This window comes from Muscardinus avellanarius (genome assembly GCF_963383645.1).
Source record: "Muscardinus avellanarius genome assembly, chromosome: 1".
Taxonomy (NCBI): domain Eukaryota; kingdom Metazoa; phylum Chordata; class Mammalia; order Rodentia; family Gliridae; genus Muscardinus; species Muscardinus avellanarius.
Genome location: NC_137786.1, coordinates 185753398 through 185897576, shown reverse-complemented (window position 1 = coordinate 185897576; position 144179 = coordinate 185753398). Strand labels below are relative to the sequence as shown.

Below are 144179 nucleotides of genomic sequence, written 5' to 3'. Positions count from 1 at the left end.
AAACTTTCTATCAAATTAGATGGAAAAATAAGAAGCTTCCATGACAAACAGAAACTGAAGGAATTTATGTCTTCAAAACCAGCGCTAGAGAAAATACTCAAAGAGATTAACTACAAAGAAGAAATAGGTAACACACACCAGAACCAGAGAAACAAGATTTTCCATCCAACAGACAACTAAGATTGGTTATCTGTGGAGATTCATTATTTATGTTAGTCTTTTACCTATCTCTAAAGGGTATTGTTTGCCTTTATTGTTGTTAATTTTTAGGATTTCTAGTTGGAATATTAATATACCTTCAGATATAGCATTTGGAAATATTTTATCCCATTCTATTAGTAACTTTTAACTCTGTTTACATTGTCTTTGGATATACAATATTATTTTTATTTTTTAGGGAGTTTGTATACTCTTCTGTTGCCTGTGCCATTGAAATCATATCCAAGAAATCACTGCCAATTTCAGTGTTGTGAGGTTTTATGACCCAGATTTTCTCCTAAAAGTTTATAGTCTTAAGATTTATATTTAGGTCTTTTATCTATTTTGAGTTAATATTTGTATATGGGACTAGGTAAGGGTCTAATTTTATTCTTTTCCATGTAATTATTATTTTTCAACAATATTTAGTTAAAAGATTATTATTTCCTCCACCAAATGTTCGTGGAAACCTTGTCAAAAATAACTTGACAATATAGGGAAGAATTTAGCTCTAGGCTTGTATTTAACTCCAATGGTTTATATATCTGCCTTTAGAATAGTACTACACTGTTTCAATTTTTGTAGCTTTATATGGTTTGAAATCAGAAAATATATATTTTCTAGCTTTGTTCCTTTTCAAGATCATTTTGGGTATATCTAGAGTCCATATTCCATATTAGGATAGATTTTTTTCCTGAAAAATAAATATATAAATATATGATAGTTTCACCTAAAAAAATAGAGAAAAATATTATCTGGTAAGAAAGAAAGTAAAAAGAAATATTGAAATGTTATCTTTAAGTCATCAAAAGCTTGGTATCAGACAAATGAAATTGTTATGTGAGATTATCATTTTTAATTTTGGATAAATTGCTATAATACTAGATGTCAACCACTAAGCCAAGCATGGGAGGGAGGGATGGGGAGAGAATGGGGTGGGGATCGGGTGGGGGCTGACTGGGCGATGTGTGCATGTATGTCTACAAAAGTTTGTATCCCACTATGATGTATGAATACAGTGCACCAATAAAAAAAATAAATTAAAAAAAAAAAGAAGTAGGACAGAGATCACATCATCTCCACATCTGGCTACAGTTGTCACAGTCCCCTCAAGAAGCAGGATTAGCATCAATGGCTGAACAACACTTCATCTGTTTTGCAGCCACCTGTGAATGTAGGTCTGCTTAAATCCACTTGTGTCCTCAACCCCGAGTGTCAGCTCAGTCCTCCCAGGAGGACGTCTGTATTGTCATCGTTATCATCTCTAGAGTAGAGTTCCAAAAGAAAGCTCTTCTCTGGATACCTAGACCAGCTGGATTCCAACAGGCAGCCACTGCTTAGACCCTGGGCCCCAGATCAAGCAGATTGTTGTCCCCAACCCCTCAGAAACTATGGAACATGCCAGAATGTTAGAGAACAAGGCCTACACAGGCCTCGTTGCTATGTGGGTGTGCCACGGATGACAGAAGCTCACTATTTAACAGAGAAACAAGGTCTGAACTAAGAACAGGATCAGACCTGAAGAGGCCTGGAAAAACTCTGATTGCTGGAACCTGACATGGAAACCTGCCAGCCAACTGGGCTGTTATAGGTCAATAAGAATGTGGTGCACTTTGCTTAAACTTCTCAATAAAAGAGTTTTCTGAGAGGAGATTTGCAGAAGAAGTAGATATCTGCTCTTCTCCCCAGCTGCCCTAAATTTAATTAAAGAAGAAGAAGAAGAAGAAGAAGAAGAAGAAGAAGAAGAAGAAGAAGAAGAAGAAGAAGAAGAAGAAGAAGAAGAAGAAGAAGAAGGAGAAGAAGAAGAAGAAGAAGAAGCCGGGCGTGGTGGTGCACACTTATAATCCCCGCGCTTGGGAGGCGGAGACAGGAGGATCGCGCAGGTTCGAAGCCAGCCGTGCTGGCTTAAGAGACCCTGTTTCCAAATATAAATATATAAACAATAGGTCTGGGAGTGTAGCCCAGAGGTAGAAGGGCTTCTACAAACCCCAGTACCATCAAAAAAAAAAGAAGAAAGGAGGAGGAGGAGGAGGAAGAGGGGGAGGAGGAGGAGGAGGAGGAGGAGGAGGAGGAGGAGAATGTAGTGCTGAGAGAGGCCAAGATTCTGCAAGTTGACTTCAGCTACCTCTTCCCTGCAGCCCTAAGGGAGTGGAAATCAGGTCTGCAGGCCATAGGTACCCTGGCAGGAGCAGGGTGGAGATGAGCTGTCACTAGCATGGCCGCCCCAGCCCTCCTTCTTTCTGTAATAACTCTGCGGGAGTGCTCAGAGGCCCCTGGGGCCTCCAGCCACTCATGATGGAAATATTTTCAAGCACTCTGTCCCCCTTCCTCTCTTCAAAAGGTTAATGTTTTATCTCTCTCTGTGTTTTTGTAAATAGGTTGCTATTTTTGTTTTTGTTTTTTCCCAAAACCCAAAACTTCAATAACCACAGAGAAGCACAAAGGAAAGGAAACTGTGATAAATAGTCATTTTCCAGACTCTAACCCAAACTCCTGCAGAGAATTCGAGTCTGAACATCTGCTCTGAGCTGCAGCCCACAGATCTTAGTTGTAACTTGGACGCAAAACAGTCTTCTCGGAAGACACACTGTGGAGGAAAAACAAACCTAACCTCTTTTTCTCCTGTTGTGTGTTTACAACACAGATGGCTTCTGTGGTTCCAAAACATGTAGGGATTTTTCCCCACCAGCAAGCGATTCTGCGGCAGGCATCACCTGGGTGCCTTCTATCTAATTCTGACACCACGTACCTGCACACCAACAGCAATTCCACACTGGACACCAGTCACAAATCTGGGCCTCTAAAAATTTCCAGCTGACTGGCTGCAAAGTGGGGATTCCATACCCCCTTCCTGAGGTTCAGTGAATTTGCTAGAGGGGCTCTCAGAACTCACGGAAATGCTTATACTTACTGGGTTATTACTGGATGTTTTAAAGGATACAAAAAGCAGCCAGATGAAAAGATACATAAGGTGAGGTCTCAAAGGGTCTTAAACACAGGATCGTCCATCTTCATCTTTATAGAATTGAGGTTCACTCTGTCCAGCACATGGATGAGCTCTTGGTCACCTTCCCCTAAGCAGAAGTTCCCCAGATCCTGTCCTCTTGGGTTTTAATAGAGAGTCTGTTACATTAGCATGATTGAAGACAATTGTGTAGAAATGTACATAGACAAAAAGATATGAGCTAATTCAAATAAGCTGGGGAATCCAGCAAGGCCTGTCGGTCCAGAGTCTCTGGACCTCTCAGGTGTGGTCCTTCCTCCCAGGTATGGAGGAGCAGGAGCCCTTCTGAAACAGAGGTCTTGGGGTCTACTGCCAGACAAGGCAGGTTAGAGAATTTCTTTATGGCCAGTTCCAAGACAGAAAGGCAGGGAGAAAGCTGGGTATGTGGCACCTACCTGTAATCCCAGCACTTGGAAGGCTGAAACACAAGAATCACAAGTTCACAGCCAGCCATAATAACTTAGCGAGGTACTCCACAACTTAATAAAACTCTTTACAAAATGAAAATAAACCGGGCGTGTTGGTGCAGGCTTGTAATCCCAGCATTCAAGAGGCTGAGGCCTGAGGATCATAGTTCAAGGCCATCCTCAGCTACATAGTGAGGTCCTTCGTAACTTAGTGAGACCCTGTTTCAAAATAAAGAACAAAAAAAGGGCAGGGGTGTGGCTCGGAGGGCAAATGCCCCTGGATTTCATCCCCAGACCTGCAAAGATAAATAAATAAATTAATTTTAAAATTTTAAAAATAAAAAATAAAGCCGGGCGTGGTGGCGCATGCTTGTAAACCCCGCGCTTGGGAGGCAAAGACAGGAGGATCGCGCTGGTTCGAAGCCAGCCTTACTGGCTTAAGAGACCCTGTTTCCAAATAAAAAAAAAGTATAAAAATGGGTCTGGGAGTGTAGCCTGGAGGTAGAAGGGTTTCCAGGAACCCCAGTACCACCAAAAAAATAAAAAATAATAAGTAAATAAATAAATAATTTAAAAAGGGCTGGGGGCATATCTCAGAGGTAGAATGCCCTGGATTCAATTCCTAGTACCACAAAATAAAATAATAAAGTACACACATGGAAAAACAAAAAGAAAATAAATGAAGAAAACCAGGGAAGATTAGGGTAGAGTTTTATATTCTATGACCCCAGTTTGGGGAAGAGAGATTCTAGTTTCTTTTTATGGGTACTGGGGATGGAACCCAGGGGCATTCGACCTCTGAGCTAAACCCCCAGCCCTATTTTTTTATTTTTTTATTTTGAAACAGGATCTCACTGAGTTGCAAAGGGTCTCACAAGTAGCTGTGAAATGGGGGTTTCTTCTGAGCCCCCCAAGATGAAATGGGGGGTTTCCTAAGAAACCTGGTATTTCATCAAAGATGAAATGGAGCTTCTTGAGAAGAAACTCGGTGTTTCCTTACCGGGTTCTTGTCTACGGTGAGCAAAGAATGACACCGGCAGACTGCAGGAAGGGGAGTAAATGGTTTATTGGAAGCAGCAGGGAGTAAGGAAAGATGGCTGAACATCCCAAAGGGGCTGTCGGAACTCTGAGGTCCAGCAGTTGTCTTCAGGACAATACTTTGGAGTAGCCCAAGCCAAATGCCTTCAATTACAGGTGGCTTTCTTCTAGAGTCCATGTGATCTGCCAGAAAAGAGGAGCAGGTCACCCCTAGGGGCCCTGGTCCACCTTGATGTCCAACAGAGGCCTTCAGGTCACTACCCGAGAGCAGCCCAGGCCAAATGCCTTCATTGCACTCCGCCTTCTCTCAAAGCTAACATGACCTGCGAGAGAGAGAGAAAAGCTCCCCAAAAGGGGAGGGGGTCCCCAAGAGGGAAAAATCCCAATTTGGTGGCCGGCCTGAGGTTTTGCCAGATGTCTGCGTGTCCTCTTTTGGTTGTGGTCTTTGGGAATTCTGGGAAGCAGCTCTCAGAATTTGCATAGGGTATTTGCAAGTCCTTTGAAGAATCTCCTTTCAGTAAAGTGTCAGACTTGCTCTGTGATGGCTCCTGGGTTTGTTGATTACTAAACTGATGGCTTTGTGAAGCTTTGGTCCTTCTTATCTCTGAAACTTGGCCCCTCGCCCCTCAGGAAATTAGGTTTTTTCTACCAAGGCCTCTTCCCTATCTGCCTATTTCCTTTCTATCTCCTCAGCTGAGGCTGTCCTCGAACTGCTATCCTCCTGTCTCAGCCTCCTAAATGCTGGAATTATAAGCGTGCCCTACCAAACCGGGCCTAGATTCTAGTTTCTGTGACCCACCTTAGGGAGAAAAAGAAGCAGGGAAAGGTTAGAGAGAGACTTTGTTTTCTGAGGCTACATCTGAGGATGAAAGCACCCCAACATTATAAAAACAGACTGTCACCATCATCCCTCTGAAGCTGTTCTCAAGCTGCTTCAGGAACCACAGACAAAAGGCCAAATACTTAACTTTATTGTCCCAGTCATTTAGGAAATAACAGGGGCTGTGGAAATTATAAGAACCATTGATAAACGTGTGTGTGTGTGTGTGTGTGTGTGTGTGTGTGTGTGTGTGTGTGTTAGAGAGAGAGAGAGAGAGAGAGAGAGAGAGAGAGAGAGAGAGAGAGAGAGTATCGCAGTTTCTTTTAACCAGCCTCTTTAAGAAGAGAAACAAAGGAACATCCTGTGTGTCACACTCCAGGACTCTCCTACACAAAGGAAGCTGGGGTCAGCAGCACCAGGTGCAAATGACACATCCATCCTCACTCTCTGATAGTCTCCAGGGTCCTCCCAGCCACGCTGTGTCCCATTCTTCACACCTGGAACTTGATGGAGCTGGCTGACCATGTGGAAAATTACCCCCAAAACATGGTAAAGAGAAGATGCTTGGAAAGTTACAGCGTGCCATGCCAGAAATGCTACACTGTTCAGAACAAAGGGATGGAGCAAAATCTTGGCAGATCAGCACCCTCTGTGCCTTCACTGAGCTGTCATGCCCCAGCTCCTGCTGTCCCTGCCTCACCCTGACCCTGCAGTCTCTGCTCCCTGACCCCTTAGAGCACTGGCAGATGTCATGTAGTGCTCTGACCTGGAACAGAGCAGAATACAAAAAAAAAACACAGTTAGGAATGCCTGCCCTGCCCACATCCTCTTCTCTGGGAACTAAAAATCCCTGCTTCTAGTCCCTTTCGTTTAGCTGGTCACTTATTTATTTATTGCAATGCATTTATTGTACACCTGCTGTATTCCAAGCAGTACAGCAGAAGGAGTAGATTTTTAAAAAGGCAAGACAGAGAAAGGCCCTTTCTCTCAGAGTCAACTTTTTAATTGACATGCAGGCAAACAATGAATGAACAAGCCTTCTGTTTCTGCTGCAGGCAAGCTATGCTGAACAACAGTCTGCTTCCTATTCTTCCCAGCCTGCCGCCTGAGCCCAAGTTAAAATACCCAGTCTGCCCCATGCCCTTCAAGCAAGGATGATAAGCTGAGTCAGGCAGAGAGCTGCTGGGGTGGCATGGCAACGAGATAAGATAAATGGACACTGAGACCTAGAAAGGTTCAGGCACCAAGACTTAAAGGAGGAACTGAAAGACACTATGTCTCCCCTTAGTAGTCACTGACTAAGCTCACTGAAGTCAGATCAGACTGGGCATCCTTATAAAGATCAGAAAACAAGATATAAATATAATACCTAGGGGCCCAGGTGAGGAGATAGAAAGGAAATAGGCAGATAGGGAAGAGGCCTCAGTAGAAAAAAGTTAATTTCCTGAGTTTCCTGAGGGGCAACAAATACCTGAAATTCCAAAGGCTCAGAGATAAGAAGGACCAGAGTTTCACAAAGCCATCTGTTTACTAATCAACAAACCCAGGAGCCCCTCACCAGCAAGTCTGAAAGGAGATTCTTCAAGGACTTGCAAATACCCTATGCAAATCCTGAGAGTTGCTTCCCAGAATTCCCAGAATCACCCTAACCAAAAGAGGTCGCAAACAGTCAGGTCTTTGCCTTAGTCGGATGGCAAATTGGGGCTTTTCCCTCTCGGGACCCTCCCGTTTTGGGGAGCTGTTCTCTCTCTCTTGCAGGTCGTGTTGGCCCTGAGAGAAGGCAGAGTGCATCTAAGGGCACATTGACAAGTTTGAAGGGACTAATGGTGACAAAAGAATGGGCGGACCATGAGGAGGGTTTCTGGTTAAGCATGAAGATATGAACACAAGAGATACCTCCATACCTTCTCCACACACACCAAAATAAAAGTAATGAAATGGAATTTTTAAAAATGAAGCCACAAAAACAAAGAATGGCATGCAGGTGACAGCTGAGAGATGAGAGAAGTCAATCATTGTTAGGAGAGGTCAAAGGCCAGGCGATGGTAACTGATTTACCACTGCAGAGAAGGCTGAAATCGAGTCAACGAGCAAGCCAGCTCCATCATAGACCTAGAAGGCTCATGAACCAAAGCCAGGGTGAGAAATGGTGCTAGAAAGAGGAGGATAGGTCAGGTCTTCATAAGAAAGCCTCAGTCCTCCGGGTCTTCCCAACCCTGCACTGCCAGTAGAATGCCCTAAGGGCAACAGTTTTGCCTCCCAATGACCCAGAGACATTCAAAGAGAAGCAGTGCCAAGAACAAGGGCTACCTCCCTCCACAACCTCCCCTACAGAAGAAACTGAGGCGCTGTGGGTTATGCCCACTCCAGGCAGAGAAAGCCAGTGAGGAGGAAAGAGAGCCACAGAGATGAAGGATGCTGCTACCCGGGAGGTGGGGCTGGCTTTGGGAGAAGGGGCCTGGGGCTTGGGGGCTCTTCCAATGCTTTGTCTAGAGTGCCCGCACCCACACTGCACTCACCCTCTCCTTGAGCATCTTGAGAGGCCCCTGACCTCACAGGCTGATGAACCCCAGCAATCATCACAAGCATCCTTAGAAGGGTGATCTACCAAATCCTGTGTGAGTCACAGTTGCAGTCCTCCTCCATCACTGTTATGAAGCCAGGCACAGCAGCACATGCCTATAATCCCAGTACTTGGGAGGCTGATACTGGAGTATCGCAGGTTTGAGGACAGCCTGAGCAACTTAGTGAGACCTCAGCAATTTAGCAAGACCTTGTTCAAAAGTAAAAAGTATCCAGGTGTGGTGGCGCACGCTTGTATTCCCCGCGCTTGGGAGGCTGAGACATAAAGATCACGCAGGTTCGAAGCCAGCCTCAGCTGGCTTAAGAGACCCTGTTTCCAAATAAAATATAAAATAGGTCTGAGAGTGTAGCCTGGAGGTAGAAGGCCCCTGGGATCCATCCCCAGTACCACCAGAAAAAAAAAAAAGTAAAAAGTAATAAAAGCTGGGCGTGGTGGCGCACACTTGTAATTCTCGCGCTTGGGAGGTGGAGACAGGAGGATCGCGCTGGTTCGGAGCCAGCCTCTCTGGTTTAAGAGACCCTGTTTCCAAATAAAAAAATATAAAATAGGTCTGGGAGTGTAGCCCGAAGGAAGAAGGGCTTCCAGGAACCCCAGTACCACCAAAAAAAAAAAAAAAAGTAATAAAAGTTCTGGGGTATAATCTAAAGTAGAATGCCTCTAGCTTCAATCTTAAAAAAAAAAAAAAAAAAAAAAAAAGTGGCCAAGTGAATTGCAGGCTGTTCCTTTCCCAGAGACTCTAGGATAGCCTGAAAAGCCCACCTGCTGGTGTAGAGCCTCTGCAAAGATATACAATGGCCCCACCCACATCAGAGAAGACCAGGTTTTTGGACAGTATCTTTTGCAGCCAGTACATGTTACAGGTAGAGAAGGTAAAGAAAGCCCAGAGAAGTTAAGCAACTTGCCCTAGGTTACAGAGCTTTGTTATTAAAAGAACTGGTTTAGGTGGGTGTGGTAGTGCACACCTGTAATACCAATACCTGAGAGGCTGAGACAGGAGGATTGCAGGTTCTAGGATAGCCTTAGGACCCTTTTTCAAAATAAAAAATATGTAAAGGGCTGGGATGTAGCTCAGAGGTAAAGTGCCCCTGAGTTCAATCCTCAGTACTTCCCCTCCCCCTCAAAAAAAGAACTGGTTAGCCAGGCGTGGTGGCCCATGCTTGTAATCCCAGCACTTGGGAGGCTGAGACAGGAGGATTGCGCAGGTTCGAAGCCAGCCTCAGCTACTTAGGGATAGAAAGACCCTGGGTTCTATCCCAGTACCACAAAAGAAAAAATGAACTGGTTAAGGATAAATCTAGTCTGGACTTTCAGCCCCTAACTCTTTCCACTGCTTCGTGTTCCCTCTCACTAGGCCCAACTGATTTGAATCATGAAATGATGCCAAAAGGAAAACACAGTACTGAGTGGCGGGCAGCACGCTGAGCACCGAGCACGTGTGCGCCCCCCTCCCACGCGCAGCTCTCCTGAATTACAAACCGTCCTCCAGCCTCAACTTCCTCAGATGCCAAATGAGGATAGGGCCCAGGCTAAGAGAAAAGGAGGAAAAGCCCACGGGTCTGGAGATTGTGCGGGTCACCTGTACATCCTCTGAAGCTTGAGATTTCTGCCAGGGCAACTGGTCATTTAAACACCTATGTAAATGTCACACGTTATTCCCATAAGTGTATTTGTTTTAATAATGTGTGTTTGTTGATATAAACATAAATGGATCTGGTATTTCATACCAACCAAACTGATGCTTCAGGAAAATAATCTATGTTTATCCTAACTTTGCTTATTCTTGGTACAGCCTGATGCTCGGAGGCCTCCCTCTAATGTGCTTTGGGAAGGAAAGAACACTGTTAAAGGTGAAACGCTCAGGCCGGTGCCACACCACTGAGGGCCAGCCTGTGTGGTCCAGCCCGTCAATATTCCAAAATCTGGCTCTATCCACAAAACACAGGGCCCCAGGGAGATCCCCTTCCTGCTGCTAAAATTACCCTTTCCCACAGCAATTATGCTCTGAAGCCCACAGCGGAAGAAAGCTGAGAGTTGTACTTCCCTCCTGTAAGAGCCCATAGGAGATGAGAGTCTGGGCCCAAGCTCCACAATTAGTCCCCAGGGGTGCAGAAGGAGCTCTCCTGCTATTAAGCCTGGCTCTCCTGGGGGACTGGCAGCTTCTCAGGGTGCTCCCTGCAGGAGGGCCACTGCAGGGAGGCCCCAGCAGGAAGCCCAGGGCAGGGCAGGGGCTGTGGCCTCCCTCCTCCCACTCTGCTTCCTGCTCTCTGGGGCTCCTGCCCCAGGTCAGCAATCCTGCCAAAGTCCCTTTCAGTAATCCTGACCCTGTTGCTGTCCCAGATTCCATCTCTCTCTGCCCTGTGGCGTTACAGGACTCCCTCCTTGATCTCCATCCCACTCCACCCCCTGGATTCCCTGTTAGTAAACAAGACAGAATGTTTTGGATTTCAGTGGCAGGCAGGCACCCTCAGTGGCCGAGGGCCCAAGAACATGGCAATAGGGCCTGGCTACAGCTCCCAGGCGCCACCCAGGCCTGAGAGGATCCCACCACAGAACCGCTGGCTCAATTCCAGCTAAAAGACAGCATCTAGACACACGCTGGACTTGGTGCTAGGCTAGATTCTGAAGGGCCAGCTGGAGGCAAGCAAGACGGCAAACCAATAATTACAATCCGCTGGTGAATGGAGAAGAGGGAGTAAGAACAGAGGAGAAATCAGGGTGGCCAGCCCTCCAACAGGCATAGCACCCCGCCCCAGCAGCAGGACTCCAAAGGCTAGCTCCCCAAGGGACACCCGAACATGGCAGACTGCCTGGGCAGAGCTGGGGAGCGAGTGAAGGGAACAGGGGCTGTTGCCAGGCTTAGCGATTCCTGAGCCAAACTGCCATTTTCCCTTATTCAATTTATAAAACATAGAACCCAGATGGCAAAGATGGGAAGACCAGGGCTGTCCAACAGCACCACCCTGAGCTGTCAGTTCCCGATTTCCACAGAAACCCCCAAGAGCAAGACCAAAAAGACTGAGCGTGTTTCTCAGGTTTGTGTGTCAGGACCTTGATACTTACTGTAGCCGTACGGAGAGGTGGTGGGACCTTTAAAAGGTGGGGCTAATAGGAGGCATTTTGGTTATTGGGGCAGCTGCCATCAGGAGAAACTAAGGTATTTTTCATGGCGTCCCTGAGCTCTCGTAAAGAAATGAGCTGTCTTTAAGAGTGAGCCAGGTGTGGAGCACAGCTGTAATCCCAGTACTTGGGAGACTGCGACAGGAGGATCTCAGGTTTGAAGCCAGTCTCAGCAATTTAGCAAGGCCTTCAGCAGCTTAATGAGACCTTGTTTCAAAATAAAAAATAAAATAGGGCTGCGGGTGTAGCTCAGAGGTAGAACACCCCTGGGTTCAACCCCCAGTATCACAAAAAATAAAAGAAAAAAGAAACTGACCCCCGAATTCCTCTCTGACTTTTGGTTTTAAGACATGATCTCGTCCTTCCACATGCAAAACCAATGGGGCCACTGATGCTGGACTTGAGCCTTTGGAACTGTGAACCTCTTTTCTTTATATAGTTAGCCTCTGTATTTTATTATAATAACACAAAACTGACTAATATAATTTCTAACACATTTTGTGTCCATTTATGCCCTCTATTATTTTACTTAGAACATACCAAAAGTGTAATTCAATTCAAATTCAAATAACTGGATTGGATACGGTGGTACATACCTGTAATCCCAGCTATTTGGGAGGCAGGAGGATTAATTTGAGGCTAGCCTAGGCAAAAATTTAAAAATTATAATAAGAGGACTAGAGATGTAGCTCAGTGGTAGAGCTCTTGCCTAATATTCCTAAAGCTTTGGGTTCAATTCCCAGTACTGAACAGAAGGAGAAGAAGGAAGACTGAATTGTATTATGGGTAAGGATTATACTCATAAAGCTAAAATACACTAGCTTCTTTAGGAGCTAAAAGAACTTCTGGATTCCATCCAAAACACACAGGAACTGAGAACATCCCACAAAGGCGAAAGGTCACAGCTTCTTTATGCTAAAAACCAGAAACCCAAGAGCCATCACTTTCTAGAAGCTTCCGCCTTCAGGACTTCCTTACTAAATGCAGCTCTCGAAGCCAGGAATTGGGAAGCTGTGCTCCAGCAACTAAATCGGGCCTGCCACTTGTTTTGTAAAGCCATCCAAGCTACACCTCCAGCCTTATTTTTTATTCTTTATTTTATATTTTTTAATGGTTGGGGAAAAGGTCTAAAGAAGAATAAGAGTTCATGACCCACAAAAATTACATGAGTTCAAATTTCAGCCTCCATCAACAAAGCAGTGTTGGGACACAACCACACTCATTCACTTACGTATTGTCTACAGCTGTTTTCACACTGCAAAGTTAAGTGGTTTCAACAGAAACTGTGTGACCTCATAAGCTTAGGATATTTACTAGCTAGCCCTTTACAGACAGGTTTGCCAACTCCGGCTCTAGACCGAAGCTCAAAAAGGGAATTCAACAGCCATGTGTCTGGCTGGTTTCTCTTCTCTTTCCACCATCTCCAGGTCTCTCCTTCTTCCTCCCACAATCCCCTGCAGCCAAGAAGTGAGCATTTATTTCCATTGAGTTGGCACCATCTCTCCTCCTCCTCCTCCTCCTCCTTCTTCTTCTCCTCCTCCTCCTTCTCCTCCTCCTCCTCCATCTCTTCCTCCTCCATCTCTCCTCCTCCTTCTCCTCCTCCTTCTCCTCCTCCTCCTCCATCTCTTCCTCCTCCATCTCTCCTCCTCCTCCTCCTCCTCCTCCTTCTTCTCCTCCTCCATCTCTTCCTCCTCCTCCTCCTCCTCCTCCTCCTCCTCCTCCTCCTTTCTGTGTGGTACTGGAGCTTGAACCCAGAGGCATATTACCTCCAAGCTACACCCCCATCCCTTTTTTATTTTGAAACAGGCTCTCACTGGGTTGTGAAGGGTCTTGCTAAGTAGCCGAGGCTGGCCTAAAACCTGTGATCCTCCTGTCCCCGCCTCCCAAATGCCAGGATTACAGACATGCACTATTTCGCCCGGCTCAGATCCTCTCCCTTTCTGACATCAGCCTGGGCAGCCTCCCCTAGGCCAGAGCTTCCCAGCAGAATTGCCTCAAATGGGCCACAAGAGTGCAACAAAATATGGATGTCCTCAGCCTTCCAGTGAGGGGACAACAGGGGCACATGAGCTGGTCATTCCTGAGAAAGCCTCACCTATAGCTGCTTGGAGCACAGCCAAAGGCGGGCCCCACCAGCCTACAAGGACAATGATCATCTCCCAAGCAGTGACGAGGGCCACCACCGTCCAGAAATGTCCTTCAGCAGCCATGTGCATGGTGTGCTGCTGCCCAGTGTGGACAAAGAGGCCTGAGAGACTCTTGCAAGGGACTCCTGGGAGGGACTGCCGGCACCCAGGGAGCAAAATGCAAGCCGGAGGGGCGGGGCCAGGGGCATGACAGTACTGGATGACAACCCTAAGTCTCCATCTTCACGTACTGAAACTATGTGTCCATTGTCCAAAGAGCTGCACTTCGTGTGTGTGTGTGTGTGTGTGTGTGTGTGTGTGTGTGTGTGTGTGTGTGTACATGCTGGGAATTAAACCCAGAGGCATTCTACCACTGAGCTATACCCTCAGACCTTTTTATTTTGAAACAGGGAGTCTGGCTAAGTTATCACATGTTGGCTCGGTATCTGCAATCCTAGCTGCCACAACTCCTGAGTAGCTGGGAGGGCAGGATTGTGCCACAATGTCAGCCACTTTCTCTTTCTTATTTTTATTTTACTTTTATTTATTGTGGCACTGGGGATTGAACTCAGGGGCATTCTACCTCTGAGTTATACCTCCAGCCCTATTTTATTTTTTGTTTTGAAGCAAGGTTTTGCTAAGTTATCATATGCTGGCCTCAGACTTGAGATCCTCCTCCCTCAGCCTCCCAAGTAGCTGGAATGGCAAGCATGCACCACCACCCCTGGCCTTTTCCTCTCTCTCTTTTTCAAAAATCAACTTCAATGAGGTATACTTTACATGCAATAAAACATATCCATTTTAAATATGCAATGCTATGCATTTTCACAAATGCATATATAGTGATTCAGCAGTGTAACCACTACTGTAATCAAAATAGAAAACTTGTCATCCCCATCTAAAGTTCCTGGGTGACCCTCTGCACTCACCCCCTCACAATCCCACCACCAGCACCACTGCCCCAGACATTTACTCATCTGCTTTGCATCATACAAATTAGTTTTGCCTGTCCTAGAACTTCAAATAAATGGATCATACAGTGTGTACTTTTTTGTATCTGGCTTCTTTCAGCCAACATAATATTTTGGGACTCATCTGTGCTATGTGTGTCAATACCAGACTGGAACATTTTTGTTTATTTTCAAGTGAAAGGAGGTGAGGTTGGCTGGGTATGATGGTGCATGCTTGGCATGCTTGTAATCCCAATACTTGGGAGGCAAAGACAGGAGGATCTCAAATTCAAGACCAATCTCAGCAATTTAGCAAGATCCTGGTTGAAAATTTAAAAATGAAAAGGTTTGGAGGTGTTGCTTAAAGGTAGGCAGCTCCTGGGAGAGGAAAGGGGGGGAGAGAGAGAGGGAGGGAGGGAGGGAGGGAAGGAAGGAAGGAAGGAAGGAAGGAAGGAAGGAAGGAAGGAAGGAAGGAAGGAGCAGGTTATGGTGATGTTGAGAAATCCCCGCGCTTGGGAGGCAGAGACAGGAGGATCGTGCAGGTTCGAAGCCAGCCTTGCTGGCTTAAGAGACCCTGTTTCCAAATAAAAACAAGTATAAAGATAGGTCTGGGAATGTAGCCCGGAGGTAGAAGGGCTTCCAGTAACCCCAGTACCACACACACACACACACACAAGTCATCAATGGTCACTCTAAGTACACAGGCTGTTTCTGTCTCTCCTGGCAGCTGAGTTTTTTTCGGTCACAGGGTACAGAGTGACTGCTTTTAAAATGCATATATATTCTGCAACTCAGTGCATCTCCATTATCTTATTGCACTTGGACCAAAAAGGTTTTGAGGGTGCTAAATCCAATGCCTATCACAAGAACTTTCAACAGGACACTTGTCCATGGGAAAAAAAGAAAGTGCTGCAATACAATATCAAACCAGCTGTGGTGGCGCACACCTATATCACCCCAGTGCTGAGGTAGGAGGATCGCAGGTGGCCAGCCTGGGCGACTTAGTGAAACACTCTCTCAAAATAAATAAGAAAGGGCTCAGGGCGTACCTCAGTGGTAGAGCACCCCTGGTTCAATCCTCAGCAAATAAAAAAACGAGTTAAATATAATTTTAACTGCTATTCTATTTTTGGAGTGGTTATAAAGTAAGTTTTTATAACCAATTTGTACAATTTCTTTTGAGTGAGGCTTATCAAGAACTTGAAAAAAACAAGAAAATTCTCTCTTGTGGAGTATGATGCTGGGTGTTAAAATGAGGAGTACTCTCCCACTGAGTTCCATCCTCAATCCTTTTTATATCTTATTTAGAAAGAGGACCTCATTAAGTTATTGCTCACTAGCTTTGAATCTGTGTTTGTCCTATCTCAGCCTCCCAAGCACTGGGATTACAAGACACCACTGCACCCAATTCATCAAAAAATCTTGATCAGAAGTTTCCTGTTGCTATTTTAAGCAGGCAATTAGATATGAGTAGATACTCTAATTGAAGCAAGCTCGTGTTTTGCAATAAAAGTTTAAAATGGTTTATTTAAAATGTGTGCAAACTCAATATCTAATTTTTTTTTTACTTTGGACATCCCCAAATCTCTTTCAGTTTGCCCCATGAGTTGGATGGGGCTTTCTCTTTTTCTCTGTGCGATGCCCCACATAAACTGGGAAAGAGAGGCAGGGCTGGCACCGACTAAGCCCGCTGTCTTGCTAAAGCGATCTCTCCTGCCCCCTAGTGATCATTTTTATAGTTGGCTCTCATAGGGGAAATGGCGATGTATCCTGTAATTGAACAAAAAGTTTTGTTATTTGCAAAGCTGTCGTCCCTGTTACACAGGCGTTGTGCCTATCTTGGGTCCTGGCAGGTATCCCTATCACAGGCACCCCTGTTGCTCCACGGGCCTGGGAAGGTCGAGCTTGTGACTCCTCATCCCCAATCCCGCCACACTCTCTGCCCTCTGCCTCAATACTACAGCCTGAGCCAATTTCACCATCCCTAGCCAGCCACCCTGACATCGCCTAAAGCCACCAGCTGCTGAGCCCTCTCCCTCGCACCCTTCACGTGGGATCAGGCACTCAAGGTGATATGGCCCTAAACCCTCCCACCCTTCAGAAGCAAGTACCACAGGAAGGAAGAGGGGAGCGTGAGCCTGAAAGGAAAATGCCTCCCTGGTCCACAATCTGACATTAACCAGGAAACTCCAGGTCCCAGGCATCTGGCGAGTTTGAGGTCTCTTGACACATCAAGAGAAAAGGTCCAGCTCCACCGAAAATACCTCTTGCCCCTGTCTCAGTGAGTTCTCACCGCTGTGGTCCAACATCTGACACGAACAAAGCCTAGAGTTGAGAATCAAAGTCCTTCACTTAGGCAGGCAAGAAAACACGTGAGGACACCTGGAGCAGCGTGGGAAATGGGAACTACAGGCCATCTGCTACTGAGTAACATCAGTTCTACTGAACACAAACCCTGCAAACTACAGATTCTATATAGTGTGTGTTGGCGATCAGTCCTGTCTCCCCTTTATCCTGACCCACCACATCTGGGAACCTGTGCAGATCAGAGGCCTGGACTCTGGCTGGCCCTCTCTCTCCTTGTTAGAGACCCAGAAGTCCACTTTATTTATATATCTAGTACTGGGGATGAACTCCAGGGCATTTACCTCTGAGCCACACCCCCAGCCCTATTTTATTTTATTTTTTTTTTAGAAACAGGGTCTCCCTAGGTTGCCGAGAGTCTCACTACATTGCTGAGGCTGTCCTGGGATCCTCCTGTCTCAGCCTCCCAAGTACTGGGATTACAGGCATGTACTGCCACACCCAGCTCAGAAGTCCATTTTAGAAAGGGATGTTAAGAAGTTAAATTATAACCAAGAGTGGCAGCTTGAACCGTGTGACAGACATCTGAGTATTTCTCTCTCAGCCTTTGTTTCCAAGTGGAACTTTCTAATGCACTCCTCCTCCCAGGAGTGCTCACCAAGTCCAAACTTTTTTTCTTTCTTTTTTCTTTTCCTCTTTTTTGTACTGGGGATTGAACTTAAGGGGCTTTCTACCTCTAAGTTACACTCTTAGCCTTTTCTATTTTTTTATTTGAAACAGGGTCTTGCTAAGTTGCTGAGGGTCTCAATAAGTTGCTGAGGCTGGCCTTGAACCTGCAATCCTCCTGACTCAGCCTCCCAAGTATTGTGACAAGTCACAGTCTTGGTGTCTACCTAATCTCTTTTCCCTGGACTACATGAGCAGACTTACTTTGGGATACAGAGGTTGGCAGTAATCAGCTCAACCTTTTAATCACATACCTGTCACCCAACAAGGCAGGTGCATCGGTGTCCAGGTGTACAGGCTCTGGTCACACCTCACTTAGAGTCGCAGAGCAGCTGTCCCAGGCCCCGGGGCTTCTGGTTTCAGTATCAGTGGGGACCCTAGCAGATCTTACACAAGACAACAGTCATCAACAGACAAGTGCCCGGAATCACCGTGGGACCAAAGTCCAACAAGCTCTTAAAGAATCTGCCCCCGTTACACTGGCCTTTCTAAAGATGAACTTTATCAGGGGTTCTATGTCAAGTACAACTCTTCAAGTTACAAGAGATCATTATTATTATTAGTGTGTGTGTGTGTGTGTGTGTGTGTGTGTGTGTGTGTGGTGGTGGTGGTGGTGGTACTGGGGGTGGAACCCAGGGGCTTTCTACCTCCGGGCTATACTCCCAGACCTATTTTTATATTTTATTTGGAAACAGGGTCTCACTAAGTTGCTGAGAGCCTCATTAAGTAGCTGAGGCTGGCTTCGAACCTGTGCGATCCTCCTGTCTCAGCCTCCCAAGCAAGGGGATTATAAGCGTGCGCCACCACGCCCGGCCAGTTACAAGGGATTAAAGCAAATTCTAACTCACCTAAGCCAAAGGGGCCCATAGCACTAGGAAGCCCGAGGTCAGGCTAGTCTCGGGTGAGGCTGCAACCAGCTCCAATGGTGGCACCCCCAGGCCTCCCTTCAGGCACAATGGCTACCAGGAACCCCAAGCTTTGCTGCCCAGATGCAAGTCCAACACAAGTCTATTCTTGAAGGTCCTGCATAGGCCTTGAAATTCACTGAAAGAACACTGCTGGAGCCAGGTGCCAGTGGTGCACTCCTGTAATCCCAGCTACTTGGGAGGCTGAAGCAGGAGGGTCACAAGTTCAAGGCCAGCTTGAGCAACTTAGCGAAAGACTGCTTCAAAATAAAAAATAAAGAGGGCTGAGGATATAGCTCAAGAGAGAGAGAGAGAGAGAGAGACTGAGACTGAAAGAAAGAGATAAAGACCACTTTTGGACCGTGCACCAGTCCCTGAACTAGTCAGCACAGTCACAGTGATGGGGCAGGACACATTCTAATACACGGACTCTCCCCCAAGACTGGCTACCACAGCAGCAGCAACCTTGGGCCCCCATTTCTGAGTCAAACACACCTGCCCATGACCACCTGGTCTCATTTTCTATAAAACCCCTGTCCACTCATCTGTTCTTCTCTTCCCTGGCTGCCCACCCAGAGGCTCACCCAGCTGAGCCCCTGCATCCCTTCCTGGTCCTCATTATAACCTACTTCTTGATGCCCTCTACTCCACCCTTAATTTTAGGCCTGAACTCAGGGACTGTAAGAGCATCTTCCAAAACCTTGAATCATTTAGCAGCAGGCAGTCAGAATTGCCAGAGAATAATGGGAAAGACAGAGCTTCTCCGCGAGTGGGTATCCTGAGGGTGATCCTGCCAGCCTGCCAGGGGCAGAGGACCAGCTGGGGCTCCGGGTGCAGGGTATGAAGGACTAGGAAGGCAGAGAGCACAGTACGCCATTTGGGGAATCAAACCTCTCATCAAGCCCCGTCCTTGTGGTTCAGCCTGTGAACAGCCATGAATGCTGGACAGAAAAGCTGAGAGTATCAATAGAAGACAGAGTCGTCTAAGGGCTTGTTGAGTGAATGCAAGGATGAACAAATAAATAGGTAGGCTGAGTCCAGAGATGGAAAGTGAGGATCACGTGAGCAAGTGAAGGACATGGGGCCAAATTTTGGCCTCTTTCTGTCCATCTAGGGGCCCGGGCATCAGCCCAGGCTACTTCAGTCTTGTCAGAGCTGCCTGGGAACCCTGGAGATTATCAGCTCTACCTCTCAAAGGAGCCAGACCTGGGCTTGGGCTCCAAGCAGAAGCAGAGGCCTGGGACTAAGAAACATGGACAACTGGAACCAGCAACTGCAAAATCTCAGGAGGGCTTGAGCTGGCGCCTACAGCTGAGGCTAGGGAGTTAGAGGCCTACTGGGTCTCTGAGAGCCAGGTGGAGGATGGGCGGGAGGGAGCCAGCCAGCCCCAAGCTCAGCTGTGCTTTGCTCTGGGCAAAGCCAGCTAGATTCTGAGGCCAGCCCAGCCCTGACAAATCCCAAAGTTCAGCAGCAAGGGACCACATCATATTTTGGGAGGAGGGAGCCAGAGGTGTCCTCCTGCTGAGCCTGGCATTTTGCCCCAGAGCACAGAGCTGGAATTAAAGAGGGGAAGGCCGAGGATACATAATGGACAGAAAGAGGCCTTTTGGCTCCTGGCTTAGGGGTTCCTGAAACATGTTTAGGGCAGGATAAGTCAAGATATCAGAGGTTTAAAAATAAGGCCCAGATTCCCATAAAAGCGAGGACGATACTGTATGATTTACTACTATATCCCAAGTATTTGGAACAGAGCTAGGGGTAAAATAGGTACCCAATAAATAGTTGAATTAACAGGAGACATTGCTGAAGAGTGGAAGAGTCATCTGTTTACTACTTTTGTAATTTCCTCTCTACTAGACATCACCATCTAGCAAAACGTCTTTAGTGGAATCAACGTATTTACAGTGCTTGGTGGAGAACTGTCTGTCCTCGCAGAAGCTGCCCTCCCCAAATAGGACATCCTATCCTCTGTTTTGTTAAACATGTTTGATGGATACTAGACTAGAGATTAGGACATTTCAATCTTAGGAACATCCCAGTATCTATTAGTGGCAGATGTGGGAAACTGCTTTTCAGAACATTTTTACAACCCATCCTTCTATTATTATCCCATTGCATTGGTTCTGTTAGTTGCTGGTCCTGATTGTCCCTATTTCTAACCCCAGGCCTCTGCTTTTGCTCAGAGCTCAGGAGCTCAGGAGCTCAGGAGCTCAAGAGCCCAAGTTTGGCTCCTCTGAGAGCAGAGCCATGGCTGATCATCTAAGCTGTGGCTGGCTCTAGATCATGAAGGCCTGCAGTGGCAGCGTAAGCATGTGTGTGTCCCCTTCACATCCCAAGAACTAACTTTGCCACTATGAGTAGCTTCTTTCCCTCTCTCTGCCTGTTTTCCCTTCTTTTACTTTCTGGTTTGTTTCATTTTTTTATCTGGCAGTGCTGGAGATTGAACCTAGGGCCCCACACATGCTAGAGAAGCGCTCTACCACTGAGCTCCATCCCCACCCCCACTTTCCATACCAAGGTCTCCTAGAGTGGAGGATGGATGCCTAGTGGGCAGGATGGTCTGCACACCCTGGGCCTTGCAGTGTTCCCTGCTGTCCCTCGGGCTGTCCCCTGCTTCCTGGAGCTCACAGTGACTCTGTCCCTTCCACCTATCACCCTGGAGGCTGGACCAAGTTATTGAGCACCCATAAGGGATGGAGTCCAGCTATGCCAGGCTCAAGGGACCCACAGATAAGAGAGAAGCAGGTCTATCATGGTGGGGAGTGGGGATCAATGCAGTTTCTGACTAAGTTTCTAGCCTACCAGCTTGCCCCCACAGTCACATGAGCCAGTTCCCTAAAATCTCTCTCCATATAATATATATGTATATATACCTACATATATACATCCATATAGACATATATACTCATCCTATATCACTTAGACATCTAAATGCTGTGTGTGTGTGTGTGTGTGTGTGTGTGTGTGTGTGTATTTGTTCTACCTCTCTGAAGTAATACACTGCCTAATATGCCCCTTTTCTCTCCTTCAACCACAGAGAGGGGCACAGCCTGGGTTTCCTTCCAGGGGAACCAAGTCAGTGTGAGATCACTGTGCAGGTCCCGGGGAGCCGTGGCTCTCTTCTCTAACAGACATCAGGGTCCGGAGCACCAGCTGGAGCTTCACCCTGAGATCCTTCCTTCCAGGAATAGGCCAGCTTCAGCCCAGCAACTGAGAGGGCCCTGCACAAATGAGACAATACTATTAGAAAACGGACTTAGAGGAAATGCTGATAAATGGGATAAATATTCATTCCAAAGATTACATATCAATGTTAAAGAGTCACCAAACTCTCTCCTCTCATCAGATGCAGTAACTCATTTACTCACTCCACAAATATTTACTGAGTGCCTCTATGTGCCAGACGTTTTTCTAGGCACTGGGAATGTGGCAGCAAACAAAGCAGTTAGGTACATGTAGGACAGACGGACACTAAACAGACAGATGCATTTGTGTAGTGGTAAGGAAGAGCTAGGAAGAAAACGAAACACAGTGAGGGGTATGGGCAGCAGAGGGGCAGGGGAAGGTGGTGTCTCATCGACATCCGATGTGCAGACAGGTCCCTTCTGTTAAAGTGGCATTTGAAAGGAGGCCTGGATCCAGGATGGTGGCACATGCCTGTAACCTCAGCACTTGAGAGGTGGAGACAGGAGGAACGCAGGTTTCAGGCCAGCCTCAGCAACTTTGCAAGACTCTGTTTCAAAAACAAAAATAAAGCCGGGTGTGGTGGCGCACGCTTATAATCCCAGCATTCGGGAGACGGAGACCAGAGGATCATGGTTCGGGGACAGCCTCAGCTACTTAGCGAGGCCCTTTGCAACTCAGTGAGACCCTGTTTCAAAAAAATAAAGAGACAGCCGGGCGTGGTAGCGCACGCTTGTAATCCCAGCATTCAGGAGACCGAGACCGGAGGATCGCAGTTCGCGGACAGCCTCAGCTACTTAGTGAGGCCCTTCGCAACTCAGTGAGACCCTGTTTCAAAATAAAGAATAAAAAATTGGGCAGGGGTTGTAGCTCGGAGGTCAAATGCCTCTGGGTTCCAGCCCCAGACCTGCAAACAAACAAACAAACAAACAAAGTAGCTGGGCGTGGCGGCGCACACTTGTAATCCCCGCGCTTGGGAGGCTGAGACAGGAGGATGGCACAGGTTCAAAGCCCCCGTACCACCAAAAATAAAAAATAAATAAAGATACTAAAAAATAGGGTTGGGGCTGTAGCTCAGAGGTAAAATGCCTCTGGGTTCCATCCCAAGTACCACTAAATAAATAAATAAATAAATAAATAAATAAATAAATAAATAAAATAGGGCAGGGATGTATCTTAGAGGTAGAATGCCTCTGAGTTCAATCCCTATAGAAGGAAGGAAGGAAGGAAGGAAGGAAGGAAGGAAGGAAGGAAGGAAGGAAGGAAGGAAGGATCTGAAGGAAGGAAGGAAGGATCTGAAGGAAGCGAGGGAATGAGCCAGGAGCTGTGTGAGGGAGGGCCCACCAGAGGCTCTGGGGGAGGTGTGCTGACATGTTGGAAGAACAGCAGAGACCGGGGTGGCTAGAGAATTGAGAGAGGAAAGTGTAGAAATGATAATAAAAGGTAGGGTCTCCAGTCCATAAAAAGCACTTTGGATTTTACTCTGAGGAAGAAGGGAAGCCTCTGGGGTTTTCCTCCAGAAGTGTCCTAATCTGAGACTCATAAAAAGGGGGGGATGGGGGCTCAGCAGTAGTGGTGCAAGGCCCTAGGCTCAATCCTAGCATGGAAAAATAATAAGAGAAAACAAGAAAATTCATAAGAGGTGGAGAGAAAAGAAAGGGGGAAAATTACTATCCCTTTAGTGATTCAATGCCAACTACTCCTGAGCTGCAAAATACCCAAACAAGCCTGGCATGTTGGCACATACCTTTAATCCTAGTACTTGGGGAGGCTGGGACAGGAGGATCACAGGTTCCAGGACAGCCTTAGCAAGTAGTAAGAGTCTTGTCAACCTAACAAGACCCTTCAAAATAAAAATAAAAGAAGGTTGGGGGTGTAGCTAAGAGGTAGAATGCCCCTGGGTTTGATTCCCAGGCTACACACACCATAAAAACAAAAAAGGAAAAAAAGTGCCCAGACAATGCTGTTGTTTTGCCTCCCAGTCAGACCACCTCATTCTCAGAGGTGGGAACTGGGGTGTTTTGTTTGGTTGACTGGTTGGTTGGGTGGGTGGGTGGGGTTTTTTGTTGTTGTTTTTTTGAGGAAGGCGTTATTTGTTTTTGTGGTGCTGGGGATTGAATGTAGGGGTATATTGGTGCATTGCAGTCATACATCTTAATGGAGTACAAGATGGTGGAGGCACACATGCACACATCGCTCATTTAGCCCTTACGAGGTTCCCACCACATTCCCTCCTTCTCATGTTCTGCTTAGTAACTGACTTTAATATGTTTGTCAATGTATATCATGTACATTAGGGAATTTCCCTCTCCCCACTCCCATGCCCTCAGTTCTCCTTATTTGCTCATCTATAGTATCCCTTCTTCATCTAGAGTTCCTTCCATGACCCATTTTCTCCCTCGCTTCCACATATTAGGGAGAGCATCCGATTTCTTACTTTTTGTGACTGACTAATCTCAGCATAATGTCCTCCAGGTCCATCCATTTTCCTGTAAATGACGTAATTTTATTTTTTAAACAGGGTCTCCCTAAGTTACCTCTCACTGACCTCAAACCTGAGATCCTCCAGTCTCAGCCTCTCAACTGGAATGCTAGGCATGTGCCACCACTCCTGCTCCAGGGGGAGAACTGGTCCTGACCCAATGGCCCAGCACATGGGGATGGGAGAAGGACAACGGGGGGGAGACGTCCTGTGGGGAAGGGGCTGTGACTGCCGCCCCTGTGAGCCCATGCTGCACCTTAAGCCTTACTTCCTCTAAGTGTGCGTCCTTGTCACGTGTCAACACCCACCTGGAGGGCAGTCTTCTAGCAAGTGTGCTCCCTTCTCCTGCCCCACCAGTGTGTCGATGCCCACCCAACCCCTCCCTGATCCTGAGTCCGCAGGCCTGCAGAAACTCCTCTGCCGCCCCATCCTCACTAGCCTTCTGACTCTGCAGCTACTGCCCACACCATCATCCCCCGCTCACCTCGCCCTCCATCAGGTGTGGAGAGTGAGGCCATGAGGCAAGCAGAGAGACGGGGCCAAGGACACAAAGGCATCGGAGTGTGAGAGGCGAGGACCTTCAGCCCTGAAGAAGCAGCTTAGGGATCTGCCTCCGGTTAGCAGAGACCAGGAGCTAACCAGAAAGGGCTCTGCTTTCCCAAATGGTCCTCTAAAGCCAAAAATGAGAGCCGCAGGAACCTGGGTGGGGGGTGTTCCAGCCCTGAGAGCCGGGCCTTCGAGTTCAGAGCCTTAGGCGGGAAACACTCCTCTTGGAAACCAGAGAGGCACACCGCGTTCCCCTGCCCCACAGAAATAATGTTTCCCCTGCTTTTCCAATGTTCTTTACTTGCCTGGAACATCAGACACCCAGGAGTGCAACCCTCCCTCCACCATGTGTGCGTGTGCACGCACGCACACACACACACACACACACACACACACACACACACAGAAGCCCCCAAGTGAGGGACTGCACCTTGACGCAGTCCAGCCACCTGCATCCATCTTCCGGCTCCTTTGCCTGTGGCACCGCTTCGGACACGGTCTACACTGCCAGGCAAGACATGCCCTCTCAGCCTTGGCTGCATCCAAACCAAAAGAATTTTTCCATGATTTGTCACTTCTGAGAGGGCTTACATAAAGAGTAGCTGTTTCCAAGTCAGAGCAAAGAATAATCAATGGAATTTTGAACAATCCTCAGAAAGACCAGTACCCCTGGAGAAAACACCCTGCCCCAATTGAGTGACAATGTGTGTGCAGCCTGCAGCAGCCCAGGAGCCTTTATATTAGAAGGGTAACCCATTCACAATAGCCACATTATGGAACCAACCCAAGTGACTGTCAACAGATGAGTGGATTACAAAATTATAGGAAATACACACAATAGAATTGTAATCAGCAATAAAGAACAAAATTATGTCATTTGAAAGAAAAATGGAAGAACCTGGAAAACTTTATGTTAAGTGAGATTAGCCAAACACAGAAAGTAAAAGGTCATATGTTTTCTTTTCTTTTTTTTTTTTTTTTTTTTGTGTGTGTGTGTGTGTGCTACTGGGGATGGAACCCAGGAGCTTTTCTACCTCTGGGCTATACTCCCAGGCCTATTTTATATTTTATTTGGAAACAGGGTCTCACTAAGTTGCTGAGAGTCTCGCTAAGTAGCTCAAGCTGGCTTCGAACCTGTGCAATCCTCCTGTCTCAGCCTCCTAAGTGGGGGGATTACAAGCGTGTGCCACCATGCCTGGCCATATGTTTTCTCTAACATGTGTAGGATAGGATGTAATTAGGATACAAAAGAGACTCCAGATAATGAAGGAGAAACCTCAGTGGAGCCAGGGAGGTGGTCTAAGGGGAAGGGGAGGAGACTGGAGTTCGTTAATGGAAGTACTACCATCGACTTTGTGTACACATGTGAATACCAGCGTCAATCTGGGTACATTGTATTGGGAGAGAGAGAAATGGGGAGGCAGGTGGTGCACCAAGTCCTGTATGTCATTGCCAACATGATTTACATTATGATGTGAGACTATTATGCACCAATAAAATTACAAAATAAATAAATAAATCCAAAGAAAGATATCCCAGGATCTGTGCCCTGGGCCCTTTATTCAAGCCTGTTTGAAAGACCTTAGCTCTAATTCAAGCCCCCAGGGAATGGAGAAGAGAGTATCCCTGCCGCCTTCTCTCTTCTTCATGAGCTGACGACTCAGCCCAGACCTCTCCTGGAGGCTAGTCTTTTATCCTGCTGCCTACCTGACCTACTTGGACAGCTCACGGAGGTCTCACACTTAACAGGCCCAGTCTGCACCCTGAATGTTTTCCTAGAAATGCCAAAGCTTCTCCACTTGTAAGCTCCATATGGCAGTGGAAGGCACTGCAATTCGCCAGTGTGCTAGTTAGCTTTTGTCGCTGTGACGAGAATACTGGAGAAAACCAACTTAGAGGAGGAAAGATTGAGTTTGGCTCATGGTTTCAGAGGTCTCAGTCCACAGTGGGCCAGCTCCGTTGCTTTGGGCCCAAGGTAAAGCAGGACATCATGGCAGAAGGGTGTGGTAGAGGAGAACTGCTCAGCTCATGGCATCTGGGAGAGAGAGAGAGAGAGAGAGAGAGAGAGAGAGAGAGAGAAGAAGAAGAAGAAGAAGAAGAAGAAGAAGAAGAAGAAGAAGAAGAAGAAGAAGAAGAAGAAGAAGAAGAAAAGCCCTTGCAGGTCATGCCCCCAGTGACCTGCTTTCTCCAGTTAGGTCCCACCTCCCAGTAGTCCATTCAGCTATCATTGAAACTAGAGTCCTCATGACCCAACCATTACCTAAAAGCCCTACCTTTAAACATTACTGCATTGGGGAACATACTTTCAAAATAGGACTTTGGACTTCAGGGATCCAAGCCATAACACCTGTCTTCTCAAGCCAGGACTGTGGGAGTCAAACATGACGTCGCCTTTGCCCCCCACATCTGCTCTTCCTACTCTAAGCCCCAAATGTGTCTCCAGGGCCATCACGTTGGACCAAGCCACCATTACCTCTCAGCAGACGTGATGGCTCCCAGTTGATCTCCCTGCTTGCAGGTGGCACCTCCCATTCATTTGTCTCAGCTGCTAGAGCCATGATTTAAGCCAGACCACCTCCATCTTTGCTTAGGCGTCTTCCTTTCCAACCTCCTCTCCATGGCCAAACAGCTGTGCTGTGGCCTCTCTCTTGCTTTCCTCCCTCGTCGTACTTCACGTCACCTTCTCATTTCACGTTCTTCAGCCATGCTCAACTCCCTTCTGTCTCTGGAACACATTTTCTTTCCTACCTCAGGGCCTTGGCATTTTTTATTTCTTGCTGTGTAGACTTTATTCTCCTTCTACCATATCCTTCTGATCTTAGCTTAAAGGATACTTCTGAGGACATCCTATGCCTAACTCTCTTTTAAAATACGTCTCCTTCTAATTGCATGCTATTCTCTTTTACTTTCCTATTTTTTCATGTGTAATAGCCAGTTAACCTTTTGGGAGGGGAGTACTAGGGATTGAACCCATGGGCATTCTACCTCTGAGCTACACTCCCAACCCTTTTTATTTCTTTGTTGTAAAACAAGGTCTCACTAGGTTGCTAAGTCTTGTTAAGTTGCTAAGGCTGTCCTCATACCTGCTCTCCTGTCTCAGCCTTCAAAGTACTAGGATTATAGACATGGACCACCACACCCAGCTCAGTCAATATATTTTTAACAATTAATTATAGATTCATGTGTTTACTGTCATTCTACCCACTATTGCCTGTCATCTTCACAATAATGAGCCTAGACTGGAGGTATATCAGTGAATTGTAGGAGGCAGAGGCAGGTTTCAAAGTAGAAACAAGATTCCTAGATAGAATGAACCATGCCCGCTGGGCATGGTGGTGCACACATGTAATCCCAGCACTTGGGAGGCTGAGATAGGAGGATCACAGTTTGCAGACAGCCTCAGCTACTTAGTGAAGCCCTTTGCAACTCAGTGAGACCCTGTTTTAAAATAAGGAATAAATTATAGGGCTGGGGGTGTAGCTAGGCAGTAGAATGCCCCTGCGTTCCATCCCCAGTACCATACACACAAAAAGAGAATGAACCATGCCAGACACTATTCAGTACAGAACCAGGCAAAGCAGTGGGTGGATGGATGGATGGATGGATGGATGGATGGATGGATGGATGGCAGAATTTAGCCTTGAGGGGAAAAACAAAAGGAACCACCTCTGAGGAATGAAAGGTATAAAACAAATCCTGCACCTATGGACCCAAGTTCAGAAATGTAGACCATGTCACCAGGCATGGCGGCATGCACCTGTAATCCCAGTACCTGAAAGGCTGAGACAGGAGGACTGTGGGTTTGGAAATTCCAACCTCAGCAACTTAGTGAGGCTCTGTTTCAAAAAACATTTTTTTAAAGGGCTGAGATGTCATTTGGAGAATGTAGAATGTCCAAGGAAGGAAGGAAGGAAAGAAGGAAGGAAGGAAGGAGAGGGGAGGGAAGTCACTTCAGCACCTGATGAGAAAGGCACTAGGAAACGTCAGCTTTGAGTGTGTTCCAGCAATACCTGCTGTTTCATGAGAAGGAGAATTAAATCCAGAGAAATGAGGGGCGTGGTCTGCCTTTCACCTGCTTCACTGACTCTGGGTAATCCCATGGGTTGATGAGCTGATGAAGGGTGACCCATAATACTCTGGGACATGTCTGTCTGATAGACTATTTGCCATGTCAGCATCTCTTACTGGTACACTAGGAAATACATTCCCTGGAGGAAGGACTGCTATCTATGGACTCCCAACAACCCTTGCAACCAAAGAAGGAAGACAAATGAAAAGGAAAGAAGAGTCCTGGCGTGGCTCAGCAGGACAGGCAGCAAAGCCCATGCCAAGTGTCACTAGAATGACCTCATGGAAGAAGTATGTAGGGTGGGGGCGGGGCAGGAGAAAACAGAGAAAGCTTCCTCACAGCCCTGGGTTCCAGCCCAGCTGCAAAATGGGCTGGTGGGTTGTACAGTAGGCACTTCTGATGGCATTGGTATTACAAGCAGCCAGGTCAGTAAGCAGGGGAGGACAGAGATGAGAGGTGACATAGACCCTGGAAAGGCTGCATCATGGTGTCCAGAGCTCCCCAGTGGCTGAAGGCACGAGCAGTGGGCCCAAAGTTTGTAAGCAGGTTTAGAGCCCCAGGCAAGCTGCAGCATAACCAAGGAGCTTAGCCTTGAGAGGCAGGAGGAAGTGACAGGCAGGAGCCCAGTCTTGAGGATACGAAACACAACGAGGCGGCAAGAACCCAACCGGTGTCGGCCTGGTGCACCCACACCAGGTCCCCCAGGAGGAAGACATTCCAAGTCCCATGGAATGCAGACGGAGTGTATTTTCAAGATCGGCTCAGGCCTTGGGATAGGCTCTGGCCTGGCAGTGAGGACATCAGTCACCCCAGCCATGATGTGCTACAGGGACAGCAAGGTGTATACAGAACTGACGGCATCCTGGTGAACATTAGCATCACTTCCCATGTAAGGACAGTAGAGTGAAAGAAAAGAAGGTCATTGCTTAACAAGTTTCAACCAGAGACATCAAATTTCCTTCGCTCTGGGTTATTTTAGAAGCAAACTTTCTTTTCTCTTTTTTTGAATGGGTAAGGCTTATTCTTTTTTATGCCTTTATTGCTGCATTATAGTCTCACATCATAAGGTAAATCGTGTTGACTGACATGCATGCAGAGAGCACTCAGTGCCCCCCACCTCCCCATCTCCCCCCCTCCCCATACAGAGTACTGAGATTGACACTGGTATTTTCACATATGCACACAGAGCCGATGATTGTAATTCCTTCTTTTTGGCCTGGCCTGGCCTGGCCTGGCCTGGGGACTCTCCTCTCTAGTCTCAGAGAAAGAAAATTCTCTTTCCCAATCAGAGTCATTGTATTTCCCTGCCCTGTCCTCTTCAGGCAGGTAGTCAGGTCAAAGAGAGGCTGTCTGTGATTGTGTTTTACTATTGAGCACTTTCCATGAACAAGAACCCCCAGGCATGGGACCTCAGTCATTGTATGACTCTCTAATTCCCTAGTTTGAGCTGGACTCAGGAGAGGCACCTCCCCACACTGCCCCAACCTTCCCCAACTCAATCTTAAGAAGCCTCTTGAAGACTTGAGTGAGGGCTGGTCCTTCCCCTGGAGTCCCGTACCCCGAGAGAGGTCATCCTGCCCTCCCAGAACCCATGACATAGGCCTTCAGATAGCCTTCCCAAGGGTTGCAACTGGCCACACCAGTGAGGTCTGGCTCCCAGCTCCCTCCAAGGCCCGCCAACAAAATTCTCTTTAATCAGAACTGCTCACTCCGCAGTTGTTCCCAAGGGGACTCTGCATAGGCACAGGCTATTTCACAATCATTGGCTTCACATCAGGACTGAAGGGAACAGGGTGTAGCGGAAAGAGCACTGGGCTGGGAGTCAGGCGCCGTAGGTCCAGCCCTCTTCTGACACCTAGAGAGCGGCCTCCATTCCAGGCCCCGTCCCCAGGAAGGCAGGGTCAGGTCAAAGAGCAGGGTCAGGTCTATGACTTGTGTTTTATTATTGAGCACCTTCCATGAACAAGAACCCCCAGGCATGGAAGCTCAGGGCAGGTTCCCCTTAGCCACATCCATGCAGGTAACTCCGAGTCACCGCTGATTTTACCAAGAGTGAGCCTGCCACCTGGCAGGGGCCAGTTAATGCATTTTCCCGAGGAATTTGGGATGGGGGTGGGGAGATTCATGTGAACGCAGGAGCTATGGGGCAATCGTGCGTTCTGCCATGCCAACTGGACAGCGGAGAAACCCATTCTGGAATGAAGAAGAAGAAGAAGAAACAAGCAAGACTGGCGGGCAGCAGGGGCAGAGGGAGCCTGCATTCCATATCACCCTGAAACCTGCTCTCTGACCTGGCTTTTAGAAATGTGTCCTTCTCTGTTCCCAAGCCTCCTGACAAATTCAAGGTGGTGACTCTGATGGGCTGTCAGGGTCCTGCACATTAGGGGCCCAGGTCCTTCTTGTCCCCCACCTGTGCTCTGTGCAGGCTTGGCTCAGGTACAGTCTATGTCTATGCCTCACTCTGTCGCATGATGCAGTCCAGTGCTCTGGCACCGTAGATGTCCTTTCAACTTGTGTCAGGTTGAGTCGGAGAATATGCAGAGGCGCCATTCTCCAGCAAGGCGTGTTCCTCGGAGCCAGGCTGGGCAGCTCCTCCCTCCATGTGCAAGGCTGTCCGCAGTGATCCATGACCGGCCCGAGCCCTTCCGGCCCTGCGATCTGTGACCTTGCATGAGGCCAGGACGCAACCCCCGATGCAGCCAGCCCACAACTTCCCAAGTTTTATTTTTATGAACCCAACTGGAAAATTGGACTTCACTCAGGATTGTGCTGAAAACCAGATGCTGGAGCTGGGCTCTGGTTTCCTAGATAAACACATTGCAATAACACGCATCTACCCGTGAAATGCACGCGGCAGCGCTCCAGAAGAAAGAAAAACAGTGTCAAAGCTCCATTTGAGGCTTCTCACTCCCCTTCCTGGCCAGGGGCTGGTGAAAAGAGCCAAGTTTTTTTTGTTGTGTTTTTTTTTTTTTTTTTTTTTGGTTGGCCCACTGCAGGCCAACTCCCTCTCTGCTGGCTCCCCTCGCCCTCTCCCTACCTCTGGCCAGGAACTTCACAGCTTCTAGAAAGAACTTCAAGATTTTCATGGTTCCCCTTTCTGGATCGAGGTCCTTCCTCTAAGCTCCCTCAGAGCAGAGGACAACCGGGCCCTTTGGTCACTGGAGATGAGCACAAGTCACTAGCGTAGTAGATCCCTGAGGTGCGATGGGGCCTGTATATGCTGCACCCAGCGCCCAGCAAGTGCTCTGGCACCCAGTGGACGACAGCCAGAGCTGCTAATGTTGCTGAATGAATGAAGATGAGTCACGCCAGCTGCAGGGGGCGGAGCAGGCAGCCCACAAGGAAGAAGCCGGGCTGCAGGAATGTTGCTGAGGTCTTACCCAGCTTCCTCAAAGCTGTCACCTTGCCCAGATCCCCGGCTCTTCTCCGTGTGGGGACACATCTCTGCCCCCAAGGAGCTATGGTAGCAAGATGAGGTCTTCTTTCCCACTCGCCCACTTCTTCCCTACACACAACTCCAGCATCCCTGGGGAAGAGGGGTCTCTCCAGGTTGTCACCACGGAGCCACAGAATCCATCAGCATGAAAACTCTGGGCTGTATTGGACAATAAATATTAGAAAGAACTGGCTTGCTTTATGGATGCTTCTCTCTGACCATTCTGAAAGACATGAAAAGCTGAAAGCCTCAGGATATGATACTGTCACTCTAGAGTGGAGTTGGGACCATGGTCAAGTGCAAAACAGAAACAGTGGATCATGAGAAGAGCAAAGGGAACTCTCAGTCACCTGGCCATGGCTACTTCTACTTGGATTCACCAATGACTTGATGAGAAAATTAATGAATGTTCTCTTGCACCCTCTGGACTCTGAAGACATATGTGAATCCTTGATAAGAAGAGGCATTATGGTGCACTGGATACTGGGAAATTTTCAGGAATACTTCCAGTTGGGCATAATTGGGAATGTATAAGGGTCTGTAGGAGCAGAGAGGACAGGATGGCTTTTTAGGGGAACCCCTCCCTCAGGAATGTGTGCTGTCTGACATCTGGATTCAAGTCCTGCCTTGTCCTCCCAGCTTTGACCCCTGGACCTCAGCTGCTCAAGGTGGGCAGATAAACTCCCCCACATTGTATCACACTGCACGAGGGAGATGGTGTGGGGAGGGTGAGCACGTGGACCAGCAGAGCTGCTAGGCCGGTCACAGTTACAACCCCCGCTGTTGTTATCAGGGACCTCTTCCTTTGACCCACGCACAACTCACTCACACAACCCTGGTCCTGCTCTAGTCCACATGGCGTCTCTGTGTTCTGAGGACAGTCGAGCCCAGAAGTGCCCTCGGCTGGTCCTTGCCAGGCCACCCTTGGTGCTGCAGGGATGTATCTGAGGGAGCCCAAGAAGAGGCCAGACTCCTTCACGGAGAATAGGAAAGGCGAAACAGGTTTCCCAGTAACCTCGAAGGCTGACAAAAAAAAGCAAACAAATACCAAAAGAAAAATGCTTTATTACAGAAATAAAATGTAGAGAAGAAGAAAATTAAGTGTTTAAATTCAAGAGACTGAAGAAAATTTGTTTTCTTATTTTAAATTTAAACTTAATGAGCCAGGCTTGATGGTACTACTACTTGGGAAGCTGAGACAGGAGGATCATTCAGGTTTGAAGCAAGCCTTAGCTCCTTAGTGAGACCCTGTTTCCAAATAAACATAAAACAGGTCTGGGAGTATAGCCTGGAGGTAGAAAGCCCCCTGGGTTCTACCCCCAGTTTCACGAAAAAAAAAATTAAAGTTAAGTGTTAAAGAAAGAGAATTGGAACAATGATTATGGCAGTAACTATGAGGATGTTTTTTGTTTTGTGTTGTTGTTGTTGTTGTTGTTTGGTGGTACTGGGGTTCCTAGAAGCCCTTTTACCTCCGGGCTACAATCCCAGACCTATTTTTACATTTTTATTTGGAAACAGGGTCTCCTAAGCCAGCACAGCTGGCTTCAAACCTGCGCGATCCTCCTGTCTCTGCCTCCCAAGTGCAGGGATTACAAGTGTGCGCCACCATGCCCGGCTGTGAGGATGTTTTTAAGTATAAACGATGACACTGTTTTATTGTATTTCAGAGTTCTGTGTGACTTCTCTCACAGAAAAGGCAGAATTTCCCTCAGTTCTGAATAAAGGACAATTTCTGGAGATAAATTTCTCTCAGTTGAGAGCCCTGAGCTGCCAAGACTCCCAGTATCTGGGGAGTGAGCACCCTGCTCTAAAAGAGGGAATCCAAGAACAACCACACACACACACACACACACACACACACACACACACACACACACACATACTCAGCCACTTGATTTCAGCAGCTTCAAATGCCTGTGAACGTCCTTTACCCAACCTTTTAACAGCAGTTTCACCTGTTTTATAAATTTATAGTTGCTATATGTTTTTATGAATCTTGGTATTTTGAAATGTATAAATCCTGCAAATCTGTCTCTTCACTCTGCCACCTCCCCTTCTTCTTGACTTCTCCATCTATGCGTAAAATCCACTGTTTGTTCAGGCTCTGCCTATGTTTATTAGAGAAACACCCTGTCAGACAAAGCCAACGGAAGGGGACAGGGACAAACTTAAGACTCAGAAAAGGAGTAGCAAAAACTCAGAGAAAGAGAAGCCAAGACTCAGGAGAGGGGAGCTGGGACTCAGAGAAGAAAGAGCCAAGACGCAGAGAGGGAGGAGCAAGACTCAAAAACAGACAAAGTAAGACTCGAGGAAGGAGGAACAGAAACTCAGAAAAAAGCTGCAGAAGCCTGTAAATAGAAGAGACACACACAGCAAGACAGAAACCAATAAAGACAGGGAAGCAGAGACCCAGAGTTGGGTTTTGTTGTTGTTTTTGTTGTTGTTTTCTTGTGACCGTAACAGGATTATGGTGTCTTAACTTGCACAAAAGTTTCCAGTATTATGTAGACAAACCTGCCAGCATTTCCTAAATTTTGGTGTCTCATTTAGAAAATTCCTGCCCAGCCCAAGACTTTAAAAATATTTTCCTATACGGTAGACCCCCTTATTCTCAGTTTCATTTCTCACAGTTTCAGTTTCTTGTGGTCAGCCCCAGTCCCATAGTGTAAGTGGAAAATCTCAGAAATAAAAAATTGATAGCTTTTTAAAGTTTTTTTTATAGCACATTGTTAGAGGGTAGGTTAAGGTTATCGTTGTTAATCTCTTACTATGCCTAATTTATATATTACACTTTGTCATAGGAGTGTATGTATAAGGGGGAAAACAGTGCATATGGTAGTCAGTACTATTCCCGGTTTCAGGCACCCACAAAATACTTTGAAATGTATCCCCTGTGGATGAGAGGGGATACTAAATTTTGTTCTAAAACTCTTTAGTTTTGTTTCTTAATATAACCTCCATAACCTATTTGAATATTTATGTGTATATATGCATGGAAAGGAATTTCAATTTAGTTCTTTCCAAATAAATGTCTCTTTCTTTCTTTCTTTCTTTCTTTCTTTCTTTCTTTCTTCTTCCTTTTTTTTTTTTTTGCAGTACTGGGGGTGGAAGGCAGGGGCATTGTAACTTTGAGCTACACCCCCAGCACTATATTTTATTCTTTATTTTGAAACAGGGTCTCACTGACTTGCAAAGTAGCTGAGGCCTGTCCACAAACCACGATCCTCCCATCTCAGCCTCCCGAATGCTGGGATTACAAATGTGTGCCACCATGCCCAGCCTCAAATAAATTTCTAATAACGTCATCTTTGTATCATTGACCTTAGTCCCCTCCTCTTCACCTCTCATTTGAAATATTGCATTCATCACATACTAAGCTCCTGCATATAGGTAAGTCTTTTTTTGGACTCTCTGTTCCATTGAACTATTTGTCTATTCCTGTGCCAGTCCCACAGTGTTTTAACCTTTGTAGCATTCTAGTATACTTTGATATCTAAGAGTGCAAATTCTTCACCATTGTTCTTTTTTAAAATGTTCTTGGCTAGGCTTGTACATTTGCTATTCCAGATGAACTTAACAATCAGCGGTCATAAAAAGTTCAGAACACATCAAATACCTTGTTACTAAACATTCCTCCTCTTCCAGTTACTGATCTGTTTCTCCTCATTCCCACCCCCATTTCCTTGAAGCAGCACAAATGACCATCATTGGGAGCAATATGCTCCCATAATTCTAAGCACGAAACTATTAAAATCTTCATATTACAGTCAGGCATGGTGGTACACACCTGTAACTCCAGGTCTTTGAGAGGCTGAGACAGGAGGATCATGGGTGCAAGGCCAGTCTCAGAAACCTCGCGAGACCGTTTCAAAAATCAATAATAAAAATGGCTAGGAGTATAACTCAGAGGCAGAATGCCCCCTGGGCTCTGTTCCCAAGACCACCAAAATACATACTACAAATATAATTAGAAACGTAAAAAGGGCTATTTCTAGGATAGAGAGTAGGAAGCGCACGTGCACGCGCACACACACACACACACACACACACACACACACACTACAATCTTGTCTTGTTGATTAGATTTAACTATCTTTTTTTCCTAGAGAAAGAAGAGGTATGAAGTAAAGGCAGCAAATTCCCAGTCCTCAAGCCATTCTGTTTCTTATCACCAATGAACCCCTAGCAAGTAGGACACACACTCAGGAGCTTGCAGTGAAACCCTGTTCTGAGTGAGGAGGAACCACTCTCAGGATTGGCAAAACTGTGTTTCCAAGCCTACAAAGTTGAAAACCAGGCACTGGAAGGAAAGTCGCCAAGGCAGCACCTGGTGGACGCTGGCCACCTCTTCTTCCAGCTACTGTCTGACCACACACTTTCATACAGGCTAGGCGTCAGGGGTGCACTTCTCATCAAGGAAGCAATAGTGGCTTTCCACATCTTCAAAACTTTCTGCTCACTCTTAACAGGAAAATCTCTGTTCACCCTCAAGTACTTTAGTCCCCGGGGTGGTCACAATGCCAGGACCTACATTTCCTGTTAGATTTCTTTTTTCTACGGGAGTCATTCTGGACTGCTGGTTATGGGCATGATCATCAGAATTCTGGATCTTTCTGGGACACACAAGACTTCAAATATTCTGAACTTTTGCCTTAAGCCATAAAAATATACTTGGAATTCTAAAATTTCCATGTCCAACTAACCTCTCCCATATTGCATTAATACTGGGAAATAGCCCAAAACAATTTTGTAAGATGATGTGTCCTTGATGTTGGTTTGGTTCTGAAAATCTAAAAATTCTGTTATAACAAATTCCTAAGCTATGACACACACACACACACACACACACACACACACACACACACCCTTGAATTATCTCTAAACCATGCAGGTTCTTATATTTAGCCAAAGGAATCCTTTATGTAGACAAACTTGGTAATTTTTTTATGCATCCCGTATCACAAAGAATAAAGCCTCTTGAAGTTTCCTTACATAAAAGTAAATAGAAGAAAGAAAGGAAGGAAGGAAGGAAGAGAGAAAGTCATCAGTCATTCCCAGAACATCAATGGCCCAGGGGCCCCAATGAAATGGGAAGATTCCAGTGGTTGCTGCGGAGCTGTCCACCCGCAGAGGTGCTGACTATTTCCTGGAGTTGAACAGGGGCTGCCCTTAAGAATTGTGAGAGTCCCTACCACACCCTTCCCACCACTCCATCTTCATAGAAATGTAAAGTGCTCTGAGGTCTTAGGGGACATAAGTCATGTCCCCCACATGGAGCAAGGAAGATAAAACCTGGCTTCCAGAATCTCCCGAATCTCTCCGTGCCAGCCACACAAATCCAGACGTCATATCTACCCAGGTAGGCTTCCTTTGCTCTAATTCTGCATATCTTGTGCAAGTGAATGCGAGAGATGCCTCCAGGGGGTCTTTTGGTCCCTACAGATGCTAATTCCAATGGACCTGCCAGGAAAACAGAACTAGCTACTGAAAAGGAGAGCTGTGGCTTGCCTCCCTCTCCCAGGCCCTGAGAGTCCCTTTCTTCTCCCTTTTTCACACCAAGACTAGGGACCTGAGGCTCTACCCCCTCTCCTAACTCATCGGACCTGGTGATAGAGAGAATTGCCTTTGAAGGGATAACTGATCGGCTATGATGTGCGTGGCAGGCTGGCTGACTCAGAACAAGTCATTCTTCACCTCTAGGTTTGACCTCCTCCTAGTCAAGATGACAGTTGCCAGGGCCTCAGAGCCCTTTTCCTGTCTCCCAGTCTTCTAGCCATCATTCCTCTTCCTCTGTGATCATTAATATGTAGATGCAGCAAAAGCACTAAAGACCCTTGATGTGAGGTACTGGATGGACCTGGAAGCCTGGTCTAAAAAATATGGGGCAAGGGAGAGGGGCAAGAGCAGGGAAACCCCAAGTAGAGGGGGGAAAATTCAGAAGCACCACTTCCTCCGTTTTTTAAGATAATATTTTATTTTTATAAAAGTGATACATGCTGCCGGACATGGTGCTGCATGCTTGTAATCCCAGTGCTTGGGAGGCTGAGACAGAAAGAGCACAGGTTCACAACCAGCCTCAGCAATTTGTGAGGCTCTCTGCAACTTAGTGAGACCCTATTTCAAAATAAAAGAATAAAATAGGACTGAGAGGGTAGCTTGGAAGTAAAATGCCCCTGAGTTCAATCCCCAGTACCTCAAAAAAAGATACATGCCTATTGTAAAGAATTCAAAAAATATCAAAGAGCATAAAGAATTTTTTAAAAAATACCACTACACCAGCCAGGCCCAGTGGTGGTGTACACTTGTAATCCCAGCATGCGGGAGGCTGAGACCTGAGGATCGCGGTTTGCGGACAGCCTCAGCGACTTAGTGAGGCGCTTTGCAACTCAGTGAGACCTGGTTTCAAAACAAAGAATAAAAAATAGGGCAGGGGCTGTAGCTTGGAGGTCGAATGCCCCTGGCTTCCATCCCTAAACCCGCAAAAATAAATTTTTTTAAATAGAGCTGGGGGAGTAGCTCAGAGGTAGAATGTTCCTGGGTTCCATCCCCACTACTAAAAAATAAAATAAAATAACACTTCCCCAAAATAACCAGAGCTGACATAAGAAAGCACCATTGCAGAGCCCTCTCTCCTCTCTCTCTCTCTCTCTCAGATAGATAGTAGTTAAGAAGGGAGAATGGATAATTGAATAATATAAAGAAAGATTTATAAAAAGATCATATTTTTCACTTTATTTAATTTTCCTTTTTATTTAATTTTATTTAATTTATGTAATTCATTATTAATTTAATTTATTATTAATTTAATTTATTTAATTTTAATTTTCCTTGAGTTTAGTGGAAAATAAAAACACTAGTGAAAACTTAATGGGAATGATTAACTTTATTCTCCACAAGATATTTCTTAAGGTTAAGCTATATTATGAAAAATATTAACAGACTAGGGTCTTTTTTATGATTCCATTTTAGGCAATATCATTGAAGGGCTGTTACAAAAGATACGGAAACTAGCGCTCTTAGGCTTCCTCCTGTCTCCCCTCCCCCATTTCCCGACTATCATGAGTAATACTGTTTTTTCCCTATTTTTGTCCCTTAACGTGAGTCATTGTCAGTGCATGTGATTGGGATTAAATAGTGCATATAATGGGGAAATGTGATGACATCGATGTCTAGTACAAATGCCAATGAACACCACCAATACAAGAGAAATTTTTTAAATGTTATTTGGCTGCATAAATGGAATAACAAATTCAGCTATTTTGTGGGTCACTGACCGTGTGTACTTAATTACTATGAATCACAAAGATGATTACCTTCGAATATCAAACTTTTAAAATAAACTAGGCATTGCTGGGCATGGTGGCGCACTCTTGTAATCCCCGCGCTTGGGAGGCTGAGACAGGAGAATCGCACAGGTTCGAAGCCAGCCTCAGCTGCTTAGTGAGGCTCTCAGCAACTTAGTGAGACCCTGTTTCCAAATAAAATATTTTTTTAAAAAAATAGATCTGGGAGTATAGCCCAGAGGTTGAAAAGCCCCTGGATTCCACCCCCAGTACCACCCAAAAAAACAGACAAACAAAAAAAAAGCCGGGCGTGGTGGCGCACGCTTGTAATCCCCGCACTTGGGAGGCAGAGACAGGAGGATCGCACAGGTTCGAAGCCAGTCGCGCGCGCTGGCTTAGGAGACCCTGTTTCCAAATAAAAATGTGAAAATAGGTCTGGGAGTGTAGCCCGGAGGTAGAAGGGCTTCCAGGAACCCCAGTACAACCAAAAAAAAAAAAAAAAAAAAAAAAGGGCATGGTGGCGTAGGCCTGTGATCCCAGTATTTAGGAGGCTAAGGCAGGAGAATCCCAGGTTCCAGGACAGCCACAGCAACTTAGTAAGGCCCATAATGCCAACAGCAACTTAATAAGGCCCTCAGTAACTTAGACCCTGTTTTAAAGTTTTATAATAATAAAACTAAATGAGTAGACAAACTAGATTATCTGTAAAGCTTTTGTGGTGCTCTGACTTTTGAAATTCATCTTCCTAGAGATCCCCTGGAGGGATCCCCATCTGAGATAAGGGGAGACTCATAGCAGAGCTGGACTTGATAATAAGAGTGATAATTTCTAACAAATGAGCGCTCTCTGCTTGCCAGGCAGGGCTACATACTTTATATATCTGTTATTTCACTTAATTGCACAACATTCCAATGAGGGACATACTCTGTGCCTACTTTTATTTATTTATTTATTTATTTATTTATTTTTGGTACTGAGAATTGAACCCAGGGGCAATGAACCCAGGTACTGAGAACTGAACCCAGGTACTGAGAATTGAACCTTTGAGCTACACCCCCAGCTCTATTTTTTTTTTATTCTTTATTTTGAAACAGGGTCTGTCTCACTAAGTTGCAGAGGGCCTAAGTAGCTGAGGGTGGCCGTGAACCTGCTATCCTCCTGTCTCAGCTTCCCAAGCACTAGGATTACAAATATGTGGCACCATGCCCAGCTGAATACAGAGACATTCTACCTCCAAGCTACACCACCCCCCCCCCACCGGTCCTTTGAAATTTTCTTTTATTTTGAAATAGGATCTTACTAAGTTGCCAAGGCTGGACCTGCAAGCCTCCTAAGTACTGGGATTACAGATGCAGATCACCATGCCTGGCTAATGCCTAATTTTAAAACGGAAGGAAACAGAGGGTCCCCATAACTAGTGAGTCGTGACCTTCAGATCTTCAGTCAGTGGCATAGCCGTGTTTTGACACTGTTTTCTGATCTTGAGAACTCACTAGCTGTGTAGCCTCGGGCTAATCACTGTTCCTCTCTGGGCCAGAGCATCTTCTACATATGAGGGACTAGTAAGGGCTTCCCTGCTGCTATCCAGGGCTTCAATGGGGATCAAGTAAGCAGCGCCTGGGAAAGAGCTTTGGAAAGCACACTTATTATCTTCCTCCCTCCAGAACTCGCCGTGGCACGCAGCCATGTGAGGCTCTCTTGGTGGGGACCCAGGCAGGAATCAGCCCCTGCTGATGAGAAAAACACTACGGACGAGGCCATGAAAACAAAACAGCCCCCCTTCTGCCAGAAGACAGATGGGGCGGGCGGGGAGTTCCAATGGCCATGAACACTTTACCAAGTTCAAGTTCAAAGTGAATTCCATCCAGACACTCTTTGTTCATAGGGCTCGCTGTCAAACTGCTCTCTTGACAGTAAAAGCCACTGCATTGAGGGTATCAAGAGGGCCACTGGCTGTCATCTCCAGTCCTCTGTCCCACCTGTCTCTCTTCAAGCCCTGAGAACCTTGTCCAACCCTGGAGCAGACACTCTCAGCCGGGCTGAGCTGCCAACTTGCCTCTGTGTTGCGAGGCCCGAAGGTGAGAGTCAAACAAAGACCCTTTGAAACCTCACGTGGCTTGAGAAGGCAGCCCAGGGAGAGCTTCAGAATGCTGGGGGCTCTGGAAGGAGAAAAACTGACTTCTGGCCCTGCCCCAAAAACCAGGACCTTGGGCAAGTCCCCTGTCCTCTCAGGATTCTTGTTACCCCATCCAGGGCTTCCTGGATGCTCTCCCAAGGCCTTTCCAACTCTGTCTCATGCTGGATATTCTGGGTAGAGGTGCAGCATGGGTGTGTTGGCTGTAACATATCTGGGAAACTTCCAGAGAGAAGAATCCAGCAAGAATCTGGTGACCACAGACTAAGACAAACTTCAGTTTAAGAACCCTTGGAAGCCTTGAAAGTGGTGGCGCACCCTTGTTATCCCGGTATTTGGGAGGCTGAGACAGGAGGATCGCAGTTCTTGGCCAGCCTCAGCTACTTAGCGAGGTCCTTTGCAACTCAGTAAGACCCTGTTTCAAAATAAAGGATAAAAAATAGGGCAGGGGGTGTAGCTCAGAGGTAGAATGCCCCTGGGTTCCATCCTTAGTACCACAAATAATAATAATAATAATAATAATAATAATAATAATAACAACAACAACAACAACAACAACAACAACAACAACCCTTGGCCTTATGGGCAAAGTTATAAAGTCACAGTTTGTAGGACTCAAAAAAAAAAAAAAAAAGATAAGTTGAACAAGGTGGCCCGCATCTGTAATCCCACCCCTTGGAGGCTGAAACAGGAGGAGCACAGGTCTGAGGTCAGCTCTTAGCAAACCCTGTTTCAAAATAAAAAAGTAAGCTGGTTGTGGTGGCACACACTAAGTAAAACCCAGTACTTAGAAGGCTGAGACAGGAGGATCGCACAGGTTCGGAGCCAGCCTCAGCTACTTAGTGAGGCTCTCAGCAACTTAGTGAGACCGTGTTTCCAAAAAACATATAAAATAAAATGGCACTGGCTTCCATCCCCAGTATCACAAATAAATTAATTAATTTAAAAGGGCTGGGGTGTATCTCAGTGGTAGAAACTCCTTTTCCCTGGGTTCAATCCCCAGTATCACACAAAAAGAAAAAGAAGAAAGGAAAAGATAGTCCTCAGGTTCATATGTAAGATAGGTGAAGAGATGGAGGAAAAGAGAGGCTACAGAAGCCTGCAAGATCAGTAAGCCATGGTGTTTGCCATCATAGAGGATTAGAACTCAGACAAAACCTAAACTAAGGGAGGAATGGACAGGGGTGCGGTGCGGCTGTGTGCACTCCCCGTGAGATAAAACTGGGCCCACGTTCAAATCCTGGGCCAGGGTGTTATGGTCAAAGGTAAGGGGCCCCTCCGGACATGGTGGCGCACGCTTGTAATCCCCGCGCTTGGGAGGCCGAGACAGGAGGATTGCGCAGGTTCAAAGCCAGCCGCGCTGGCTTAAGAGACCCTGTTTCAAAAAAAAAAAAAAAAGGGTCTGGGAGTGTAGCCCGGAGGTAGAAGGGCTTCCAGAAACCCCAGTACCACCAAAAAAAAAAAAAGGTAGGGGGCCCCTCCTGCTTGGGGGGAGGAGAGTGGGCTAGCCAGTAAAAGCCATCCCAGAGCCTTAAAGACCGTTCACTTTTCAGTGAGCCAAACCAAGGACTCCTCTCAACTGTCCCAGACCAGGACCAAAGGCTTCCTACCTTTCAGAAGAAACCGAAGTTCCCAAACTCCCTCTCAAATTCTTCATTCGCCTCCTTCCTACCAGGCTGTCTCTCTCCAAGAGCCCGGGAGCCTGCAGCTGAGTCAGGTCAAGAACAGAAAGGAGGCTGGGTTTTCCCACTAGATCTGGTGCTGATTCTACCTGGCTGGCTTTCTGGGCTCTTTTGCAGGTCTACCATGGATCCCAGATGGATGGGAACAGCGGGTAGCTGACCTGGGACTTCTCAGACCAAGACTGCAACCCGGACCTTTGTAAAGGTGACAAGAAGTTCATTTGAAAGAGCAGAACCCATCTTGTTATCAACCACCTAACACTGTATACTAACGGTATGTCAGTATAAGTGAGCATGTATATACATAAATAAACATACACGTGCAGCGAGGCAAATCAAGAGCAGCCACGGCCACTTTGGGGGCTGAGAATTAACTGCCAACTCCTCCTTACCAGAACGGAACTGCCCTCTCTAGTCTTCCTCTGCCTGATCAGACTGTACATCCGCTCACGCTCTTCTCCATCTTGATGATTCACAGACTACCCTAAGCCTCCTCAGACTGGGAGCTTCTTTCTACAGATTCCGTATACTAACTGGTGATTCTCCATATCATCTCTTCAAAATTTACATTTAACTATGAATGATGATGATGATGATGATGATGATGATGATGATGATGATAATAATAATAATCCATCATGGTGGTGCACACTCACAATCCCAGAACTTGGGAGGCTGAGACAAAAGGATCGCAGGTATGGGGCCAGCCTCAGCAACTTAGTGAGACCTTCAGCAACTTAGCAAGAGCCTGTTTCCAAATAAAAAATTAAAAAGGGCTGGGAGTGTAGCTCAGAAGTAGAACGCCCTTGGGTTCAAGCTCTAGTTTGTCAAAACAAACAATAGACAACATAACATTTACCATTGTGACCTTTTTATTTTTCTAGTACTGAGGACTGAACCCAGGGGCATTCTACCTCCAGGATACACCCCATCCCTTTTTTATTTTGAAACAGGGTCTCGTTAAGTTGCCGAGGGTCTCCCTAAAATGCTGAGGCTGGTCTTGAACCTGGGGTCCTCCCATCTCAGTCTCCCAAGTACTAGGATTACAGGCGTGCACCACCACCCCCAGCCATGGTGACCATTTTTAAATATAGTTTAATAGTGTGAAGTATATATCCATAGAGTTGTTCTCCATCTCTTCTTTTGAAATTGCCTAAAAAGTCCTCAAGTGATAGAGGCCTCTTTTGAAATCAGATTGGTTCCAGGAATTTGACTCCTCTTTGCTCCTGCAGAGTGTAGAGCTGAAGGGCAGGAGGTTCATACTTGACCTCAAACACTCTCTGCTAATGGCTGTTATAAATTCTCTGCACATTCGCTGACTGTGTGGATCAGAGGGAGTGCCCTCCAACCAGCATGTTTGGGCCAGCAGTGCCATGGGCTCCTTCCAGGGACCAACCCAACTGGAGTTGGATCCTCCCTGTCAGATGGGGGCGACAGAGGACCACACCTTTCAGGCTGGACAGTACCTGCCCCTGTGGTCCCTGCTCTGACCTTTGGAGAAGGTTCTTGGATGAAGTTATGTAATATCCATTCCCTCCTCTGTAAAATAAGAATAATATCCACCTTATACAGTATTTCAAATCTTGAAAAAAATATGATGGACATGAACTATTTACTTTAGAGTCAGACATAGAGTAAGTACTTTAAGTTTAATTTTTCAAACTCATTTACATTTCGTAGTATACTATACTTCATGATATGTCCACCTTTTTACTTTTTAAAGTTTTCAATTGACGAAAGCTATATGTGCTTAGAGTGTAAACACGATGTTCCATACGGCATCTATTGTGAAATGGTTAAATCAAAGTTGACATATCCATTACCTTACCTACTTATCTTTCTTTTTTTAGGTTAAAAAAACTTCAGATCTACTGCCTTAGCGATTTGTGAGTCTACAATCCATCATGATTAACTCTAGTCAGCAAGTTGTGCAATCAATCTCTTGAGCTTATTCCTCCTACTTGAAATCCTGTGTCCTTTGGCCCACATCTCCCAGTCCTCCCACCGCCGTGGTCAGTGCTTACTAAGCAAAAGAATTGTAGTAGTTATTGTTGTGGTTGTTGTTGTTATTGGACCCGCAAATTTCCCCAAACCCTGCCAGCCTACCACCCAAAGGAAGGTGCTGCTTTTGACATCACCAGCTTCTGCTCCCTTAACACTGCAGACCCCAGATCATCTTGGGCACAGCGGATCTCTCTCTGGGATCTCCACTGCAGGGCGTTAGTTTCTGAGGCTGCTCCCCATGCCCAGCACCAATGCAGGCATGTGGAGCCCTGACAGCACCACGTAGGCTCTGTCCCTGTGCATCAATCACTCCTGGCAAAAGGAACTAACCTCATATACTCAAGGAACATGACGGGTGCACCATTTACATCCTTTGTAAAATAGCTTTGATTTTTACATAGAACTTCTGTTCAGCACGGGACAGGCTAGAGTGAGTGTCTTGAAACTGGGTTGAGACATTTTTTTAAGAAATAGACATGAAAGTTTATTCTTACTGCCCCCTCTATTCTTACTGCCCCCTCCTCCCCTGAGGGGAGTGCTGTCCCTCAGCAACTATGCACCAAGGCATCTGGAAAGGTGACCCTTCAGGTCACCAGACACTCCAACAGCACCCAACCTGCCCCAGAGCCAGAGACACACCTAGGCCAAGCAGAGATCCATCATCATTATCCCACTGCACTGTCATCCCAAACACAATCTCCCAAACATCTGCCCAGTATTCATTGCTTATTGCTGCATAGCGTTTTTTCTAAACTTAGTAACTTAAAACAACAAGCACATGTTATGGGGTCAGGAATCCAGGAGTGGCTTAGCGGGGGTTATCTAGCGCAGGCTCTCTCTCCAGGCTGCCGTCAAGGGTGAGCCAAGGCTGTGGTCATCTGAGGCTCGAGGGGCCAGGAGGATGTGCTCTCGAGCTTACTCAGCTGCAGGTAGGAGGTTGAGCTCCTTGCCACCCGGGTTTCTCCCCAGCATCTTGTGGCTTGGTTTCCCACAGAGTAGAAGGAGAGAACGACCAAAACCAACTGGCAGCCTTCCACATCCTGATCTTAGAAGCCACATCCCAGCACTTCCGCCATATCCCATCGATCACACGGGCCCACACAGGTTAGCCAGGTGAGAGGGGACACAGAGGTGAGGGTCCCCAGGGCCACCCTGAAGGCTGGCTACACACACCTCCAGTTCCAGCCTCTATAGTCTTGCCAGAGGGGAACCCACCTTCTTTTCACAAAGAGAAGACTTTAAGGGCCCTGAGGATGGAGCTAAGCAACAAGGTAGCCCTGGAACCCAGGGATATGTGTGTGAGGAAACGGTAACCAGGAAAAGAAAGAGAAGAGTAAAGGAGGATAGAAGTAGACCAGAGGGCACAGAATCTCAAAGAAAGAAATAAAAGGAAGGAAGAAAGAAGGAAGGAAGGAAGGGAGGAAGGGAGGAAGGAAAAGAGGAAGGAACAGACAGAGGAGACCTGGGTCTTCAGTGGGCAGGCCCCATAGAAACAAGAGCTTTAGAGCAGCAGAAGTGTGTTTCCCTCTCAGTCCACCTGTCCATGGCCAGGGCCCCACTCCACATCTCACCTGGGAGAGCAGCTGCCATCTTGAACACTCCCTACCCCATTGGCAGGAGAGCCCTGGAGGGAGGATCTCACACTGGCAATGAAACGCTCTGGCCCAGGGGTGGTGCCTGTCCCTCCGGGCACAGTCCATTGTCCATAAATGGTCACTCTGGCTCTAGCCAGCCACAGAGAGCCAGGAAGCGTAATCCCTTCACATGCCTGGAAGAGGAGCAAACTGGAAATGTTTGGCAAACAGCACGCATGATTCCTCAAGGTCTAAGAGGAACAAACTTTTCAGAGAGAAAGGCAGGGAAGGCACTAGAGCTGGATCCCGGGGGATAGATCCCAAGGCAGAATGAGACTTTTCCAGGACTGTGATCCAAGAGGCCCTTTGCCAGTTACTCCCTCACCCCCGGCTCAGGTCCTTCATGGCCTCACAGGGCCGTCCAAGGAAGTGCACACTGCTGGGGCCTCTGAGAGGCTCCGGGCATTCTCTGACCTCCCCCTTCACCTCCCTCACCCAGCCTTTGATCCAGAGGAAGAATGCCTAGACTCCAGGTCACAGGACCACTCAATTTTATCTTCCAAAGTGTGGCCCCAGCCCTTGGACCCTGGGGGCAGCCCCCAAGCCACTTCCCAGAGACAGATACACCTCTTGCCCTACCTGACATAGTTCTTAGTAGACAGATTTCAGCCTGAGCAGGTCCCTGGCCCCACTTCCCTCCCTCTAGGCCAGAAGCTAATCTCCTGGGAATCTCAAGATCTCACCCACACTAGCTGGTCCAGCCCACTCAGTGCAGGCCAAAGATGCCATCCCCCAGGAGACCTTTGGAGAGATCTGGAAGTGACACGTTGTAACACTCTGTCCTGTCTCTCTGTAGACTCCAGGTGACCTCATGCTTTTATTCATGTACTCATGCTCAGCTTAGGTTACAGCTGCTCTAGTTGTTGGTCAATCTCAGTATTTGGCTTGCTTAGGTTAGGAACTAGCCAGGGTCACCAGTAGAGCCAATGCAGCCTGACGCCAGCCTCTTGCTCCCCATCCCCCAAGCTAGGGGTGCTAAGCCACTTGCCCAAAGTCACACAGCTAGGAAGTAGAATACCCATGATTCAAACCCAAATCTAAAGCTGGGCGTAGTGGCACATGCTGTAATCCTCGCGCTTGGGAGGCTGAGACAAGAGGATCGCACAGGTTCAAAGCCAGCCTCAGCTACATAGTGAGGCTCTCAGCAACTTAGTGAGACCCTATTTCCAAATAAAGTATAAAATAGGTCTGAAAGTATAGCCCAGATGTAGAAAAGCCCCTGGGTTTCACCCCTAGTACCACAAAAATAAATAAATAAATATTTTTTTTAAATCTAGCTAGGTATAGTGGCCTATAATCCCAGTAGTTGGTAGGCTGAAACAGGTGTATCACAGGTACAAGGCTAGCCTCAACAACTTAGTGAGGCCCTTTTTCATAACCGCACATTTTTTTCTGGTACTAAGAATGAAACCCAGGGCATTCTACCTCCGAGCTACACCCCCAGCTCTATTTTTTATCCTTTATTTTGAAACAGGGTCTCACTGAGTTGCAAAGGGCCTCACTAAGTAGCTGAGGCTGTCTGCCAATCACGATCATGCTGTCTCAGCCTCCCAAATGCTGGGATTACAAGTGTGCGCCACCACAACCGGCTTAACAGGACATTTTTTAGAAGGGCTGGAGATTAAACTCAGTGGTTGAGTACCCTAATGCCACAAAACAAAACAAAAGCAATCCACCTGATGCTGGATGCCATGCTCTTAACAGCTATGTGATATTAAATGGTGGCAAATGAGCCAGATGTGGTGGCGCACGCTTGTAATCCCAGTACTTGGGAGGCTGAGACAGGAGGATCGCAGGCTTGTGGCCAGCCTCAGCTACTCAGTGAGGCCCTCCTCCACAACTTAGTGAGACTCTGTTTCAAAATAAAGAATTAAAAATAGGGCTGGGGGTGTAGCTAAGAGGTAGAATGCCCCTGGGTTTCATCCCTAGTCCTGCTAAATAAATAAATAAATAAATAAATAAATAAATAAATAAATAATGGTGGCAAACAATAAGAAAAGTGCCTCTCTGGGCCCGTGGCCTCAGATGGCATTAGGGGACACAAGACAAGGGTCAGCCTTGACCAGACAGTTCACTGCACTGTCGGGCCTCTCAGTCTGGTTTCCCTCACCCTGACAGCTGAGAAAAGCAGACATTCCAATCATCTCAGGTAGCAGGAAGGGACAGAGAAGCAGCAAGTTGGACAAAGGTCCTGACTGGATAGCATCCCCTTCCCATCCTGAGGCTCTCAGAGCTGCCCATGAGGCCATCCCAAGGCCTTCAAAGAGATGCCTTCAGTAAACTTGGTGTGATTCATGCTTCCCCCTAAAGGCAGTGTCCAGGCTTTGGGTCAGCTCTATCCCACGCCATCTTCATCGTAGCAACCATTGTGTGTGTGTGTGTGTGTGTGTGTGTGTGTGTGTGTGTGTGTGTGTCTGTGTGTGTGTCTGTCTGTGTGTGTGTGTGTGTGTCTGAGGATTGAACCCAGGGACAGTCTACCTCTGAGCTACTCTCCCAGCCTTATTTTTTATATTTAACTTGAAATAAGGGCTCACCAAGTTGCTGGGAACCTCGCTAAGTTGCTGTGATCCTCCTGTCTCAGCCTCACAAGTCCCAAGGATCACGGGGCTACGCCGCCATGCTGGCTCAGACCAGTTACTTTTGGCAACTCTTAAGTCTTCAAGGCCCATTCTTGGTGCCTCTGGCTTTAGGACGCCATAGCAGAACAGACTGGTAGCCAGAGGGCAGGCGAGTGTAGCAGAGAGCCCAAGGCCGAAGCCCAGAAGGGAGCGGGACCAGCTGGAGGACGTCTGCAGGAAGTGGGGGGGGGGGCTCCAGCTGCCAAGGAAATCCCCTCCCCGGGTTCACACTAAGGCCAGTGCAGGTTGAAGTGATGCTGGGCAAAGTGGGGAGTCAGAGCGGAGCAGAAACGGAGAGATGCCAGAGACAGCAGCACCGAGGGCAAGGGGACGGCCAGGAACTCGCTGGAGGTCACGGAAGGTCCTGGAGCAGGTCGGAACACAAGCCAGGAGAGCCGAGAGGAATGTGGGCAAGAGAGCAAAGAAACGCTGCGCGGTGCATTTATGAGCTCATCGGAACCCTGATAACAACATCTGTCAAGAACAGCACATACACAAGAAGCAGCAGACCAGTGTCGCTTCTGAATGAGAACAGGAAAAAAATCGAAACATTAATAAACTAAATTAAAGTGTGTTAAAAAAAAAAAAGAGTATCCATGATTGTGAAGCAGGGCTTATGCTAGCAATGTAAGGAGGATATGCCATTAGGAAAGATATTGAAGGTATACGGTTCGCCTTTAAGAAGATATAAATCACTCAAACCTATTAGCTTCAAATTCACATCCATTTTTGTCAGCAGTTTTTAACACGGGTGTGTGTGTGTGTGGTACTGGGGATTGAACCCAGGGATTTTTACTTTCAATCTACAATCCCAACCCTATTTTATCTTTAGTTTTTGAAAGAGTCTCACTAGGTTGATGAGTGTCTCACTACTCGCTGAGGCTATCCTTAAACCTTTGATCCTCCTATCTCAGCCTCCAAAGTACTAGCATGCATTATAAGCATGTACCATCATGCCTGGCCCTTTTTATTTTTTAACTTTTAAAATATAGGAAGACTCGGCTAACCTCTTAACATAATAAAGAGAAGCAATATCTTACTTAAAATCAAAAGATTCTAGATTGCTTAATTCAAAGTATAACCAAAATGGGTGGCTTATAAAACTCAAGAAAATACTTATATTTGCTAGCTTATTATTATTTAATATTTTGTTCTAGAAGTTAAGGCCAGTGCAAGAAAACAAGGCATAAAATATTAATATATTAAGACAAAATTATCATTATTTATTAATCTTATGCCTTACTTATCAATGCTATATTAAAATTCCAAGATAAAATAATAATAATTCCAGAAATAAAATAATAATTAAAAAGGGCTAAATGTTACTAATAATAAAAGAAGTATGAATTAAAGCAATTGGCAATATAAGTTATTTTACCACCTTGAATGTTAATGATCAAAATGTTTGAAAACATGACATTGATAAGTGTGTGCGTAAGCAGGCAGTCTCATAGATTGCAGGTAGTATTTATATAGGAAAAACAAACTGTTTCTTCTCTACACTCCCATAATAATTCTCTACAGATACCAACTGGGTGTTTTATAATTTAACTCAATCCTTTTTTCTTTTTTCTTTTTTTTTTTTTTCTTTTTTGGTACCAGAGATTGAATCCAGGAGTATTCTATCTCTGAGCTATACAAAATTTTGATTTATATATTTATTATTTATTTATTTTGTGGTTCTGAGGATTAAACATGGGGGCATTTTATCTTCAAGCTACACCCCAGCCCCTTTTTATTTTTTGTTTGGAAATAGGATCTCGCTAGGTTGCTGACGGTCTCACTATGTTGCTGAGACTCAGAATGCGATCCTCCCGTCTCAGCCACCCGAGTACTGGAATTACAGGCTTGCGCCATCACACCCGGCTAATTTAACTCAGTTCTGAGGGTCATTGTCACGAGTTAGTTGACCCTTTAGGTTAAGGGCTCAGCCTCACAAGATGACCCTCCACTTCAGACATCACGTGCAAGTTGTGGCCCCCAGGTTACCCACGCTTCTGTCTGCCTTGGCTACACAGTGATGGTTCCCACCCACCCCCCTCTCATGTTCGATAATTGAACCTGGCTCACAGAACTCAAGGGAAGACTTGCATGTACTAAGTTATGTACAATAAAGGATATTCTAAAGAGACAGATGAAGAGGGCCCAGGGTGAGGTCGGGAAGCAGGTGGAGCACAGGTGCTTCCGTCCCTGTGGAGGTGGGGGCGCCACCCTCTAAGCACACAGATGTGCTCACCCACCCAGAAGCCCTACAAGCCCTGTCCTGTAGGAACCGTGGTGAAGGCTTCCTCACGTAAGCGCGATGCACCATCACCTCCAGCTCCAGCTCCTTTTCCCTTCCTGGGGGAGAGGGTGTGGGGAATCAAAGTTCCGAGCTTCTAATCATGGCTTGATCTTTCTGGTGACAGATTCCTGGTCAAGAGCCACCAAGAGTCATTTCTAGAATATAAGAAACTCCTAGTTCCTCCATCACTTGGGAATTTTCAAGGGTTTCAGGAGAGCTGTGTTAGAAACTGGGGAAGAAAGGTATATATATTTACACATATTTCTTATAGTATTGTAATTGATCTGTAGGATCTATGGGGATCAATTTGGCAATATTTAAAAATTACAAATGCACACACATTTTAGTCTAGTACTTCCTCTTTTAGGCATTAACATATATAATGAATATATACAATAATCATTATAACATATAAGGATATCCTACAGATATTTTTTGAATGTATGTTTAAAAAGTGTATGTAAGCCAGGTGTGGTGGTTCATGTCTAAAAACCTATTACTTGGGAGGCTGAGACAGGAGGATTGCAGATTTGAAGGAAGCCAGTCTCGGCAATTTACTGAGACCCTATTTCGAAATAAAAAATAAAAAGGGTTGTGGTGATGGCAGGCGTGGTGGCACACGTTTGTAATTCCAGCATTCGGGAGGCTGGGACAGGAGAATCCCGTGGCAGCCTCAGCTACTTAGTGAGGCTCTTTGCAACTCAGTGAGACCCTGTTTCAAAAATAAAGAATAAAAAATAGGGCTGGGGGTGTAGCTTGAAAGTAGAATGCCCCTGGGTTCCATCCCCAGTATGGAAAAAGAAAAAAGAAAAAAGAAAGGGCTGTGGTGTATAGTTCAGAAGTGGAATGCCTCTGGGTTCAATCTCAAGTACCCAAAAAAAGTGTTATGTACAATGTTACTTTTTTTATTTTATTGCAGGAGAAAATAGAAATGACCCAAATAATGATCAAGAGAAAATTGTTCAATAAATCATCATATCCATTCAATGGATATGATGCAGTCGCCAAAAAAATGAGAATGCTTCGTATGTACGGATATAGAATGAGCCCTGAGATGCAATATTAAGTGGAGAAGAAACCTCCATGAGGCTGTGTGGCGCAGTGTGGCGGCTCACGTCTCTATTCTACTTGGGAGACCGAGGCAGGAGGGTCCCTGAGCTCAGGAATTCAAGGCCATTCTGGACAACACAGCAAGGTCCTGTCTCAGAGGAATGAGAGAAAGGAGTGCGCTACCATTTAGATACATACATGCGTGATATGTTATTCATTTGCATATCTACTTGTTTATGCATAAAACATCTATGGAAAAAATTTTAAAAACTAGTAACATTTATTATGTCTGTATATTCTGTTCTATGATACGAGTTTTCAGCCAAATAAATATATTGTCTGATAACAAATGCATTCAGTTTTAAGAAATAAGAGCTGCAAAAATGTTTGCAGAAGTTTGGGGATCATTTGCTTTGCCGGATACAAAATTTATTTTAAAACTATGACTAAACATAATGGAGCACTAATACTGACCAAAGTTCTTGACAAACGCATAGATTAGTAACTTAATACATGACGAAGGAAATATCAGAGGTCAATGGAGAGCCAGGCGTGGTGGCACACGCAGTTGTAATTCCAGTACTTGGGAGGCTGAGGCAGGAGGATTGAAAGTTTAAGGTCAGCCTCACCACCTTAGTGAGATTATGTCTCAAAATAAAAAAAAATATAAAAGGCTAAGGATGTAGCTCAGTGGTAGAGCGCCTATGAGTTCAGTCGCCCATACGGACAAAAACAAAAACAAAAACAGGAGGAATAGCCGGGCATGATGGCGCACGCTTGTAATCCCCACGCTTGGGAGGCGGAGACAGGAGGATCCTGCAGGTTCAAAGCCAGCCGCGCTAGTTTAAGAGACCCCATTTCCAAATAAAATATACAAAATAGGCCTGGAGTGTAGCCTGGAGGTAGAAGGGTTTCATCCCCAGTACCACCAAAATAAAAATTTTAAAAAAGAGGAGGAGGAATGTCACCCAATTTGTTTTAGGAGGTCAGCATTGTTCTGACCACAACCAGCTAAAAATATTACAAAAAAAGGTGCACACACCCAACTCCTCCTCCTTTTTTTTTTTTTTCTTGTGTGTGTGGTGCTAGTTATTGAACCCAGGGACTTCCTACCTCTAAGCTACATCCCCAGCTCTTTCATGATTTTTTTTTGTTTTGAAACAGCACCTAGCTAAATTACTGTGCTGGAATAAGAACCTTTCATTCTTCTGTCTCAGTCTCCCAAGTACTGGAATTATAGGCCTGAACCACCATGCCCAGTTACTGCCCTATTTTTTTTCCGTGTGTGTGTGTGTGTGTGTGTGTATTACAAAGAAATGAACTCAGGGGCATTCTACTTTTGAGCTACTCCCCCACCCCTATTTTGTTTTATTTTTATTTTGAAACAGGATTTCTCTGAGTTGCTGAGGGCCTCACTAAGCTGCTAAGGCTGACCTCAAACCTCTGATCCTCCGGTCTCGGCCTCCCAAGTCCTAGGATTACAGGTATGAGCCATGACATCCAGCTTCTACCTCTATTTTTAAAGTGAGTTTGTAGAATTGGTAATATTCTATTATAATGCACGATAGAATTTACCCATTAAGCTTAAAGTTGTTCATAATATCCTCTTTTTAAATTTTTCTGTAAGATCTCCAGGTATGGTGGCGCACACTTGTAACCCCAGCATTTGAGAGGCTGAGACAGGAGGATGCTGGTTCGCGAACAGTCTCAGCTACTCAGTGAGGCCCTTTGCAACTTAGTGAGACCCGGTTTCAAAATAAAGAATAAAAAATAGGGCCTGGGGTGTAGCTCAGAGGTAGAATTCCCCCAGGTTCCATTCCCAGTACCACACACACAAAAAAAAAAATATCTGTAAGATCTATTATGATGTCCCCTCTTTCATTCCTAATGCCCTCCTGCCCCTCTCTCACTCTCTCACGCTCTCTCTATCTCATTAGTCTGATTAGAGGCTTATCAATTTTAGTAACCTTAAAAAAAAAAAAAAACAGGCTAAGGCCGGAGGATTGCAAACTCAAGGCCAGCTGGACAACTTAGCAAAATCCTATCTCAAAGTAAAAATTAACAAAGGGCTGGGGATGTAGCTCAGTGGTAGAGTGCCCGGGTTCAGTTCCCCGTACCATGCAGGGGGAGGAGCTTTCATTTCTATTGACTTCGTTATTTCTCTGCGTTCTGTTTCACTGGTTTTCACTCTTAAATACGTCCTTTCATCTACTTATCTTGTTTTTTCTAGTTGTTTTAAAGGTGGAAGCTTACATCGCTGATTTTTTTTAGATCCTCCTTTTCTTTTTCTTTTTTTCTTTTAACAATTTTTTTTATTGAACATAAATGGTATACATTTAAACTATATTTGGTGCCCTCTCCTCCCCGCCCCCGTTTTCCCTTCCCCCCTCCCACCAATGGTTGTCCAGGTTAACCGTGTCTTATTCATAATTTTACACACGTTCAGATGTAGACCCTCATTAATCAAGATCAGCCTTCCTCCTCTCCTATCTTTTTATTCAAACTTTGCTGGTATTTCTCCTCTCCTCTAATATGCCCAAACTAGGAAACACAAAGGATACCAGTGGGACTCCAGATAATGGAGGGGAAATAGATCCTCCTTTTCTAATATAAACATTTAAAACTAAAATGTATTTGGAAACACTACTCTAGCTACATAAGGCCCATTCTGACTTTTTGCATTTTTATTACTATTCAGTTTAAAGAATAATTTTTCTTTTTTGACCCATGGATTATTTAGAAGAATCATTAATTTCCAAATGTGTGTGGATTCTCTTTTTGCTATTTTCAACTTAGTTCATTTTTAGAGAACATACTCTATGTGATTTAAATTATTTTAAATGCACCGAGACTTGTGTTCTATCTTGGTGAAGATTCCACACACATTTGAAGACAAAGTGTGTTCTGGCGTTGCTGTTAACCTTCCTTAGCTGTCAGCTAGGGTCGCATGGAGCCTGTCATCCCAGCTACCCCAGAGGTTGAGGCCGCAGGATTCCAAGTTCCAGGCCAACCTGGGCAACTCAGCAAAACTCTGTCTTGAAATTCTAATTTTTTTTTTTTTTAACAAGGGCTGGGAATAGAGCTCAGTGGTAGAGTACCCGTAAGTCAAACCCCCAGTTCTGCAAAAACAAACCGACAAAAATAATGTCAGTGAGTCAGAAGCTGGTGTTTATTCCTAGTGGTCACCTCTCAAAGCTACCAATTACTAATAAAGCACTGTTGCTATCACCAGTTATAATCGTGGATTTTCTCCTTTTACTTTTTTTTCCCCTTCTTTTGTACTGGGGATTGAACTCGGGGGCATTCTAACTCTGAACTACACCCCCAGCCCTTTTTATTTTTATTTTTATTTTTAGTTTTTGAAACAGGGTCTCACTAAGTAGTTGAAGCTGACCTCAAACCCAGTCCTCCTATCTCAGCCTCCCAAGTACGGGATCACAGGCATGCATCACCACACCCGGCTCCTCCTTTTACATTTGTCAGTTTCAATTCATGCATTCTGAAGGTCTGTTGTGGTTGTACACATATCTAAAATCTTCCTTATTAACTGACCTTTAAACACTGGAAAATATTCCTCATTATCCTTCGCAATATTTTTTGTCCTCAAGTCTCTGTTTTATATTAATATAGCCACTCAAGCAGGGTGTGGTGGTGCACGCTTGTAATCCCAGCATTTAGGAGGCTGAGACAGGAGGATCGCGGTTTGAGGACAGCCTCAGCTACTTAGTGAGGCCCTTTGCAACTCAGTGAGACCCTGTTTCAAAATAAAGAAAAATAGGGCTGGGGGTGTAACTTGGAGATAGAATGCCCTTGGCTTCCATCCCCAGTACCACTAAAAAAAATTAAAATTAAATGAAAAAAATTGTTCTCTGCACCTCCACTCTGATTTCTTTGTGTAGCTCCAGGTTTTTGTATGGTATCATATTTCTTCAGTGTTCACAATTTTCTTTAACATTTCTGTAGTTCAGGTGATGTCCAAAAATTCTCTCAGCTATTTTTTTTTTCAGTACTGGGGATAGAACGCAGGGGCATTCTACCTCCAAGCTATGCCTCTAGCCTCATTTTTCCTTATTTTGAAACTGGGTTTCACTGAGTTGCAGAGGGCCTCACTAAGTAGCTGAGGCTGTCCGCGAACCGCGATCCTCCGGTCTCAGCCTCCCAAATGCTGGGATTACAAGCGTGCGCCACCATGCCCAGTTTCTCTCAGGTTTTTTTGTTTGTTTGGTTGGTTGGTTTTTTGCGGGTCTGGGGGTGGAACCCAAGGGGATTCCACCTCCGAGCTACACCTCCTGCCCTATTTCTTTTATTCTTTATTTTGAAACCGGGTCTCACTGAGTTGCGGAGGGCCTCATTAAGTAGCTGAGGCTGTCCGCGAACCGCGATCCTCCGGTCTCAGCCTCCCAAATGCTGGGATTACAAGCTTGCGCCACCACGCCCGGCTCTCTCAGGTTTTATTTGAAAAGTTTTATGAACATACATTTGTATTTGGTGCATTGTAATTATACATCGTATTGGAGTATACAATGATAGCAACATACCTGTACACTTGAAAAGTCTTTGTTACACCTTCTTCACCTTCTTCTTTTTTTTTTTTTTTTTTTTTTTTTTGGTACTGGGGGTGGAACCCAGGGGCTTTCTACCTCTGGGCTATACTCCCAGACCTATTTTATACTTTATTTGGAAACAGGGTCTCACTAAGTTGCCGAGAGCCTCACTAAGTAGCTGAGGCTGGCTTCGAACCTGTGCGATCCTCCTGTCTCAGCCTCCCAAGTGCAGGGATTACAAGCGTGCGCCACCACGCCCGGCTCACCTTCATTTTTAAAGGACATGTTTCTGGTAGGAAAATCTAAGTCGACAGATTTTTCTTTTAATACTTTAAAGACGTCAGAAATAAGGGCTTGTTTTTGTAGTCATTCATATCTTCGTTCCCCTGTACATAATGTACCTCTTTTTCTCTGGCTGAGTTTCAGATTTTTTTTCTGTGTCATTGACTCTCAGAAATTTGATTCTGTTGAGCCTTGGTATGGTTGACTTTCTATTTATCTTATCCTGCTTGGGGTTTGTTGAACTTCCTCATAGTTTTTTCAAATACAGAAGTGTTTCTGCCTTTACTTCTGCCACCTCCCTATGAAACACAAGTTATTCATCTAGTATGCCTCTTGTCCCACAGGTATAAATATTCTGAACCTCTTTCTCAGTTTGCCCCCTTCTCTGTATTTCAGTTTGAATAGTTTCTATTGCTTTATTTTCATGTTCACTAATCTCTTTTTTTGTTGTTGTTTTGTTTTGTTTTGTTTTGTGTGTGTGGTCCTAGGGATGGAACCCAGGGGCATTCTACACCCTCAGTCCATTTTTTAATTCTTTATTTTGAAACAAGGTCTCACTGCATTGCAGAGGGCCTCACTAAGTAGCTGAGGCTGTCCGCGAACCGCGATCCTCCTCCTGTCTCAGCCTCCCGAATGCAGGGCTTACAGCATGCGCCACTACACCTGGCTAGTTCTTATGCATTTGTTCACTCTGAAATGATGTCCGTTTTACTTTGATTTTGTTTTTATCTGTCATGTTTTTCCCTGTTGTTTCATGGTATTATTTAAATTTATAAACCAAGCATACTGGAGCACACGTGTAATCCTAGGACTTGGGAGGCTGAGATAGGAAGATTACAGGTTTGAGCCACAGCAATTCAGCAAGTCCCTCAGCAACTTAGCAAGATCCGATTTCAAAATTAAAAATAAAAAGGGCTGGGGTATAGATCAGGGATATAATAGAATGTCTCAGTTCAATCACCAGTATAAATAATATAAACAAATAACTCATGTATAATAACTATTTTGAAGTTCTTTTCTGCTAATTTCATCATTTCCTTAATATCTACATCTGCTTCATTTTTATTTTCCTTTTTTTTTTTTTTTGTGGTACTGAGGATGGAACCCAGGGGCATTCTACCTCCAAGCTACACTCCCACCCCAATTTTTTTTTCCAGAACTGAGGATGAAACCCAGAGGCATTCTACCTCTGAGCTACACCCTCAGCCCTATTTTTTATTCTTTATTTTGAAACAGGGTCTCACTGAGTGGCAAAGGGCCTCACTAAGTAGCTGAGACTGTCCTCAAACCATGATCCTCCTGTCTCAGCCTCCCAAATGCTGAGATTACAATGTGCGCTATCATGCCCAGCCCAGCCCAGCCCTTTTTTTTTTTTTTTAATTTTAAAACAGGGTCTCACTGAGTTGCAAAGGACCTCACTAAGTAGCTGAGGCTGTCCACGAACCCGGATCCTCCTGTCTCAGCCTCTCTATGTCTGCTTCTATTGATTTATCTTCAGCTTATGGGTCACACTCTCTTGCTTCTTCTGATAACTGGTTATGTGGAGGATGCAGGACTTTGTATATGTTGTTTTGTTAAGTACTTGTATACTGTTGCCTCCCAACTGTAAGTAAATTTGGAACCTAAAACAGAAAGAGGACATTATTTTTTTAAAAAGCAAGTGAAGCCAGGCATGGTGGCGCACACTTGTAATCCCAGTGCTTGGGAGGCTGAGACAGAAGGATTACGCAGGTTCGAAGCCAGGCTCAGCCTCACTAAGAGGTGAGGCTCTCAGCAACTAAGTGAGACCCTGTTTCCAAATAAAATATAAAATAGGTCTGGGAGTGTAGCCCAGAAGTAGAAAGCCCCTGGGTTCCATCCCCAGTACCACCAAAAAGAAAAAAAAAAAAATTGGTGAAATCCAAATAGATTCGCCAGGCGTGGTCGCACACGCTTATAATCCCAGCTCTTGGGAGGCTGAGACAGGAGAATCGCACATGTTCGAAGCCAGCCTCAGCTACTGAGTGAGGCTCTCAGCAGCTTAGTGAGACCCTGTTTCCAAATAAGTATAAAATAGGTCTGGGAGTATAGCCCGGGGGTAGAAGAAAAAATAAAAAGAAATTCAAATAGAGTCTGCAGTTTAATTAACAATAGTGTATCCATGTTAATTTCTTAGTCTGTTAAATACACCATTAATGGGTGTATTCATTAGAGTCACCCCTCCATGCCAGTCTGGTATGGAGCTGTACCTATCCTCTGTATTTCTATCTTTCTAATAAACTTCTTTAAATCTTCAATAAATAAATAAATACACCATTAAGGTAAGCTAGATGAAGGTTATACAGATACTCTCTGTACTAATCTTTACAACTTTTCTGTAAGTTTGAAATTATTTTAAAATTAAAATATTATTTTAAATTTCTTTTTGGTTCATTATTAGTTGTTTTCCCCTCGCATTTTGTTACAATTCATTTTTGTTTATAAAATAATTTGTGTGTGTGTGTGTGTGTGTGTGTGTGTGTGAGTATGTGTATGTATTACTGGGAATTAAACCCAGAGGCATTCTACCTTTGAGCTACACCACCAGCCCTTTACATTTCTTATTTTGAAACAGGGTCTAACTAAATTACTATGTACTGGCCTCAAACGTGTGATCTTCCTGTTTCAGCCTCCCAAGAACTAGAATTCTAGGCATGTGCCACCACACCCAGCTTTGTATTTTGTGGAAAGGCAGGAGTTACTGAAGATTGAACCCAGGGGCATTCTTCCTCTGAGCTACACTCCCAGCCCTTTTTATTCTTTATTCTGAGACAGGGTCTCACTAAGTTGCAAGTTGTAGAGGGTCTTACTGAGTGGTTGAGTCTGGCCTCGAACCTGTGATCCTCCTATCTCAGTATCCCAAGTACTAGGATCGCAGGCATGTGCCACCATGCCCAGTTTTGTAATAATTCTGATCTACCGTTTCCTTTCTAAATTTTTCTAATTCTACTTTATGTTGTTCTCTAACCTCTTGTTTAAAGTAGAATGTTGCCAGGCGAGGTGGTGGTGGTGGTGACTTTTGAAATCCCAGCATTCCGGAGGCGGAGACCGGAAGATCATGGCTCGCGGACAGCCTCAGCTACTTAGCGAGGCTAAGTAGACGCAACTCACTGAGACCCAGTTTCAAAAATAAAAAGACTAAACACTAGGGCTTGGGGTGCAGCTCTAAGTACAAGTGCAGTGCTCCTGGGTTCCAGGAGCAAAAAAAAAAAAGTGGAACGTTACATGATACACTGATCTCCTCTTGAGAGGGTCTCTGGTATGGATGTTTTCACTGTCTGTAACTACATTATCATATTGCTTATTTCTAATCTTCATAAAATTGTTGACTTTGGTGCTTTTCTGCTGGAGTTTGGAGTGGTTTTTGTTTGTTTTGTCTTAGTTTTATTGCTGTTGTTGATCAAATCGTTTTCTAAGCAGGTGACTATACTCCCAGTGATTCAGGAGGCTGAGGCAGGACGACTACAAGTTCCAGGCCAGCCTGGGCAACTTAGTGAGACTCTGTCTCAAAAAAAAAAAAAAGGCATGGTACCACATATCTGTAATCCCAGTACTTGGGAAGCTGAGACAGGCCAGCCTCAGCAACTTAGGAAGACCCTCAGAAACTTAATGAGTCCTTGTCTCAAAAATAAAAAATAAAAAAGGGCTGGGGATCTAAGGAGAGGTAGCATTCCCCTGGGTTAAATCCCAGGACCACCTCCACCCTCCAAAAAATATTTTCTTTTCCTGATTCTTTTCTCTCTTTCCACTTTGATCTGACCTGTCCTGTCTGCTCGCTTTTGTCTTTATCCTAGTCAATTTCAATTTCTCTCCTAGAAGTTTCCCTAGACATGAGATGTCTTCAAACAGCACACCTCCGGCTGCCAGCCTTGAGCTTGGTGTTCCCAGAGCCTGGGTGCCTGGTGCCTCTAGGCCTCGCCACAGCCCTTTGTCCTCATCCCTGGCTGAAGTGAACCGATGCCTGCCTCACTACTGCTCTCCAAAGGACCCTGCGGGCTTTTCATCATGCCTGATGTTTCCTCAGAACGTCTCAGCTCCACGAGCAGCCCTGTTGTTTCTCTGTGCTGTGTCCCACACACATACACACATGCCCAGGACGTCTGTGGTTGTTGGTCACTGAGTTTCATTTTGTTGTAAACGTCCCTAGAGCTTTCCTTTGATAACCATTCAGTCCATATCTCTCTCTCTCTCTCTCTCTCTCTCTCTCTCTCTCTCTCTCTCTCTCTCTCTCTCGTCTGTGTTCTCTCTCTCTCTCTCTCTCTCTCTCGTCTGTGTTCTCTCTCTCTCTCTCGTCTGTGTTCTCTCTCTCTCTCTCTCTCTCTCTCTCTCTCTCTCTCTCTCGTCTGTGTTCTCTCTCTCTCTCTCTCGTCTGTGTTCTCTCTCTCTCTCTCTCTCTCGTCTGTGTTCTCTCTCTCTCTCTCTCTCTCTCTCTCTCTCTCGTGTGTGTGTGTGTGTGTGTGTGTGTGTGTGTGTGTTGTACTGGGGATGGAACCGAGGCACATTCTACCTCTGAGCTATACCTACAACCCTATTTTTTTATTCTTTATTTTGAAACAGGGTCTCACTGAATTGCAAAGGGCCTAAGTAGCTGAAGCTGTCCACAAACCATGATCCTTCTGTCTCAGCCTCCCAAATGCTGGAGTTACAAGCGTGCACCACCACACCCGGCTTTCATTTTTTATTTTTGAAATCGGGGCTTGCTAGATGCTGAGCGTCTCACTACATCGCTGAGGCGATCCTTAAATCTGCGATCCTCCTGTTTCCGCCTCCCAGGTATTGGGCTACGGCGTGCGACAACACAGCTGGCTTTATTCTGTTTCTTATATGGTAAATAAAAACAACTCAAGAAGCCGGGCATGGGGATGCAAGCTTCTAATCCCAGGATTCAGAAGCCTGAGACAGGAGGATTGTGGTTCATGAACAGCCTCAGCTACTACTTAGTGAGGCCCTTTGCAACTCAGTGAGACCCAGTTTCAAAATAAAGAATAAAAAAAAAAAAATAGGGCTGAGGATATAGCTCGGAGGTAGAATGCCCCTGGGTTCCATCCCCAGTATCGAAAAAAAAAAAAAATCATCTACTGTGCAGCCCCGCTCCTCCTATCTCTCCCAAATTCCAATATGTCTCATTTTTATTTATTTTTATACTTTTATTGGTGCATTATAGTCTTATACTCTCGCATCCTAATGTAGTAAATAGTGATAGTGACATACATGTTCACAGCAGTTGGTAAATTTCCCCACTTGCCCCAGTGTACCACTCTTTAAACTAGAGAAGGGCTGGGAAAAATTAAATATTCTGAAGTAACTTTTATATTTCTTTTGGAATTTAGCCACAATGATAAAAACTTGGAAAACTTAATCAGTTGAGATAAGGAAAAACACCCAACACGCTTGCACTAATAACATGCGGACAGTGTATGCACTTCTCTTTTAAACTAAGTTGTCTCTTACATATTTTCCATGTTTGGCACATAATCTTTCCAGCAGTCATCTCAGTGGCTTCGGAAACTCCATTGTGTAGATGCACCAGACTGTGCTCAGCCTGTTCTTCGCTGGTGGGCACGTGGGCTGTTTGCATTTTTCTGTCGCCTCAGACACTGTTGTCATAAATACCATCGTGCGCTCGGCTTTCTGTTTTCGTTGACTGATTTCCTTATGATGGGATCCCAAGAGTGAGATGACTAGGTCAAGGGTAGGAATGTCTCCCCAGTGCTGGCAATTTATAATCTGAAAATGTGTTTTGAGAATTAGTTTTCTCATTATAAGGGAAAGGTTGAGGCTCACTTGATAGTGGTAAGGATCACATGAGGGACAGGCCCGTTTCCCAGGATCACCACCTCTTCTCCCAAACACTAGCTTTTCCTGTTCATTTTAATCAACTTTCAACTTTCATTCACTTAGCCAATGTTTACAGAGGGCCTACTACATATCAGGCACTGTGGTTTGCCTCTGCCCCACTGGCATGGACTCCACTTATATGTGCTGTGTTCTGATCAAGGACTGATCCCACACACGTGGTGTGGGTGACCACTGGCCTATTTTCTCTGCAGAGTGTGAAGGGTGCTGTGGCTCACTGGCCGGGGGTGTTCCCTCGCCCCTCCTGACATGTCTGAGACTATTCATGGAACAATAGAATCTTTCACCCAGAGAGACCCAGTGTCCACCCCACTCCAAAGGCAGGTTTAGCACCAATCTGGTGTTACCTTGTGTAGAAAGGAAAGGGCTTCACCAATCTCACCTGATTTGGTTGCCCACTAATAACCTTACCTTTATCCCAGAAAACTGGCAAGCGAGAAATAATCCTCAGGGTCTCATAGTCATAATCTGACAGTTACGGTGATTCAGTCTCTGTCCAACTTTCCCATGTTCCCTGGAAACTGATTCTTGTCCTGAATCCAGGTCCTCTTGACTTAGATTCTGGTTGGCTCTGAGTTTCTCTCTACCCTGGTCAGCATCTCCTCCTGTGGCAGCTAGACCCTGCTCAACTCCCAGTCATTGGCTGAGTTTGTGTGTTCAATCACTGAAAACTAAGTACTGAAAACCAAGACTCTGCCTATCTATGTCTGTTCCAGGGTGCTCCCTAACGCTGGAGGGAGACTGCAGTCACAACCCCCGTACAATCTGGCTAGAAATTCACCACACCTTTAGAACCCCTGGCAAGACAACTGAACCCCAGGACTGGGTCATGTTTCTGTGAAGCCTATACCACTCATGTCTAAGCCAGCTGAGTTAACAATTACAGTGTTTTTGGTTGGGGGGGTTGTTTGTTTGTTTGTTTGTTTGTTTGTTTTGCAGTACTGGGGATTGAACCTGAAGTATTCTACCTCTGAGCTACACCCCAACCCTATTGTGTATTCTTTATTTTGAAACAATTAAGTTGTGGAGGGCCTAAGTAGCTGAGGCTGGCTTCAAACCTGTGTGATCCTCCTGTCTCAGCCTCCCAGGTACTGGGATTACAGGCGTGTGCCACCATGCCTGGCTAATCACAATGTTTTAAAGGTAAGAAATCTGAGTGCCAGAGAGTACTCATGACTTTGCAAAAGTCAAATAGCTAGCATGCAACGCATCTAGGCCTAGAGCTCAAGATTCCTCATTCCTAGAAGGAAATGAGTAGACAGAATACCTGAGAAGAAATTTAGGAAGAGATTCTAAAACAGATGTCCAATAACCAGCCCTGGAGCCTTCAGGAAGAAGAAGGAGAGAAGGCCCCAGGATTTGATAATAAGATAGCTCTCATTTTTCAAGGTCAGGAGGTCAGGAAAGTATGAGCAACAGGATTGGCTTTCTATAAAGCCCTGATCATCAGGCTAGAATTAGCTGAATGCTTCTCATACTCCAGAATGTTCTGGGGACCTGGAGCAGGGCTGCACACACAGGTGCAGGGCAAAGGGCCACATTTATAGGACAAGGCAAAATAAAAGGTAGAAACTGAGGAAGGAGACAGGAGCCAAGAACCAGGCTGGACCGTACACATGTTAGACGCTCAGGCAGCCCACATGTCAGCTCAGACTTCCCTGCATCATGAAGACAAGGTAGACATTGCTCGAAACACACATGACCAAGACCTGGGGACACCTAAAGCCTTCTTCAAGATTTCCATAGACACATAGAACATATATAGTCCCCTGGGCTGGTCCCTCAAGAACAATGTTTTTGGAGTACATTATCTCTACACTACATCAATTCAAGAACAAAATTTAGTAGACCTTTCATTGGAAGAAAAAAACATATATACGAGTAGTAGAAAGCTGGATGTGGTAGAACATTCTTATAATCCCAGTACTTGGGAGGCTAAGACAGGAGGATCTTGGTTCAAGGACAGCCTCCGTTACTACTTAGTGAGGCCCTTTGCAACTCAATGAGACCCTGTTTCAAAATAAAGAATAAAAAATAGGACTGGGAGTGTAGCTCGGAGGTAGAATACCCCCGGGTTTCATCCAGTACTGAAAAAAAAAAACACAAAAAGAACTTAGTAGACTTTGTTGAAAATGTTAGGGAAGAGGGCACCAGAAAGAATTCCCTCAGCTACAAGAAACGACCTTAAAATTCCTATAGTACAGACGGGCATGGTGGTGCATGCTTGTAATCTCAGCATTCGGGAGGCTGAGACCAGAGGATCGCGGTTTGCGGACAGCCTCAGCTACTTAGTGAGGCCCTCTGCAACTCAGTGAGACCCAGTTTCAAAATAAGGAATAAAAAATAGGGCAGGAGGTGTAGCTCAGAGGTTGAATGCCCCTGGGTTCCATCCCCAGACCTGAAAAAAAAAATTCCTATTGTACATTCTGTTCTCTTCAGGCATTGTTGGCTGCCCCTCTCTATGGTCTCCTCTACTGATCCCAAAGCTATATCTACATCACAGCCTCAACCCTCACACGCTCCTCTGTCTCTTCTCTCCTCCTTCTCTCATCTTTATCTTCTGTTCTTTCCTCTTCCCCTAATCTCTCCAATATTGGGTATAAATTCCTTTTCTTAATATACAGAAAGGATATTGGGGTGGGGGTCTTATATCCCTACTTCTTCTTTTTCAAACTTTGTTTTCAAAGACACTTTCCTCCCAGAGAGGAATTTTAGTGCCAGATATTAAGGTAATTGAAGCATGTTTCTACCTTAATACACTTGTATAAACTAAAGTATACAGAATTATTCTGATGCATAATTCATGTCAGACCAAACACTATGATTGCCCTATTCAAAATAAGCTAATACAAAGCTGGGCTTGGTGGTGCACGCTTGTAATCCCAGTGCTTGGGAGACTGAGACAGGAAGATTACACAGGTTCGAAGCCAGCCTCAGCTACTGAGTGAGGCTCTCAGCAACTAAGTGAGACCCTGTTTCCAAATAGAATATAAAATAGGACTGGGAGTATAGCCCAGAGGTAGAAAGGCCCTGCGTCCCATCCCCAGTACCACAAAATAAAAAATAGAAAAGAAGCTAATATGAAAGACCATACTGTCTGACTAATGCATGTGCCCTTGTGGGACTCTGTCTCAAAATAAAAGCTACAAAGAGCTGGGGATGTGGCTCAGTGGTAGAGTACTTGCCCAACATGTATGAGGCCCTGAGTTTCATCCTTAGTACTGCAAAAAAGGAAGGAAGGAAGGAGGGAGGGAGGGAAGGAGGGAGAAGAGAAGAGAAGAGAAGAGAAGAGAAGAGAAGAGAAGAGAAGAGAAGAGAAGAGAAGAGAAGAGGAGTGTTCTTGGCCATGACAGCTCAACTGAATCCCAGTCCTGAGGCTGGGGTAGCTGGATTTGTCTTGTGCCCATGAAAGGCATATTCCAATCGGCTGTGACAGAAGACACCCAAGCTGGAGTAGCGCTTTTAGTAGATGAGTCAAAAAGTCATGCCTATAGCAAAGTAATTATTAAAGTTTTAAGATTTTTCAATCCTGTACGGACTTCCAAAGTATTCTCAGGCCTGGAAACTTTGGGCTGAAATGAAATGTGATATCAACCCAAATACATACATTTCATGTGGTCAGCCAGGTAAGCAATAAAATGACATGATATGTGCCTGGTTCTGATTACTACCTAATAGTGTCAAACAACCCCCAGACTACTATTTTCAGGGTTATATGGCTCAGGGATTCAGAGCAGGCTTAACAAAGAACGCTTGTATTTGATCCACATGTCTAGAGCCTCACCTGTGAAGGCTCAAAGGCTGAGGTTTCCAAGCAGCCAGGTGCTGAAATTAGCTGAAGGCTCTGCCACTTCTGTCTGATGTCCCTATCTGGTTGGAATGTGTCTCTGTCTGGACATTCTCATCACATGATGGTCAGGTTCTGTGGAAAGAAGCCTCTAAGGTCATCCTCAGTGATTCCTAATACTGGTATCCATGGCCCTGGGTAATCTCATCCCCTTGAGCAACTCACTTCTAACCAATAGAATATGGGGAAATGTAGGCTATTTTTTCCACAATTAAGATTAGACTAAAAAAAATTATGCCCTCTCCTCCCTCCTTCTCCTCCTCCTCCTCCTCCTCCTCCTCCTCCTCCTCCTCCTCCTTCTCCTCCTCCTCCTCCTCCTCCTGGTTCTTCCTCCTCTTCTACTTCTACTTCTACTTCTACTTCTACTTCTACTTCTACTTCTACTTCTACTTCTACTTCTACTTCTACCTCTCTCTCTCTCTCTCTCTCTCTCTCTCTCTCTCTCTCTCTCTCTCTCTCTCTCCTCTCTCTCCAAGCCACCATCTTAAAGAGGCTCACATAGCAAGGAATTGAGGGCTATCCTGGCTAATAGCCAGTGATGAACTGGGGTCTCAGTCCAACAACCTTTAAAGATTTGAATCCTGCCCCAAAACTTCATAAGTAACCTTGGAAGTGAATCCTTCTTCATTCAAATCTGATGAGCTATTGGTTCTGACTAAAACCTTTATTATCTTGTGAGAGTTCCTGAATCAGAGGATCCAGCTAAGCCATGGTTAAATTCCCGACTTGGAGAAATTATGAGGTGGATAATAAATGCATATTATTTTGAACTGCTAAGTTTTGAGGTGATTTGTAATATAGCGATAGATACCTAATACAGGTTCCAAAAATGAGTGTCCCACAAGACATAGGCAGAAACTATATTATCTTTTATAAACAAGGCTCCAAAATCACATATTACTTTCCTCCAAAATCACAAGCCTGCCTAGCTTCCAGATACAATATAAATTCTATCTCTCAGTTGAGCACAGTGACACACACCTATAATCCCAGTACTTGGGAAGTTGAGACGGAAGGATTACAGGTTCAAGGCCAGCCTCTACAACCTAGTGAAACGCTCAGCAACTTAGGGACATCTTGTTTCAAAATAAAAAGTAAAAGCTGGGTGTGGTGGCACACGCTTGTAATCCCCATGCTTGGGCAGCTGAGACAGGGGGATCATGCAGGTTCGAAGCCAGCCTGAGCTTGTTTAAGAGATGCTGTTTCCAAATAAAATAAAATAGGTCTAGGAGTGCAGCCTGGAGGTAGAAGGCCCCTGGGTTCCATCCCCAGTACCACAAAAATAAATAAATAAATAAATAAATAAATAAATAAATAAATAGTAAAAAAAAAAAAAAAGGGCTGGAGTGTAGCTGGAAGGTAGAATGCCTCTGGGTTCAATCCCTAGTACTAAATAACAACAACAACAACAACAACAACAACAACAACAACAACAACAATAAATCCTATCTCTCAAAATAAGTAGAAATAATAATAGTAATATTAATAATAACAACAGTCCTAAATTCCATCTCTCAAAAGAGTCAAAGTGTCATCACAGAGCCGGGCATGGTGGCGCACACTTGTAATCCCCGCGCTTGTCGCACAGGTTCGAAGCCAGCCGCGCGCGCTGGCTTAGGAGACCCTGTTTCCAAATAAAAATGTAAATATAGGCCTGGGAGTGTAGTCCGGAGGTAGAAGGGCTTCCAGTAACCCCAGTACCACCAAAAAACTAAATAAATATTTTTAAAAAAGAAGAGTTTAAAAAAATCGTCATCACAGGAAAAGCACAAGGCAAGGAGAGATGTTGTTTTATCATCTTTGGAAAATACAATCTGCCACATGGCTTTCTGGCCTTGTCTTATAGCACGGCCTGATCTTCTCATGTCAATTTCAAGAGAGATGTATATTCTTTTTTTTTTTTTTTTTATGTTTTTTGCAGTACTAGGAATGGAACCCAGGGGCATTCTATCTTTGAGCTACACCCCAGCCCTATTTTTTATTCTTTATTTTGAAACAGGGTCTCACTGAGTTGCAAAGGACCTCACTAAGTAGCTGAGGCTGTCTGAGAACCGCGATCCTCCTGTCTCAGCCTCCCAAATGCTGGAATCACCAGTGTGCGCCACCACGTCCAGCTTGAGATGTATATTGTTTTGCCGTTTTGCAGCTGAGGTTTTGTTTATGCCCTTCCTTTAATGTCTCCTCTGCTTTTAAGAAATACTCAAACAATTCCTCATCGGGTCACAATATAAATGGGAGTTTCCCTTTCCACAATCAGGGAGACCTCAGAAACATCATTTCCAAGAATGTACTATCTCAGTACAAGATTCTCTCTACTTAAGAAAGACTCCTAATGAATTACAACACTCCTCTGGCTGCATGTGCTGGAACATTCCAGCATTGCCCCACGCTCCCCGCCAGTGAGTGAGGAGGGATGGGGATGGGAACTGAGGGACATTCAGACCACGCTGGCCCCAGTGGTGCTTCTAGCACCCCAAAAACTCCAGGAACCTCTGAGCAGGAAGGTATCTCAGAGATCAGCCAATTCAGCTTCTACAAGGAATGACAGTAGCGACATTTGGTGAAACCTGACTATCAGAGCACTATTTATAGTGCTATAGTGAAACCTGACTATTTATAGCTGAAAGTAGTTGACTCTAGTATCCAAGGCAACTCCAATAATGGCAAAAACCTCAGCTAGTGGCACATGCCTGTAATCCTAGTACGTGGGAGACTAGGAAAGAAGGATCACAGGTTCAACTCCAGCCTCACCAATGTAACAAGGCCTTCAGCAACTTAGGAAGACCCTGTTTCAAAGTAAAAAATAAAAAAGACTAGTGATGTAGCTCAGAGGTATAATGGCCTTGGGTTCAATCCCCAGCACCGAGAGAGAAAGAGAGAGAGAGAGAGAGAGAGAGAGAGAGAGAGAGAGAGAGAGAGAGAGAAAAGAAGAAGAAGAAGAAGAAGAAGAAGAAGAAGAAGAAGAAGAAGAAGAAGAAGAAGAAGAAGAAGAAGAAGAAGAAAATAAATGTAAATTTGATCAGTTCCCCTGAGGAACACCTACACAGCCAGCCATTCCTCCTCCTCTTTCCATGCCTGCCAGCTGTCGTGCTCCATGTGAGGACTTCTAGGTTCAAACACCTGATTCCCTCGGAGTGCAACTTCCTAGGCCCCCTGCTCTGCCCCAGCACGAGCTATACAGACCCTTCTTGTGTTTCCCACTGTAAAAACACAGGCAAGGTTGAAACTTTTAACGAGGCATTACTAATGGTTTGGAGAGTAAAGAGAATTACAACACAGAGAAACTTTAAGCAAATACTTTTTCTCTGATTCCCCAGGCCCCGGGTTGACCTCCACATTCCTCTCTGTGGCTGCCATGAAGCGAGGGCCAACCTGCCTTCCCCCGGTAGGAATGTCCTTGATTCTCCAAACCCTTGAAGTTCAGAAAGAGGAGGCAGTTCTTCCCCACACTCCAGTCTAAGGCCCAGATTCTGAGTCTTTATTTCCTGTTTTAGGATTGATCCTATTCCAGGTGGCCTGAGACTTGGCGTGTCCATTGCATGGACACCTCCAACTTGTAAATGATATCAAAATGGACATCTGGCCACAAAACACCATGTGTGAGCCGGGCGTGGTGGTGCACGCCTGTTATCCCAGTACTTGAGAGGCTGAGACAGGAGGATCACAGGTTCGACGCCAGCCTCCACAATATAGCCAGAGAGACCCTGTCTCAAAAAAAAAAAAAAAAAAAAGCTGGGCATGGTGGCGCATGTGACTGGAGGATCGCAGGTTCACAGCCAGCCTTAGCTACTTAGTGAGACCTTCTGCAACTTCGTGAGACCCTTTTTCAAAATAAAAGATAAAAATATAGGCCTGGAGGTATAGCTTGGAGGTAGAATGGCTCTGGGTTCAATCCCCAGTATTGCAAAAACAGAAAGAAAGAAAGAAAGAAAGAAAGAAAGAAAGAAAGAAAGAAAGAAAGAAAGAAAGAAAGAAAGGAAGGAAGGAAGGGAGGGTGGGTGAGTCTAGGGGTATGGCTCAGAGGTAGAATGGCCCTGGGTTCAATCCCCAGTATCAAAAACAAACAGCCTGGCGTGGTGGCGCACACTTATAATCTCAGTACTTGGGAGGCTGAGACAGCAGGATCTCAGATTCATGGGCAGCCTCAGCTACTTAGTAAGGCCCTCTAAAACTTAGACCTGTTTCAAAACTAAAGAATTAAAAAACACAGGGCTGGAGGTGTAGCTCATAGATAGAATGCCCCTGGGTTCCATCCCCAGTATCGCAAAACAAACAAGCAAACAACAGAACACCTGTGTGACAGTAAAAGCCGAGGTGACCCTGAGCCCAGCAAAGCCAGCAAAGCTCTCCTCCTCCTTCCCAGGGTTCCACAGTCTTCCAGCACCACCATCTAGCTCATAAGCGTCTATGATTGGCTAGTTAGAAAATGGTCCATCCTCCAGGAAATTTCTAGGAGCAAGCAATAATAAATAGACAGACGGCTGTCTAAATACACGCTTACACTGCTCCAAAAAGAACCCTTTAGGAAGATCAATTCTGCCCAGTATAATGACATTTTACCATGCGTTTCAGGTTCTCAGAGCTGGAGTATCAGATCCTCCCTATGCCAGAGAAAAAAAATCTTTTTCACACTTGCACATTTGCATAAGGCCCATAGGAGGCATTTTTCTAGAGAGTTCCTCTTGTAGGAGACACAAAACTATACAAGAATTATAAAGAATGGTTCTTTCTCCATCTCTATTGAGTGATTCAAAAATCTCTGGATCCAATCTTGGCCAAGTTCACCTTGTTACACCCACTTTATGTAAAGAGGAGAATGCGGTTCTATAAAATCCAATAGTCTGTCTGAATTACACAATTAGAAAGTGGAAAGGCTGAAAGTTAGCACACTGACCACACTAAGTACTCTGGCTCTCATTTACTGTACCAGACCACTCTTGATCTGAAAGGAAATGTTGTATATCACAAAAACACGCCTTGTGAAGACCAGCCAAGCCTGAAACAAATCGTTCTCATTCAGTTTGGGATTAAGCGGGACAAACAATGGAGCAGCTTTCAAAACGAACTTCCGTTTCCAGGATGAGAAGGAAACACAGGGACAGAGGCTCTTAGGAGACACCTGCAGTGAGCAGGGACCCGTGCCAAACACAGGGTGTAGAGAAGAACCCACTGAGAGAGGGCTGGGGGGAGGCCGCCACACCGATTCTTGCAGCCCACAAAGTTTGCCCCAGTGTGACCTCTGCGCCTGGCCCTGGGCTGCACACAGGCATCAACAGTGAGTATGACAAAAGCTCCAGTCCTCCTGGGCTTCACTATCTGGTAGAAAAGAAAAACAAGGACCTACAGAAATCACATTTGCCAGAATGAAGTCCAAAGGGCCATCCCGATGAAAATGTCTATGGCAAGCTGCGTGCCCAAGGACAGCGGGAGCCTGAACCGGTTGTCATTTCCTCTGTTCCGCCAACTCTACACACCTGGGGAGCCCTGAGCCCTGCTGGGCACCTGGCACAGCCCCCCAGAACTCTGCTGTAACTCGCTGCCCTCGCAATCATTCTGCCCTGGAACGCCTCAGCCTTGGAAGTACAAAGCGTGACTCGGACCATTGTCAACAGGCAGTGACACAAAGCACCTGTCGTCTTTGGCGAAGCCCAGCTGAGCAAATGCTTAACTCAGAAGCCTGTTGTAGTTTCGGTAAAAACAAATGACATCAGCGCTTAGTCAAGAGGCTCTCAAGCGCGCATGCCTGTGTGTGTGCATGCGTGCGTGCATGCAGTGTGTGTGTGTGTGTGTGCGCGCGCGCGTGTGTGTGTGTGTGTGTGTGTGTGTGTGTGGCGGCTGCACTCCAGTCTCGTGTGGCACAAAGGAAGTCTGCATAGAGTGGAAGAGACCTGAAAGCTTTGGTGTCTCTGAGCTCCGCCATGCTGTCTAGCAGGGCCTTGAGACGCCTGGCAGGGAGGCCGGCAATCTGAGTAGTCTGGGCAGCCTGCGGAAAGCCCTTTGCTGCGGCGAGGGAGATGCAGGCGGCCAGCCAAGGTCACTGGCTGCCAGGGAAACAGAGGCTTGCGGAATGGCTTCCTTGGGCTGGGGATGGGCCAGAGCTTCCACTTCCGTCTCTCCTTGACTTCTAGCCCCATGCACTCGGCCCAGGCTCTACTCTGGGTCCACCCCAAGGCCAGCACTTGATAGCACCATCTCTAAAGCAATTAAGAGGGATGGACTTTACCACAGACTCCATGGGGACACACAAAAGGGACAGTGACATGGCAGGCCTCTAGTAAATCTCGGTCTCGAAGACATCTATTACACAATTTGGTGACTATAGTTAATAACAAGGTATTGTGTTCTTGAAAATTGCTAAGAGCATAGATTGTTTTGTTCTCACCACAAAAAAAAAATAGTAGTAAGCATGTGAGGTAATGCATATTTTAACCAGCTCAATTTACCCATTCCACAATGTATACATTCTTCCAAACATCATGCTTACATGATAAATATAGCCGGCCCTTCATATCCACGGGCTCAACAGCCACAGTCTACTAACTGAAGACAGAAAATATTTTAAAAATAACTGCATCTGTATCAAACATGTACAGACCTTCCTTTTTGTCTGTATTCCCTAAGAAATACAGCCTAACAACTATTTTCATTGTATTAGGCATTACAAGTAATCTAGGGATGATTTAGAGTATGTAGGAGGGTGCACACAGCTTATATGCAAACACTACACCATTTTATGCAAAGAACACAAGCACCCAAAGATTTTGGCACCCATGGGTGGTCCCGGAGCCAATACCCCATGGACAGGAAAGGACAACTGTATATACAATTTTTATTTGGCAACTTAAAATAAGTAAAACGGGAGACTGAGATGGGAGGACGCAGGTTTGAGGCCAGCATGAGGCAATTTAGCAAGACTCTGTTTCAAAATAAAATATGAGCTGGGCATGGCAGGGCAAGCCTGTTATCTCAGGGATTACAGGGAGGCTGAGACAAGAGGATCAAAGATCTGACGCCAGCCTTGGCATCTTAGAGAGACCCGCAGCAACTTAGTGAGACCCTGTTTTAAAATAAAGAGAGAGCCGGGCGTGGTGGCGCACACTTGTAATCCCAGCATTTGGGAGGCTGAGACAGGAAGATCCAGGCTCACGGGCAGCCTCAGCTATACTTAGGCCCTTTGCAATTCAGTGAGACCCTGTTTCTAAATAAAGAATAAAAATAGGTCTGGGGGTGTAGCTTAGAGTTAGAATGCCCCTGGGTTCCATCCCGAGTACCACAAAAAATAAAAATGAAATAAAAATTTAAAAAAGAGCTAGGCTTTTATCTTAGAGGTAGAAAGCCCCTGGGTTCCATCCCCAGTACCAAACACACACACACACACACACACACACACACACACACGCACACACACACACACACACTTGCCTTCAAGCCATTATCCTAATAAGCAATCCATTTACCTACAAGAAAACTGAGGTTCAAGGTCAAATTATTCTACAGAGTCAGACACATGGAGCCCATGGGCTAAATCTAACCCAGAAAAGGCAGCTGGCAGGACGTAATCAGGGTTTCAAAGTCCCAGCCAGTACCCTGGGTTTGTGGTAAGAGTGGGTGCCACCAGCCTAGAAAACTTTCTATTTCTCTTTTCTAAGGAACTCATTTGTCTCATTACAAGAACAGCCCTATAAAAACTCTAGGTTCTAGCTCAGCAAGTTGGGCGTGGTGGCGCACGCTTGTAATCCCCGCGCTTGGGAGGCTGAGACAGGAGGGTCGCACAGGTTCAAAGCCAGCCTCAGCTACTTAGTGAGGCTCTCAGCAACTTAGTGAGACCCTGTTTCCAAATAAAGTATAAAAATTCATCTGGGAGTATAGCCTGGAGGTAGAAAAGCACCTGAGTTCCACCCCCCCCCCCAGTACTACACACACAAAAAAAGTTCTAGCTCGGCAATTTACTTGGGCTAGTTACATAATTCTCTCTTAGTTTTCTTATCTGTAAAATGAGGATAAAAATCTAAATTTGAGCTGGGCTTGAAGGCACACGCTTGTAATCCCAGTACTTCAGAGACTGAAGCAGGAGGATCACAGGTTCAAAGACAGCCTCAGCAAGTAATGAGTCTCAACACCTAGTGAGACCCTGTATGAAAATAAAAATAAAAATAGGCCTGGGGGTGTAACTCAGAGGTAGAATGCCTCTGAGTTCAATCCAAAGTATCAAAAATAAAGAAATAGATTAATTAATTAACTAATTAATTAAAGTTTCCTGCCAGATGTAGTGACACATTTCTATAATCCCAGCTGCTGAGGAGGCTGAAGCAGGAGGATCTCAAGTTTGATACCAGCCTGAGAAACTTAACAAGACCTCATCTCAAAATAAAAAGGGCTGGGGATATATCTCAGCGGTAGAGCACCCCGGGGTCCAATCTCCAGTACCACATATACACACATTAAAAAATATCAAACTCACCTAACAGACTATGAATATAATACTGTGAGCACACATACACACACATTCTCACTAAATCCTCACAATAGCTGTGCGGAGCACCTTATGCACATAGTATCTAGCACAGAATAAATGTCATAAATATCATTATTGTTATTAATGTATTTATTCATCTACATTTGTTATTATTATTAGGCAGAGGTAATTCTGCATCCCTTGAGAAACAAGTTAGCATGTGTTTTAGAAGTTACATTGCAAACTCACAAAATTAATACTTCATTGCTACAGGAATTCTTACTTTTCCCTTTTCTCACACACAGACTCAGGTCTTTAGATATGTTTTTTGGGTGTGCTAAGGCTGCTGAAAATGTAATCATGTGTCAGCTTCAACCTCTCCTGATCGCCAAGTGACTTGCAACTTAAACAAAAGAGAACCACAAAATATGATTTCTGTGTGTGTGTGTGTGTGTGTGTGTGTGTGTGTGTGTGTGTTAATGGGGATGGAACCCAGGGCACACCCTCAGCCCTATTTTTATTTCCTATTTTGAAAAAGGGTCTTATTAAGCTGCAGAGGGCCTTTCTGAGTGGCTGAGGCTGGCTGTGAACCTACAATCCTCCTGATCCTCCTGTCTCAGCCTCCCAAATACTGAGATTATGAACGTGTACCACTATGCCTGGCATATGATCTCTTTTTTAATGGCAATGTTTCTTCAACAGAATCTACTCCCAAGAAAAACTGAAAGGAAAGGCTGAACTCAAAGAAGAGGCATTTATTACACAAAATGTTTGTAAGGGTTTCCCTGTGTTGAAACTCAGCTACATCATTTTCAACACCATCTGTGCCTTTCTCTCAGTTAAATAATTACTCTGAGACAAAAAGTTGTATACCATTTTTAAAACATTTGAAGTAGATGATTAAACTGTATCAATGAAATATGTTTTTTCTTCTATGTGAAAGTTCAAAAGACAGGCTGGGAAAGGTAATATGGATGCTAAGAGATTGACATTCGCCAGTGTTAAGGATTTTATTTTTATTTTTATTTATTTTTTGTACTGACGATTGAACCCACAGGCATTCTGCCTCTGAGCAACACCCTTCACCCTATTTTATTATTCTTTTTTTTTAAACAGGGTCTTACTAGGTTGATGAGAGTCTCACAACTTGTTGAGGCTGTCCTGGAACCTGCAATCCTTCGATCTCAGCCTCCCTAGTATTGGGATTAAAGGCGTGTACTACTACACCTGGCAGCCCAGGAAGAATTTCTTCCTTCCTTCCTTCCTTCCTTCCTTCCTTCCTTCCTTCCTTCCTTTCTTTCTTTTCCAAGCTATACACCAAGCCCTAACTTTTTATTCTTTATTTTGAAACAGACTCTCACTGAGTTGCTAAAGGCCTCACTAAGTAGATGAGGCTGTCCACAAACCTTGATCCTCCTGTCTCAGCCTCCCAAATGCTGGAATCACAAGCTTGCGCCATCATGCCCAGCTTTAGAAGGATGTTATAATAGAAAACTGAAATACACTGTATACACAGAGAGGACATTTTGAAGGAAGAGGCAGAACACTCTGAGGACTGTGGTTCCAGAGAAAAAGCTGGTTGGAAATGGGAAAATCTGCATGCTTTAATTGTTTAAATACGGTTTCAAAACTCATATCAACTATAGCTGTTTCCATTTGTGTCCAGTTTTGTGATACAGCGGGCTGAGCCCAGGGGTGTCATACCTCCCAAGCTATACCCCAAGTCCGATTTTTTTATCTTTTTATTTTATTTTGAAACAGGATCTCACTAAGTAGCTGAGAGTCTCACTAGATTGCTGAGGCTGTCCTCAAACCTGTGCTCCTCCTGTCTCAACCTCCCATGTACTGGGATGATTACAGGCACGTGTCACTCTCCTCAGCTCCTTTTTATTTTTTATGTTGTAACACGGTCTTGATTTTTTTTCTTTTCGACATAACACAAACCCCAGCAGTGAGTGGCCTGGAACCAGTGTAGCTGCTACATGGTGTCATCCAGGAGACAGACCACTCCCCCATCCTTCCTCTGCTCGCTCGGTCTTAGCTTTCAGCTTTCATTGTCTTGGTCACAAGACAGCCGCTGCTACAAACGCTGTGGCTAAGCCCTGCGCTGGAAGAATGCAGAAGGAGAAAAGTGCTTCTCCTCACAGATCTTGGCTTTTTATTCAGAGACGGAAGTCTGCCTCAAGGGTGTCTGCTAACTTCCCAAACTACATTTGACACAGCCATCTCAGGCTGAAATGAAGTCTGGGGTTTTGTGTCTGTAGCTTTGTAGCCTCTAAGGCAGAGGGTGAAGGAGAAGGCAGCTGGTATGCTCACTGCCTGAGCCGATCCACAGTATCAGCCAAGAACAAACACATTACTTTTGTAATTTTTTAAAAGTGTATAAATAGTGCCGTTAAAAAACTGCAAAGACGCAGCATACCTTGGAGTGATCTCATCACAACCTGGCTCTCCACCGCTCTGTTTTCCACTTACATGGCATTATCTAAGCCCCAAGCCCTCATGCTACTTTTTCTGAAATCATATTAATTGCTTAATACAGCAGTTTTATCAAGTCCCAAATTTTCATTCGAGTAGAAAAGAAGCATCCATTAACCCAAGCCCGGAGAATGGAATGACCACAGAACCCTCTCCAAAGACCTGGACTCCTTTTGCTCAAGACTCTCCAAAATAAATTTAATTTCTCTACTGACCCAAAGTTCACATGAAAATATTTACTGCCAAGGGTTTGAATTACTGCAAATATGTCCCTTGGGTCTATCTCAGTTGAATTAATAATCAAAGCCCCTGCCACAATCTCTCATTTGGCAGTTGCTCCTATTCCAATCTCCCTCCTGAGCTTGAGACTCAAAATTTCCAACTTCCTGCTGGACAAGAACACCTTGATGTCCCACAGGCAAATCCAACTCAAAGCCGACGTTACAGATCTCATTACACTCCCCCTTCAAACCCTGTAATCACTCCAAACCCCTGTGGTTGCAAATGGTACAACCACAAATGAGGCTCTTTGAACTACAGTCTCAGATCTGAGCCCAAATCTTCTCTTTTTTTCATTTCCTATATAAACAATGCTGTTACCTCTACCACACAGATGCTCTCTAATCTAATTCAGGTCCAATTCATAATATACCCAGACCATGTAGCAAAAATGTCCTGCAGGTAGCCAACCTTGCTCCCTCCTGAAACAGAAATAAGGCTGGGTATAGTGGTACACACTTGAAGTCCCAACCACTCAAAAGGCTGAAGCGGGAGGATTGAAAATTCAAAGCCAGCTGGGGACCGTAGCACACACCTGTAATCCCAGAACTTGAAAGGCTGAGATGGAAGAATCACATGTTTGGGGCCAGCCACATCAACTTAGTGAGACACTCAGCAATTTAGCGAGACCCAGTTTTAAAAATTAAAAAGGGCCGGGCATGGTGGCACATGCTTGCAATCCCAGCCTTTGGGAGGCTGAGACAGGAGCATCATGGTTCGAGGCCAGCCTCAGCTACTTTGTGAGGGCCTTTGCAACTCAGTGAGTCCCTGTTTCAAAAAAATAAAAAATAAAAAAATTGGGCTGGGGGTGTAGCTTGGAGGTAGAATGCCTCTGGGTTCCATCCTCAGTACTGAAAAAAAAAAAAAAAAGAATAAAAATTAAAAAGGGCCAGGCATGGTAGTGCATGCTTGTAACTCTAGTATGTGGGAGGCTGAGAAAGAAGGATCTTGGTTGGCAAACAACCTCAGCTACTTAGTGAGGCCCTCTGCAACTTAGTGAGAACTTGTTTCAAAATAAAGAATAAAAAACAGGGCTGGAGGTGTAGCTGGGAGGTAAAATGCCCCTGGGTTCCATCCGTAGTACAAAACAAAATTAAATTAAAAAGGAATGGGGCTGTAGCTCAAAGGTAGAATGTCCCTGGGTTCACCACCCAGTATCAAAGAAGGGGGGAAGCCTGAGGTGGAGCTCAGTGGCAAAGCTCATGCCTAGCATGTGTGAGGCCCTGAGTTCCAACTGTAGGACTGCAATAAACAAACTAATAACCCATGTGCTCCCAACTCCATGGTGTTCACCAATTAATATGGAAAACAGAAAAATTGCAATTAAGGGGCATCCTACAATATACCTGATCAGTGCCTCTCAAAACTGTCAAAGTGTGTGTGTGTGTGTGTGTGTGTGTGTGTGTGAGAGAGAGAGAGAGAGAGAGAGAGAGAGAGAGAGAGAGGAAAATCTGATGAACTGTTGCTCAGGCCAAGAGAAACCAAAGGAGATATTATAATTAAATGCCATGTGGCATTCCAGATGGGATCCTAGGAAAAGAGGGGCGGGGCATTGGATTAAAAACTAAAGAAATCTAAACAAACCAAGGGCTTTAGTTTATGGTGGTACATCAATACATATTCATTAATTCTAACAAGTATACTATACTAATATATGATGATAATAACAGGGGAAACTGGGGTTATTTGGGAACTCTCTGTACTGTTAGCTTTTCTGTACATCCAAAATTTCACTAACAAAGAAGTATATAAATTTTTAAAAAGAATTCAGGATGGGGTGTGGCTCAGCAGTAGAACGCTTGCCTAGCATGCACAAGGCTGCGGGTTCAATCTCTAGCACCACAAAAACAAAAACACAACTCTCTAGTGAGTCCTCAAGTCCTAGAGGAGAAAGGCTAAACAGTATGTGTTTAGAGCATTTTTCCAAGCCAATTTCTTATTCTCCCTGTACCCACCAATCACACCCCAGCAACACTGAACGTCGTACTTTTCTCTGGATATTCTCGGCCATTCTGTGCCCCTGTGCTCTTGCACATTCTGTTTCCTCTGCTTAGAATGTCCTCGCAGGCATCCTAATGCCTCCATTATTCAATGCAGGTGCTTCTCCACCTGTCTCAACCGACTCCTCCTGTGACCCCTCATGAAGCACTCACACAGTATCTGCTCTCAACAAATTCTAGAAGAGCAAGCTGCCCAAGTCAACCACCTCCCTTTCACTCCTACGGGGTCCGAGTAGCTAGTCAAACGCTCACTACCTTCTTAATTCTCCAAACAGAAGTCAGAAACCAGTCCAGTCTGGCTCCTGCCCCCTACAATTGCAAGGGGTATGCATCAGACTCTCAGCATGGCTCTTTTGAATCCATTCTCTCTTTTGTTTGGAGAGTAGTGCTGGGGATTTAACCCAGGGACAGTCTACTTTTGAGCTACATGCACAGCCCTTTTTATTTTTTTGTTTTGAAGCAGGATCTCACTAGGTTACTGAGGGCCTCACTAAGGTGTTGAGGCTAGCCTCAAATGTGTGATCAACCTCCCAGGTCCTGGGATTATAGGTGTGTGCTGCCACACCTGGCCTGAATTCTTTCTCTCTTGACCTGAGACAATGGGAGAAGTACTCAGTCCTCTTCCTTGGACTAGGTGGAGATATAATTCACTAGACAACTTTCCTAAAGAAATCTTCTTAACAAATCCCCTTTTATCCATATAGTTTTATGCCTTTGATGAGGGTGAGAAGTTTAATGAGTCGTTAACGGTTTCAAGTATCTATTTTGAAGACCTACAAATGTCTTACATCAGCACTCTCACCACTGTGACCCAAAAACCCCTGGCTCGCACTCAAAACTTAAAAGAGAATATATTTGCTTCCAGAGCTGGAGATTCCATTGTATTCTAGTTGCCAAGCAGGAGCTGGGTCATGATGGTGGGGAGCAGAGAAGGAAAAAAGGGTCAGAGCCAGATGATACAGTTGACTGAGCAGGGCCAGCACACGCACACATACATCCACACATGCACACGCACACACACAGGAACTCACACATGCATGTGTGCACACCTCTACTAGGCCACACCCCAAGGACCACCTCCAAAGATGGCTGCATAATGACCATGATATCCTGGGGACAGTTTCCATCCAAACTATAACAGATGGGTTTGTCTTGGCACTTGCTTTCATATCTGATACCTAGTGTACCGTGCTGGAGAGAGCCCTGTGCCTCAACATTCATTCCCATCCCCTTCTTTGTGCCTTCCTGTGCTATAAAAGCTGGACAGCTTAGAACTACGGTGTCCTTGCAGTGAGGATGCTAGATTCAGTTAAGTTCCTTTACATGAGCAGTAGAACGTACACTGACACCAGGCAAGGTGGCTAACGCCTGTAATCCCAGGACTTGGGAGCTGAGACAGGAGGATCACTGATTCCAAGACAGCTTCAGTAACTTAGCAGAGCCCTCAGCAATTTAGCAAGATTCTGGTTTTGTTTGTTTGTTTGTTTGTTTGTTTTTGTTTTTATTTTGTTTGTTTGATTTTTTGGTGGTACTAGGGTTCCTGGAAGCCCTTCTACCTCCGGGCTACACTCCCAGACCTATTTTACATTTTTATTTGGAAACAGGGTCTCCTAAGCCAGCACACGCAGCTGGCTTTGAACCTGCGTGATCCTCCTGTCTCAGCCTCCCAAGCGTGGGGATTACAAGCATGGGCCACCACGCCCAGCAAAGAGAATTAAAAAAAATTTTTTTTGAAAATTTTTTGAAACCTAAAGTCTCACTAGGTTGCTGAGGCTGTCCTCAAACCTGCCATCCTCCTGTCTTAGCCTCCCAAATACTGGGATTACAGATGTGCACTACGATCTGGCTCAGCAAAGCATCCTTGAACAAATGAGTTCTGGTAGCAGCCCCAACTCCAGTTATTCCAGCTCTTCAATTGTGGGGCGCCATTAAGGCTTACCCCTAGATTGGTGTCTCTGACTCAGCTGACTGTCCTTGGCCCAGAGTCAACAAGGTTTGGGGTTATGGAAAGTTCAAAGAGGTCTGAGAGAGGATCAGGTGGTGATGACACGAGGGTACTGATAGGCCTATCTGTAATGTGTGTGTTTCGTATTGGTCTTTATTTTATTCTGGTGGTGGTAGCATGAGAATGTTGATTGACCTGTAGCTGTGTACAAATACCTCTGGAAAAACAAACCCAGGGTTGGCACAATAAAGACAAGATTGACCCAGAAGCTGCGTTGGCCGGGAGTGTCGGCGCAATAAAGAATACTGACCCAGGCATAGTCATCGACCGGTAGGAAATATTAACCCACGAACAAGGGTCGACCAGTAGAGATAGTAGGCTGGCGGCTCCCCCATGTTAGAATTTAAAATTCTCCATCCTCACGCCGCACTTCAGAACCCGTACTCTTGCTGGCTAGCTCCGGCATTCAATGACTTTGACTACCCCTAACTCCCTAACTCCTTCTTTGCTATTTAAAATATTTAGAGTAGCCGGGTGTGGTGGCACAGGCTTGTAATCCCAGTATTTGGGAAGCTGAGACCTGCGGATCACGATTTGCAGACAGCCTCAGCTACTTAGGCCCTCCGCAACTTAGTTTGACCCTGTTTCAAAAATAAAAAACAAAAAACAGGACAGAGGGTGTAGCTCAGAGGTTGAATGCCCCTGGGTTCCATCCCCAGACCCACAAAATAAATAAATAAATAAATAAATAAATAAATAAATAAAATATTGAGAGTAATTTCTCTGTGTTGGTTTGCTTGGGCTACCATAACAACATACCATAGACTGGTAGGCTAACAACAGAGCGTTCCTCACCGTCTGGAGGCTGTAATTCAGATTCAAGGCATCAGCAGGTTTGCATGTCCTTTTTTTTTTTTTTTTGGTGGTACTGGGGGTGGAACTCAGGAGCTTTTCCACCTCCGGGCTATACTCCCAGCCCTATTTTATACTTTATTTGGAAACAGGGTCTCACTAAGTTGCCGAGAGCCTCGCTAAGTAGCTGAGGTTGGCTTCGAACTTGCGCGATCCTCCTGTCTCAGACTCCCAAGCGTGGGGATTACAAGCGTGCGCCACCACGCCCGGCTAGGTTTGCGTTTCTTTGATGGCCACCTTCTGTTGGGTGCCCACATGGCTTTTCCTCCGTGTACACAGCCCTGGTGTCTCCCTCCATGTCCTGATCACCTCTTTTTTTTTTTTTTTTTTTTTCAGTACTGGGGATGGAACCCAGGGGCATCCTGCCTCCAAGCTACACCCCCACCCTTATTTTTTATTCTTTATTTTGAAACAGGGTCTCATTGATTTGCAACGGGGCTCACTAAGTAGTAGCTGAGGCTGGCTGTGAACTGCGTTCTGCATTCCTCCTGTCTCATTCTGATTATGTCTTATAAGGCCACTGGGCCAACTGGATTACGGCCTACCTAATAGCCTCATTTCAGCTTAATTTAAATACAATTTAAAATACAATTTTTTTAATTTTTTTTTTTTTTTTTTGGTGGTACTGGGGTTCCTGGAAGCCCTTCTACCTCCGGGCTACACTCCCAGACCTATTTTTACATTTTTATATTTGGAAACAGGGTCTCCTAAGCCAACGCGCGCGGCTGGCTTCGAACCTGCGCGATCCTCCTGTCTCTGCCTCCCAAGTGCGGGGATTACAAGCGTGCGCCACCACGCCCGGCTACAGTTTTATTTTTGAATACAGTCACATTCTGAGGTACTAGAAGTTAGGGCTTCAACATATAAATTTGGTGAGACGCAATTCAATCTATACCAATAGATTTCCTGAAATGGAGTGACATCTCAATGTCTGTCCACATTTCTGGTTTAACGCGCTTTAACAAATGAATGAATCAACATGATAGAGCGGCGCAGCAAGGTCCTCCCTCTAACCACTGTCTCCTCTCCAGAGACTGGCCAGGTCCTCTTCCAACCTTTCCTCCCGGGAACTCCTCTTCTGTTTTGTTTTGTTAATCAGGCACTACTTTATCTCCCGCAGTTCTTATGGATGGCAGAAGAGACTAACTGGTGGTCCGCTAGTTATCTTTTCTGTTTAACCACAAATTAAACTGCTTAAAACAACACATATTTATTATCCCCGTTTTTGTGGTTCAGGAATCCAACTTTGATTTAGCTGGAGCCTCTGCTTAGGGTCCATGAGTCAGCCAGGGCTGTGGCCTTACCTGAGACTAGTCTGGGGAACCCAACTCCTTGTGGTTGTAGAACTCAAGACTTGAGTCGAGTGATGCCTGTCAGCCGGCAGCCACTCTGTACTCTTAGAGGTTGCCCACAGTTCCTCGGCACGAGGGCTCCCAACACGGCCACTTGCTTCTTTCAAGGCACGAAAGCAGCTCAGCAAGATGGCACTGTCACATGCAACAAAACCAATACACACAAACATTCCATCATTTGCTCTGTGTTCCACTAGTTAGAATGATCACATCCACAGTCAAGAGAGGATTGAACAAACATGTGGAAGCCAAGGCGAGGCTCCGGAGGTCACCTGAAGTATGCTCGCCACGGCTGCCTTCTGCTTCTTGGCCTTTCCCTCTGTCCCCCTCTGTGAGGTCTGTGGTCAGGCCCTGTGGCGGCCAAGCATTGGGAGGGCTGGAGATGCAGCTCAGCAGTAGAGTGCCTAACCAGCATGCATGAGGCCCTGGGACTGACCCTGAGCAAGGAAGGAAAGAAGGGAGGGAGGGAGGAAGGAAGGCAGGCTGGCTCTTGCATGGGCAATGGTGCTAAAAGAGGCACTTGCTTTGGGTAAGGGCCCCATGACCGGTCTGGTCCTTCTTTACTTCTTTCTTTCCTCCCTCTATTCCTCCTTCCCTTTCATCCTCTGCCTTTCAGCATTGGGGATTGAACTGAGGAGTGCTCTACCACTAAGCTATGTTCCCCATCCAGCCCCTTTTTAATTTTTTTTTTTTGAGATAGGGTCTCACTAGGTTGCCCAGGCCAGCCTCATATTTAACGATCCTCCTGCCTCAGCCTCCCAAATTGTTGGGATTAGAAGTATGCGCCATCACACCTAGCACAGTTTTTCTTTTTTTTTTTTTTGTGGTACTGGGGATGGAACCCAGGGGCCTTCTACCTCTGGGCTACACTCCCAGCCCTATTTTTTTTTTAAATATTTTATTTGGAAACAGGGTCTCTTAAACCAGCTGAGCTGAGGCTGGCTTCGAACCTGCGCAATCCTCCTGTCTCAGCCTCCCAAGAGCAGGGATTACAAGCGTACGCCACCACGCCTGGCTCTTAACCAGACAATTTAAATAGACAATTTTATTAACAACTTAGAAGGGAATGAGGTCCATATAACCAAAATCTGCTTAGCCATAGAAAGGTAGCCAAAACAGGTTAAATGAAATTCTACATACACATCATTATGTTTTTTTGTAAAAGGAAAAGATGATAATAAAGGGTATTGATAATGATAATTGGTATAATATATTGCCAGTCATAATCTACATTTTATTTTCTTGTAATATATGATGTGTGTGTGTGTGTGTGTGTTGTTGAGAATTGAACCCAGGGCCCTGTGCATGCTAGATAAGTGCTCTACAAACGAGCTCCTCCTCCCCCAACCTCATTTTTTGTCCCTTGCAGTACTAGAGATTGAACCAGGGTTATTCTATTTCTGAGCTACACCCCAGCCCCATTTTTTATTCTTTATTTTGAAACAGGTTCTCATTATGTTGCGGAGGGCCTCACTAAGTAGCTAAAGCTGGCTGCAAACCTGCAATTCTCCTGCCTCAAGCCCCCCAAGTACTGGGATTACAAGCGTGTGCCACCACACCTGGCTTTCATTTTTACATTTTGATTGAAAATAACAAAAAGGAGTATTAGTAGCACTCGGAACTCAAAAAGCTCTTCAGTGAATCATGCCTGGTTTATTTCTTTTTCACATGGTTTTTATGCTGACGATCCACAGAATTCAATTTACGTCAACCAACATTTATTGAGAGCCTACCACGTGCAAGGTGTTGGGCCGGTGCCAGAGTGCCGGGGTGGAATGTCAAGGGCAGTGTCACCTGACTTCATTGGGGCGTTCAACAGCGTCTGGAGATGGGGGTGGCTGAGGAGGGGCGGGCGAGTGGTCGAAAAGCATTGTGAGATGTTTTCCTAGCTGACTGAGTAGCTGTACCCACGGAGGGTCCATAAATAACTGGGTAGCTAGGCCCAGTGATGCACGCTTGTAATCCCAGTAAATAGGAGGCTGAGGAAGGAGGATAGCAGGTTCAAGGTCAGCCTTGGCAACCTAGCAAGAACCTCCGCAACTTAGCAAGACTCTATTTCAAAAATTAAAATAGGGCTGCAGGTGTAGCTTGGAGTTAGAACACCCTGGGTTCAATCCCCAGTACCAAAAATAAAAATAAAAGCTGGTGTGATGGTGCACACTTGTAATCTCTGTATCTGGGAGGGTGAGACAGGAGGATCAGAGGTTCAAAGCCAACATCAGCAACTTCGTGAGGCTGTCAGCAATTTAGCAAGACCCTGGTTCAAAATAAAATAGGGCTGGGGTGTGGCTAAGGGATAGAATGCTTCTGGGTTCAATCTCAAGTACCACAAAAAATAAATAAATAAATGAACGATTGTGTGTCCATCTTCGAGAAGCTGCCCATGAGAGTCACCATCTCCCCTCATATAACTTGCCCTAGTCAACATTTTCCTATATGACTTGATTGAAGAAGAAGGGAAACACAAAAGTTTAGAACGATAACAGACTAAAGCAGCAAGACACAAAAGGATGAGATTCAACAAGGATCATTGTAAAATTCTGTATTTAGCTTCCGAAAAATCAACAGTCCAGACTCTCAGAGATTCCTGGCTTGGCAGCAGTTCACGTTAAAAAAAAAAAAAAAAAAGGTTTTAATTGACCACAGATTCATTCTGAGGCACTAATGGAATGTGACTGATAAAAACAAAGGCGAGGGCAGTGCTTGACCACGGCCATAAATCCAATGTTCTGATAAGGAGGGCAGGCCAGTCCTGCTCCAGTCGGACCACACTGGAGCCGATTTCCACCTCTAGGCACTCACTGCCCTCTTGGAACATGGCGCCCTTCACCCACTCTTGGGAAGTCGGGTTTTCTCACCGTTTTTGTGTCCGATGTTCAAGCATACTCTCAAAACCAGTTTTCTAAAGTGGGACAATTGAGCTCTACATTTTTTTCTTTCTTTTTTTTTTTCTTTCTTTTTGGTACTGCGTATTGAGCCCAAGGGCATTCTACCCTTGAGCTATATTTCCAGGCCTTTTTGGTTTTTTTTTTTATTTTGAAACAGAGCATCGTTAAGTTGCTGAGGCTGGCTTTGAACTTGTGAACCTCCTAGCTCTGTCTCCCAAATATTGAGATTACAGATGTGTGCCGCCACACCTAGATTCCACTAAGGATTTTATGTGTGTGTGTGTGTGTGTGTGTGTGGTACTGAGGATTGGACCCACGGCCATTCTAACTCTGACCTATACCCTCAACCCTATTTTAGTTTTATTTTGAAACAGGGTCTCACCCAGGATGACAAGAGTCTTACTACTTGCCAAGGCTGTTCTCAAACCTGCGATTCTCCTACCTCAGCCTCTCAAGTACTGGGACTACAGGTTTGTACCATGCCCCATTTCTACCCTTTGTGTGTGTCTTGGGATACTGGGGATTGAACATAAAAGTAGTCTACTTTCAAATTACATCCCGGCCCTTTTTATTGTTTGTTTTGAAACACAGTCTCACTAGGTTGCTAAGATTCTCACTAAGTTACTAAGACTAGCCTCAAAGCTGAGATCCTCTTGTCTCAGCCTCCCAATACCGGCAATATAGGCATGCAGCAACATGCCCCAGCAGGTTTCTACCCTTCTTATGTAGCAGGATGACAAAGTAGTAATACCATGTGAACGAGGTTCCTTTTAGAGATTTTAATCAGGCCTTTTTTTCTTTCTTTCTTTTGGTACTGGGCATTGAACTCTGAGGCATTCTACGTGGGAGCTACACTCCCGGTCCTATTTTACTTTTTATTTTTAAAAGGGGTCTCATTAGCTGGGCGTGGTGGCGCACGCTTGTAATCCCAGCATTCGGGAGGCTGAGACCGGAGGATCACTGTTCGCAGACAGCCTCAGCTACTTAGTGAGGCCCTCTGCAACTCAGTGAGACCTTGTTTCAAAATAAAGAATAAAAAATAGGGCAGGGGGTGTAGCTTGGAGGTCAAATGCCTCTGGGTTCCATCTCCAGACCCACAAAAAAAAAAGAAAGAAAAAAGGGGTCTCATTAGTTTCTGAGTGTCTCACTAAGTTGCTGAAGCTGGCCTTGAATCTTTGATCCTCCTGTCTCAGCCTCCCAAGTACTGGAATTATAGGTGTGTACCACTGCCTGTTCATGCTAGCTTGTTGTTAATTTATTCTCTTATTGCAGTCTTGTCTCCCTGGTGACTTGGGCCTAAAACAAGGGGTGATGACATGACTGCACGTCTTACTTAGAGCCATTTCATATACTGCAAACGCATTTCTCCTCCCCCAGTCATGACACTATACTTTATAAATCACCCTTACTAAATTCCTAGTTTCCCTGTAAAGACTCCAAGAAAACAAGCTTGCCAGCCTCCTATAGAGATTCAAATCCAGCATTTAGTCTGCAAACAGGAGACCCAGCCACAGATAAACACAAAGAAGTCACCAGAGTTCGATTCTAGACATTCCCATTTTCTCAGACAGCCATCCCACTCTCACTTCTCCTTTCTCCCCATCCCTAGTGAGAACTGGGAATGAGAAAAACCCTAATGAAGACAGGAGGAAAAGCAGGATAAAAGACGAGGAGAGGAAGAGATTATCCCTGACCCTAAAGGTAGATCCTTTTGTCATTTCTCCAGCAGATCATGGTTCTCTCCTTTCTTCTTTTTTTGTACCCCAGCCCTCTTCAATTCATACACCCATCTAGAGTTGGAGAACCCCACACTTACAGAGCCTACTCCCTCCAAAGGGGCTGAGCCTAAAACTAGAAACAGTCAAAGCCTCCTTCCATCCCAGGCAAGGTGCCCACGCAGCCTGAGACACGGGAAGGTCCAGTCAGGATCTGCACACGCCTCCTTCCTTATCTAACAAATGCTCAAGAAACCAGGGTCTCGTCCGCTCACACCCTGCACTGAAGGGTGGGTGTTGGAGTTGAGTCCAGTCCTGTGCTTCAACTCTGTCACTGCTGTATCTCCCTTAGTACTCAGTACTCAGTTGAGATGTCTTCCATGGTAAGAAGCAAACATTCAACTCAAAATGGCATGACAGTCAAGAAGATTAATGGCTGATACGTGTGAGGTAACAGGAGGGGAGCAGACTCGGGGTGGGAGGATTTCAGAGTCAATAACCGTATTGAGAAGTCTTCTCTGTCCTCCATCCCTACCTGCCTTCTACGGTGAGGACTTCCATCTGGGACTGGCTTTTATTCTAGCCTCACTGTGGTTTTTCTATGCTATTGGGCGACATGTATCCCTATTCTTTTTGGCTTTTTTTTTGGGGGGGGGGATTTTCTTTTTCCTTCTTTCTTTTTTAGTTTTTTCCTTTTATACTAGGAATTGAACACTCCACTCTGAGTACACTCCCAGCCCATTCATTCATTTATTTATTTTCATTTTTACTTATGTTTTGTTAGTGGGGTGTGTGTGTGTGTGTGTGTGTGTGTGTGTGGTACTGGGGTTCCTGGAAGCCCTTCTACCTCCAGGCTACACTCCCAGACCTATATTATATTTTTTTATTTGGAAACAGGGTCTCTTAAGCCAGTGAGGCTGGCTTCGAACCTGCACGATCCTCCTTTAGTGTTTATTTTGAAACAAGGTCTTGTATGGTTGCTGAAGCTGGCCTTGAACCTGCTATCCTCCTGTTTCAACTTCCCAAGTATTGGGACCCAGCTCCTATTTTTACCTAGCAGGAGAGACAAGACTTCTTCCCCATCCCACCCCACCCCACTCCACCCCACCAACCCATAAACTTCTGCAAGCTCCTTGACCTGAATTAGGCTATCATCCATAACAGGGTCTACAGTAGCGGCTTGAAGATGGAAATATTCAAATCCTGAGCCTTCAGAAGTGGAATGGTCTGTTGAGGGAAGCCGTGAACACCCTAACAAAATGTCATGGCAGTTAACAATAGAAGAGGTCCTGGGAAGGCAGCCCCCAAGTGTGCGTGTGTGTGTGTGTGTGTGTGTGTGTGTGTCTCCTATTGAGGATGGAATCCAAGGGCATTCTACCTCTGACCTATACCTCCAGCCCTATTTTAATTTTTATTTTGAGACAGGATATCACTAGGTTGCTGAGGGTCAAACTAGGTTGCTAAAGGTGGCCTTGAATCTGCAATCTTCCTGTCTCAGCCTCCCAGGTGCCAGGATTACAGGTGTGTGGTACCGCACGCCAGGCTCTCCTAAGTGCATGTTATTCCAGTTTTGCAGAACAGATGCTGCACTCACCTGTGCGGCAGTGGAGGCTGCCCTCCATCAGGATTTATTTGCATATTATTTATTTATTTGATTGTTTATTTATTTCCTTCTTTCTTTCTCTCATTTTCTTTCTTTCTTTCTTTTTTTTTTTTTTTGAGGTACTGGTGATTGAACACAGAGGCATTCTACCTCTGAGCTACACCTCCAGCCCTAGTTTATTTTATTTTATTTATTTATTTATTTATTTATTTATTTATTTATTTTTGTCTGGGGATGGAACCCAGAGGCATTCAACCTCCAAGCTACACCCTCTACCCTATTATTTATTCTTTATTTTGAAACAGGGTCTCAATAAGTTGCGGAGGGCCTCACTAAGTAGCTGAGGCTGTCCGTCCACAAACCGAAGATCCTCCTGTCTCAGCCTCCCAAATGCTGGGATTATAAGTGTCCACCACCACACCCGGCTCATTTTAATTTTAAAATAGGGTTTCCCTAGGTTGCTGAATGCCTCTTTGCTAGGGCCGTCCTTAAACCTGAGGCTCTCCTGCCTCAGCCTCCCAAGTACTGGGATTACAAGCGTGCACCCCCACACCCAGCCCATCAGGATATCTTAAGGAATCAAACTAAAGAAAAGCCAGAATAGTTATTCCTTCCCCTTCCACCTACATCGGGTATGCGGGAAAGGGAATCGGGGTTTCAGGAGGCTGAGAAGGTCTCAGCACCTGTGCCTGTGCCAGCAGCCACTAAATCAACCACCCCACAGTGCTGAGGTGGCTGTGAATCCACGCGTTACCTGTACCGTGCCTCGCTCGGCAAGTGTCTGCAAGCTGAAAAGTCTATAAATGTGTTGCCCATGACAGTGCGTTCCTGAGCGCTGCTCCCCAAGTCCGTTCCGAGTTCAGTCAGTGGCGTGGGCTAGCCTGGGAACCTTGCCACAACACATAACATTGCTCCTCCTGGGGAATGTCTCCCAGGTTCCAAAGGACAGATTTGCAAATAGACTTCTGGAGCACAGCCCCGTCCACTGCTGGGAACTGCATTTGTTGGACTTGTTTATTTGGGAGAGCTGCTCTGGACTTTCACCCAGCAGCTGCCTGGCAGGAGGTGACCTGCCTTTAGCCAACAGAGGGTGGGGCCAGCAGGAGGGTCAAGCCGATAGCTGCTGCTCCAGCTAGCCGGGCACCAGGCTGTACCATGGGAGGGGGAAGGGCAGAGCACTCGGAGGCCACAGTGTGGCTGGGCTCCAACAGGGGCCCTCAGTGAAGGAGCCGGAGTCTCCCCGGCCCATTTCCACTTGGTGGAAGAGGGAGAGACAAGGTCGACTCACAGAACATGGATGGCTTTTACAATTTTTAGGGGCTGCTGAGTATAATCTCTCCTATAAGCAGCCGCGGTTGCTCGTTCCTGCTGAGGTCTCTCCCAAGGCGACCTCAGGTTTGAGTGCCACGGCCTGCCACGGCCACGCTGGCCAGGAAGATTTCTGTGATCTATTTTGAGCCATCTCCCTGTTCATGGGCCTGGCAAACTTATCCATTTTCTGACAATATTTAGAGTCTGAGGTAAGTGTGAAGTAGATAATGACCTTTCAAGTCATGGCACAGTCTTCTGTTTTAAGCTTTCTTTTCTCCCTCATGGCATCTGCAAGGTCCCCTGACCCTTCAGCATGGCCTCCTGGAAATTTCTCTGAGCTTCAGCCCACTCTTGGGTGCGGGTTGGGGGAGGTGATGAAGGTTGGGAGGAGCTCTCCTGTGTCTTGGGGAGTACGGAGACCACCTGCAGAGACCACCCCTCTTGCCTCTGCAGCTCCTGCAGCCTGTTCTGAGATGCACTCACTGTACTGCCGGCCGCATCTGAAGCTCCTCTTCCATTCTGGACATTTCAAGGACCATCCTCAAAACACGTGAGCACACACCACCGACTCCCCCCAGCGAGCTGTTCCTAGAACTTGGCTAGAGCTTCACCAGCCATGGGTGAAACCATACCGTATCTGTGGTTTAGCTTTACATGACTCACCAGAAGAGCTATTTTAAACAGAATTTGTAGCGACTAAGATTACATTTGTTCTAGGAAAAGCAGACTGGAGAGACAAAACGCTAATGCAATGTTTTTGAGATGCTCTTTTAAAGCCCAGAGAAGCCCTGCTGTATCTTCTTGACAGCATCCTAGTTACGAGGCATAACGGGAAGGGTAAGAACTGGTATCTAAAACACTCCAAAACAACCATGCCCTTCACATTGTACAGCAGGAGAGTGTTGATAAGAAGGCACGTTTGCCAGGTGGAGTGACACATGCTTGTAATCTCAGTACTTGGGAGGCTGAGACAGGAGGATCACAGATTCAAGGCCAGTCTCAGGAGCTTAGTGAGACTCTCAGAAACCCAGAAAGACCTTGTTTCAAAACAAAACATAAGCCAAGTGTGGTGGCGCACGCTTGTAATCCCAGCGCTTGGGAGGCTGAGACAGGAGGATCGCACAGATTCGAAGCCAGCCTCAGCTACTTAGTGAGGCTCTCAGCAACTTAGTGAGACCCTGTTTCCAAATAAAGTATAAAATAGGTCTAGGAGTATAGCCCAGAGGTAGAAAAGCCCCTGGGTTCCACCCCCAGAACCACCAAATAAATAAATAGATCTGGGTAGAATGACTCTGGGTTCAATCCCCAGTACAGAAGGAGGAAGAGGCAAAGAAGAAAAAGAAAGAGAGAGAGAGAGGTTTGTTAAAATAGTGATGACCTTTTCCATCTAGTCACTAGGGAGCTTAATATATGCATACCCTTGGAAAGGAACACCTGCCAGGATAGAGCTCTGGTAGCCTTGTGAAAGATAGAGTTTACTATCAGCACCAGGCGTGGTAGCACACACCTGTAATCCCAGTACTTGGGATCTGCGAGACAGTGCTGAGACAGAAGGATCATAGGTTCAAGGACAGCCTCAGCAAGTAGTGAGACACTCATCAACCTAGCAGGACCCTGTTTCAAAATAAAAATAAAATTGAGCTGGGATGTAGCTCAGTGGTAGAATGCCCCTGGGTTCAATCTTTAGTACAACAACAACAACAACAACAACAACAACAATAATTTACCAATCACCTGTCCTACTTGGTTGTCATCTTGCACTCTCTCAGCAATGACTATCTCTACACTTTTCTCTAGCCCAGAGTGCAGGAGTAGATTCAGGCTTCTCGCTCTGCCCTTTGTGATAGGACAGGGTTTCTAGAGGGAGCAAGGACTCAACAGACACAAGGCACGGGGAGATCCATGCTACTCAAATCAAGTGCACAGCTGTGAACCAATCTCATTACTCCTGAGAAGCTGCTTTGCTTCCAGAAAACCAAAGAAACACAGAACCATCAAAGCCTGAGATTGTCAAAAGAATCTCCAAGAGAGGAAGAAGCTGAAACCGTGACCCCAGCCCAGTGCTGCCGAGGTCCCATTCTGCTTGGAGCCTCTCGCTGCCTGCAGACTCCCAAGAAGATGCTGGCATTTCCTTAGTATTATACAAACTCCTTCCCTGAAATCTTCACACAGCTTCGACAGGGTGGAGCTTTCCCAAAGCCTTTACAAAATTCTAAGGGGGAATAACAGGACACAAAGAAGTAAATACATGAAGATAAACATAGTCAGGCTTGTGCAATACATTAACAATGGCTAGATGGAGGGACTGAGACAGGGAAGGGAGGGACTTTGTACATTATAACTTTTTTTTTTTTACAGTACTGAGTTATAGAACCCAGGGGCATTCTACCGCCAGCCTTATTTTTTATTCTTTATTTGAAAACAAGGTCTCATAAGTTGCAGAAGGCCTCACTAAGTAGCTCAGGCTATCCTCAAACTGTGATCCTTCTGTCTCAGCCTCCCAAGGACTGGGATTACAAGCGTGCGCCACCACACCCGGCCATTATAACTTTTTTGTTTGGTTATATTTTTCAAAGTCATATTTACTTTATAAGTAATACACACGTAATTTGGAAACTCACACGCATTAGTTTCAGCCCTCCCGTTGCATTCCAGCTCTGATGGTTCATGATTACTTCTCAGATTACTTCTGAGATTACTCTTCCTCCTGCTCCTTTTCCACTCCCATCCTTCCCCTGCAGGCCTCACAGACCTTTTAGGGAGAAAAATAGGTAACAAGCTTGATCATTCATTCAACTAATGTTTACCTGTGTGCCAGCTGTAGCTCCAGACACTGAGTAATGAGCCCTTGCATACCTTCAGAGCTTATCAGTACCACACAAGTGCCTTTTCTCTTGGACAGGAGAAAAGATCAGGGGTCATTTCCTTAACACTACATTCTGTGTGTAGCTAAAAAGTCCCAGATCTTAAAAAAAAAAAAAAAAAAAAAAGCACTTAGAAAGATATGAAAACATACTTAACAGGCTCATTCATCTCTGCCAATAAAAAGATCATGGCTGAAAGCATTCCTAAGTACAACAATGACAACAATGGAGAGAAACTAATTTGCATACAAGTAGATCTTCCCGAAGAAGGCCAAGAGGAAAATCCCACTTTCTGGAGTGCCTGGAGAAGCTACTAATATAGTCAAGCCAAGGCGATCTCTGTCCTTGGGATGAGTAAGAGCCCTTATCAGGCCCATCTACATGTACACTGGCAGCTCTCCTCAGCTGCTCCCTACCTGCGACTTAAGGAGTCACTGTGCTCCCTCTCATCAGCTAAGCTGGGGTCAAGCCTTCCCACTGGGGAGTGATTCACATAGGCTTCTTCTTCGTTTTCCTGAAGACTCCTCTTCTTTGGTCTGCCTCAGTTTCCTCCAAGAAGGACAAAGATAAAACATTTGGACACAGCAGAAATGGACTTCACCCCAAGCTTTAGAGCCGGTTCTCCAGAGAAGAGCAGATGGGGGAAGGGAGCACAGTCAGGGAACATTACCCATGGACACACCCTACAGAGAACAGCCTGTGCCTGGGGAGTTTGCCTGCGTTAGGGTTCTTGTGACATCACTGACCCAGGAGGAAAAGACACCGAAACCTTTAAGGTCCTTGCTCAGGAATCTTACTGGCCAAATCCTGGCACTGTGGAAGGTCTGGGACCGAGGAGCCTGCCTTTCCCTTCTGAGTTGAGTCTCAGCAAGCTTATTCCAATAGATGGGGCCAGTGGGACTTAGTGGTCTGAAAGTGTGCAGTCGCCCTTGTGACCCAACCACTTTTCCTAGGAATGACAGTCTAGCTGGTATAGATATATATACTTTCCACTCCTTTCCCCCCTAATTCTTCTAGGCACTTAGCCAAGATAAGCCAATATACAACCATCCAAGAAACATTTCCATAATTTATTCAGAAGACAACAGCAGGTGGCAGCAGAGTTTCATATTCCCCCCCTCTGGCCTGAATGAAGCTGTGAGGAAGGAAGCTCATTTCTGAGTCAGCGGCAGGGCTGGGACTGGGCACGCTGCCATCTCGTCATGTGGAGATGGACACTTTTCTCCTGTGGACTGCGTGCCTGCCTTTTGACAAGAGCATCTCCCAGACTGCCCTGCCCCGCTCCCCAAGCCAGAGCCCTGCCTGGTTCTGCAGGCCAGGCAGGAAAAGGACTGCGGCAGGGTGGCCAGATCACAGAGGCCGGCACCCCTGAGTCTCCCATTCATTTGCCCAGTGTCAAGGTGTTGCCTGTTCACACTGGGGAGGCCCTCAAGGAAAGGCCAGTATGAATGAGGGGAAGGAGGCCACAGATTGAGCTGTGTGTCGCAGCGTCTCCAACGTCAATGATGCAATTCATGGCAGAAATGTGGAGGCTGAGAAAGATGGGAAAGAGGAAGGGGAGTTAAGAAAATCTGTCTCTGGTGCACTTAGCCATTTAGAGATCCCTGAGAGCCGCATCACTACCCCCTGGCTACTGCAGCCCAGGGCCCGGAGCAGGCAGCACCAGGATCACTGTCCCTGTGGGCCTCTGGGAGCCTCCTTGTCTCGGTATTATGCTTGGCCCTCAACTTCAGCTTGGAACTGGGAAGTTTCCATTGCTACAACGTAGCCCTGGAATTCAGAACCTGAGATTTTACTGAATTGTTTTGCTGGGCAAATCCAAGTTCGCCTTTAAGAAGTAATTTAGTCGATTTATTTATTCCAAAATTGTTCTTTTTTACTCTCAGTTCTCAGACACACTTTAGGTTGAACCACTTTATTTCTATCTAAGTGGACCTCTCTGTGGTGTGTGTGTGTGTGTGTGTGTGTGTGTTATTAGGGATTGAACGCTGAACCCAAGCACTATTACTGAGCTACATCCTCAGCCCTCCCCCCTCTATTTTTGCGGTACTGAAGATTGAACCCAAGAGCCTTCTACTTCCGAACTACACTCCCCAGCCCGATTTTTTATTCTTTATTTTGAAACAGGGTTACACTAAGTTGCAAATGACCTCACTAAGTAGCTAAATATAGCTCTGAACCTGCAATTCTCCTGTCTCAGCCTCCTGAATACCGGTATTGCACACATGTATCACCACCACCACCCCTGCTCCAGTTTTTTTTTTTTTTTTTTTTTTTTGGTACTGGGGTTCCTGGAAGCCCTTCTACCTCCGGGCTACACTCCCAGACCTATTTTTACATTTTCATTTTGGAAACAGGGTCTCCTAAGCCAGCGCGCACAGCTGCCTTCAAACCTGCGCGATCCTCCTGTCTCTGCCTCCCAAGCGCGGGGATTACAAGTGTGCACCACCACGCCTGGCATCCAGTTTTTAATTTTGAGACAGAGTTTTGCTAAGTTGCCCAAGCTGGACTCAAACTTGCCATCCTCCTGCCTTGGCCTACTGAGTCACTGGGATTACTGGGTCATATTACTGAACCCCACACAACCCTCTTATATTTTAAGGTAGGAATAGAGGACTGGAGTGATAATAGAGGATTCTGAATTATTGTTTTAAAAGGCAAAAAGTTTGTCAGGCATGGTGACACATGCCTGTAATCCCAGTACTTGGGAGGCTGAGACAGGTGGATTGCAGGTTTGAGGACAGCCTCAGCAACTTAGTGAGACCCTGTTTTAAGGTGGCGCACACTTGTAATCCCAGCATTCAGGAGGCGGAGACCAGAGGATCGCGGTTCGTGGACAGCCTCAGCTATTTAGCAAGGCCCTTCGCAACTCAGTGAGACCCTATTTCAAAAATAAAAAGACTTAAAAAATAGGGCTGGGGGTGGGGGGTGTAGCTCAGGGGTACAATGCCCCTGAGTTCCATCCCTGGTACCACAAAAAATAAAAATAAAAAATAAAATAGGCATGTTTGTAATCCCAACATTTGGGAGGCTGAGACAGGAGGATGGCAGTTCACAGACAGCCTCAGCTATTTAGTGAGGTACCTTGCAACTCAGTGAGACCCTGTTTCAAAAAACCTAAAGAATAAAAGATAGGGCTGGGGGTATATCTCAGAGGTAGACTGCCCCTGGGTTCAATCCCCAGTACTGAAAAAATAATAATAATGATAATATAAAATAGGGCATAAAAAAAAACACAATTACATCATTTACAGGGAAATGGATGGAACTGGAGAACATTATGCTATGTGAGATTAGTCAGTCACAAAAAATAAGAAATTTAATACTCTAATATGCGGAAGCTAGGGAGAAGCTAGGGAGAAAATGGGTCATAGGAGAAACTACAGATGAGCAAATAAGGCGACCTAACTGAGGGGATGGGAGGGGGGAGAGGGAAATTCTCTAATATATATGATGTACATTCACAAAAATATCAAAGTCAATTACTAAACCTAATATGAGAAGGAGGGAGGGGGAGAGAATGGGGCAGGAATTGGGTACAGGCTAATTTTGTGACATGTGCATGTACGCCTCCACCATCTTGTACTACATTAAGATGTATGACTACAATGTACCAATAAAATATTTTTTTTTTGCGGGTCTGGGGATGGAACCCAGAGGCATTTGACCTCCAAGCTACATTCCCTGCCCTATTTTTTATTCTTTATTTTGAAACAGGGTCTCACTGAGTTGCAGAGGGCCTCACTAAGTAACTGAGGCTGTCTGTGAACCACGGTCCTCCAGTCTCAGCCTCCCAAATGCTGGGATTACAAGCGTGCGCCACCACACCTGGCTTACCAATAAAATGTTTAAAAATAAAATAAAATAGGGCCAGGCATACACACACACACACACACACACACACACACACACACACACATATATAAGGCTATATAATAGGACTGGGGTGTAGCTTGGAGGTAGAATGCCCCTGGGTTCAAGCTCTAGCATCACAAATAACAACAACAAAAAAAAAGGTACAAACTTGCTAAGAAAAAAAGACAAAATTGAAGACCTTGTTCCTAAGATCCTACACAGATCTTGCAAACAGATGTGTTTGTGGGTTTTCTTTTTGGAACTGGAATTGATAGAAAAGTGAGTAATTTGGGCCTTTTCTAAGTTACATAACTGCATCTGCAGCATCCCAGTTCCTGGTGATCAGTGAGAGAGAACATTCCTGAAAGGTGGAGTTCCTTTATTTATGTAATATGGGGCTTCAGCCCCAAACACATGGTTTTTTTCCCTCCAGAAATAGAATCTTATTCTGACAATTGCAGGACAAACTTCACAGCTCTTTGCAGCATGGAAAGGGTCACTTAAAATTATCTACTAAGGCAAACATTCTAAAATTCCTCTGAATGTAATAAACAATATCTTTTGGGGGGACTTGCAGAAAATGTTCCAGAATTCATATCAACATTTAATTCTCCCTCTGTGTGTATGTTCTACACTCCCAAAATATGATGTTAAATCATTTAACGCAGAGAATTGACAGCACCAGGAAAATATTTGGATTGACTGTCTGGAGTTGCCATTATTGGCTTTAATTATGACCTACTGGCTCTTGGGTCCTGAAGCAGCCAGAAAATGAAATGTGTGTGCCAAAGTATTCATTAGAATTCCCTTCTCAGTCATCCTTCAGAAAGAAAAAGTTCCCTTTTGGCTCCCATCTTCAGGATTTGAAGTGGAATCATTAATATGCCAGATTTTTTAAAGGATCCGTCACAAAACAAGATTGTGTGCATACCTTGTACTTTGTATTAAAAAACAGCGTGGAAAGGTCAAATGTCCCTTTGCTCTCGTTCTATTACCCCAAAGAAACAATGGTTTTTGCAGCCATGGAGTGAGCTGGTACTCTCTACCCATGATTCCTCTTCCTGGCCTTGCTCTCTGTGAGCTTTGGGACTGAAAGTTCTGGCAAAGCACAGCTGTATGGAGGACACAGTTAGAAAAGGTGGGTGGATTTTTTCTGTTCTTGACGTTCATCTCTCCCTGCATATGAGATTTTAGGATGCTAGTGCTGGAGGGGAGGAATCTTAGAGATCGTCAACTGCATGGCCTTGTTCTAGAAATGATCTAAGGTGAGATGGGACATACACTGTCTCAGCATAGAGAAAAAGCAGGTGTTTTGTTTTTTTGTTTTTTTAAAAAACATCAGGACATCCTTAGGTAGGTGTGTGTGTGTGTGTGTGTGTGTGTGTGTGTGTGTGTGTGTGTGTTGTCCTGGAGATTGAACCCAGTGGTGACATTCTACCTCCAGGCTATGTCCCCAGTCCTTTTTATTTTTTTGGCTTGAAAACAGGGTCTCACTAGGTAGCTAAGAGTCTCAGTAAGTTGTCAAGGCTGTCCTTGAACCTGCAACCCTCCTGTCTCAGCCTCCCAAGTACTGGAATTATAGGCTCGTAGGATACCACGCCTGGCAAGTTGCTACTATTAGCAAGACTTGCCATTAACGAGCAGTCACTCCCTACAGGTAGCATGCATCCTCATAACAAGCCTGTAAGGTAAATATGATTATCCCCATTTTATAGCTAATGAAACTGAGACTGAGTTTAAGGAGATTTGCCCACAATTACAGGGCTAAGAGGAGGAAGAGTCCTTGTGCAAACTCCAGGTTGGCTAACTTCAAAGCCTACATCTTTAAGTACCCCCACCCCGCTCCTGCCTGCCAGAGCAAACGAGGCCAGACTATAAATCAACTGGGATATCTTGGGCTCTCCATCACTTTACTGTTTCAGATAATGAGGAGAGGGAAGAGTTCTCCACAGCAATCGCGTGGAAAGGTTCGCCTGTGTCCAAGCAGCCCCCACTTAGCATCTACAAAAATATCAACAGGGATCACAGAGGTGCGACGTGTCCCCCTATGTACTCGTTACGTTGAACCTGACAGTGTACCCTGAAAGTTTCTGAAAGACTTCCCAGCTTTTAATAAAAGTTGGCTGATTTGATGTTGACAATTTTTCTTTCATTTCACAAAAAAAATTGGTGGGGGGAATTTGGGACAGATGTTTCTTTTGGGGAAAAATCATTTGGAGTTTTGTTGTTTCTTTGTATGCTCAAGGTCATACAGGGCTGGGAGTGCAGATGTGGTATGAATTAGGGAAGTTTATCTGATGGTTGTCTACAGTGGCACAGAGGATGGGGTTATTGCCTGGAAATGCTTGACTTTTCCATTGAAATATGGTTTGGGAAAGAGACTTTGGCATTTTAGAAATACTAACGAAATGAAGATAAAGTTGGAATGTTACATATTAAAGAACATGAGATGGGACCATTCCAGGCTAACCTAGGTGCCAGTAAAAACTGTGGACACTGAAAATTTACTTCCTCCTAAAGAGAAAAAAATCATACACCTGGGTTTGTTGTAAATAATCTAGCTGGTGCCTGGTCTCTCAGTTCTCTCTTGGCAAATGAGATCACTCAAAGTAGATAACTGGGACCTGGCGTGTACCTTCCTCCAAGTAGGTATGTTTCTGTTCAGCAACTTAAGGAGGATCACCTCTTATGTTGGGTTGTCTCAGTGTCAAATCACTTCACTCTCACAGACCCTCCTAATCCACACCAATCTTCAGTCTCATTTGCAGTAGCTGTATATCCAGTGCCCATCACAGAGCAGTGTGGTAAACTTATTGTTGATTGAGCCAGGCATGGTGGTGCATACTTGCAGTCCCAAGACTTGGGAGGCTGAGACAGAACTGCAGGTTCAAGACCAGCCTCAGCAACTTAATGAGATCTTTTTTCAAATTTTAGGAAAATGGGAGACTGGAGGAATAGCCCAGAGGCAGAATGCTCCTGGGTTCAATCCCCAGTACCCTCCCCAAAATGTGTTGGTCGAGTGAATGAGTGGATTCCTGTTTGTCATGCATCAGTGACCACCTCCACTCCCTGACCCTATTGTGTAACTGGTGCTGAGACCCAACCATGATGGCCTGTCCTTAGGATTGCAGCCCCACTCCGTCCTTATCAATCCCTTTGACAAATGTGTATTACTTTTATTAGTGTGTTAGGACCACCGAAACAAAAGATCATAGGCTGGCGGCTTCAACAACAGAAAGTTATTACCTCACAATTTTGAAGCCTGGAAGTCCAAGATCAAGGTATGAGAAGATATGGTTTGCTGGGTATGGTGGCACACACCTATAATCCTAGTACCTAGGAGGCTGAGACAGGAGGATCACAGGTTCAAGGACAGCCTCAACAAGTAGTGAGACGCTCATCAACCTAGTGAGACCCTGTTTCAAAACAAAAATAAAATAGGGCTGGGGGTATAGCTCAGAAGTAAAATGTCCCTGGGTTCAATTCCCAGGAATACACACACACACAAAAAGGGGGAGAGAGGGAGAGAGAGAAAGAGAAAGAGATGGTTCCTTCGGAGGCCTCTCTTTGTGGCCTGCAGGTGGCCACCTTCTCTCTCTAAATTGCCCAGGCTGGCCTCAGACTTGTGATCCTCCTGCCTCAGTCTACCAAGTCACTGGGATTACAGGCATATGCCACCACGCCTGGTGAGACGCTGTATTATTAGTTCAGGGCCCACACCAATGATCTTATTTTATCTTAATTTCCTCTTTAAAAGCAGCCACATTCTGAGATAATGGGGTTAGGAGTTCAACATATGAATGGGAGGTTGCATAATTCAGTCCATATTAAGTGGTACTCTGGTCCTCTGCATCCCACAGCTGGACCTCTCCAGGGCTTGCCTATGATGATTTGCTCCTAGGATGCACACCATCCTGTTCTTTGCCGTTCTTTTTTTTTTTTTTTTCTTGACACAAGGTCTTGCTAGGTTGCAGAGGATGACCTCAAACTCATGATCCTCCTGCCTCAGCATCCTGAGTAGCTGGTAATACAGGCACTTACCGCCGCACCCAGCTTCTCTGCCATTTTTGGTGCCCTGCCATGTTCTGCTGCTCCTCCTGAATGCCAACACAGCCACCTGTTTTCTGTTACCTCATCCTCCGCTGGCCTTCTTCCCATCACTGCAGCTGGCTCTCTCCAAACACCTGCCCCTCTGGCTACATTTAACCCTTCTATTTCTGGTTATTTTATAGGATGCAACCCTAAGTCTAAAACAAATCAACTCAGCCGGACGTGGTGGCGCACGCTTGTAATCCCCGCGCTTGGGAGGCTGAGACAGGAGGATCACACGGGTTCGAAGCCAGCCTCAGCTACTTAGTGAGGCTCTCAGCAACTAGTGAGACCCTGTTTCCAAATAAAATATAAAAAAGGTCTGGGAGTATAGCCCGGAGGTAGAAAGCCTCTGGGTTCAACCCCCAGTACCACCAAATTAATAATAATAATAATAATAATAATAATAATAATAAATCAACTCTTGCTCTTTTGTCTATTATGGCCACATGGGAGCATTTTTTAAAAAGTTAAAGAATGGCCATGTGAGCTGGTCATAGTGGCTCACACCTGTGATCCCAGTACTTGTGAGGCTGAGACTGGAGGATGGCAGGTTCATGGTCAACCTCAGAAACTTAGTGAGGCCATCTGCAACTTAGTGAGAGCCTGTTTCAAAATAAAAGAATAAAATAGAGCAAGGGTGTAGCTCAGAGGTAGAATGTCCCTGGGCTCTATCCCCAGTACCACACACACACAAAAAAAAAGGCAATGTGGAGTCACAGGTTCAAGGCCAGCCTTAGCAACTTAGTGAGACTCTGTTTCAAAATAAAAAATAAAAGGGCTGGAGGTGGAGGTGTAGATCAGAAGTAGAATGCCCCTAGGTCCAATCATTGGTACAAAGAAAGAGAGAAAGAGAGAGAAGAATGCAATGTAATGTGAGGGGCTTAACAGTTTTTTGGCCTTACCAAGATAAAATTTTAAATACAATCACACAAGGCTTTATGCCTCACCCACAGAAAATCTAGTTTGGAATGGAGTTCATACCGGTTTTTTTTTTCAAAGCTCCCCGACGTGACTCTCTGAGACACTCTCTCTCTCTCTCTCTCTCTCTCTCTCTCTCTCTCTCTCTCTCTCTCTCTCTCGTGAGGTACTGGGAATTGAACCCAAGACTTCCCTTCTATCAACCCATATGATTTTAATTGACAAAAAGGGTTAAGGATCATGGTTCTATCTGATGTCTCGCAAATTGAGACAAAAGGTTTACCAACCAGGCTAGAACCCAGCAGCCACCGAGGCTGGGGTGCCAGGCCAGTGTGCCCTGTGAAGGGAATGGCGTGTGCCTCCCAAGTCCAGTCTCACCCTGACACCGAGGGGCGTGGCTCCCTTCAGCAACACCACCTCGTTGGTCTAAGAAGCTGTGGCAGCTTATTAGTGTCCTCTGCCCTGTGAGCCTCAGGCTGGGCCTCAGCTGTGACGGTGGGCACAGACAAGCATCCCTCATTCTGAGCAAGACCGGCAGCTACGCTGGAGAGGCAGGACTCAGCTGCCCCTCAGGGTCGCTGCCGGTCTGCACGCTCCACGCCGGTGCTGGATTCCCCCTAGTGGGACTCTTCCCCGCGGGCACCCCGAGGCCTGCAGAGAGTCCTCTTCTTGGGCTGGCTCTAGCCTCTTTCCAGTAGGGGCAGAGCCCAACCCCTGGTCCTTCCGCCGTCCCTTTTGATTCTCAAGAGTCTTTTCTTCTCTCCACAAAACCTGCTTCTCTGCAAATAAAAAGGCTTTGGTTTTCAAAACTATTGTTTTTGATGTGGACTTCAAGAGGCTATTCTAAAAGTCAGAAAACTGAACATAGACTATTTTATTCCGACTGTCCCTTTCTCTTTGCATCCGGGCTGTACCAATCCTAATTCTCCTTCAGGCAATGCCTGCTGACTTACTAGGGGAAAGGTCAAGTGGAAAACGTGTAGCAAAGAAAAGCAGGAAGACGAGCATTTCAAGCTCCTCTCCACCAGAAGAAACAGAGCGACTCTGAGCGGCCCCGCCCGCCAGCCCGCGCCTGCGCAGTCGTCCTCACAGGCGGAGCCCGGATCGGTCTCCATGGTGAAAGCGCTACATCGCAGTTCTTTAAACACTGCTTTCTTCAACTAGTCGAAGGCTGAAAACAAAGGGGAGGGGGCTGCTCAAGATGAGAGAAGTGTTCAAGATATGATTTTGTTTGGAGCCTGTCTTGAACAAGCCACTGTCAAAAGGCATTTTTTTTTTTATGTGTGGTACTAGGGATTGAACCCAGAGACATTCTACCTCTTGAGATAAATATACCCTCAGCCCCATTTTACTTTTTATTTTGAAACAGAGTCTCTCTACGTTGATGAAAGTCTCACTACTGATGAGAGTGAGGCTGTCCTTGAACCTGTGATCCTCCTGACTCAGCCTCTAAGTACTGGAATTACACGTGTGCTCCACCGTGCCATCAAAAGGCATTTTGGGGACAATCGGGCAAATATGATTACGGACCAGGTATGAGAAGATACCATAGAAATGTTAACGTGAAATGTGACCGGAGCACTTTGGTTATATAAGAAAACTTTTTGTTTGTGTGGGGTCTATTTTGTTGTTGTTTGTGTGTTTAATAGCTGTGTGCTGAATGTGTGGGAGTACATTGATAAACTGGGCAAAATAAAAGAAGAGAAGGAATGAAGGAAGGGAGAGAGAGAGGGAAGGAGGAAGGCAGGAAGGAAAGAAGGAAAGGAAGGATACTCTGGAAAAAGCAAAGAGGAAAGAAAAGGGGATAGGTACGTGTTTCGAAATCATGAAAATTGTTGGATCTTAATAATGAGATATGGAGATTTGTTATATTACTATCTCTATCTTTTGCATAAATTTGAAAGTTTAATAATACCCTTTTAAATTGTTTAACTAGTGCTGCAGGAAAAGATAGATTGAGCAATAAAAGAGATTCAAATATTTACTGTTCAAGAATTTATTATGTTAGTGATTTGTAGGCAGATGAACTCTTTCTTGACACGGGGGCCCAACATGAAAAAAAAAAAAAAAAAGAGTGGAGCTGTTCCATTAGAAGCTGAAGAGAAAGCCTGACTTCCTTTCTTCCCCCTCGTCACCCTAGGAAACTTCAGAGGTAACTCAGGAGACTGTAACTCTGAGGAACACAGTTGCAAAACTTTTTTCTTACTTAATATGCATGTTGAACAAGAAGCCAACAATTTGGGGTTAGAATAATGCTAAATCCCTGCCTCACAGGTATGGTAGTACACACCTGTAATCCCAGTACTCGGGAAGCTGAGATAGGAGGATCTCAGGTTTGAGGCCAATCTCAGCAATTTAGCAAGATCTTGTTTCAAAATAAAAAATAAAATAGAACTGGGGTATAGCTCCAAGGTAGAATGGCCCTTGGCTTAATCCCCAGTACCACAAAAGGAAAAAAAAAAGAGGAAAAGAAAAGAAAGAAAGAAAAATCTCTGCCCCACATCATATTCTGAAATAAATACCATTTTGTAAGCAAACTAACAAAGACATAAGTTATAAAGAAATTGTGTTTGTTTTGTTTGCAGTGCTGGGGATTATACCCAAGGCTTTGCTTATGTTAGGCAAATGTTCCACCACTGAGCTACACATGAAGCCCAGTATTTTTTATTACATAAATATTTTTAAGTTCTATATGGCAAAAAAAAAGTCATACTTCACAAAAAGGAAAAAGGTAGGATGGGATGAAACTCAGTGGTGGAGTGCTTGCCTAACAGGTACAGGGCCCTGGGTTCAATTCCCCCCACCACACACACACACACACACACACACACACACGATGTGACAATCATCTTAAGAAAGACTATTTCCCATCAGTAGGGAAAATAAAATACAAACACTTCCATAGAATAAATGTATCCAGCACTAAAAATGCCCCAATATATATGAGAGAAAATATAAATGTTCATAAAGACATAAAAATACTTTATTTCACTAGTGCTCATAGAAAAGTAAGTTGAAGTAATGAGATAAGTTGGTGCTGATTCCTATTTCTGGAGATAGGGCAGACTAGACAGAATCTTGCTACCATCAAACACTAAAGTTGATAAAATAGTAATAGACTTAATTTTTTTATTTTTTTGCGGTACTGGGGATTGAACCCAGGGGCATTCTGCCTCCAATCTACACCCCCCCCCAGCCCGGTTTTTTATTCTTTATTTTGAAACAGGATCTCACTGAATTGCAAAGGGCATCACTAAGTAGCTGGCCTTGAACCATATCCTCCTGTTTCAGCTTCCCCAGTATGAGATTACAAGTGTGTGCCACCACGCTCAGCTACCTATAAATTTTTAATGCGTAATTTAACTCCCATGAAGGTATAGAAAATCTATAGGAGACCAAATCAAGGTTATAGAGCAAGCCAGATGTAGTGACACATACCTGTAGTCCTAGCACTTGGAAGGCTGAGCCAAGAGGAATGCAGATTCAAAACAACTTAGTGAGACCTTGTTTCAAAATACACTTTAAATAGGTCTGGGGTTGTAGCTCAGAGGTAGGATGCCCCTAAATTCAAGCTCTACTACCACAAACAAACAAAAACTAAAAAAAATATTTAAAAGTTTGAGCTGAAAAGCAGTTGCCTGGGCTTTGAAGAGTATTTTCCTCCAACTGGCAACAAAAAAATCTCGTTTAGGGTCAGATAAGCAAGTAAATCCAGGCCTCTCAAAAGATTGTATTCCACATCTCCTGCACAGATGTACTTGTGTTTAATTAATGCACTTGATCAAGTCAACAAATTAACATACAAAATGGCCCCTGGCCGGTAACAACCTGGAGTGAATGGAAGGAGACAAGCCTCTCTGGTGGGCTTACCTCCATCCAGTCCACTCGGAATCACTGCACAGGAAGCATGAATAAAATGAGCTCAGAACCCAAAGACAAAAACACGAGGAAATAAAGCACGATGAACAGGAGTCAGATGATAAGGAATATAGTTAGTAGAATGAAACTATAAATGAAATATGTTTAAAGTATTAAAGGTATAAAGTACAATTTCAAAAACATGAGAAAAGAATACAACTTTAAAGAAGTAATAGGAAAGACTATTTCTTCCTATCAGATGATAGAATAAGGGAAAGAAGGACAACACTTAGTGTTGCTAAGGATGAAAGAAATTGACATTTATGTACAGCTTATAGAAGTGAAAACTGATCTCTGCAGAGGGTAGTTTGGTCATTTGTCTAAAGTGCTTTAACAACAACAAAAAATATCCATTGGTCCAATAATTTTAATTCTTTTGTGTGTGTGTGTGTGTGTGTGTGTGTGTGTGTGTGTGGTACTGGGGGTGGAACCCTGAGGCTTTCTACCTCCAGGCTATATACTCCCAGACCTATTTTATATATATTTTTTGGAAACAGGGTCTCACTAAGTTGCTGAGAGCCTCACTCAGTAGCTGAGGCTGGCTTCGAAACTGTGAGATCCTCCTGTCTCAGCCTCCCAAGTGCAGGGATTACAAGTGTGTGCCACCACGCCCAGCCCAATAATTTTAATTCTAAGAATTTATCCTAAAATTACAGTCACAAAATTTTCCAAAGATGAATACACAAAGATGTTTTGTAGGAACATTTTTTTGGTAGTACTGGGGATTGAGCCCAGGGTTATTCTATCTCTGAGCTACACCCCCAGTTCTTTTATTTATTTATTTATTTATTTATTTATTTATTTATTTTCGCTTTGAAATAGGGGCTTGCTAGATTGCTGAGAGTCTCAATACGTTGCTGAGACTGTCCTCAAACCTGCGATCCTCCTGTCTTATCCCCCAAGTACTGGGATTATAGACATGCACCACCACATCATTTTTAATGGTGAAAACATAGGAAAATCCTGTTATCCAACAGTAAAGGAATAGTTAAACAACTTCTGATATTTTCATCTGGTGAAACGCTGTGCAGAAAATAAAAATTGTATTGTATATAGACATACTTGACATTAAAAGATGTCCAAGATATATGGATAAGTGGGAAAAAGCAGATGATAGACAAACATGACCCCACTCATTTTTAATCGTGTGCCCCATTAGGGAAAGTTCACCAATACATAAATGAAGATACATCAAAATTCACTAGTGATCAGTCAGGAGAATTTAAATGATATTACTTTTGCATTTTTGTTTTTATTTTTACAGTGCTGGGGATCAAACCCAGGGCCTCAGACATGGTAGACAGGAGTTCTAACACTGAACTGCATCCTCAGCCCTGAACAATATTAGACCCATCAAGGTGGCTAGCATCAGAAAAGAAGATCCATTCTATATTCAAGGGTTCTCCCATCCGAGGGTTCTTCAGGGAAACATAATAAGAGATGATAGATAGCCAAATAGATTAGATGGATAGGTAGGTAGGTAGGTAAGTAGATAGATGATAGATAGATAGATAGATAGATAGATAGATAGATAGATAGATAGATAGATAGATTGATTTAGTATGTGGACCGGCTCACACACTTTTTTTTTTTTTTTTTTTTTTTTTGGTGGTGGTACTGGGGGTGGAACCCAGGGGCTTTCACCTCTGGGCTATATTCCCAGCCCTTTTTTAATATTTTATTTGGAAACAGGGTCTCACAAAGTTGCTGAGAGCCTCACTAAGTAGCTGAGGCTGGCTTTGAACCTGCGTGATCCTCCTGTCTCAGCCTCCCAAGCGCAGGTATTACAGGCGTGCGCCACCACACCCGGCTCGGCTCGGCTCGGCTCACACACTTATGGAGGCAGTCCCAAGATATGCTAGCTGCTAGCTGTAAGCTGGTGAACTTGAAAACCAAAGGTGTAATTCAGTCTGAGTCCAAAGGTATAAGAACCAGAGGAGCTGCGAGCCTACCTCCCAGTCTAAGGGGTTGGGGCAGGTGCTGCTGGTATATGCCCTAAAGTTTGAAGGTCCAAGAGCCAGGAGCACCAGTGTCTACAGGCAGGAGACCATAGATATCCCAGCTCAGAGAGGGAATCCAGTTTCCTCCACCTTCTGTTCCATTCTGACTCTCAACAGATTGGATGCTATTTTTTTACTAGTTGACTCAAATGCTAATATCCTCGTGAAATAGCCTTGCAGACACACTCCAAAATAATGTTTTACCAGCTATCTGGGTACAAACTGGCACAGGTATCATCTGTATATAGAAACCCTAAATGATGGGATTTCTTGGTGCATATCCCCAAACAATTCTTATTTAGATCCACAAGAGGTCACAAAACTGGTTGTTCATCTACACAATATTTATGGCAGGGGACTCTAGAGGTAACCCAATTGTCCCTCATTAAAAGACAAGAAAAGTAAATATGGTAGAGTTTTTGTTTTGGTATTTTGGCACTGGGGATTGAACCTAGGGGCATTCTACCTCCAAACTACACCTCTAGCCCTTTTTTTAATTTTTATTTTAAAACAGGCTCTCTCTAAGTTGTTGAGGGTCTCACTAAGTTTCCAAACTGCCTTTAAATTTGTGACCCTCCATCTCAGCCTCTGAAGCACTGGGATTCCATGATTGTGCCACCACGCTAGTCTAGAATTTTTTTTTTTTTTTTTTTTTTTTTTGGTGGTACTGGGGTTCCTGGAAGCCCTCCTTCCTCCGGGCTACACTCCCAGACCTATTTTTTTATATTTTTGAAACAGGGTCTCTTACGCCAGCACGGCTGGCTTCGAACCTGCGCGATCCTCCTGTCTCCGCCTCCCAAGCGCGGGGATTACAAGCGTGCGCCACCACGCCCGGCCTAGATTTTGTTTTTTAAGCCTTTGAAAAATGCTTTCAGAGCTGGGTGTGGTGACACACGCTTGTAATTCCAGTACTTGGGAGGCTAAGACAGGAGGATCGCAGGTTCCCAGACAGCCTCAGCTACTTAATGAGGCTTTTCTCAACTTAGTGAGACCCTGTTTCAAACTAAAAAATAAAAATAGGGCTACAGGTGTAATTTACAGGTAGAATGCCCCCAGTTCAATCCCTAGTAACACCCACACCCACAAACACACCCACACCCACACAATCACAAAATACTTTTATTGGTGCATTGTAATTATATATAATATATTATACATCATAATGAGGTTAATGTGATACAAACATATACGGACACAGATCTTGCTGTGTTTGCCTTCAGACCCCATACAGCCACCCATTCCTCCCTGTACATATTAGTGATATTGGTAGTGATGCGTGTGTGTGTGTGTGTGTGTGTGTGTGTGTAAGAGAGGGGAGGGAGGCTGGAGATCAAACTCAGGAGCATTGTGATTGTACCTCCAGCTACACCCCCATGTCTCCTTTTTTTTTTAATGGTACTTGGGATAGAACCCAGGGACGTTGTACCTCTGAGTTACATCCCCAGCCCTGTTTTATTTTTTATTTTAAAACAAAGTCTCACTACATTGTAGAGGGCCTCACTAAATTGCTGAGGCTGACTGTGAGCCTGCCATCCTCCAGTCTCAGCCTCCCAGGTGCTGGGATTACAAGCATGTGTCACCATGCCCATCGGATATCCTCATACATGGACATAGCTTCATCTGAACTGTTTCCTTCATCAGTTAAAATATGGTCGAACTGTGTGTATGTGTGTTGAACGAAAAACTAGGAAAACAAAAATGTTAACACAATAGATTCATACGGTACAAACATGTTATATAGTTGTAAAACAGTACAACAGGTTTTATAAGATTACATACATATAACTCCAAGTTACATCTCCAACCCTTTTTACTTTTTCATTTTATTTTTTTTTGTGTGTGTGTGTGGCACTACATATTGAACCCACAGACATTCTACCTCTGAGCTAACTCACAGCCTGATTTTTTATTGCTTATTTGGAGACAGGGTCTCACTAAGGTGTTGAACACCTTCGCTAAATTGTCAAGGCTGGCTTCAAACCTGCAATCCTCCTGTCTCCACCTCCCAAGCACTGGGATTACAAGCGTGTGCCACCACACCTGGCTTTTGTTTTTTATTTTGAAACAGAGTATATCTAAGTTGTTGAGGCTGGCCTCGAACTTGTTATTCTCTTGTCTCGGCCTCCCAAATCCTGGGATTACAGGCATGTGCTACCATGCTCAACTTTTTCTTGTTATTGTAAAAATTAATCTTGCTACTCAGAACTACATTCCCGGTGTTAGATACATGTACAACAACCTACTAAAATCAGCTGCCTGTGTGGCCAAAGTCATTTTATTGTTTTTCCAGAATGTTCCAAAATAGCTCTGGAACAAGACCAGTGGGACCACCAGATAGCTATCTAGCCTCACCCTTCTTCCCTCTGACCCAGCTTGGGATAACAAGACCCTCTCCTCCACTGGGGAAAAGAGGTGCAGCACTCATAACTCTCCCCCTCTGAAAAGCTACCTGAAGCAGCAGCAGCCAAGACAAAAGGTTCCACTTCAAGGGTGAACACTCTATTTGCAGTTTTGTAGACACAGGTGTTCTTCCTGGAGACTTAAGACCAACAGTATGAGACTGTGCCCGGCCAGAAATAGCTCAGAAGCCTGCCCCCCTCAGGAGCCAGCTCTTGAGGCCTTCAGTGTATGTTCTAACTATATTTGGCAATGCAAACCAAAGAGGTCAGCAGCTTAGCTCAGAGGGGAAAAAAGTCTATTCCTGATTTATAATCCCTGCTGCAAACCGGGGCGAAGAATTTCAAGCGCACTTCATTTATTTATTTTGAACACATTCGGCTTACTGCTAAAGCAGCCCTCTTTCCCAGTCCAACCAGCCCACATGAAAATCCTTCAGAACCACAGGTGTAAATCACCTACCCAAGCCATCTCTGTAGTGGAGGACATTTGGGGACATCTGGCTTGCGAAGCTAACTGTTAAAATTATCCCACTTCATTGCTTATGGTTTCAGAGCATCAAAATAGCCTGTAGCACTTGGGTGCAAATCCAGGCTCCACCACTTATTAGTCACTGTGTGACCTTGGCTAAGTTACTTTATGTCTCTGAGGTTCAGTTTCCTTATCTATAAGCAGAGATAGTAACACCTACTTCACAAGGCTGCTATAAGAACTAAGTGAGATAAGAAATATAAAGTGGCTAGGAGAATATCTGACACCAAGCAAGTGCTAAAAAAAGAATCACTTTCCATTCCTCCGTCTCTCCCCTCCACCCTTAGCTGTTTGGCCAATGTGTTGGCTTTTCAAGAAATTGCCAGGTAACCCTGGCTAATAACCAATGGATGGTACCATTCCCACAGCCAGCAACAGTAGCTACAGATAAAACTGTGACTACTTCTCAGCTGTGGACAGGTCGAATCAGCTCACAAATGACTCACTTGCCTTGATAACTGATGTGTTCTTGGCATCAAGAGGCCCTATCCCGATAAGCTTCAGCACCTAAGGGGGGGAAAAAATCCAGAAGGTTGCTTGAACAGCTTACAAAGATGGGCCCAGGGTCTGATGGTGACCCTCAGTTAACCCCGGACCTGCAGCTGACCGGTCACAGGAGGGTCTCTGTCTCCCCAGCAGTGTCTCCAGTCACAGGACAGGGAGTGAGTGGGAAGGACTCCAGGCGAGCAGCTGCCTCCTTCTCCCCAGCCCTGAACCAGTCCAGCTCCACTTGCCTTGGATTCCCTCAAGTCATAAGACTCCCTCAGCCGTGGGCTAGACGCCTGTTCCTGCTCACAACAGCCCTAAGCTAGCGCCCAACCTGCCTTTGGCAGCTTGGACTGGTGGCTGAAGCTCTGCCAGGGTGAGGTTTGGCTGAGGGCTCTGTGGGTACGGGACAAAACCTCCGCTCAAGGAAGAGGGTGAATGTTGAATCCTGAGCCACCGTCTGGGAGGCTAAAATGTTCACTGCTCTCTGCTGCTTGTGTAGCCCTTTCAGACCATCCAAAACCTACTTCCCGCACAGAAATTCCTCCACTGGACTTTTTATTCTCTCCTTCACTCATACATGCCCCGTGTCTTTTCAGCACCTGGCACAGAGTTCCCTCCAAGAGAATATTTATTAAGAGGTCCTTTAGGATAGAATGGTCTGTAGATGCATTTTTAAACCCTTCAATTCTGGTGAATCTTACAAAATTAAGATCAAATAACAGGGTGGACAGTATGAAACTGACATTGTCAATAGCTAGGTACCAGAAACTGAGGCTCTGTGTGGAAATTTTATGTGCTAGGGTCTCGTCTAAACTAAAACTGCCTCAGAATCAAGTTGTCTCTGGACTCAGACCTCTCTTTCAGAGGGTATGCAGGTCTCTTCTGCAAGGAAGAACCATCCTCATCCCGAAGAGAGGGTCCTGTAATGTACAACCCAGGCAAAACCTTCAGCCAGGGGTAGTCCCCCCTGTACATTTCCATCCTCCAAACCTCATGTAGGCTTTCCTCACCAGGTGTGTTTCTTGTTTTGTGGCACTGGGGGGTTTAACCCAGAGATTCTACATTCTAGCGACACCCCCAATCCTTTTATTTTTATTTATTTATTTATTTATTTATTTATTTATTTATTTATTTTTGTGGTACTGGGAATGGAACCCAGGGGCATTTGACCTCCAGGCTACACCCCCAGCCTTTTATTTTTAGTCTTTATTTTTAAACAGGGTCTCACTAAGTTGAGAAGGGCCCCACTAAGTTTCCTTTTGTTTTTGAAATAAGGTCTTGCTTAATTGCTGAGGCTGTCCTCCTGTCTCAGCCTCCCAAGCACTGGGATTACAGGCGTGCACCACCACGCCTGGTTACCAAGCAGGTTTCTGAGATCACCTAGAAGCGCTAAGGTGAAGAAGCCAGGGTAACTCTCTGGAAAGGACAGGCAATTGATCTCCATCTTGAGTCTTCGGGATAACTGGCTGAGACAAATGGGGCGGGGAAATCAACATCGGGGTGCAGGTTCGCCTCCCACTTCCCTCCTATCAATCCTATGCCCTTCTAGGCGCTCAACGAGGGGCTTAGTGTCCAGCATCTAAAGCAGGCACTGGGTGCCACCTCCTAAGATGAGAAGACAGAAAGGAGAGGAAGAGAGAAAAGGAGGCCAGCGAGAAGAAGGGAGAAAATGAAAAAGGCTTGGGGCGGAGGAAGGAAGAGGAGCGCTGCAAGGGGAGGCGGAACAATGAAGGTCTCAGGCCGTCTGAGGCGCACGGTTCCGGCCGCACGTCCGTCCAGCCCGCCTCCGGCCACCAGCTGCACGCTGCGCAGCGTGTGGGCGCTGACTCACGGTCCCAGAACAGCAAGCCGCCGTGCAGGTCTGGGGGGAGGGGTCTGGTTGGCATCTGCAAACTTTTTTTTTCTTTCCTCTTTCATTAAGGCTATGTGCAGACTCCCACGTAGGAGAACTTATTAAACCGCACGTACGGCCTCCCGGCTCTGGGGGGGGTGGGGGTCCACCCGCGCTGGCCGGCAGGGGGCGCCACAGCCTCGCGTTTGAGCCAGCCAGCTTGCTAGGCGCTCCGTTCGGGAGGGGACCAGCTGCAGATTTCCCGGAGAAGTCGGAGGGTTTGCTGGGGTCGCTTCTAACATTAACACCTGCAGCTGCCAGGGTGAACTCCCCCATTTAAAGCCTCGAAACCACCCCAACTCTTCAAGGCGCGCTTTCGCGCAGGGTTCCGTGAGCAACTCTATAAAACTGGGCCTTGGTTGCACAAGCCGGGGAGTCCATGCTCGCCTCCCCAGCAGGGCTCACCCTACCCCGCCCGGCCTGGCCGCCACGCGAGGCGGGGACCTCGGGCGTCCAGACTCCGGACACGCGCTCGGCACGCCCCATATAGAGAACGGAGCTCGGGACAACCAAGCCCCAGCGCAGAGGGGTCCCCTCGCACCCGCGCTGCCTTTCCATCTTCCCAAACCGGGGCGGCGGGACCCCAGGGATCCTGGGCGACCAGAAGCAGGACCCTCCCTGTTAAGACACATGGGCTGAGATGAATCAGCATTTGAGACGGTTTATTGGTTTGCTGTTCGCATATCACCCATTTAAATAGATTATACATGTAAATCCCATGTAAATAGATTATACAGAGACACGATACTCCCTTCTTCCACAGGCGGTAACCAGCACTCAATTTTACACACACACACACACACACACACACACACACACACACACACACTCCACGAACCAAAGTTACACCTCGCTGAGACATTCACGTCTTAAAATAGGGAGAGGGGGAACAATATAATTGCTTTAAAATGCCCTTAATAGAATATATAACGTACAAAAATATCTCTATATATTTGAGGTTACAAAAACATCTTGACAGCAACAAACTTAAATATTGATAGTTACCTCTGTATATACAACACGCATTGCACTTTTCTAGGTTTGGGAAAGTTCAAGTAATATTGAGGCTTGCGCCCTGGCAGGGGCCACCCCGCGAGATCAGTTGGTGGACGGGCGAGGCAGTGGCTCAGACCCCTCCGCCCTGGCGGTCTCAGCATTAAGTTCTGGGTTTCCCCTCTCCCTGAGCCTGGCACTCCCTCGGACTGGATTCCTCTGCCCCTCCGGAGCACCCGGGCCAGGTCGGAGCGCAGGGAGTGTGCCGCGAAGCAGAGGGGCCCCTGCAGAATCAGTGCTTGCGGCCAGACGGCGTCTCCCGGGCCTCAGGTCTCTGCAGCGGCGGCCCCAGCCGGGTCCGCGGGCGAAGCCTCCAGCGACCGAGGCGCCAGCCCGACGCTTGCGCGACTGTTCGATGCGGCCACTGGAGCCTAAATCTTAAGGAGGGCGGAGAGCGCTGGGTGCACCCGGGAAGCCCCAGCCGCTCGGGCCGGGGGTGGGGAAGACACCAGGGTCCGGTGCTGGCCAGCCTCGGGCAGGGAACGACGGCGCCTGCGGCCGTAGCCCTGAGGGCTGATCTTGTTCCTGGGGGCGACGCCGTCCTTGTCCTTGTCAGTGAATTGGTAGATCTGGTGCGCCAGCTTCTGCACCGTGCACGTCCCGAAGCGGCAGCCCAAGTTCCGGAGGCCCTGGAAGTTGTTCTTGCTCTGGCGATAGCGCTTGACGCGGATGCGGGCGGCGTCCGGGCTGCTGGGGACGGGGAAGGAGGCGACGTGAGACCCCATCTACTGGCTGGGCTTTGGCCCCAGCCACCGGGGACGAGGGCCATTCTAGGACCCCAGGGAGCCAGAAACTGCTCCCGCCATCAGGGATGAAATCCAGCCTCCGCGATGCCCAGTGCCGGGGATGGGGGACCCTCCGGCATCGCCCTGCACGGGTCAGGGTTACCTACCTGGCCTGGGGGCTGTGAGAGGCGCCCTTCACGTCCTGGGGCCGAACCAGAGTCTGGGCCGGCTCGGCCTTGAGGTCAGCGATCCCGGCGGGGTAGCTGCTGGACACTCGCAGTTCCCTCTTCCCACGACTTAGAGCCCACTTGTTCCATCTAGAAAAAACAGGCAGCGCCGGTTCGGATGCGTCCCAGGATTGACTTCCCGGCCCATTCCCTCTCTCCTCCAGTTATTTAATTTACGATGATGGGGCTCGAAACCACGACCTCGCGCCTGTCGGGCCTCCCATTAACTTCTAAGCCCTGGGGACCAACGGCGAGTATTCCCCGGCCTCCCAGGTACCGGGGCTGGGCAAGGTGCTGCCCCAGACTCACTTCTTTCTGAACTCCGACGCCACGTCGAGCCGTGCAGCGTCTGCGCCTAAGAAGGCGAGCGAGCCCAGGAACATCAGGGCGACCGAAACCAGCTTCATTCTGGCTCTTCGCAGACCCTGGAAAAGCAGAGAGAGGAGCCGACTTGAGCACCGCGGCCGGCTGCACGCCCGGGCGGGGCGGGGCGGGGCGGGCGGGGGCCCCCGGTGCTGCGGAGCTCGGCTGAGCGGCTTGCACGCTTATCTCCCTCGGGCGCAGAGAGGCGCCAGAGGCGTTTGCTCCCGCCGGGCGGGTGACAATGCCCCACGGGGCAGGCTGCTGCACAGCGCCAGGCTCCCAGAACTTCCCTGTGCAATCTTTGAAACTTGGCTTATAGAGCAGAGGGAACTGGGTCTCTGGAGCTCCATCTGTGTGCAGGAGCTGGGCCCGGGATGTGGGCCGTGTCCCGCAGAGGATCCCTCCAAAGTGGGTTGTTCCCCTCACCCAGGGCTCCCAGTTTCGGGCTTCCGCAAAACCCTCATCCCCCTCTAGCTCCCGGAGCCTGCGGCCCTTACCTGCTGAAGAAATGTTCTGCCAAGTACTTTTCAAGACGTCCCTGGAGCAGTGGCGAAACCCCAAAGTCCAAGACAGACTGCGATGAGAAGACAGAAGTGGTAATTCTGGAGCTGTTCTGCCTAGTGTCACCAAGAAACCACTGAGTGGCCAGCTCTGGTTCCTGCGCTTTATAAGAGCTCAGGGGCGGGGCCTGCGCTGCCCTCCCTCCCGCCCTTTCCTCGGGCGGGCGCGCGCTCCTGCATTCGGGCGTGCGCATTGCTTGCCTAAGGGGTGGGGTTGGAGGGGTCCCTGGTGTCCAGAGGACCCAGAGATGAGCCCCGGGAGGTTGATGCAGGAACCGTCACAGCCCTGTTCTCTGACACAAGGTTCAGACAGCAAGCAGGGGCGAAGGAGGGCCAGTACAGCCTTTTGGGGGTCCGAGACCCATACAGCCCACTGTGGGGCCTCATGTAGTAAAGCTGTCAGAGCCAAACCCGAGAAGACCGAGCAGATGGCCGGAGCTCAGAACCTGGAAAGCTGGGGCCTCAAGTGGACCGCGCCCCCTGCCGGCTCAGCGCCCGGCCTAGCCTCGACCCCAGACTCCCGCGGAGCTGCGGGGGCAGGGTACAGAACCCAGGCGAGAGTGGGGCTCGGCAGCCCCTCCCCCCCAGCCGCCGAGGTCGCGGGGCTCCTGGATGGGCTAGTGAAATTTTGCAGTAAGGGCAAAGCTCCGAGCGCCTGAATTGAGAATTGGAGGAGATAGTTATCTCAAGTTTCAGAAATTACTTGCCTATTTGGAAATACAGGACTAGCCAAAATTAGGATGAAAGATCTTTTATTCCCCCTCCTCGCCCCAGTCCAGCTATGCCTTATAAGGTTATAACCTGAGAGTTTGCCTGACGGCCTTCATTCATCCAGTGTAAACGTGAGGATTCACTGCCAGCCGGCACACTAACGCTTCACGAATGTTAATCGCTTTGCAGCTTACAAAGCACAGCCACATTCCCAACTCCTTTGATCTTTACAGTTACCCTGACTTAGGTAAGAAAGGTACTTCTCTCCTGTCATGGGGTATAAAATTGGGGTTCAGAGAGGGGGAGTTTATCTGCCAAGGTGACATTAAAGGTAGGGAAGGACTCAGTCCTACCCGGCCAGCAGGCAGGCACCAATTCTCCTGGAGCTGTAGGGAGCGGCAGCGTGGATTCTTCTCTGCTAGGGTCACCGTCCCTTCGGGGGAGAGTCCCAGCCCCTGCCCAAGAATATGTGCCTGTTCATGATGAATCAGTTGGAACACGATGGTCATCCCCTTGGCCCTTCCCTCACACCTTCTGGACTTCACTTTCTTACTTTTGGGGGACCAAAATACGGAAGAAAGGCGCAGCCTGGAGGGGCTCCCTACCTCTTACTTGTGAGTGTCTGGTGTCCCATTCCGGGTCACCCCACTTTAATATCCTGAAGCCCAGAGACTAGACTGAGAGGCCAAAGGTTCGAGACCCCTGACCAGACCCGCTTCTCGTCCTCACCCCCAGGCAGTTCAGACATGGACAAGTCACATCCTCCTAGGGTTTCCATCCAGAATGTGTCCCCAGCAGATAGAGCTCTAAGCTTCCTACCTCCGCTGTCCCGCTGGTCTGAGACCCAAGGCAGAGGCGGCTGGCGCGCTTCCTGGACCTTGCCCACAGCGTGGTCTGGGCTGAGCACTGCTGGCTCAGCCGCCTTGGGCTCTCACGGCAGAACCGTGGACATTGCACCTGGGGAAGAAATGGCGCGAGGAAGTTATTTAATCTGAGGACTCTCCCCGGAGGGAGTCCCTTGAGTATACCTGAGTTGCCACTGAGGGTTGGGGACATTTTGGGATCTGGTTCTGGTAAGGGCTCCGATGCCGAGGGTCAGAGTGGTGCAGTGCGGCGAAGTGGCCGCAGGACAGTCGCCGCAGCAGCCCGGGCCAGGCTGGTCTGTCCGCAGGGCAGACAGCAGGTCTAGCTGTGCGCCTGCTGCTTTAGAAGAGCCTCCCCAGCCTAACTATTGCTTTTTCCTTCATCTTCCATTTCCCGTCTCTTCCTTTCCCTTCACAACCAGCATCATCTTCTCACGGATCCTGTCTAGGGCGGGCTGTCAGTCTCTCTGAGGATGCGACCTACCTGTCGCCGGTTTCCAGCTGGGTCCGCACCAGATCGCGTTTTACTTTCATTTCCCTGGCGCGCGCCTGGACTGCCCAGGAGGTCAAGGACAGCTGGGCGTCGGCGCGCTGCCAAGGAAGGTCTCGTGATCTGGACTCGTTCCTTCTGGTCCCCACCAGTCCCGAGGGGGTTCGGTAGCAGGGTAGTCGGTGGCTGTCCTTCGTGGTCTCCTCTCTTTGGGTGATTCTTTGGGGGAAGCTGGGCTCTAGCTTCAGGGACTTGATCGCGAAGCTTGCTCCTGGCTCAGACTTCTCTGAGCTTCAGGCAGCTTCAACCAGGAAAGCAAACCCAGGGGTTGAAACAGACTCAGTGGTTTGGCTCCACCAAGCTGCAGTGCCTACGCCAGCCAGCGGCTTGCGGCTGTGCCAGGAATGCCCACCTGAGAGCCTGGCACGCCTGGTGGACCTGGGTGCTCTTTAGTGCTCTAACACTTGACCCATCTGTCGCTTAAAAAGTGACCCAATTCTGTCTTTAAGTAGAGCCCTGGATTGGCAGCTGGGAGGATTTTGCTAGAATACCCTTATCTTGGAAAGTGTGTTTGCTTGTTGGGCAGCAGGGACCAGAGTGCTCCCCAGAGCCTCAAGGAGTTTAAGTTGAGAAAAGATAAAGAAGCCAGGTGCTGGTGGTGCACACCTGTAATCCCAGTCCTTGGGAGCCTGAGACCAGAGGGTTGCCAGCTGGAGGCTAGCACAAGCAATTTAGGGAGTTCTGTTTCAAAAGAAAATAATAAAGGAGGGGGGCTGGGGTGTAACTCAGAGGTAGAATGCCCCTTGGTTCAACTTAAAAAGAAAAATGAAAAAAGAAAGATAAGGAATTTGTTTAAATTGGGGCATCTATGTTTTTCCCTTGTGGAATTGAGTTGCCTTACTTAATCCTCATTAAACTGAGAAAGGACAAAAACCAAAACCAAAACAGAAAACAAAACAAAACCCCACCACAGCAGGAATTCTGCTCCTAGTGATTTGTTAACAGTTTCTTCCATTCAAGCTGCAATGATTGTAGATTCAGGGAAGATTCTCACAAGGAAGGGAGGAAGGAAGGAAGGAAGGAAGGAAAAAACATCTTGAAATTTTTCCTGGCAAGAAAAAAAAAGGAGAAGAAATCTTGGTTAATAAAGATCCCCCCCCCTTTTTTTTGTGCCTGAGAATCTTAAAATGTGAGGGAATAAACTCCCAAAGCTTCATAATAACTATGTATATCCTGATATCATACACACAGACATAAGTATACATATGCTAAAGGCTTGTTGAATTAACAATGTTTTAATTTCTTCTTCACATTCCATTTGAATTATTTTTGGGCCCTAAATCCAAGTCTTATTCTTAGTAATGTTCAAAGTTTAAAAATTTGTGCCAGGTGTGGTGGCCCACGCTTGTAATCCCAGTACTTGGGAGGCTGAGACAAGAGGATCCAGATTTTGGCCAGCCTCAGCTACTTAGGAGGCCCTCTGCAGCTTAGTGAGACCCTGTTTCCAAATAAAGAATAAAAAATTGGGCTGGGGGTGTAGTTCAGAGGTAGAATGCCTCAGGGTTCAATTGCCAGCAAAACACACACACACACACACACACACACACACACACACACACAAAGTGTGGTGGTTGTTTCTCAGTTAACACTGTGAATACCCTAAAGCTGGAGTGATCACACTCAAGTCTTTCTGAAAAGTAAAGTGAAATAAAAAATGATAATGATATGTATATAATAAATAATAAAATATGTATAGCTGAATACCTTGCATAATCATCTCAGGGGCCTCTTTTTTGTATGTGGTACTGGGGGGTGGAACCCAGGGGCTTTTCTACATCTGGGCTATACCCCAGACCTATTTTATATTTTATTTGAAAATAGGGTCTCACTAAGTTGCTGAGAGCCTCACTAAGTAGCTGAGGCTGGCTTCGAACCTGTGTGATCCTCCTGTCTCAGCCTCCCAAGTGCTGAGATTACAAACTTGGGCCACTATGCCCAGCTAGGGGCCTCTTTTTCAAACAAACAGATGTTCTTTCTTTCTTTCTTTCTTTCTTTCTTTCTTTCTTTCTTTCTTTTTTCTTTTCTTTTCTTTTCTTTCTTTCTTTTTTTTTTTTTTTTTTGTATGATACCAGGGCTGGAACCCAGGGGCTGTTATACCTCTGGACTATATTCCCAGATCTATTTTATAACTTATTTGGAAACAAGGTCTCACTAAGTGGCTCAGAGCCTCACTAAGTAGCTGAGACTGGCTTCGAACCTGTGTGATCCTCCTGTCTTAACCTCCCAAGCTGGAATTACAAGCGTGGGCCACCATGCCCAGCTAGGCGCCTCTTTTCAAACAGAATTTTTTTTTTTTTTTTTTTTTTTTTTTTTTTTTGGTACTGGGGTGGAATCCAGGAGCTTTTCTACCTCCGGGCTATACTCCCAGACCTATTTTGTACTTTATTTGGAAATAGAGTCTCACTAAGTAGCTGAGGCTGGCTTCGAACCTGTGTGATCCTCCTGTCTCAGCCTCCCAAGCGCTGGGATTACAAGCGTGCACCATTACGCCTGGCTCAAAGAGAAAATTCTATGATGCATTTGTTATTCATGTTGTTCAAAATGCCTATTAAACTGGGCATGGTGGTGCATACTTGTAATCCCAGCACTTGGGAAGCTGAGACAGGAGGATCTCACAGGTTTGAAGCCAGCCTCAACTACTTAGTGAGGCTCTCAGCAACATAGTAAGAACCTGTTTTCAAATAAAATATAAAAATAGATCTGGGAGCCAGGCATGGTGGTGCATGCTTGTAATCCCCGGACTTGGGAGGCGGAGACTGGAGGATCGCTCAAGTTCAAAGTCAGACTTGCTGGCTTAAGAGAACCTGTTTCCAAATAAATATATGTATATATTATATATATAATAGGTTTGGAAGTGTAGCCCGGAGGTAGAAGGGTTTCCAGGAACCCCAGTATCACACACACAAAAAAAAAAAAAGAAAAGAAAAGAAAGGAAAAGAAAAAGAAAAGGTATGGGAGTGTAGCCCAGAGGTCAAAAGCCCCTGGGTTCCATCCCCAGTACAAATAAATAAATAAATAAATAAATAAATAAATAAATAAATAAATATTGCCTATTAAGCTTAAGGCTTGTTTACAAAGTTCTCTTAAATACAATGTTCAAGATGCATCCTGAAGTCATAATATCAAGTGGTTTACAAAGCAGGATACAAAGGCTAAGGAACTTTTTTGGGGATTTCTGACATATCAAAGGAACTAATAAAAACAAAGATTCATTCCAGAAAATGAACATGTACAAAAACCAATTAAAGTACAAAATAGGCATAGAGTTTCAGGATGACCATGTTGAAACCAAAAGCATTGTTTCTAAGTCTTTAACTGCTATCTCCTTTGCAGTAGTGGGGTCAGGGGGAACAAAACAGTTAACCTCTGCTTTTAGTGCACAGTATTTTCCAGGACATCAGCACTGAGAAAAGTAGTGTTTTTGGTGCTTCCTTTTCCCTTCCTTTTTGCAATGCTGGGGATCCAACCCCGGGCCTTATGTGTGCTAGGCACACACTCTACCACCGCGCTACACCCCAGCCTGGTGCCTTATTTCTCATTTCTGCACAATAGAAACAGTCAATCCTTGTACATGATAAAGCCAGTTCCTAAAGCTTAAAGAAGGTAAGTTGTAGGACAAATAAAAGAGAACACAGAAAAGACAGTCAGCATAAAGAAGGCTGTGACGCTAACAACAATAGCAGAAAATGATAAAATGAACTTTAAGTGAAATTTCGATAAAAGAGATGAATAGACCTTTGAGGTCATCCCTACCTAAAGAGAATGGTGTTCAGGAGAGCAACAGTCATGCTATGTATCAGATCCCAAGAACTACTGGAATGGAGCGATTCTTATGTCTGGGCCTCTATGGCTTGAGAGTCGGTTTATTCAACTCTTTACCGATCATGTATTAGGTGCCAGGCTGTGCTAAGTTCTGAATGTACAGTAGCCACCAATGCAGACATCACTCTTGCCCTCAACAAGCTTACAGCCTAGTGAGATAGCCCGCAGTAAACACATCCTCACAGGAGTAAGTACTGGATATAAACCATGCTGAATGACCCAAAGGAAAAGCAAGACCAGGGGGAACCTAATGTTCCAAATGGAGAAAACAGCATGTACACAGGACCAGAGCTGGGAAATTTTTTAGTGCATTAGAGAAAACGAAAGGAGGTGAGTTTGGTTGGAATGTACTGAGTAAGGGATAAGAGTGGTATGAAGTAAGATTAAAGAGGTCATCAGGGTCAGAGTAAACAGGATCCTTTGTGACACACGAAGATTGTGTACTTTATTTCTGGTGACAGGGGGATCTACTGATAGGTTTGAAGACAAAAGAGACATGATCGTGTGTATATTTAAAGATTATTTTGGAGACCAGGGTGTAGCTTGGTGGTAAAGCATGTGCTTAGCATGTACAAGGTCCTAGGTTCCATCCCCAGCACTGCAAGCAAGTAACAAAAAAGTCAAAAAAGGGTAAAAAAAAAATCATTCTTTTGTGGTACTGGGGGTAGAACCCAGAGGCTTTCTACCTCCCGGCTATACTCCCAGACCTATTTTATACTTTATTTGGAAACAGGGTCTCACTAAGTTGCTGAGAGCCTCACTAAGTAGCTGAGGCTGGCTTTGAACCTGCACGATCCTCCTGTCTCAGCCTCCCAAGCGCTGGGATTACAAGTGTGCGCCACCATGCCCGGCAAAAAAAAAAAAAAAAAAAAAAAAAAAAAAAAAAAATCATTTTGACTACTGAATGTAGCAGATGAATTAAAGAAGACCAAGAAGGGAAGCAGGCTGGGCGTGGTGGCACGTGTCTGTAATTCCAGTACTTGTGAGGCTGAGACTGGAGGATCACAGGTTCAAGGCCAGCCTCAGCAATTTAGCAAGCCCCTTGGCAATTTAGTGAGACCCCGTTTCAAAATGAAATAGGGATATAGGTCTGGGAGTGTAACGCAGAGGTAGAACACCCCTGGGTTCATTCCTTGGTACCACGGGGGCGGGGAATGGGGGGAGGTGGCACCTGAGAAGTATTAGAGAGGCCCTAGTTCCTCCAGTCTCTATTGCATCCCCACCCCGTGAACACACACCCCACCTAAACTGCACCAACAGAACTAGCTTCACAGAAATGCGCCCAGTCCGTTGCACAGGGCTTGGACTCAGAAGAGTCTGCACTTGGTTTAGCGTTCTGCTGAAGCTGTTTTGAAATTCTTAATAATTTTCAAATAGTAGGTCCTACATTTTCGTTTTGCACTGGGCTCTGTAAATTATGTAGCCAGTCCTGCTCACCAAACATGCAATCTAAGTAAAAGCAGCCTGCAAGCTCTCACAGGACCTATTTATACTGTAGCTGCTAATGTCAGGGGTACTTCAGATGAATGTCAAGATCTGATCACCTGTCTCCTCACACATGTGAAAGCAACTGTAGGTCACTGTCCATCAGCCATCACTGAAGCCCTCTTTCCTGAACCCAAAACATACTTTCAAGGTAGAAGCAGTAGGTTTGTTATACAAATATAATTTATATTTTGGTACTGGGGCCTGAACCCAGGGGTTCTCTACTACTAAGCCACATCCCCAGCCCCTTTAATTTTTTTTTTTTTTTTTTTTTTGGTGGGTCTGGGGATGGAACCCAGGGGCATTTGACCTCTGAGCCACACCCCCTGTCCTATTTTTATTCTTTATTTTGAAACAGGGTCTCACTAAGTTGCAGAGGGCCTCACAAAGTAGCTGAGGCTATACAGGAACCACTATCCTCCAGTTTCAGCCTCCCAAATGCTGGGATTACAAGCGTGCACCACCAAACCTGGCTTAGACCCTTTAATATTGAAACAGGATCTCACTACGTTGCCCAGGCTGGCCATGAGTTTGCAACTTCCTGTTCTAGCCTCCAGAGTCGCTAAGAACACATTTAATTTAAAACAGAGTCAAGTGCCGGGCGTGGTGGCGCACGCTTGTAATCCCCCCTTGGGAGGCGGAGACAGGAGGATCACGCAGGTTCGAAGCCAGCGGCGCTGGCGTAAGAGACCCTGTTTCAAAAAATAATATAAAAATAGGTCTGGGAGTGTAGCCCGGAGGTAGAAGGGCTTCCAGGAACCCCAGTACCACCACAAAAAAAAAAAAAAAAAAAAAAAAAAAAAACCAGAGTCAAGCTGGGCGTGGTGGTGCGTGCTTGTAAACCCCACTCTTGGGAGGCAGAGACAGGAGGATCATCCCAGGTTCGAAGCCAGCCGAGCTGGCTTAAGAGAACTTGTTTCCAAATTTTAAAAAAAAGTATATTTTATTAGGTCTTTAAAAAAAAGTATATTTTTTATTAGGTCTTGGAGTGTAGCCTGGAGGTAGAAGGGTTTCCAGGAACCCCAGTACCACAAAAATAAATAAATAAATAAAGCAGAGTCAATAGCTTATGTATTGATTTCAAGCTTTACCTATATAGAAAGCATGGAACCAGCTGGGTACCATGGCACATAACTGTAATCCCAGCAACTGAGGAGGCTGATTCAGGCAGGAGGTTTGCAAGTTTGAGGCCAACCTGGGCAATTAGAAAAACCCTGTTGCGGAAGATGGCGACCGAGAAAAGCGGGGCTTAAGAGCCCTGCTAACAACCAATTTCCATTACCACAAAACCAGCGCCTTTCATAGCCAGAAAACACCATCACCAGAAAAACAAAAAATCCACCAGGCTCCAGAGAGAAAGCGGACTGAGAACAGAGCTCAGGGCCACAGAGGAGACACACGCGCCCGAGGACGCGGCAGCAGCGCCATACTGCCGGTGGCAGCGGCGAACTCATCGGACGCCTACAGCAAGCAGAGGTGAGCCGCTGAGGAACAGCCAGGCGGGATCTTTCGGCGCAGAGAGGATTTAAAGCTCCCAGTGGCTGAGCTCAGCACACGCTGCAGGGATTCAGAGTGGAAATCAAAACCAGAGAAGAAAAAATACACCAGCCTCATGGCCGAGGGCGTAGCCGCGGCGCCATATTGCCACCGGCGGCGGCAGCAGCAGTGAATTCGCTGAATCCAGCACAGCTACATCTGCGTACTCAAGAACAGTGAGTCAAATTGTGGGCCACAGAGGAGAAATCCCAGTACTGTACGTCACTGAGGTACTCACTGTACCCAGTGAGGGAGTGGTGGTGGCAGAGATACCACACCATAGGAGAACGTGCAACCTGGCACCCCCCATAGTTTAAAGCAGCCTCTATTGACTCCCTGGGTCAGAGACTCTGTGATAAAACCCAGTAAAGGAGTAGTGGGGTCTGAGATACTACTGACTCGAGATCCAGAACACCTTAAGTGAAGTCATAGTGACCCAAGGGAAGAACCCAGAGAAGGCACAAACATCCGAAATCATGGGAAAGAGGAATAATACTGGAGCAATGAATGCCGCCCACAACCCCACAACATCAGAACCTGATAAAACAGAAAATCAGAGATTTCTAGAAGATCAAATCAGGAAAATAACTGTAGAAATAATAGAGGTGCTTCGAAAAGAACTCAGAGAGAGCCAAAAAGAGATAAAGGATGCAATTAATGAAGTAAAGGCCTCAATTCAAAGCACAAACAACCGATTAGACCACATGGAGAACAGAATCTCGCTCTTAGAAGATGAGCAATCCAAAAATGAACGCATAGTTTCTAATCTCGGAAAAAATATCCGACAGCAGGAATCTGACATTGAAGAAATATGGGCCCATCTTAAGAGAGCTAACCTAAGAATAATTGGAATAGAGGAGGGAAAAGAAAGTGAAACCAAAGGGATCAACAATCTCTTCAAGGAAGTAACAGCAGAAAATTTTCCAAACGTAGAGCAAGAGGTTGATGCACAGGTCCAGGAAACTTATAGAACTCCCTTTAGACAGGATCGGAGAAGAGGATCCCCACGCCACATAATTGTCAAAATGACCAATGTGGAAGCCAAGCAGAGAATCTTAAAGGCAACAAAAACAAAGGGCCAAGTGACATTCAGAGGCAAACCAATTAGAATCACTCCAGACTTCCCAAACCAAGTCATGAGAGCCAGAAGGGCTTGGAGTAACATATTCCAAACTCTGAAAGAAAACAACTTCCAGCCCAAAATTTCCTATCCAGCAAAACTTTCTATCAAATTAGATGGAGAAATAAGAAGCTTCCATGACAAACAGAAACTGAAGGAATTTATGTCTTCAAAACCAGCGCTAGAGAAAATACTCAAAGAGATTAACTACAAAGAAGAAATAGGTAACACTCACCAGAACCAGAGAAACAAGAGTTTCCATCCAACAGACAACTAAGATTGGTTATCTGTGGAGATTCATTATTTATGTTAGTCTTTTACCTATCTCTAAATTGTATTGTTTGCCTTTATTGTTATTAATTTTTAGTATTTCTAGTTGGGATATTAATATACCTTCAGATATAGCATTTGGAAATATTTTATCCAATTCTATTAGTAACTTTTAACTCTGTTTACATTGTCTTTGGATATACAATATTTTTTTTATTTTCTAGGGAGTTTGTATATTCTTCTGTTGCCTGTGCCATTGAAATCATATCCAAGAAATCACTGCCAATTTCAATGTTGTGAGGTTTTATGACCCGGATTTTCTCCTAAAAGTTTATAGTCTTAAGATTTATATTTAGGTCTTTTATCTATTTTGAGTTAATACTTGTATGTGGGATTAGGTAAGGGTCCAATTTTATTCTTTTCCATGTAATTATTATTTTTCAACAATATTTAGTTAAAAGATTATTATTCCCACCACCAAATGTTCGTGGAAACCTTGTCAAAAATAACTTGACAATATAGGGAAGAATTTAGCTCTAGGCTTGTATTTGACTCCAATGGTTTATATATCTGCCTTTGGAACGGTGCTGCACTGTTTCAATTATTGTAGCTTTGTATGGTTTGAAATCAGAAAATATATATCTGCTAGCTTTGTTCTTTTTCAAGATCGTTTTGGGTATCTAGAATTCATATTCCATATTAGGATAGATTTTTTTCTGAAAAATAAATATATAAATATATGATAGTTTCAACAAAAAAACAGAAAAAATATGATCTGGTAAGAAAGAAAGCAAAAAGAAATATTGAAATGTTATCTTTAAATCATCAAAAGCTTGGCATCAGACAAATGAAACTGTTATGTGAGATTATCATTTTTAATTTTGGATAAATTTCTATAATACTAGATGTCAACCACTAAGCCAAGCATGGGAAGGAGGGATGGGGAGGGAATGGGGTGGGGATCGGGTGGGGGCTGACTGGGCGATGTGTGCACGTATGTCTACCAAAGTTTGTATCCCACTATGATGTATGAATACAGTGCACCAATAAAATAAAATTAAAAAAAAAAAAAAAAAAAAAAGAAAAACCCTGTTGCAAAATAAAAAGAGTTAGGATGTAGCTTTGGCATTTAGCACTCCTGGGTTTAATTCTTGCTCGAGGAGTGGGAGAGAGAGAGAGAGAGGGAGAGAGAGCGAGCCACTGCAATAATCTAGGGAGGTGATAACAGCTCAGACTAGCAGGAGAGGTGTGAGGAGGGAGAGAAGTGGACATATCTGGGAAGCAGGAGTCATAGGACTGAGTGGTGAACACGGGGTTTAGAGAAAGATAAGTGTCAAGGGTAACAAGCTCTGTTTTTTGCTTAGGCAACTGAGTGGTTAGAGATGTGGCCACGGATCAGAGAATTTTCTACCACAGCGCTCTCTCGGTCTCCTTTGTTATGGGTTGGTAGAGACAATCTGAAGGGGCTCCAGTCCTGCCTGTGAATATTTGGTCAAGTTGAACTCTTACTGCCTCTCTGTGCGGCAGTGGCTAACCACAGGAAGCACTTGAAATGACTGTGCAGGTCGACCGCTGAGCAATGGGCTGATAAGTGTTGCTCACGAATCTTCAGCGCTTCTAAAGCAAGAGAGACAGAAAGGACTTTAGGCATACATCATTATCATATGCAGTGCCTTCCTCCCTTTCAGATCCAGCCAGCCTTCAGGAAAATCAACCTGGGCTTGCTTTACTCCCTCTTTGGTGAGAGGTAATGGTGGTTATCTTGGGGGATGGTATGGCCTTCAGCCAACCTTAGAAATTATGGCCTTGTTGGGGCTTATCAGTTTCAGCAGCCTGGCAAAAGCAAAGCAAACTATAGCTTCAGTGCATGCAAAATATGTTCATGTGTATAGGAAAACACACAGTGCCTTTAAATATATTGGGATATGTGAAAATCCCTCAGCTGTAAAACATTAATTTGCATATATCTGGCAATCTACCTAAGACAAATGAAATATACTTAAGGGCAGATAGCATTTGGTTCGAGGCTTGAACACAACTAAATTTTGGTTTTTTAAAAGTTGATATAACTCAAGCTAATACTTGCAAATAAATTAAAAACAACATATTTTAAAAATAAAGGAACACATGCCTGTAATCACAGTACTTTGGGGGGCTGAGACAGAAGGATTGCAGGTTCATGGCCATCCTCAGCAATTTATTTTTTTATTTATTTAATTTTTTGCAGGTCTGGGGATGGAACCTAGAGGCATTCTACCTCTGAGCTACACCCTCAGTTCTATTTTTTATTCTTTATTTTGAAACAGGGTCTCACTGAGTTGCAAAGGGCCTCACTAAGTAGCTGAGGCTGTCTGCGAACTGTGATCCTCTGGTCTCAGCCTCCTGAATGCTGGGATTACAAGTGTGTGCCACCACGCCTGGCTCCATCCTCAACAATTTAGATAGAGATCTAGTACCCAGAATATGTAAACTTAACCATAAAATGACAAACAGGGCCTAGGGTGTAATTCAGTGGTAGAACACAGGAGGTCCTGGGTTCCATCCCTAGAAACACCACACTACCACCACTAAAAAAAAAAAAAGAGCCAATACTTGGGAAACTGAGACAGGAGTATCAGGGTTTGTGGCCAGCCTCAGCTACTTAGTGAGGCCCTCTGCAACTTACTGAGACCTTGTTTCAAATAAAGAATAACTGCTGGGCGTGGTGGCACACGCTTGTAATCCCCGCGCTTGGGAGGCTGAGACAGAAGGATCATGCAGGTTCGAAGCCAGCTGCGCTGGCTTAAGAGACCCTGTTTCCAAATTTAAAAATATATATATATAAAATAGGTCTGGGAGTGTAGCCCGGAAGTAGGGCTTCCAGGAACCCCAGTATCACAAAAACAAAAACAAACAAAAACCAGCAAAATAAAGAATAAAAAATTGGGTTGAGGGTGTAGCTCTTGAAATGGACATTTCTTCAAAGAAGATTTAGCATCAGTTCATGCGTATGGCTAATATACACATGAGCAGATGCTCAGCATCCTTGGTCATTAGAGAAATGAGGTCAGGACCACAATAAGACAGTACTTCATATCTACTGGGTATAACAACAACAACAACAACAACAACAAAAACAATAAATTTTGACAAAAATATAGAGAAATGAGAACCTTTATATATTGCTGGTGGGGTTATTACATGATGCAGCCACTATGGGAGACAGTCTGGTGGCTCCTCAAAGTTAAACATAGGGTTGCTATGTGATTGAGTAATCCCACTCCTAAGAATATACTGCAGAAAGTTGAAAATGGATACACAAACAGGTATATATGGATGTCCGTAACAGCACTATTCACAATGCTATCTCCGAATATCTATGAATAAACAAAATGTGGTTTACATATTAAGTGCAAGATTATTCAGTCATAAAAAAGAATGGAGTGTTGATACTTGAATGTGATGCTGTAGGTTTTCTTTCTTTCTTTCTTTTCTTTTTCTTTTTTTTTTTTTTTTTTTTGTGTGTGTGTGTATGGTACTCTGGATAGAACCCAGGGGCATTTATACCCTAGCCCTATTTTTTATTCTTTATTTTGAAACTGGGTCTCATTGAGTTGCAAAGGGCCTCACTAAGTAGTCAAGGCTAGCTGTGAACTTGGGTCCTCCTGTCTCAGCCTCCCAAATGCTGGATTACAAGTGTGTGCCACCATGCCCGGCTTTTATTCTTCTTTCTTTCTTTCTTTCTTTCTTTCTTTCTTTCTTTCTTTCTTTCTTTCTTTCGTGTGTTACTGGGGGTGAAACCCAGGGGCCTTCTACCTCCAGGTTAAATTCCCAGACCTATTTTACATATTTTTTTGGAAACAGGATCTCACTAAATTGCTGAGAGCCTCAAAAAGTAACTAAGGCTGGCTTTGAACCTGGGTGACTCGCCCTCCTGTCTCAGTCTCCCAAGTGCTAGGATTACACAGGGTCTCAAGGAGTTGCAAAGGGCCTAAGTAGCTGAGGCTGTCCTTGAATGGCAATCTTTCTGTCTCAGCCTCCCAAATGCTGGGATTACAAGCATGCACCACCACACCTAGCTTCTGTAAAGTAATGTTGATGCTACTGAAACGGGGGTTTCTTCTGAGCCCCCCAAGATGAAACAGGAGGTTTCCTGAGAAGAAACCTGGTGTTTCATCAAAGATGAAACGGAGTTTCTTGAGAAGAAACTCGGCATTTCCTTACCAGGTTCTTGTCTACGGTGAGCGAAGAATGACACCCGCAGAACTCAGGAAGGGGAGTAAAAGGTTTATTGGAAGCAGCAGGGAATAAGGAAGATGGCTGAACACCCCAAAGGGGCTGTTGGGTCTCTGATGTCCAGCTGCTGCCTTCAGGACATTACTTGGGAGTAGCCCAAGCCTAATGCCTTCAATTACAGGCAGCTTCCTTCCAGAGTCCATGCGATCTGCCAGAAAGGGATAGGGAAAGTGGCAGAACACCACTCGGGCTGTCGGGTCTCTGATGTCCAGTAGCTGCCTTTAGGTCACTACCCGAGTGTCGCCCGAGCCAAGTGCCGTCAGCTGCAAACTACTTTCTCCCAGAGTCCACGCGATCTGCCAGAAAAGAGGTGCAGGTCACCCCTAGGGGCCCTGGTCAGCCTTGATGTCCAGCAGAGGCCTTCAGGTCACTACCCGAGAGTAGCCCGAGCCACGTACCCTCACTACAACATGGCTACAACTTGAAAACAATATGTTAGCAACAAAACTCAGATACAAAAAGTCACATATTTTTGTGATTCAATTTACATGAAATATTTATAATAAGCAAATCCATAGAAACAGAAAGCAAATCGGTGGCTGCCAGAGGCTGCAGGAGTGGAAAATACTTAATGGGTGTGGAGTTTACTTTTGGGTGATAAAAATGTTTGGCAACTTGATAGATGGGGTAGTTGTGTAACACTGTGACTGTACAAAGAGTGTAGAATCGGGAAGGAACACAATCGCCTTAAAATCCCAAAGGCAATCATATAAAGACATACATACTTTTTTATGGGTAATTCCCTAGAGCAGAATCAGGGGAAGTTACAAGAGACAACTCTGATACAATCAGGAAACTTTCTAACAACGGGGCTGTTAAACAGTCTAACAGGTTGCTTCTCAAGGAAATAGGATTACTCCTTATTGAAAGTGATCAAGTTAGATGATGTTCTCTCAGGGAGGTTGTAGAATGGATTTCTATATGGGATATGATCTAAGGGGTTGTTGTTCAATTGTTATTTTCAAGATCCATCTATCTTTTCTCTGTCTCAGCCATCAAGCTGATTCAGTGTGACCACTGGCAATTTACAAATGAGGCCCTAGAGTTAAGGAAATCCTCCAGTTAAAGATCTCCTAGAGGCAGCCCAGTCCGTCCTCTGGTGAAATGTGGCACAGAATGGGAACTGTCAGGAGTAGATCCTCAGTAGAGAGCGGACCCTTTGGACTCTCAGCTCAGAGTTCAGTCACTGCAACTTCCTGTTGGAAGTTGGCGGGGGTGGGGGTGGAGGGGGAGTTGCATATTCTTACGAAAAATATTTGTTAAGCACCTACTATATGCTGGACACCTTGCTAAGAGCACTTCGATGCACACGTTAAAGATAAAACTGTCCTTAATGAATAGCGACTAGAGACACGCAAGCACGAAGATGATCTTCACACTTCAGTCTATTACTTACTTGTACTACTAAAACTACATGACCCATTAACAAATGACGAAGTAAGCTTATCTAAGAGTCGCACCAGTCAAATTCCAAAGGATCAATAGGAGGTGTAACAAAAAAAAAAAAAAAAAAAAAAAAAGCAAGGGATTGGGATAAGTTGTAGACTGGATGATGAAATCCACTAACATTTTCATTTTATTGCGTGTTTGTGCAGGAAACTTGGAAGTTGCCACCTGCTGCGGCTCCGGAGCCCTGGGCCGGCGGCTGGGGAAGCCGGCGGCGGGCGGGGCGCCTCTGGGAGGGCCCAGCCAGTGCCGGAGGATCCCGGGGATCCCGCGTGGAATCCAGCTCCCCCGGGTGCTCCGGGGAAGCCCGCGCTGGCCGCCCCCGGCCCCAGCGGCCCCGAAAGCCGCGGAGCCCCCGAGGATTGCGCAAAAGCCTCTCCCTCCCCCGCCTGCTCGGTGGCATATTTCTAAAATTCCCATCTGCACAACATAAACAGGAAACGTGCAGCAAAAGCCCTGGCGGTGCAAATTCCAAGCTTCCAGCCGAGGGCGGGAGCATCTCCTCTTCGGTGGTGGCGGTGGCCGTGAGCGGCGGCGAGGGCGAGCGAGCCCACTTGCAAGTGGCCTCTCGGTCCTCCAAGTCCCTGCTCCCCAATCGCAAATTAAAGCATAAAGAGGGCGGGAGGAAGGACCCCAGCTTGGGGGCTCGCGGGGCGCGGCGGCGGGGCGAGGCGGGGTCCGCGCGCCAGCACCGAGCCCCCGGCCCCCCAGCACCGCGAGCCCCGGCCCCGGCCGCGACGCCCGCCTGGCCCGCCCGCCCGCGCCGCGGTGGGTGGGCTCGCGCGGTGGGGGCGGGGAGCGCGGGCCGGGGCCGCGCAGGCGCAGAGCGCGCCTCGGCTGTCAAACATGGCCGAAGCGCCGCCGCTGCCGCTGCCGCCGCTAAAGGGAAAATGCTGAGCGCGGCCGGGCCGGGTGGGCGGCGGCGGCGAGGGCGGCGACCGGGGCCCGCTTCCCGGGCGGGCGGCGGCGGCCATGGCCCGGCTGGCCGACTACTTCATCGTGGTAGGCTACGATCACGAGAAGCCAGGTAAGGGCGTGGCGGCGCGCGGGCCGGGGGCTGCGGGAGGGCGCCCTCCGGCCGTGCGGCGCGGGCGCGGGCCCGGGGCGGCCGCCGGCCGAGCTGCTCGGTAAACTCGCGCCCGCGCCCGCGCGAGCCGCCGTGACGCGGGGGGCGGCCTCTCCCGGAGGAAGTGCGCGCCGCCGCCGCCCCCGCCGCCCCGAGCGGCCCGCGCCTGCCCCCGGCCGGGAACCCGCCCCGCGGCCCGGGCCCGGGACGCCCATTCCACAATGAAATGACACTCTTAAGAAAAGGCAGCCCGATGGCCTCTGAAGATGATCTTGTTGGACTTTAGTAGTGTGTTTTAAATGGCTCTTTCCATTGGTCATAGAATTTTCTTCATAAGGAGCAGTTTGGCTCATGCTTTGCATTTTATTTTAATTGATGGACTTCCACAACCCAAGGGAATGAAAGGTTCCTGCGTGTTTAAGTTTGTGTTTCTTTGTATTACTGTGTAGCTAAGCATAATGTAACACATTGAGCTAGGGAAGCGCTTTTATTTCAGGGCATTCCAGTGTTACACTTGCAGAGAGTTTGTTGTTGTTGTGATAATGGGATGGAACCCTTGGGCATTCTATCTCGGAGCTCCACCCCCAACCCTATGTTTTACTCTTTATTTTGAAACAGGGTCTCACTAAGTAGCTTAGGCTGGCCACGAACCCGGATCCTCCTGCCTCAGCCTCCCAAGGACTGGGTATTTGACAAGCCTGCACCACCATGCCTGGCACTTGCAAGGAATTTTGATATAAGCTCTAAATCCCTTCATTTTTCAGAGGACATGCTGAGACTGTGTATTGCTAATGGTTACAGCTATGGGTAGTGTTAGAATACCATTGTTCTGCCCACTCTTGGTCCATTGCCCTCTCATTATTCCTGTCTTTGGAACTTGCTCTCCTTTGTGGGAATCTTTCCTCTTCCTTCATCTTCACCCATCATGACCTGGTTGAGGTCCGTTGGTTAAGAGAATGGGTTGGGCTATATTTACAGTATCTTTTGGCTTCAGATTTTCATATTATTTCCTAGTAAATTTGCATAGTTTAGTTTCTCTTTCTTACCAAGATTAACAGTGTCGCTTTTTTTTTTTTTTTTTTTTCCCCCAGCACTGGGATGGAACCCAGGGGCATTCTACCTCCCAGCTACACCCCCCAGCCTTATTTTTATTTTTGTATTTTGAAAGAGGGTCTTACTGAGTTGCAAAGAGCCTAAGTAGCTGAGGCTATCCTCAAACTGCGATCCTCCAGTCTCAGCCTCCCAAATGCAGGAATTACATGTGTGCGCCACCAGGTCCAGCTGAGAATCACAGTTTTGTTTTTAACCTTGTTTAGTTTCCCCCACCTTTTGCTGCACTGGGGATTGAATCCAAGGGTGCTGTACCTCTGAGTTATATCTCCTGCCCTTTTTTATTTTTATTTTGAGACATGGTCTTCTTTAAGTTGCTGAGGCCAACCTTGAATGTGGGATCCTCTCACCTTAGCCCTCCGTTGCTGGAATTATAGGTGTGCACCAGCTCGCCTGATTCCCTCCCCCACACTTTTAAACACTTTTGAAACAATCACAAAATTGAAGAAAAGTTGCAAATGTGGTTCAAATAATTTTCCCCCTGAAGAACTTGAGAAGAACCTGCTGACCTGATAGTCTATCATCCCAGAACACTTTAGTCCTCATTTTCTGTAAACAAGGATATTTTCGTGCATGATTATAATACAGCCATCAGAATAGATTCATATTGAATCAGTATACCACCTAGTTCAAATTTTGCTGGTTGTCCTATTAAAGATCTCTTTAGTTTCCTTCAATCTGAAACAGTTCCTGCATCTTCTCTTGACTTTCATACCATTTAACACTTTTTTTTTTTTTTTTTTTTTTTTTTGCAGTACTTGGGTTGGAACCTGGGAGCATTCTATCTCTGAGCTACACCCATCCCTATTTTTTTTTTTTAATTCTTTATTTTGAACCAGGGTCTCACTGGGTTGCAGAGGGCCTCACTAAGTAGCTGAGGCTGTCCATGAACCATGATCCTACTGTCTCAGCCTCCCAAATGCGAGGATTACCAGTGTGCGCCACCACGCCTGGCTTAAACTGGATGATTTATAAATAAAAGAAATTGATGTCTCACAGTTCTAAAGGCGGGAAAGTCCAGGATGAAGGCTCCTGTTTCCTCATAGCTACTTCTCACTTTAATCTCACATGGCCTATATGGAAAATATGCTCTCTTGGATCTTTTGAATGAGGAAACTAATCTTATTTATAAGGGCTCTACCTCATGATCTAATAACATTGCAAACACCTCACCTCCTAGTACCATCACTTGGGGGTGAATTATGAGGGGCACAAACATTAAGACTGTAGCAGTATTTATTTTGGTGTTTGAACTGTTTCTCATTTGACCATTGAGATCTCATGACATGTCTCCATCATTTTTTGAACACATCTTTGATTTTTGGCAGAAGCTGATAACCTGGGCCAGGTATGATGGTGTGTGCCTGTAACTGCAGACGCTCAGGAGGCTGAGGCAGGAGAGTTGCAAGTTTGAGGCTAGCCTTGGTAACTTAGCCCAGACCCTGTCTTAAAATAAAGAAGAGCTGGGGTAAAGCACCCTTTTTGAGTTCAGTCCCAGTAACACACACACACACACACACACACACACACACACACACACACACACACACTCTTGGATTCTCTTTTTCATTTTTCTCTTTCTTCTCTTTCTCTTCTCCACCCTACCCCCATGTTCTAGGGATCTAACCCAGGGCCTCCTGCATGCTAGGCAAGGGCTCTGCCCACCTTCTGGCTCATCTTGTACTTCCTTGTCTTAGCCCTGGAATCGGCCATTTTTCTAGGGATCCTTGATGCCTTTTAATAGAGAATGACATTTCTCAGTGCTAGTGTCATTGTAGCTGTCGGGCTGTTACTGCTCTCAAGCTCTAGTAAGTGTCGAAGTTGGGTAACATTTATGTATGCACATGTACACATTTACATATATATATTTCTTTTTTTCTACATACTGAAAGTTCTGAATTCACCCAGTTACCTCTGATTTCAGTGTTAACACTCCAGGGTCCATTCTGGTTTTCTTCTTCTTCATATTATAATGCTCTTCTCAGACAGTGAGAACTATCTTTTTTTTTTTTTAATCTTTTTGTTATTGTTGGATACTGTGGGCTGAACCCAGGGACATTGTGCCTCTGAACTACACCCTAGCCCTATTAATTAATTAATTAATTTTTAAATTTATATTATAACACAGGGTCACAGTACGTTCAGGCTGGCCTCAATCCTGTGATCCTCCTGTCTGAGCCTCCCAAGGTCTGGGATTACAGGTATGCACTGTAATACTTGGCTTCATTATCTTTCAAATACTTACTTTTTCAGTCTCTTTGTTTACAGCCAGTCTTCATCTTCACCACCATCCTTTCCTTTCTTTTCTGATGTTAAGATTTTTTTTTTTGGGGGGGGTACTAGGGGCATCCTACCTCCGAGCTATACCCCCAGCCCGTTTTTTTTTTTTTTTTTTTGGTGGTACTGGGGGTGGAACCCAGAAGCTTTTTACCTCCAGGCTATACTCCCAGACCTATTTGTATATTTTATTTGGAAACAGGGTTTCACTAAGTTGCTGAGAGCCTCACTAAGTAGCTGAGGCTGGCTTCGAACCTGTGTGATCCTACTGTCTCAGCCTCCCAAGCGTGGGGATTACAAGCGTGTGCCACCACGCCTGGCTCCCCAGCCCTTTTTTTATTCTTTATTTTGAAACAGGGTCTCAGTTGCAAAGGCCCTCACTAAGTAGTAGCTGAGGCTGTCTGTGAACCACAATCCTCCTGTCTCGCCTCCCAAATGCTGGGATTACAAGCATGCGCCACCACACCCGGCTTGATGTTAAGATTCTTTATTCCTTTATTCCTTCTCTTCCTTTTTCACCTTTAGCCCAGTCAGGTTCTAAGAGCTTGTACCAGGGTGCCTCAATATGGGGCCTCCCCAACCTACTATGGTCTGCACATTGGTTCCCCCTCTGGTTATCCGTGTACTTCTCACCCTACCCAGTTCCAACCCACCCCATGGGGCCACCGCCTTGTGAAGACACTCCTCACTGTGTGCACCTCAGTGCCCCCATGCTAGTGTGCCTGACCTGCCATGACCCGTGGGTTATAACTACACATTTGGCCTTTGTCCCAACCTTTTCACATAAATTTTCCCCTTAGCCCAGTTGGGATCCTATAAGCCTTACCGCCACCCCAGAAATGCTCCAGGGAAAAGGAAAAAACAAATTTTTTTTTTTTTTTTTGTGTGTGTGTGTGTGTGTGTTATGTGTGAGTGGAACCCAGGCATTCTACCCTCAAGCTACACCCCAACCCTATTTTTAATTCTTTATTTTGAAACAGGGTCTCACTGAGTTGCAAAGGGCCTCACTGAAAATAATTTTTTTTGGTTGTTTTTTTTTTTGTGTGTGTGTGTAGTACTGGGGGTGGAACCCAGGGGCTTTTTTACCTTGGGGCTATACTCCCAGACCTATTTTATACTTTATTTGAAAACAGGATCTCACTAAGTTGCTGAGAGCCTCACTAAGTAGCTGAGGCTGGCTTTGAACCTGTGCGATCGTCCTGTCTCAGCCTCCCAAGAAAAGAACTTTTTTTTTTTTTGGTCTGGGGATGGAACCCAGGGGCATTTGACCTCCAAGATACACTCCCTGCCCTATTTTTTATTCTTTATTTTGAAACCGGGTCTCACTGAGTTGCAGAGGGCCTCACTAAATAGCTGAGGCTGTCCGCGAACCGCGATCCTCCAGGTCTCAACCTCCCGAATGCTGGGATTACAAGCGTGCACCACCACGCCCAGCTGAAAAGAACTTTTTTTAAGGAACAAAATTCAGCAGCTTGTATAGATTGTGTAATATCAACAGTGCAATGCACAGTTCTTTCTACTGGGGATAAAATGTTGCAGTTTATTCAGATATAATTTGTGTGCAATAAATATCACTCTTTTAAGTGAACTATTCAATGACTTTTAATAAATATACCTTAGTGTAGGCACTACTACAATCAAGATAGAGAATACTGTCATCTTCCAAAAAGTTTTCTCATGCTCTTTTATAGCCAGTCCTCCCGGGCCTCTGTAATCATTGATCTGGTTTCTGTCTGTATGTTTTTGTCTTTTCTAGAATGTCATATAAATAGGATTATATAGTTGTTTTATATCTTATTTATTTATTTTTGCGGTACTGGGGAGGAAACCCAGGGGAATTCTACCTCTAAGCTACACTCCCAGCCCTATTTTTTTTTTCTTTCTTTCTTTCTTTCCTTCTTTCTTTCTTTCTTCTTTTTTTTGGTGGTACTGGGGATGGAACCCAGGGGCCTCCTATCTCTGGGCTACACTCCCAGACCTATTTTATATTTTATTTGGAAACAGGGTCTCCTAAGCCAGCTGAGGCTGGCTTCAAACCTGCATGATCCTCCTGTCTCAGCCTCCCGAGCACGGGGATTACAAGTGTGCCCCCATGCCCGGCTTTATTCTTTATTTTGAAACAGGGTCTCACTGAGTTGTAAAGGGCCTCATAAGTAGGAGCTGAGGCAGTCTCAAACTGCGATCCTCCTGTTTCAGCCTCCCAAATGCTGGGATTACAATTGTGTGCCACCATGCCTGGCACTATTTTATTTATTATTTATTTTTATTTTATTTTTTATGGTACTTAAGATGCAATCCAGGAGCATTCTACCTCCAAGCTATACTCTCAGCCCTATTTTTTTTCTTTATTGGGAAACAGAGTTTTGCTAAGTTACGGGGGGCCTAAGTAGCTGAGGCTGGCTTTGAACCTGTGATCCTCCTGTCTCAGGCTCTCAAGTACTGGGATTACAAGCATGTACCACTATGTCTGTCTTTAGTTATTTTTATGTCTGGCTTTTTTCACTTAGAATCATACATTAAGATTTAGCCATGTTAGCACCTGCTTGTAATCCCAGCATTTGAGAGTCTGAGACAGGAGGATCACAGCCAGCCTCAACTACTTAGTGAGGCCTTTTGCAACTCAGTGAGACCCCGTTTCAAAATAAAGAATAAAAAATAGGGCTGGAGGGTGTAGCTCAGAGGTAGAATGGTCCTGGGTTTCAACCCCAGTATGGTAAAGAAAAAAAAAAAAAAGATTTAGCCACACTGTATTTATTGGGAATTGCCCCTCCCTTGGGTACTGGCAATTGAACCCAGAGCTCCACCCATGCTAATCATGCCCTCTATCCCTGAACTATACTTCCGGCTGGCTGCAACTGTTTCTTTTTTATTGCTGAGTGAAATACAATTTGTTTATCCATCCACCAGTTGGTGGACATTAAGTTTCTAGTTTTTTTTCCCAGCCTCAGCAGATTAGCAGGGCCCTCAGTAATTTAGTGAAACCCTGTTTCAAAATAAACAATAAAGTAAGACTAGGGGTGTAGCTCAAGGTAGAATGCCCCAAGGTTTTATCCTAAGACACACACACACACACACACACACACACACACACACACACACGTTTAATTGACAAATAAAAATTGTATATATTTGCACTGTACAGTGTGATTTTGTTTTTTGATGACAGAAGAGACGCAGTTCTTAGAGATGGGCAGGACCAGAGGGTTCTCACTCTTTACTCACGGCTTAGAGGCTGGCCTTCTGTGGTTTTCTTAGTTTAGCCTGGGCTGTATACATACATCTTTTTTTTTTTTTTTTTTTTTTTTTGGTGGTTTTGGGGTTCCTGGAAACCCTCCGGGCTACTCTCCCAGACCTAATTTTGAGAATATATATATATATATATATATATATATATATATATATATATATATAATTTAAACAGGGTCTCCTAAGCCAGGGCGCTCAATCACTGAGGTATATCCCCAGCCCTTTTTATTTTGAGACATATTGCTAAGTTGCCCAGGTTGGCCTCAAATTTCTGATCCTCCTGCTTCATCTTCCCTGACTAATCCTTTCTGCCTGGCTCTTGAATTCTTGTGTCCACATGATTTAGAATATCAGCTTATCAGTTTTTTAAAACTTTTTTTTTTTTTGGTGTTGGGGATCAAACCCAGGGCCTTGCCACATGCTCGGCACACACAGAGCTATGCCTGCAGCCCTCTGTGTGTGTGTCTTATCTACCCAGCTTTGACTCCATTGTAGTTCTGGTGCATGTTTCTGGCACATGTTCCTGTATATTCCTTTGCTTATTGCTTTGACCTGACTATTGCCAAACTGTTTTGCATCTTATTCTAGTGACATGTTTGTTATAAAAATTTCTGACTTTCCAGAAATCTGCTGGCATGACTACAGAACTTTGCTCTGTGAACCCAGCCACAGTGAATTTGGTTCTAGGCACCTGTCTAGAAATTTCCTATTTTTTTTTTTTATTATTGGTGAATTGTAATCATACATCATGATAAAGTTGAGTCCTATTTCTTTTAATAAAATGAATTCTCATTCTTCCAGAGTTGACAGTGGAAGGAAAACCTCAGCATGGGAAGGGTCAGCTTGACCCCAAAGTTTTAATTCTTCAGTTTCTCCAGTGTTTTCACCGAATACTTTTTCTTAATGTTCTCACTCACCTATCACCTCCTACTAAATCATTTTTTCCTTTATTTTCTGAGGCACAGCTGAAGCAAGGATGGGACACTGAGATTAGACTTTTCTGACAGGCTATGGTGGCACATGCTTATAATCCCGACATTGGAGTCAGGAAAATCAATAGTTAGGTCTAAAGGCAACAAAAGAAAAAGAAATCAGAAATGATCAAATAAGGAGGCCTAACTGAGGGGGATTGGAGGGGGGAAGAGGAGAATTCCCTAATGTACATGACGTACATTCACAAACATAGCAGTCAATCACTAAGCCAAACTCTCTGAGAAGGAGGGAGAGGGGAGGAATTGGGGGGGAACTGGGGGAGGGCCAAATGAATGATGTGTGCATGTGTGCCTCTACCATCTTGTACCCCATGTAAGATATATGACTAAAATGTACCAATAAAAAATTAGAAAAAAAAAGTCATGAAACTAGAGAGTAACTTTCTTTCCTCCTAGTACTGAGTATTGAACCCAGAGGCATTCTGCTTCTGAGCTATACCCCCCAGCCTATTTTTTTTTTTTTTTATTTGAAAAGGTGTTGCTAAATTAGTACACACTCGAATGTGGGATCTTCCTATCTTGGCCTCCCAAATACTGGGGTTACAGACATGCTCTCTGTGCTTGGCCTAGAGAGTAACTATTTCTACATCCGGTCTGGTTTGCAAGGTATAGTTTACTGCTTTTTGGGCTGTGGTCTCTTAAAAGGGTGTTATCCTGCTTCTTTATTGGTCTGCCATCATGTGATGAAAGTCATCTTTTGTTCCAAAATGTCTTTTTATTCTTTTTTTCAGAACTTGAGATTGCATGCAGGACACTCAGTCTCTGAGTTATATACCCAGCTGTTTTTATTTTTATTTTTGAGACAAGGTCTTACTTAATTCTGGAGGTCTCAAACTTGTGATCCTCCTGCCTCAGTTTCCCGAGTAGCTGGAATTATAGGTGTGCACCACCAAGCTCAGCTTCAATACGTCTCTTTATCCTAGGTAGAGGCTAAACAGACAGTCTGTTCCTCTTAGAGCTATATAAGCTCCCTTTCTTGGTTGTAGTATTCTGCTCAAGGACCTGTCTCTTTTCTGGGATTGATATGATTGATATCAGGACTGCTTCAGAAGATATTCTGTTCTTTACCCTTAAACACTAGCATCAAACTAGTCTACAGTGCTAGAAGTTTACCCGAGAAGGGATACACACATAAAGTGGTCTGGGATGGGATAACTTTGTTTTTGTACCTTTTTGCCACCCATGGTCTCAGCACTGGCAAAACTTTGATGTTACCTAGAAACATGATCATAACACTCATGTACAAATCAAAGCACAGCTAAACAAGCATCATCATCTCTGTTATTTTTAAAGGAAAAAATAAGGTCTGTAGAACTATTAGTTTTATTTGTTGAATTGACGCAGTATAATCTTTCCTGTTTGATTTTTAATCTGAACAAATAATGATACAATTTTTACTACTTCATAAGCATGCATGTTAGTTGAAATAGTTTTGAAAAAACAGTGGTTAGAGGCCAA

The 144179-nt window shown here is 45.5% G+C and overlaps 2 protein-coding genes across 8 annotated transcripts in view; one reads left to right on the top strand and one right to left on the bottom strand.

Moving 5' to 3' along the window:
- Positions 1-49480: 49480 nt before the first annotated feature.
- ADM (adrenomedullin) lies at positions 49481-117436 on the bottom strand (the record flags this gene model as incomplete). Its single annotated transcript, XM_080690175.1, has 6 exons — positions 49481-49614; positions 113091-113151; positions 115430-115642; positions 116485-116767; positions 116970-117119; positions 117339-117436. 6 exons carry the CDS (start codon positions 117434-117436, stop codon positions 49481-49483), a joined length of 939 nt encoding a protein of 312 aa, XP_080546301.1.
- Positions 117437-135002: 17566 nt separating this feature from the next.
- SBF2 (SET binding factor 2) overlaps positions 135003-144179 on the top strand; it is a gene marked incomplete at both ends in the record, with an annotated part of 354199 nt that continues 345022 nt past the window's right edge. For all 7 annotated transcript variants that reach the window (XM_080718166.1, XM_080718165.1, XM_080718163.1 and 4 more), the window contains one exon: positions 135003-135057. In XM_080718166.1, the coding sequence (XP_080574292.1) occupies positions 135003-135057 (55 nt within the window). The remainder of the gene's footprint in view (positions 135058-144179) is intronic.